The following is a 119971-nucleotide window of genomic DNA, read 5'->3' as shown; positions in this document are numbered from 1 at the left end:
CACTTGTTAGAGAATGAAAAAGGGCAATCAGGAATGAAGCAGCAGAATGATTCACTAACTATACTAGCAGTGCCTCATTGATCAACTTGATAAGAATCTTACTCGAGACCTAAGAAATTTTTATGAAATACAAAACATGTATTCGATAAGAAACCAAAAAATAGAATTAATAGAACTATGATAAGGTCAGTAGTAGTTCTCATAAGAGTTTTGAAGTATAAACCAAATTCTGAGTAAAATTGTTAATCCTTGTAAACCCCTTTCCTGGAGCAGCTGATGCAAAATTGTTTTCATATTGAAAAAGATTTTTAACTATATGTATGTGTTCATCTGGAGAACTTTCAACAAATTAAAGAAAAATCTACTATCCCATCCTGAAAAGGGAAAAAAAAAAGGGTAAGAACTGGAAACATATAACAGGGCAAGAGATACATGTGTCATCCGATCAAAAGTCACTTTGTTTACTACTTAAGCTAATTTATTATTTATTTCAGCTATAAACATCACTTTAGGAGATCAGCATAAAGAACACAGAGCAGAATCAACCACTCAGCTATAATATTAACAAGATAAGCACATTTAACCCAATACCAAATTACACAAAATATTTATTTTAACAGCATTATTGGATCTTATTGATACTGATCAAGGTGATGCTAATGGAATATGCGCCAAAGGTCAATTGAGTTAATCTAATTATTGGTCATATCTACGCCAAACAACCAACATCATTATTGATTAGGAGTGACAGAAATTAAACAAGAACATATCTCCATGCACATACCTGATGCAAGCTGTAAGGATCTGCATATAGACTTCCTCCATATACATGATTGCCATAGTTTGCAGCATAGGCCGCACCTGAATGCACAACCGCAAAGGTCAATACTACATTTAATCAAACTCACATTTTTTAGCATCAAATTATCATTACTTGAGAAATGATAACAAGAAAGATTACTTGGGTTTGCTGCTCCGGCTGCTGCAGCAGCCGCCCTTGCTCTCTTCTCTGCATTGGGTATCTCCGCCCGTAGTCTTTCAATTTGACGAGCCACAGAAATCATATTTTTCTCCATTATCTGACTTTGCTCAAGATTACTAGCATGATTCTTCTTCTCATATTCAATAGCAGCCCTGTTCAGACATAAACAGAGCAAATCATGAATTTCCTAAGACCTTTATACATCATCAACATATTATAAGTTTTATCTCTTTTTCTTACTCAATATATCCATGACGGAAATTTCCATCCTTCATGATGACGAATCTTTATAGCAGAGCACTAATGCAGCAGATAATTTAACAGTTAAATTAATTATAATTCCTAAAATCAAAAAGAAAAAAATTGTTCAGAAATTGAGAAAACAATTACAATACCTTCCCCGTTGAATTTCTCGACGAAAGCTCTCAATCTCGGCCTTAATCACAGTTAAATCCTTTGACTCTGCCCTCGCTTTTGCCAATTCATCGTTAATCTCGTCGAACTGTTTCGTCAACTCCTGCTTGACCACACTAAGCTCCTCTACATCCGCCCGCACCCCATCCAGCTCCGCATTCATCGCGTCAATTACACGCACCTCGGCGTCCAACTTCAACGACTTCTCGTAAACCTCACGCACGTCGGCGTCTCTCTCGGCTTTTACATTGGCGGCAGTAGAAGATAAGTGGCGGAGCTCTTGTTCTGCGAGGGAGAGCTCTTGTTTGAGAGCCACGTGTGTGGCGGCCAGCCGTCGATTATCTTGAAGAAGGGATTGGATCTCGCTCTGCTGAATGGCGATGCGGTCTTCAAGGTGATGCAGAGAAGGGAGATGTTGACGACTGGGTAACGGTAGTTCCCGGAGTTTTATTGCGTTTGGTGGAGGGATGACGTGTCGTCTGGCCATGGCTCAGGTCTGTTATTGTTAGTCTTCACTCTCCCCCGTTTAATCTCTCTCTAATTCTCTGAATGTAATTGCTTGTGTCGCGGCAGGTTGGGACCTCAAGGTGGGAAATTGTAAAGAGATCAACATGTTATTCTTAGGTTTAGAGATTTTTTTTATTCCTTGCGTAGGATTATTATTCAAACGATATGTTTAGCTATTTTTAAACGGAGTAAATAACTTTTCCCACCCAAGGTTTGCCTTAATGACCTTTCCCACTCAAAAGGTTTCAATATACCACTTTCCTACCCAAAGATTATATAATGTTAATACCTAAAATACACTTCACTTTCTCAGTTGGTGTTTGACAAGTTAATAGTAGTCAAGGTAAGAGAGGTTTTGGAGAGTGAAGGCTATTAGATCAAATAGTAGTGACCAATTAAATATTCATCGCCAAAATCAACTAAGAATTAAAAACCTTGGCTCCTTTTGGTTCACAATTTTGTGTTTTTGGGAAAAGTTTTTTGAAAAAAGTTAAAAAAAAGTTGAATTGGGCGGGTATTACGATGTAGGATTTACAAATTATAAAATACCCCATATGTTTGTTTATTTACAAAATACCCCTTATAATAAAATATTAAGAGTTAACAAAAATACCCCCAACCCACCCTCAAATACTGACAGCCGGCCACCACTCCCGGAGGGTGGCCGGAGTCGTCGTATCGACACATGACCGACTGGATCTTGCTGATCGTGCACCGATATGGCCTTTTTCGGCCAGATCCACTGTGGATCTGGCTGGCAAAGGGCAGATCTACGGCCAGATCTGGCCGTATTTGCTCGTCAACGACTGCTAACAAACGGTCGTCGTTGATGGTCAATGACGATCGTTTGTTGGCCGTCATTACCGACTGTTACGGCCAAAGATCTGGCCGTTGGCCTTAGATCTGGCCTTTTCTCTGGCCGGAAAAGGCTAGATAGGTGTACTACCGGCCAGATTCAGCCAGTAGTGCGCCATCCTACCAGATTCTGGCCATTTGCTGACAGTGGTGGCCAGAATCTGGTAAATGTGGATTATTGGGGTGTTTTTGTAATTTTTTAAAAAATATTTAGGGGTATTTAATTAAATTAACAAATTTAAGGGGTTTAAAAAAAGTTGAATTATATTGAGAGTAGTATTCCCAAAAACTCTGGTTTTTGGGTATTTTACTGTTTAACTTTTTTGGGAATACTAAAAGTAGTATTTCCAAAATACAACCAAACAAAGCCCTTAACTTTGCGATTACCGGCAATTGACGAAAAACCAGGTGCCAAAGTGAGAGATGTTTTGTACAGAGAATATCAGAGGTTCAAATGATGATGACATGTAGAACTTTTGATGCCGGAATCAGATGTGGGTAGTAACGGAATGTTAACTTTAGGTGGAAAAGTGGTATTTTGAAACCTTTTGGTGGGAAAGTGTCATTAAGGAAAACCTTGGGTTGGAAAAAAGTTGTTTACTCTTTTAAATGACATGTCGTTTATCACTTTTTTTTCTTACGACAATCATCATAATTTAATCCCGGATGCTGAACCTGCCATTATTATGTCCTTAATTTCTGATTCTCCTTCTTTAATAGTCTGTTTTCGAATCTCCTTTCTCTAATCTTCCGTGATAAAGACTCTTATTGAACTCACTCTTTCTATAATGTCATTCGATCTGTTTGGATCTGTTTGATTATGTTGATGCATGATTTTGACACCAACCAAACACATATGTGAAATGCTGAGCTGGCCCAGAAGACACAAGTGGATGAATGAATGAGAGTAAAAGCAATGGAGAACAGTGTTTAAAGTGGTTCAGATGCTAAGGAAGCAAATCCTACGTCCATTGATTTTGCATTAATAATAGTAGACTTACAAATGATTACACGAGAGAGAAAATGCTATTTTCTTTAAAGAGATTAGCTAATCTCCCAAATGAGAGAGGAGCTCTCAATTTATAGTGGGATGAATTAAGGTTATGATTACTAAATTTGTGGGTTGGTGGGATTATCCGTGCAAATCCTTCTTTATGTCTCATTGCCCACCTTTTAGAGTGATTTACGCATTTTGGTGCAGGGATTAGACACGTGGAATCGCTATAGCCCCTGGCCAGTCTGACGCGCACCCATTGCCCTGACAGGAGCGTGCCGTCCCTGTCATCGCATGACGTGGCTGCCTCTGACTGGCTGCGGGCCTACCTAAGCTCTGACTTTTCATGCTGACTGGATCTTGCGTCAGTCCTACTTTTTCAGGTATAACAGATTATTAGTTCTGTTGTGCCTAAAAAATCACACTGATGTCAGCACCAACCAATCAGAGTTCAGGAAGGTTTTGTGTCATCCAGGAGCTGTCACATCGCCCCAAGACAGAAATAATACGGTTATCACCAACCTAACAGATTCAAGTTTTGTCTATGAGTGGATGAGAATCGCACAAGTGTCCCAACTTTATCAAAATAAAAAGATAATGATTAAGAAGTGGTCCTCACGTGTCATGACAACTTGCAGAAACACTCATTACGTTGACCTAAAAGGTGTATAAATGAACACTTCTCTTCACAAAAAAGGGAGGTTGGGCATATGAGAGCTTTATTATTTCTCTCTGTAAAGCAAAATATTTCTTCATCTTTGTATGTCTTACGGACAATATCATAAAAATAGTTAGAGAATAATAAAATAACAGTGGATGTAAGATTTGGTTTAAGCATCCAAACCATTATAAAAACCTTTATTGTCAGTCTATTATTTATGTTTCTACAACATATATAATCTCAGTATTATATTCAAATCTCATAGACTGATCACGTATAATTTTTAAGACTCTCTTAATATTTTATACGTATAAGTCATTGATATCCAAAATTAAGCATCAACAGGTTCAGGTGCGAGCCGTCGAGTACTTGAAAAAGAGAACTGTTGAAGGAGCTATATTCATAATGAAATTAAGAGGAGAAAATGTAGTCATGAAGTGTGGCATGAATTGCCACGGAAGTCTACTTGACTGGATACGTCCAAAAGAAAGAAACAGTTCATGTGACAGAGATAAACGAGACTCTGATGTTGAAAATTGTAAGAGGTTTGTATCTTATCGTAATGACACCTTTTGGAAGGATTACAAAGCAGATCACTGTGTCATGGATTCTGACTTCTCTTCTTTATCTCTCGATTCGTCATTCATCTTTATCTTCTTCCTCACATATCTCAGTTTATCACCAACCAATTCCCTTTCTCAATTATATATAAAAATGTTATATCTAAAAAATCATGATGATGTCAATTATTTTCAATTATATATAAAAATGTCAGTTCTACCTAAGCGACAAAGTGTATTAACTGTCAAGTTTATATCGTCTCAAAGATATTTAAATCAATCATATCTCATTTTAAGAGATAGACGGATAAGAGCTTTCCATGTGTTAACAACTTGAAAAACACTCATTACGTTGACCTCAAAGGGTTTAAATGAGCACCTCTCTTCATGAAAATGAGAGGCTGGACAGAAAAGAGCTGGGCATAGATTTAAGTTTTATTTCATTGTTTTTTCTCTGTAAACAAAGTTTTTCTCAATTCTTTGTACGCCTTACAAGCAATATTATGGCAATAGTCAGAGAATAATAAAATCACAGTGGATATAGGATTCGCTTTTGAGCATCCAAACTACTATAAAAACTCCTCTTGTCAATATTTTATTTATGTTTTAACATCATATTCAAATCTCTTGAATTCATCGTGTGTGGTTTCTAAATTCGCTTAACATGCATTTCACACGTGCGAGTCGTTGTGTCAAAATAAGCATCAACAAAAAAGAACACAATAATTATGTAGAATGCTTTGAACCAAAACAACAACAAATTCAAGTTTATTGATTATTGAAATACGTTTGCCACCATGCGATGGGCATATACAGTAAACTCACTGAGTTACAAAAAAGAAAACATCCACAGAAGAGATGATCTATATATAAAGTGACATAAATTACTGTAACCTACCTTCATCAAACTTCCATGGCACCCATTCACACTCCAAGAAAATCCATCCATCTAAACTGCATGTAAAGGCATCACACCTATGCAATGTTTGGCCTTCCAGCAGGTGACTGAAAACAATTGAAAGAATAACAAATGTATCTTCTTTTTATGTTGAACTTTCAATCTTCAATCCAAGACTGGCCCAGAATGGCCAATTTACTTAAGATGATTGAATGCCAAAGTTGACCAGATTTGCAGGGCCTAAGGAAAGGAAAATTAATTTATTGGATGGACATTGAATTTTTAATATTTTTTTATGATAAACCCTGAAAAAGATTTATGTAAATACATACCTAGAGGTCTTTGAGATACAAAAAAGCATGCTGCAATAACTATATAGCAGAGCAGAAGAACCAATCCTTTCAAGTAATGAGAGCTCCCATCCTAATAAATTAAAGATATCATTATGATTTAACTATGAATAAATGTATGGTTGTAAAATCAAATTGAGAAGTTTGAATTATATATACCTGTAAAGTGAAAGCTGTGGCGATAATTGATAGAGCAAGAGCACCAGTCTCAAGGAGATTAAAGTTAAGATCCATCTTAATCCCCATCATCCAAGCAACAACCACACACAATGGAACCTGATCGAGTCATAATGGGAATTGTTTAGATTCTTCGAAATTTTCAGTAAAAATGATTGAACTTATGTATGTATATATATTTTGAAAAACTTACCACAAACAAAGCAATCTGAGTTGCAGAACCCAAAGCAACACCTAAGGTTATATCCTGCATTTGGGCACAGAATTGTTATATTTAGCCAAATCAAGTTTTGATGAAGAAGGAGATGAAAATCAAAGGCTGTAATGTTACTCACCAACTTGTTTTTAAAGGCAAATATGACGGCTCCAGCATGCTCAGCTGCATTTCCAACGATTGGTAGCAAGATGATGCTAATGAAGCTGACAGAAATTCCCCAAGATTCTGAAGCATCCTGTAAACAATAGGACAACACAATATCTAGTTAATTTTACTCTGAATTGACAATTTTCCAGCGTGTTAAAGGTCAATTATGTTTTAGAATATGTTTCAGGAAAATGTAATAAATTAAAAAAGAATGGAAATATCTAATATTTTCAAATAAAGAGTTTAGTTTACCTCAATGGTGCCCACAACGTATTCGGACAATAGAGCAATGACAGCAGTCATCCCAACCAGCCAGGCAAATCCACTCCAAAACCCTATCACAGGCACTTCTTCTGCTCTCACATCGTCATCAACTTCCGAGTCCTGATCGATTTTTATGATCAATGGCTTAATTAATTACCACCCAAGTAAAATTCCAAATGAAATTATTTATGAAACAAGACTTTTTCCATATAGTCTAGTTAATACAACCCTTCCAAGAATTTACCTCCTCAGCTTCAAACAATTGTCTGTGTGTCCACAATTGGAAAATAATGTAGACAAGATACGCAATCAACATTACAATACTGGCGGCTCTCGACAACTGCAGTGTTGGGTCCGCCGTGAGAGCGGCTGAGGCACCGGCATATCTGAACAAAAGCGGTAGCATGTGGCACAACAATGCCAGCAATAGCAGTAGAGTGTTCACATCAGCTTGTCTCTGTTGAATAAAGCAAAAGAGGTATAATAAGAATTTTATTAATTTCCTTTTGCGGGCATTTTAAGAAGATTTATAAGATGAGCAGGGACGGAGCCACCACTAAGTGTGAGTAGGGGTGTGAAAAAAAACTGTTAACCGAACAGAACTGATCCCAAATTTTCGGGTATCGGTTTCGGGTATTTATTATATGATACCAGAATTTTTCGGTTCGGGTATTGGGTATTTGTTTTCAGAGAACCGGGTACTCAGTTTATTAAGAAATAAAAAACCTAGTTTTTAAACTTATTTTTCTTTAACTTTCAAAGAGCAAGAGGCAAAAGCCCCCAATCTTAAGTATTTAAGGTATTAAATTAAAAGTTGATTTAATATATGGAAGGAATTGTATTTACAAATTGAAATTTGAAATCTAAAAAATAAAAATTCATGCAAAGTTATGCAAATTCGGGTCATAAACTGGGTATCCGGTATTTGAACCAAATATTCGGGTACTCGAAAAACCGAGTACCCTTAAAAGCAGTTGTACTCGAATATTCGGGTACCCAATTTTTCAAGCAAAACCGGTTCGGGTACTTAGTTTTGCACAGCCCTATAAATTTGAGTGGGGGGCTCATGCAGTCATGCCTCCAATGACCTTGTAAAATTTCTTATGTATTTGTAATAAAACAATCACTGCATTTTACAATATCACTATTAATTTTTTTTTTTCTATTTAAAATAGAAATATTAATTGATACTTCAAGGTTATATATGATTAATTTTTCGTACTTTTTTAAATTTAATTTTTTATCTTTTAATTTGCCCCCACTGAACCAAAAGTGTGGCTCCATCACTGACGATGAGACTTACCCTATCATATTTTTGTTCCTTTTTGAGGTTGGCAATGCCTCCACAGAAGAGAGAGGTACCAAGAACCAGGAGGAGGTTCGAAAGAATGGAACCCAAAAGAGAATACTTCACCACATCTATTTTATGTTCAGCTAGAGCAAGGATTGCTATGATGAGCTCCGTAGCATTCCCACAAGTTGCATTAAGGAGTCCTCCCACTGTAAAGTAAAACCCGAAAAGATAATCACATATTAATGAAGACAGTTAAGTGGAAGAGCACAATTCTAAGTTTCGGTTCGTGAATTTAAAGTGCTTTCTCCTTTTGATAAGATTGTTTAAGAATTGATCAGATTCGGATGGTGATATGCAACAAACTCTTTGGAGAAGAAGTTAGGAGAAAAGTTGAAAATGGTTTCGTCCTTTTTCTTTTTTTAAACCATATTGTCAGATATTGGAATCGATACCTGCATCTGCATTCAATCATTCACTTTAAAATTATATTTTTTTAATACTGGTTTAGACCCACCAGTACCGAATTGGCATCTGAAAACCAATTAACAAAGACAAACTGTGAAGGTATTCTGAAGATTAAAACAAGGATTAGGGTCAACTGTGCCGTTTATTCTTTGTCGATTCTCTCTATAATCTTCGATATCCATTGAACATCCTATATAAATACGGATTTGTTTACAGTTTGTCTTTGTCAATTGGTTTTCAGATGCCTACCAATTTGGCATCAAAATAAAGGTATTTCGAATATTAAAAGAAGGATTAGGGCAAACTATGCCATTTATTCTTTGTCAGTTCTCTTTATAATCCCTTTTAGCAGAAGAAAATCTAATCAATAACTCCGGTACAGAAGGAAACAATTACCTGTTGGACCAGTGTAGTATGCAATTTGCCTACGCCAAAAAATAAATAAATAAATAAAAATTGAATGAAAAATGAATTAGTCCCCATTCTAAATACATAATAAGATGATCAGAAATTAACAGTTAACAAAAAAATAATTGATTTACTCTGTCAGAAAGCTAACACGTTCGGCTAAAGGAGTAAGTCCCAATAAGCTCAACCCGAAAACCCAGGGCTGTTTGCAGAAAATCATAAGAAAAATGTTATTCAAAGTTTCAAACCATGAAATGTAAATGGTACTGCAATTTTATAAGGTAACAGGCGTATAATGACATAAAATTCCTGTCTTTTTCTTTATTTTACGTTAAAAAGCAATTAAACAGTGAATTTATATATAAGGCATGCACTCACTCTTCCAAAGTTATACAGTGGGCGATAATGGCTAATGGTATAGCCGGAAAGAGAACTGAAAGTTTCGTCCCCAAAAAGACCTCTTGAAGATTAGCAAGCGATTGTCTAAGGAAATTACAAGGAACTTTGGATACAAGCGTGAGATCAGACTTCTTCCTCAACGAGAAGACGACTGTTGTGGGCAGTTCTGCCATGTCGATTCTCCTTCTCAACCCTTTGAGGTTGCCATTCTCCAAGAGCCATTGTTCCTGTGAAGCCATTGTTGTTCGAAACAAAACTTGAATAGCTATCACTATCAATAGAAATTCAGTAATAACGAAGGAGAAAGTTGTAATCTTCTATCTGTGTGTGAAATTAGAGTGGATTGAACTGTATAAATAGCCATAGGAGTTCATTTTGTAACGCCTATGACTATAGGCATCTTCCTGGAAGTTTCATTTTTTCGGTTTATGTCAGTAGGCAGCCACGTGGCTAACATCAAGTATTTTTATATTTTTCAGATCATTATTGTAAGAGGAATGTTTGGGAATTTTTTAAAAATAAAATAAAATCCTGAATAGATTGAAAATACTACCAGCAATTTAAGGTAAAATTATAAATCAAATTGTTTTATTTCCTTAAATCAAAAGTCCATGCATGAATTGATTTCCTTTTATCGAATTTGTTAACCAAAAATAGATTTTATTGTGTAATTTTCTTTGAATTATTTTAGTCAACAACTGTTGATTTATTGCGTGAAAAGATATTTGACTGCTCCTCCCCTCGTCATATATGGAATGAAAGTGATTTTTTTTTTTTTTTTAAAGATGATTCTGTACAATTCACATAAATAAGAAGTGAAGAGTAAAAATAATAAATTATTTCCTCCAGCAGTAAAAGATTTTCAGAACTCTTATATAATACGTCCAAATGGACGGAGTAAGTTGTTCAGTCAATCGAAACAATGACTGGAGCTAGGTTTGTCGACGTGAAAAGAATTATTTGATTAATATTAAATCCGGAAAGTTCGGTTTGGGGAAAAATCACTATAGTGTATATATATAATATTATAACTTTTTTATAATGATAATCTATATAAAAATAACTTTTATATAATCATAAAAAAAATTGGTCTCAATTTGGATCAGTTATAAATAAAAATAAATTTATCATTATAATAAATTATAATTTTTCTAGGTCCCGTTTTAAGGAATTTTTCTCTACATAATAATAATTATATGTATATTACAAATAATATATGTTATGTTACATTAAAGGTTTAAGATAAAAAAATGTATTTATATAAAGTTGTTTGGGAAAATGATTTATATTTTAGAGTTGTTATCACATATTTTATCTTGCAGGTATGTAATAAGTCATCAGCATGGACACTTTCTTGTTTAAGCCAAAATATTTCTAGTTTCTCAAACATGTTTAGAGCTTTTTAACACGAAACTTTTGGTATTTCCGTACTATCATCCTTAGGATTATCTTCTTACTTTTCTTGTTTAATTCCAGTAATGAATTATTCTTCAGTTAAAGTATACATGACTTATTGCTCATTTGGATGATTGATGAAGACAGATGATTGATGAAGATATTAATATCCATTTGATTATAGTGAAGTTGTCAAATCTGATCACTCAATTTTGCCATGACTATTTGATATCCATTTTCGTTACTATCCTAATGCTACTAAAACAATAAATTGAAATCATAATACTACTAAAACATTAATTATAAAATAAGAAATCAAAACAATAATTTTTGTAATTACACATCTATTAAGTTATAACCTCCTCATAATAATAAATTTAGTTAGTCCCAATATTATAACTATAGAGATGTTCTACTGTATATAACTTAGGTCCAAACCCTAGTGGCATTATCGTTGTTCTGATACCATGACAAGGTAGGTTAAGTCCAAACCCGATGATATCATCATCACTCTAATATCATGATAAGGTGGGTTGGGTCCACATAATCGTCACTCTAATACCATGATGTGGGTTTGCAACTCAGTAGCTTTTGAGAGAGAGTCCAATCACATATATCATAATAAAATTGCTTTGGATAAAACTCATTATCTCGTAAAAGAGGATGTCCAATCACATATATATACACTATAACAATCCACCAACCCATTGACTCGGTGCCGCAAGACAAATACTAATTCTACCACTGATTACTAAAATTTATTCGTATAAATGATATAATTAAACAAAAAAGAACATAAATTTCGGTTTGTGAATTTATGAATCATTGAATGGAATGAGTGGGAGCAAAATCTCAGTTTCTGAACGCATTAATGAACGTGTAGTCAAAAACTTTAATTACAGACCAATATTCCCGTCAAGATATATAAAATTGAAAGAAGAAAAAACAACAAAACTTGAAACTAATCATAGACTTGTCGTGTCTCGGTGTCGGTAAGCTGATTTTGGTCTGATGTTTATCGAATGAAATAATTGTAGCCAACCAGGGAAATCCACCCATTAAATTGATGAAGCTTAAGCCGTGACAAAGTATTACACTCCAAACCTGCAAATGGAGAAAGCAACACCCTGAAAGAAGACCATGAAAATAACATTTACCAGTTAGAGAAAAATCATTAGAACCATATATTTTGTTTTCATTGACTTGCCGTTCCGTGAGCTACTTCTACTCTTTAATTAACTGTTTGTTCACCATCAAAATACCTAGAAAAGAGACGTACATCTAACCGTACCAGCACACAGGAACTTTCCATGAAGCTTCTCTTAATGAGGAACAGGAACAAACAAAAACAAAAAAACTTAATATCTTCATTAAGATTTGTTGATGTCAATCTGTTGTCTTAACTACTACAATCTGTGCGTTGTCAAAAGTTAACTTGGTTAGTATCTAGACAGAGTCATGTGAACCTAAGCATCGAGTAGATATACGATATAATAGATCAATCAAACACAGTAAATAAAGTTGAGATTTTTCAACAAAGTTTGACGTAGAACGTCTAACAGATGAATTCCTGGAGAGGATTGAGCGTCAAAAGCTCAAATATACAACTCAAAAGTCTTAAATGAGTATGTCAACTTAAAACAGATATAACTTTTGATTAGAGAGGAGTTATAGGGCTTATAAGATATTAATGGAAAACTCGTTTCAAGCTTGACGTCGTGACCAACTGGGTGGGTGTCCTAGTTGGGGGTCGTTTTCAAGACGAAAATCCATTGTTTTGCCGGGTTTTAAGGCCGTTTAAGTTTTCTTCGTGTTTCCTCTATTTTATTTATAGTTCTTTCTTATTTTATAATTAGTCAACAGTGATGATTTCTTATTTTAATCAATCTTTTCATGCTTAATTAGGATTTTATTTCCTTGTTTAATTGAGAGTTTTGTTAGAGTTGGTTGTCACCACCCTATATAAACATATTATTCATTTCTTTGAAATTATGCAATGATTTTTAAGATTTTCCTTCAAACTTTACAAATTAAGTTTATGTGATTGAGACTTATTCATCAAGCCTAGAGGCATAGTTGTGTACTAACCTTATTTTTACGCTAACTCGCTGCATCAACTTTTCTCTTTTATTCCTCCACTTATACTCCTAATTAATCATCAGTCACTATTTCTCACTTAACATCAACAAAATTACAAATCGACCTCAAAGCTGAGTCTCCAGCCAACAATATTATATTGATTAATGTAAATGAAAATGACAAACTGTGTGTAGCCAGCCAGCCATTTCTGTTGTTGTGACAGAGCCACACACAGAGGCATAGATTCTTCAAAGATAAGTACACTGTGTACAAACTATACGTGTAAGACTCCCAGTTAGACACTTGAGAAAAGAGTTGGATTTTGGTTTTGGACGTACCTAGGGTTTGCATTGAATTGTTAAAACAAGATACAACAGCTGCGTTTGGCCTTTTAGTTCGCAAAGTGTCAAATGGGGAAAGTGAAGAGAAGCTTCGCATTTACATTTTTAAACTTTTAGCAGCCAGAAAAGCCAATGTAACTGCAGTATATATATAGTTTTGCCAAACCAAAGCAGCAGTCAAATTTTTTGATGAAATATCTGCTACAAAGAGTTTATCTGTTTCACTTTCATGGGAATCCGAGGTCTGCTACAAAAAGATACAGTTTTGTCAGGTAGAAACGTTAATCACAAAAGACTACAGATTCAGGTAATTGTTCTTCAATATGTTTGTTTAGTTTTAAGTATATAGGATATAACACAATTACAGCATAGTTTTCATTATTAAACTTCTATAATCAAATATATAGAGTCTTTCCTTCTCTTTCATTTATAATTTTCATAATTTTAAAATGCGATCTAACATTTTCCATTCTATTTTTCTCTTGAAAAAGGGTGTCTGACACAACATCCCACAAGAGGATTCGAACATGAGACTGTGTGTTTCAAGCACACATCCCAAATCCTAACGCTCGTCCTATCACTTGAACTACGTAGTTTTTTTACTATTTGTTTTTGTCGAGAAACAAACGTCCACATTTTATAACATGAGGAGTATGGTTTAAGATTGTTTACTCCAATTTTTCGACTATTGAGTTTATTTGTTAATTGAGTATTTACTTCTGAGTAACATTTTCTTTTATATTCTCTCATTTTCTTTTCATCCAAACACTCATATTAAAATTAAATATATTTTGGTTTTCAATATTCAACCAAACCTAAAAGAAAACTTATCATGATTTGCTGTGAGACATTTTATTAATAAGAGGTAAAATAAATTTGGTAGACAAATACAAGTACGGCATTATCAATGTAGTCGGTCCAGATTGTCTAATGAACATCAAACTAACGGCTTAAATTTAAGGCAAAAAGAGAAACAGTAGTATGAGGTGTTGTCTTCAACAATATTAGCCAATCTTCAAGGGTCCTATAATGGCTTCACTCCAGTCCAGTCCAAAAATTGTTTCAGGTAGAGCAGCCACGGGCCACCTACGTACATCTCCATGTGTATTCTGAGCCCTCGACACCTTCCACGAAATTTCCCCTTTGCAAAACTACAATATATCCCATCCGTTTCATTCTGATTATCATCTCATCTCCTCAATTTACGACAAGACAATTTCATTTCAAGATTTTGTGTGATAGCTTCTAAATCCTCATCTCTATCACAAAATAAATTCTTAAAAATTAGTAGTTTGGATATGTACGTAGAAATTCATCGATTCACTTTGAATCACATTCATTTGTATGAAAGGGTTTGTACATTTACGTGTTTGTGAAGTTAGAGGCAACCTTAGAAGAAAGGCTCGGGAAATTTCCCGCCCTTTCATTTTCCAAATTTTAGACAAATCAATACGTCTGGACTTTACATACATCACATGATTAAACATATACATATGTAATTTGTATCCTATTAAAAACTTCTCTTAAACTATAAATCCTCAGATCATATAGAATGTGACATTGGATGTATGTTAAGCTAGATTAATTTATCTTGTTGTTGACACTACCATTAGAAAAGATCTTGTTAATGCTTGATTTTGACACCAACGACTCGTACATATAAAATGTTAAGATAGTCTTAGAAATTACACGTGATGGATTCATGAGATTTGAATATGATGCTGAGATTATATATATTTGTAGAAACATAAAGAATAGATAGACAATAGGGATTTTTATAGTGGTTCAGATGTTTAAAGCTCTTCATTCACTGTTATTTTATTATTCTCTGACTATTTCTATGATATTGTCTGTAAGGCGTACAAAGATAGAAAAATACTTTGTTTATAGAGAAAAATAAGCTTTCATGTATCTAACTCTCATATGTCCAGCCTCCTCTTTTACGAAGAGATGTGTCAATTTATACACCTTTTAAGATAAATGTAATAAGTGTTTTTACAAGTTGTCTTGACATATGGAGAGCTCTCATTCGTCCTTATCTTAAAATAAGATAAGGTTAGTATAAAATATCTTTGAGGCGGTATAGGTTTGACAACTAGTACATTTTATCTTTTAGGTACTTGTTGAGCTGACATCAGTCTGATTTTTTAGGCATAATAGATCTTTTGATGATTCTTGTGGTGAAAATTAAAATGTACATCAGCTGGGTTGGGTATGGCTATGAAGAAAGCTAAGGGTATGTGAAATTTCGAGGAATTTTCCTGGATGAGAAAATAAGCATGTAGAGCCATACTTGTTTGTTCGATTATGTGATACTGTTTGGTGGAGTACTATATACGTGTGTTTGTGTGTGTGTTTTGGATTTTCAGAATCAGTTTGCATATCATTATTGGCCGATCGATATTAGAGTCAGTATATAGTACGTTGTGTGTCAATTTCAGTGAACCCTGAGTGGTCCAAAATTTAGGACCACATATTCCATAAGTTGGTTGGTTGAACTTCAATATTATTGAAGTGGTACTTACGAAAGTTTCTACAATATCTCTTATCATGTATACTAAAAATTAAATGGGTTGTTATTAAATTTGCAATAACTGATAAAATTTGCAGTAACTCAATCTTGGTAGTTCAAGTGGTGGGATGTGTGACTAAAGCACACAGTCTCAAGTTTAAATTCTTTTCGCTTTCACAATTTAAACAATTGATCATGATAGTAACCTACAAAAATTAGTCGAGGTACGCATAAGATATCTCAAACATGGTTATTAGTATCCTATGATACGCGATATGTATTTTACGATATGATTCATATATATCCATTCTTATCCTTAAAAATATTGATACAAATATATAAGATTTTATTAATTTTGGCCGAAGGCCCCCCCAAAAAAATTCAAGTTGAATCCGGATCACCCAACCCAATTCACTAAAACTCGCCCAAATTTGCCTATTTTGAATGGAAAAAGTGAAGAGGAAGATGTGTTGGCCATTTTGCATGATAATAATAAAACAAGTGGAGATATAGCTATTGACATTGATCTTGGAAATGATATGAATGGTTGAAAGGAAATTATACAGATTCTTAATTTTGTGATTAATTTTGATTATGTAATACTCTAATTTAAAGCCAATAATATCACAAAAATCGTTAATTAATCTTGGGGATGATATTAATTTTTAAATTTTATTATTATTATTATTTTAAAAGTCGTATCTTCCAATACAATACACACACCATTTAAAAAATTAGGTTTTCGATACACGATATATGGTTTGACACGAGATATATATATATATATATATAGTGCATCCTTGCAAATAAGATTGTCCATTAATTTAGAATGAATATCTTATGATCATCATACGAATCATGTGCTTTTAAACTTGTTCCTCTGATACCATAACTGATAAACAATGAACTTATGAACCTGTGATGAAAATATGACAAAACTTGTTTATCTGTCAGTAATAATGACTATTGCCAAAAATATAGGCGAAGTAATTTCATCCATCGAGACGGAAAATAAAAGTCATTCAGGATTGCCTGGATATATAAAATGTTGAAAATTCAATTTTACAGAATTGCAGTCTTTAAAGTTTAAACCCATTTTACATACTACCCTCACGGCTCCATTATGAAGATACAAATTTCAGGACAAACTTCATCAGGGAAAGAATTAAAGGTAGTTCTAGACTTTCATCTAATCTTTGAAAACCCCTTTTTTTCTAACTGTTTATGAATTCCAGTAAACACACAACAGGGAGTTTCAGAAGCCAAAAAAGGAGTGCCATTGTTGGTTCTCAAACTCGAAATTGTTGATTCAGTCAGCGAGTCATAGATCCATAGCAGCTATCTTTCACAATCGAAAATCTGGTTCAACTGTCGTCTATATCAGCTCATGTCACAGTTGTCTATAGGTTTAATGCAATACACACGGGATCCCAAATGCTTCACTTCAAGACCAGCATTTTCGCAACCACTAAAGAAAAGTGACTCATCCTCCTTCCCAATTCTGCGTCTCCAGCTCATCAAAAATGCAGGATAGGGCAGCCCTGGCAATTTTACAGCAAGAAAGAGGTTATGAAGAAGTAGCGCAATGATCAATCAGTTTCTAATTTCTCGGAAATAAAATCAGAAAAAAGAAATAGTTAGCACGTTACCATCATTCTGCTCATTCTCCGTGAGAAGGTATGCTTTGTTAGTTTTTGGCTTGTAAGATTTGAGGAGAAAGGAAAGAGATTTTATCAAGTTTGGATACTGTTTTACATCTACAAGCAGCCATAAAAAAGAAAAACGTTGATGCATTTTCAGGAGAGAAATTACACAATGAAACTCAGGAATTCAAAAGAATAGTTTGAATCTGATGGGCACAGTACTATATTGATAAGAAAATCAGTTTAAGCTTTGTCCAGAGTACACATGATAGTTATGCAGAAGCAGAAAAAGTAAATACTTACACAATAAAATATCACTTGCTATAACAAGGTCCCAATCTGGGGTCACAATTGGAAAAGCCTCTCCCCACGAATCTGGAAACACAAGCATGTTCTAGATCAATATATTAAACCAAAAGTCAATAAATGATAACAAATGGAAATACAATTAACAATCTTTTCATTCATCATTGCAAGCCCAAAACAAGAATTGAAACTAAATCACTACTTGTCATCAAGCAAGATAAAAGCATAGAAACGGGCATTCTCCACTTCCAATTCCCAAACCATATGCATTAAATAGGAAGCCATTACCACATAGGAGAAAAAGAAACTCACGCTTTATATGAGGAAGGACAGGTTTAATTCCATTTGCCTTGCAGTTATGAGCAATGTTCTCTTCAATTTCCTGATCATCATAGTCAGACGTGGTGATGTCAAGATGAAATGCTTTTCTGAGAAAAATGGCCAAAGCTCCAGTGCCACTGCAATTGATTAAAACAATAAATACCAGCTGGTATGCACAAACTATAGAGTAGATCGCCCAGATATTAACGATGATCAAATATAAGATGTTCAACTGGAAGCAAGAAAAAACAATCGATAGAAGAATATTAAGCTTAAATAAAATTAATTCCCATTTTAAAATGCACAGAATGTCTCCACCAAAAACCATTTCCATAAGCTCAAATCTCCCAAAGGTTCAATCTCAGGAAACTAGGGCATTTCGTGGGACATTAAAACTAAACACTGATTGAGCTCACAAATTAATCTACTATAACATTCAACTAAAGCCGGAAATATACCTGCCCAATTCAATGCAGCGGCGTCCTTCTATCCATGACCTGTGTTGAACTAACCATTCCGCAAATGCAAATGTTCCTGGCCAGAGTAAATTAGCATTCAGTTCGTGAAAAGAAAACTCCCGAATAAGTAACTCCTGTACAAAACCCAAAACAATTAAAAGCTGAGAAACATGAGACTACACTGCACCTTAGAATACAAGCATTCATACCCTAGAACAAGATTCTTTATAAATCAACAAACTAAAAGACAATCAAACTAAACCCAAGCCTTCATTGAAATTAATTATATCAACTATAATAAAGTGCAAAAATTATTTAATCAAAGAAAAGTTCTGAAGCATTACCATTTCAGGGAACTGGTGGGTCCTCTCCACAAAGCTCTGACAAGTCTCTGTGGTTTCCTCATCTGCAAATTAAAAGTAACAGTAATAATTAATTTTCTCTTTGTTACAGGTTATGAGCAGACAGCAGAGTAATGAGAATTATAGTAAAGTTAATAAAGAAAAAGAGTACCAGCAGATGAGTCATCGTCTTCAGTAAAGAGCGAGGATGGTGAGAACAGAGCTATGTCCATTTTTCTCACCGTAAACCCGCCTTTTACTAACCTAACCATTAGAAGAGGCATCAAATGCGGGCGCAAGCGGGTAGGACGGGCCGGAAGTGGGCCTCTTTTTATGTTGCTAAGCCCATTTCGCCCATGTAGGTGAGGCCATTTTATAAACGGGCTACGATGGCTCCAGCAGACTATGATCGGGACCGGGCTATTGTTGGAGTAGCTAGTCAACGGGCCAGCGGACTGGGCCTATAGTTACTTTTAGCCCAAATACTTAATGGGCTCTGCTACACAAGCCTGAATGGCTAATTTTTAACGTAATATATAATTTTTAATTATTTTAATATTAATGTTATTTATCCTACTTTAGACACAGCTTTTGCTAATTTGATGATATATCCTAAATTACCATTGAGAAAAATTCAAAGTACTCAAAGGCGTAAGACTAAAGCGATCCAAAAAATCCAGGAAATATAATTTAACCCTTAAATAAATAATGAGTAACAACTAATAAGAATACAATGCCCTGTAACTTTAGTAGTTATAATAGCTTAATAATTCCGCCATTAGTCAGGCTAGGCCATACTACTTTAATTCATGCTTTTCAATAGACAAATTATTTTATATTAAGACAATTTAATAGTTTAGTAAGGCCACGTGGCGATTACGTAGCATAAAATCCACCGACCACCACTTTATCATACGTCTTTTTAATTGTTAATATCTTTTAAGAAAATTTTGATTCATTGGATCCGGACGCACTATAAGTTAGTATACAAATTTCGGTTAGGCTTAAATCTGCCTAAAAGCTAATAATGCCACCGTGGTCACATGGCATCCAATCCACCGACCAATTAACAATGAATTGATCAAGTGATAAAGACTTGGGACAAAGGGTTTGTTTCTCCCATAATTTTAGATATGAATCAAAAAAGTAGTTGTTAATATTATTGATTACGGATTAAAAAAATTATCTTATTTTAAAATCTTTGTCAAGGGTCGAGGAACTAGTTAAGGTATGCATAAACTAGTCCAAACACTTTCTCATAAAAAAAAAAAATTTATTAAATTAAAAAATTATTAAAATAGTGAAATTATGATTAGGTCAACATAATTTCACTATTTTACTTGTATTCAATCTTTTTTTAATTTAAAAAAAAAAATAAACCAAATTATTAAATTAAAAAATTTCTAAAAAGTTTTTTATATAAATTTTAAGACAGCCGGTCATGTGACGTTAGGGCATCTCCAACCCTTTGGTTTTGCTCCAACCCAACGCTAATTGCCACAGCATTGTAGCTCCACACCAATTTGGTGTGGTACTGTAGCACCATTATAATTTTTTTTCTTTTAAATTTTGTTAAGTTAATTTGATTATTAAATTTTACACTAAAAATCACATCAAATTGGATTATTATTCATATTAATATTTATAATAATAAATTCATGATAATAATATAATTCAAAAAATGATGAGAAATTAAAAACAAAACTTTATTCAATGCAAATATTAAACTACAATAACTCAAAATAAAAATCAATACTAATTTAAAAATACTAAAATTAAAAGAAAATACATCATAAACTAAAATAACGATTTAATATTCCGATAGATTAGTTTCGAATCCTGTAAAATCATCAAAATATTAAAAAGAACTAGAGTTATGGAATTTTACTATCAATATAAAATTTTATTTTTGTATTGTTTTTTTTTTTTTTTTTCGTTGTGCACAAATATGGCTTACTAAATGAATAATTTAAAAATACTAAAATTAAAAGAAAATACATCATAAACTAAAATAACGATTTAATATTCCGATAGATTAGTTTCGAATCCTGTAAAATCATCAAAATATTAAAAAGAACTAGAGTTATGGAATTTTACTATCAATATAAAATTTTATTTTTGTATTGTTTTTTTTTTTTTTTTTTTTTNAAAAAAAAAAAAAAAAAAGCTAGAAGACAATGCCCAAATAGGCGACAAAAACCAAAACAACCAACTCTCCTTGAACCGAAAATGGCAGAAAAACCACCTCCCCAAAGCATGAAAACCTCCCTATATTGTGGATGGTTAGTGCATCTTTACACTGCCCTCCAAACAACCGATTGTTTCTCTCCCTCCAAATCCAATAGATGGTGGCATTAAAACACAACTTCGCCAAAAAATGCGTTAGCTTATCCCTCTTCCAATTTAAGGATTAGCCATGAATATAAGCATTCCATGGCACCGCCCTATAACCCATAGAGCTAATGGCAAGGATGCGGCTCCAAATAGACTTGGAGAAAGGGCAAGAGAAAAAGAGATGATCCAAGGTTTCTCGGGCCGAATTACAAAAACAACAAAAAGAGTTTTGCGAAATACCGTATCTCTCAAGCTTATCCTTTGTAAACTTTTGAAGTAAGCTACTCTTGAACTTAATTCTTTCATTAAAATATATTTCATCTCCTATGTTTATCTTTAGGTTAAATTCCCTTATATTTTGTATGGTTGATTCTGATTTCTTTAGCATTTAGTTTGATTATGATTGTTTATAAATCAAAGGCTACTGATTTTTTTTTGAGTGTTGTGTAGGAATTTTCTTTGTGAACTTGAAGTAAGGATTACTCTCAACTTTGATTTGATTATTTCTTCAAATATATTTCATTTGCTCTTATATTTTGTGTGGTTGATTATTGATTTATAATTATTTATCAGTCAAAGACAACTTATATGTATAATATATTGTTTGGAAAATTATTGTATATTTGTGTGTCGTAGCTGTAGTGTATATTTATCACATGTTGTAGGTTTTTGATGGGACAAAGAATGTTGAGAAAACATCCCGAGGCGGTGGGGATGTTGAATTAGGTGGAAATGGTGTTGAGGAAACATCCCGAGACGATGGGGATGTTGAATTAGGTCGAAATGGTGTTGAGAAAACATCCCGCGAGGATGGGGATGTTGAAGTAGGTGGAAATGGTGTTAAGAAAGCATCCCAAGGCCCGGATGTTAAATTAGGTGAAAAAGGCAGTGGCACTCCTGCGGCAAACCATGGAAAATGTAGCCCTACACTCCTGGTAAGTTATAAAGATATAAGTTTCATTGTCTTAATTATAAGGATATTCATTATTAACTTAATAATTTCCTCGTTTTTTCCTTGTAGTTTTGGTTAAAATGGAGCTTTTATATCTTCAACTTTTTGTTGGTGCTTTTCGTGCTTGTACTGGATTTGATCTCCCCTGAGCATAACACCACTTATGATCTAGTGGGTGTGGTGGCATCTTTGTTCACATTGGTTTTTGGCATCATTGAAATTGTTTTGCGGGCTAAAAAGGAACAAGTAACATGGAGGAAAAACTGCAAGATTTATTGGTTTTATGATGGGAATGATATGCCTTTTGGTACTTCGGCAGACATAATTGGATTGGCTTGCAACTGCCTTGAGTTTATTATGGAGACAGTTACTCGTTTTGCTGAAGATAAAGTTAAAGATAAACCTATCTACGCAAAGTTCTTCCCCTTCATCTTCGCCTTTTTCCTGTTGGTCACTAAATGCTTGGAAGAGATTTGTGCAGACTAGAAGTTTGAAGGCAGTTATAATATTCAGGCAATGTTTGTGTTTCTTGTTTATCCAGTATTCCAGATTCAAGTTCTACAGTTCAAGTTCATAGAGTTAGGTTGCATTTGTTAATTTGACATTATATTGTTTAGTTTTTGTAACATCGTTCAGTCTTATTGATGTACACGTTTGGGATGTAATTAATTGTAACATTACTTGTGAAGTGTTTTGTTATTTATTTACTTATCTTTGAATTTGAGAGTAGTGATGGCAATGGGCCGGGCTGAGACTGGATACCCCTTGGTCTAAGTCCAAGCCCGATCTCATGACAAAGGTTCAAGCCCTGTTTGGACCCGTCACGTGTATGATAGGTAAAGTCTAAGCCTGATCCGATACGTTTTTTGTAACTTCAGGCTCGATCCAAGCTCACTTATTTTTATAATGTGAATTTTTAAATTTAAATTTTTAAAAAATTTTAATTCTAGAAACAATTTTTAAATATTAATTTATTTTTTAATACTCATCAAATATAAAAATAATTTTTTAGTTTTTACAAGTGCATTCATATATATGAGTATCTAGGATAATCTGATAATTAAATATATAATATAAGGGTAATTTAGCATTATTAATATTAAAATTGTCGAGTTAGGCCCAGCCTAAAGACATATTCAAGCCTGACCCGTGGTACGGGTCAGACTTTAAAATCAGATCCAAGTCCAAACCCAAGGTAACAAGAAAAAGTTTTTATATAAATTTAAGACAGCCGGTCATGTGACGTTAGGGCATCTCCAACCCTTTGGTTTTGCTCCAACCCAACGCTAATTGCCACAGCATTGTCTCCACACCAATTTGTGGTGTTCTGTAGCACCATTATAATTTTTTTTCTTTTAAATTTTGTTAAGTTAATTTGATTATTAAATTTTACACTAAAATCACATCAAATTGGTTATTTTCATATTAATATTATAATAATAAATTCATGATAATAATATAATTCAAAAATGATGAGAAATTAAAAACAAAACTTTATTCAATGCAAATATTAAACTACAATAACTCAAAATAAAAATCAATACTATTTAAAATACTAAAATTAAAAGAAATACATCATAACTAAAATACGATTTAATATCGATAGATTAGTTTCGAATCCTGTAAAATCATCAAAATATTAAAAAGAACTAGAGTTATGGAATTTTACTATCATATAAAATTTTATTTTTGTATTGTTTTTTTTTTTTTTTTTTTTTTTGGTATCATTTTATATTATATAATATTTTTCTATATTAATATAATATTTATTTAATTAAATAGTTTATTTTATTAATTAGTATAATATTTAAAGTAATTATTATTTAATAAAAATATTTTTTAATATTTAATTAATATATAAAAAAATAATAAATTAAAAATAAATTATTAATTATATAAAAAAATATTTTAAAGAATATTATTTTTAGTGTAATATTTAGTAGTGTTTTGACCGAAACTTCAGGATGTTCTTAGGCGAGGTCCTTAACATTTACGCTTAACATTTTCTATAAATTTTGCACAATGTCACAGGACTCTGTTATAATCTTTGTCAGTTTTCTTCTCTTCTTTACAGTCTCACTTAAGATAAGCTGACAGGCTAGTAGTTTTTTTTTTTCTTTTTTTTTTTTTAAATCATCTTCTCTTCTCAATGGCTTTTGGCTCTTCAATGTTTTCTATGAAGTTTTTAAAAAAAAAAATAAACAATCCAGAAATGCCGTTCTCGATTCTTTTGCGGCGTGCGCAGTCAATATTCTATTCTAAACCAACCCTTTCGACTGGGCAAATTTCTTCGTATTAAGAGATTGTATTGTTGCTTACTGGCTTTTCATGTCTGTCTATAACAGAAGCTTTTGTTGAGTTTGCGATTTTGCTAACAAGCTTAGATCTTCGATTTCAATAATCGTATGGAACTCAAGAAGCATTTATTTTCAAGCAGCTAGAGAAGAAATTTCATTGCTTTATGTTGGTTATAAGAATAGATTTACCCTACTGTTTCAGGGTCTTACAGGCAGATTGGAAGCGAAGAAGAAAGCTAGGATTAAGGTAAGGATCGAACTAGATCTGAGTTATATTAATTAGTTAAGATTCAGTTTAGTCATTGAATCAGACTTATTAATAGTGTTAAATTTGTATTTATTTACTCTTACTTACGGTAGCTTTGTTCGTACAGATGCCACCACTCAAGCATCTGCTTCCAATCTCAACGATGAACGACAGCCGCATCTCGGTGGAGAAAGCACCACTGATTCCATAGGCAACGGTCGCTGGAAGAGATTCAAGGAATTTCATTCATTGCTGAGGTAATCTCGATTCAATCCTTGTTAAAATTTCAAAATTAATTAGCAGTACAGTTTGTTTGTCAAAAAACAATGTTTGATTCGATTCTTACATTTGCTATGTTTATGATTATTAGGTTCACTTCTCTTTTTTTGTTGATTCTCTAGCATTAATCAGTTTTATTATATATTTTCTTGTAAACTGTTTTTTTTTTTTTTAGGAAATAAGCTTTCATTATAAAAGAAAAAGAATGTACAAAAGCGGCGCCAGCCTACTCAGGACAATCCCTGGTTTAAGACCCAACAAATAGTCTATACAAACTATGTATATACACAAAATCTCTTCCTACCTGTTAGAACGAACAAACAATATATTAAACCAAAAGTCAATAAATGATAACAAATGGAAATACAATTAACAATCTTTTCATTCATCATTGCAAGCCCAAAACAAGAATTGAAAATAAATCACTACTTGTCATCTAGTAAGATAAAGGCATAGAAACGGCATTCTCCACTTCCAATTCCCAAACCATATGCAGTAAATAGGAAGCCATTACCACATAGGAGAAAAAGAAACTCACGCTTTATATGAGGAAGGACAGGTGTAATTCCATTTGCCTTGCAGTTATGAGCAATGTTTTCTTCAATTTCCTGATCATCATAGTCAGACGTGGTGATGTCAAGATGCAATGCTTTTCTGAGAAAAATAGCCAAGGCTCCAGTGCCACTGCGATTGGTTAAAAGAATAAATACCAGCTGGTATGCACGAACTATAAAGTAGATCGCCAAGATATTAACGATGATCAAATCTAAGGTGTTCAACTGGAAGCAAGAAAAAACAATCGATAGAAGAATATTAAGCTTAAATAAAATTAATTCACATTTTAAAATGCACAGAATGTCTCCACCAAAAACCATTTCCGTAAGCTCAAATCTCCCAAAAGTTCAATCTCAGGACACTAGGGCATTTCATGAGACATTAAAACTAAACACTAATTGTGCTCACAAATTAATCTACTATAACATTCAACTAAAGCCGGAAGTATACCTGCCCAATTCAATGCAGCGGCGTCCTTCTATCCATGACCTGTGTTGAACTAACCATTCCGCAAATGCAAATGTTCCTGGCCAGAGTAAATTAGCATTCAGTTCGTGAAAAGAAAACTCCCGAATAAGTAACTCCTGTACAAAACCCAAAACAATTAAAAGCTGAGAAACATGAGACTACACTGCACCTTAGATTCAAACAAGCATTCATAACCTAGAACAAGATTGTTTATAAATCAACAAACTAAAAGACAATCAAACTAAAGCCAAGCATTCATTGAAATTAATTATATCAACTATAATGAAGTGCAAAAATTATATAATCAAAGAAAAGTTCTGAAGCATTACCATTTCAGGGAACTGGTGGGTCCTCTCCACAAAGTTCTGACAAGTCTCTGTGGTTTCCTCATCTGCAAATTGAAAGTAACAGTGATCATTAATTTTCTCTTTGTTACAGGTTATGAGCAGACAGCAGAGTAATGAGAATTATAGTAAAGTTAATAAAGAAAAAGAGTACCAGCAGATGAGTCATCGTCTTCAGCAAAGAGCGAGGATGGTGAGAACAGAGCTATGTCCATTTTATTCACTGTAAACCCGCCTTTTACTAACCTAACCATTAGAAGAGGCATCAAATGCGAGCGCAAGAGGCTAGGACGGGCCGGAAGTGGGCCTTTTTGTGTTGTTAAGCCCATTTAGCCCATGTAGGTGAGGCCATTTTCTAAACGGGCTACGTGACTCTAGCAGACTATGATCTGGCCCGGGCTATTGTTGGAGTAACTAGTCAACGGGCCAGCGGACTGGGCCTATTAGTTACTTTTAGCCCAAATACTTAATGGGCTCTGCTACACAAGCCTGAATGGCTAATTTTTAACGTAATAAAATATAATTTTTAATTATTTTAATATTAATGTTATTTATCCTACTTTAGACACAGCTTTTGATAATTTGATGATATATCCTAAATTACCACTGAGAAAAAGTCAAAAGTACTCAAAGGCGTAAGACTAAAGCAATCAAAAAAATCCAGGAAATATAATTTAACCCTTAAATAAATAATGAGTAACAACTAATAAGGATACAATGCCCTCTAACTTTAGTAGTTATAATAGTTTAATAATTCCGCCATTAGTCAGGCTAGGTCATACTACTTTAATTCATGCTTTTCAATAGACAAATTATTTTATATTAAGACAATTTAATAATTTAATAATAGTTTAGTAATGCCACGTGGTGATTATGCAGCATCCAATTCACCGACCATCACTTTATTACGTTTTTTTATTTCTTAATATCTTTTAAGAAAATTTTGATTCATTGGATACGGACGCACTATAAGTTGGTATACAAATTTAGGTTAGGCTTAAATTTGCCTAATTAAAAAGCTAATAATTCCACGTGGTGATTACATGGCATCTAATCCACCGACCAATTAACGATGAATTAGCCAAGTGATAAAGGCTTGAGGTTAATAGGTTTGCTTCTTCCATAATCTTAGGTTCGAATCAGAAGAGCAATTGTTAATATTGTTGGTCACGACTCACGGATCAAAAGACTTATCATGTTTCAAATCTCTTATTAAAGATCGAAAGACTAGTTAAGGTGTACATAAACTGATCCAAACATTCTTCCATAACGAAAAAAAAAAAAAAAAAACCATCAATCATCACATCTTTCAAGAAGATTTTGATTTATTGGATATGCACTATAAGTTAGCACATAATTTTAGATTAACATACTTTCAGTATTTTACTTGTATTCAATCTTTTTTTAATTTAAAAAAAAAATGAACCAAATTATTAAATTAAAAAATTTCTAAAACGTTTTTTATATAAATTTTAAGACGGACGGTCACGTGACCTTAAGCGAGGTAGCAAAAACCCTAGCTTAACATTTACGCTTAACATTTTCTATAAATTTTACACAAGGCTCTCTTGACTCTTGCTATAATCTTTGTCAGTTTTCTTCTCTTCTTTACGATCTCACCATGAGTCACCAAGATAAGGACTGACAGGTCAGTAGTTTTTTTTTTTTTTCTTTTTTTTTTTTTAAAATCATCTTCCCTCCAATGGCTTGTTGGCTCCTCAATGTTTCTATGAGATTGTTTTTTAAAAAAAAAAATACATAACAATCCAGAAATGCCGTTCTCGATTCTTTTGCGGCAGTGCGGCAGTCAATATTCTATTCTAAACCAACCCTTTCGACTGGGCAAATTTCTTCGTATTAAGATATTGATTGTTGCTTACTGTATATTTTTATGTAGATTTTCATACCACTTAAAGACTTTTCATGTCTGTCTATAACAGAAGCTTTTGTTGAGTTTGCGATTTTGCTAACAAAGCTTAAGATCTTCGATTTCAATAATCGTATGGAACTCAAGAAGCATTATATTTTCAGAGCAGCTAGAGAAGAGAATTTCATTGCTTTATGTTGGTTATAAGAATAGATTTACCCTACTGTTTCAGGGTCTTACAGGCAGATTGGAAGCGAAGAAGGAAAGCTAGGATTAAGGTAAGGATCGAACTAGATCTGAGTTATATTAATTAGTTAAGATTCAGTTTAGTCATTGAATCAGGACTTATTAATAGTGTTAAATTTGTATTTATTTACTCTTTACTTACGGTAGCTTTGTTCATCTGTATGCCACCACTCAAGCATCTGCTTCCAATCTCAACGATGAACGACAGGCCGCATCTCGGTGCAGAAAGCACCACTGATTCCATAGGCAACGGTCGCTGGAAGAGATTCAAGGAATTTACATTCATTGCTGAGGTAATCTCGATTCAATCCTTGTTAAAATTTCAAAATTAATTAGCAGTACAGTTTGTTTGTCAAAAAACGATGTTTGATTCGATTCTTACATTTGCTATGTTTATGATTATTAGGTTCACTTCTCTTTTTTTTTTTTGGTTGATTCTCTAGCATTTAATCAGTTTTATTATAATTATTTCTTGTAAACTGTTTTTTTTTTTTTAAGGCAAATAAGCTTTCATGAGAAAACAGAAAAAGAATGTACAAAAAGCCTATAAAAGGCGGCAGCCTACTCAGGACAATCCCCTGGTTTAAGACCCAACAAAATAGCCTATACAAAACTATGTATATACACAAAAATCTGTTCCTACCTCAGGACAGACCTCGGGTTAGGAACAAAACAAAAAAAAGCTAGAAGACAATGTCCAAATAGGTGACAAAAACCAAAACAACCAACTCTCCTTGAATCGAAAATGGTAAAGACTGAAAATGGCAGAAAAAACCATCTCCCCAAAGCATGAAAACCTCCCTACATTGTGGATGGTTAGTGCATTTTTACACTCTCCTCCAAACAGCCTATTGTTTCTCCTCCTCCAAATCCAATAGATAGTGGCATTAAAACACAACTTCGCCAAAAAATGTGTGATCTTATCTCTCTTCCAATTTAAGGATTAGCTATGAATATAATCATTCCATGGACTGCCCTAGAGCTGGGCATTTGGGATCGGACCCAAAAGCCCAGCATCAAAACCCGATCCTAGGATCGGTCCTTGAGGGCCTAGTCCCAAAATGGGACCAGGCCTAAGGAGGAGGGCCCGGGCCCTCCTCCGGACCCAAGCCTGGGCCCAAATTTTTTTTTGTATTTTATCCTTTTAGTCTCCTGTAAAATTACATTAAACCCTTATTAATTTTCAATAAGTATAAATTATAAGGGTTAAAATGAAATTTTACAAAATTTATTTAAAAAAAAAAAGTATTTTAACTTTTTATAACCGTTGGCTGCTGCCAACAGTTATAAAATTTTTTATAACCGTTGGCTGCTGCCAACGATAAAAGCAGAGCAGCCAACGGTTATAATTATATTATTAATTATAAGTTTTTTTTTTTCATTTTCCCCCCTACAACTACATCATAAATAACCTTAAAATCTTTCTCTAGAGGAAATGGTGAAAATGGATTGAAGCCTTCAATTTTTTCGGTGGATGGAACGTAAAACTCATTTGGGGAAGAAATTATAAATTTATGATAAAATAATAAATAATTAAAATGAAAAGAAATTAAATAATAATATGAAATTATGATGATATTGAAAAATAGAAAAAAATTTGAATAATATAAATAAATAATATGAATAAATTATAAATATAAATTGAATGAGAAATTGATTGAAGATTTGGAGTAGAGAGATTGAGAGAATGAAAGAATGAGAGATTCATTGGTGTGAAAAAAATGAATGATTTTAGGGTTATTTATAGTGTAGTTGTGGGGTGGAAAATGAAAAAAAAAAATTATAATTAATAATATAATTATAACCGTTGGTTGCTCTACTGTGACCGTTATAAAAAATTTTATAATCGTTGGCAGTTATAAAAAATTTTAAAAAGCTAAAATACTTTTTTTTTTAATTAAATTTTGTAAAAAAAAATTTTAACCCTTATAATTTATACTTATTTAAAATTAATAAGGGGTTTAATGTAATTTTATAGGGGACTAAAAGGATAAAATACAAAAAAAATTTGGACCCAGGCCCAGGCCTTGGAGGAGGGCCTGGGCCCTCCTCTTTAAGCCTGGTCCTGTTTAGGATCGGTCTTAGGACCGGGTTTTGATGTTGGGCTTTTGGTCCCGATCCCAAATGCCCAACTCTAAGCTGTAGCGTTAACGCTTGATAATGCAGCTGCTAACACCGCGGCAATCTCTTTATTTGAAAAGAAATTGGATCCGGTTAGTGAAGGCAAATTTTATCACCAGAGATATGCTTGTCACATCATCAATTTGATAGTTAAAGCATGTTTAAATGCTATACATTCAAAGATGGAGAGGGTGCGTAGAGTTATCGGATTTATCGTCGGCAGTAGCAATAAAAGATAGCAGGAGTTCGTCAAATATGATAAGTAAGAGGAGCCACCGGTTTGACCTTTAAAGTTATGTACAGACATGCCTATCTGTTGGAACTCTATCTACTTGATGTTGGAAAAAGCTTTGCCAACCGCGAAACAAATTACAGATTTTGTCAACTGGAAGAACTATCCAAAGGAAGTTGTCAACTATGATGATTGGGCGGTTTGTGAACTTTTTTATTCATTTTTTAAAATTTTTTATGATGCTATTAATACATTAAGTGGTATTTATTATCCAACTACTAATTTAGTGTTAGATATTTTAGTTCAAATTGTTAAAACTTTTGCTCGATATAGATATGATACAATTTTAAGAGAAATTGTTTTAAGTATGGAAGAAAAATATAAGAGATATTGGTTAGATATTCCATTCTTATATGGATTGGGCCTTTTTCTAAAATCCGTAGTTAACGGTGTAATTATTGAGTTAGGCCATCATTTAGGATATGATTATACGTCTTATTTGACTAACTTTAAACATAAATTGGATATTTTTTTTCTTTATATGAGAACATGTTCAATGAAAGTGGAAGTGGAAGTGGAAGTGGAAGTGGAACGTCTAGGAGAGGCGATCAGAACCTTAATGCAGCCCCCCCTCAAGGATCGAGCAAGTGGGCGTATGTGGAACGTGGCGGAAGCTTCAGCTCGTACATACATAGACCAAATGAGATGACTCGTTACCTACAGATGAACCTGACCTTTCTGACGATTAAGGAGCAACTTGACATGGATATTCTTCAATGGTGGAACCAACATGAAAGTCGATTCTCCATCATATCCCAAATGGCACGTGACATTTTATCTGTGCCGGTTTCTATAATTGCATCTGAGTCAACATTTTCAACGAGTATCGGATTGTTGAAGACAGAAGATGTTCTTTAACCGATGAGATGATTAAAGTGATAACGTGTTTAGGGATTGGACTCATGCAGAAAGAAGACTACAACAGCACCCTGAAGATTTCGGACTACTCGAACTCTTTAGGAATACAGATTTGAATAATGTAACTAGTGTTGACGATAAAATTGAAGATGAATAATTTACATTATTTTATTAGTGATATACAGATTTTAGGTTATAAGAATCATATATAGATTTATTGAAAATAACTTGTTTCTAATTCAATTTCTGTTTATTAAAAAGATTTTCTTGCTATATATGGTACTGTAGCTGATTACTGTTCATAGGATATTACTGTTCATCACTATTCACTATTACTATTTATGTACTGTAGCAGTTTACTGTAGATTACTGTTCATCCATGCACTGTTCACAGCTTGATTGAATTGAGGGTTAGAGTAATCTAGAAAGTTTTAATCTAGGAGAACTCTAGAATTGATTTTAGGTTGCGCTTGGTCAGCCTGGAGGGTGCGTTGGTCAGCCTGTCAACCGTTGGTCAGCCTGTTAACCGTTGGTCAGCCGTGTTAGGTGGTCCCGGAGGTGGTCCCTTGATCTAGGAAAGAAACTGGAACTTTTAGGTTAGAATTATTTTAGAGATGTCTAATTTCTTAAGGAGATTAGGAAGTAGCAGTAAACAAGATGATAGTAGTAGCAGTAATGCTATTAGAATTAATAATCAACAACAAAACACTAATAATCAAGAATTAATGAAATCTATTAACACTCAAGAGATTAATATGGCAAAAATAGATCAACACTTACATAACCGGAATATACCACCAGTTAAAAAAGACACAATATATCAAATAGGTAGTTTTGAATTTATGTCAGATTACTCTATTAAAACAACAGAAGATACAATAATGATAACCGAAGAAAGGGTTGAAGAAATTCAACTTCTTTCTGAAGAAGGGCACTACACAGACAAGACAAACAATTATAAATTTTACACATAGGATTAGTACAAGTAGCAGTAAAACCATTATTTAGATTAGGACAAAACATTCCAATATTAGTGATATTAAGAACGCAGAAATTTAAACTTCAATACTCTTTATTAGCAGCATTAATTCTAATTTAGAAAGTGGTCCGTTTATTTTGATTGTTTCCAAACTTTACAGTAGGATTACATGATCCCACAATACTGTCTGCATTAATTATTATTTAAAAGCTTCTAATATTACTTATCAAGATAAAGCCCAACCAGTAGCATTAATAATGGATTTATTACAAAGTTATGAATACCACAATAGTCCAAGAGCCATTAGATGTCCCCACCAGGACACAGAGTTATTATGGAAGCCGATAAAACAAAACATAAAACTTTTACACAAAAAGATTAGCTTGGGATGAATTATTAACAAACAGATTGGAAATTGAAAATTATGTAGTCCTCCAAAACCTTTGCATGATCAAAATGAATCTGAAATACAACAAATATACAAGAACTAGACGGTACAAATAAAATTAAAATTCGAGAAACATCCTTAGAACAAAATTAACCCATAGTTACTAACAAAACTCACCACAATCCTAGGATTGAAGAAATTACAACACCTAGCCTTTCGTCAACAACTTCAACAAGTAAATTAGTAGGAGTAAATTATTCCCCTCTGTACCAAAACCTGCATAAGAAACTACATCAAGTCCACCTAGTTCACCAACACAATCAGAATATTAGGAAACATAATCAAATTAACACAATAACAAAACCTTTGAATTAACAAAGAATTATTAAAACAAGAATTCTTACAAAATTATAATAAAAAAACGACAAATATTCTTTACAAAATTTAGTCCAGAAGAACAAAATACCCTTAGATCTATGATTACAATACACAGAAAATTAAAACAAAATATTTATTTCTTTAATTGGTTAGAAAATAGAAAATGTTTCAGATTAAGTGAAAAGAAAACTATTTTTGTTACCACTAATGCAACAAAAAATTGGCAAACAACAACAATAAACTATTACATATGTCCATCCACCTTTAGAATAAATTAAAATAGAACATCAACAAGCAGAATAATAGCATCACCATTTAAAAAATTATAGAATTGATGATGATCAAAGCAACCAACTTTAAGAGACATTAAAAATATCAACATCAAAACAATTACTCTAATCAATTCTCCACACTATTAGTCAACAAATGAATAAATAGAAGATATACTACCCACAATAATTACAAAATTTCAAAAACCCCCCGGAAGGATAACAGATCTTTCAACAAAGTCACCAACTTTAGGACATTCAACATCAACTTTAACATTAATCTTCAGCACCCCTTTATTCACAAAATATGTTAAACCATTTTTTGAACCCTTTGACATTCCAAAAGAGGAAATTATTAAATTTAATAATCACAATACTATTTAGAAATATCAGTAAAAACTTAGTGAATTATCATCTTCCAAATCAAACATTAATGTCCTTACAGAATCCGACCCAATAGAAGAATAAAAATCAAAATTTTCAAAACTTATCTATTAATAAAATGGAGAAATAATATGAAATATCCTAAAACTTGAAATTATTATCCAAGGCCTTCTTTGCCAGATATGCAATTTGAAGATGTAACAACTAGCAAGATCTTCCTACCTGGAACAGGATAGATGAATGGAATATAGACGGAGTAGTTGAACATCAAATATTAAATATTTTACAAAAATACTATGGCAACATTAGCTCATAATCACATGACAACACTGATCTCAATAGCAAAAATATTAGTCTCAGGATTTATGGGAATGTTAAAAAATGGGTGGGATAATATTTACAGAATCACATAAACATCACATATTACACGCAACAAAAAAGACTAGGAAAGTCAAAGTAGAAGGTACTAGGCAAGTAGAGTATGAACATGAAAAAGGAGATGCTGTAGCCACATTATTTATGCAATAACCAAAACTTTGTAGGAGAACCCAACAAGCTTTCAGAAAAAACACAAGAAATATTATCAACTTAAGATGTCCAACCATGGCAGATTTTAGATGGTATAGGATATGTTTTACAAAAAGTATTCACAAGAACAGACTGTAGAAACCCTATTGGAAAGAAAGGTTCCTAGATGGTCTACCTAGATTATTTAGTCAAACTGTCAAAATGAATTATACAAAAAATATGATGAAATATACTTTATGAAACTTACATATGGAGATTTAATTAGTTTGATTAATAACGAAGCTTTAATAATTGCACTGATTTAAATTAAAAGCTAATTAAAAAATGAACTAAACATAAGAAAACAGAATTAAGTGGATTTTGTAGTCAATATGGTTATAAAAAATATTACCTCCTCACTTAAGTACAAAAAGATAAAAAACAAAAACAATTAGAAAAACCTTATTACAGAAGAGATTATAAATACGAACAAATCTTATGATAAACCTTATAAAAAGAGAAAATCCTCCAACAAGAAAATATCCAAAAAACCACTCACATGTTGGAAATGCAAACAACAAGGTCATTACGCAACAAGTGTCCATGAAAAATAATCAAAATTATAAATAGATTCAGAATTAAAACAACAATTATTAAAAATTATTCAAACAGACCCTGAAGAAGAATCTAGTTACAATACGATAATGAAGATATGATTTATCAAATTCAAGAAATTCTTCTGAATCAATGAGTGAGTCGGCACAATATGATGATTGTGATTGCATGGGGTCATGCTACTGTGCAATAAATCAATAAATTGATATCAAAATCTAGATTTAAGTCATAAATGTTATTACCAAATCAAAAATTTTTATTAGATATTATTGACAAAATTCAGGATGAAGAAATTAAAAAAGAATATTTATTAAAACCAAAGAATAATTTTATCCGAAGAAAAAACAAAAAGATGTAGATTCTTATAACTTAAAAGACATATTAAAAAGATTTGACAAAACCCACACAAGTTACTTTAGTGATTTACAAGAAGAATCATATTCTGAAACATAGGGTAAGAATTACAAAACGATAATATTGAAATCAAAACAGATTTATAATGTTTAAAAGCCTCAAAAGAAACTGTAGGACAACCATCAACCTTAAAATCAGGATCACAATTAAAGACATCTGAAGAAGCATTTATTAATGAAATTTCTAGAATTCAATTTCAAAAATGGCATGTTTACATTAGGATCAATATTAATCATGAATTAGATATATTACACAAGCCCTAGTAGACACTGGAGCAGATCAAAACTGTATAAGAGAAGGATTAATTCCAATAAATATTATGAAAAAAACAAAAGAGATTAGGGAGCAAATGGTCAACAATTAAACATTAATTATAATTATCTAATGCCCATATTTGAACAAAATTTTTGTATTAAAAGTACATTTATTTTAGCAAAATTTAGATCAAGACGTTATATAGGAACACCTTTTATCACTCAAATACCAATTTACCTTTTTAGTGTAACCAATAAGGGAATTACAACAAATATTTTAGGATACAATGTTACATTTGAATTTGTCAATCCACCATTAATAAAGATATTAGTAAGTTAAAAAATATTTCAATATCTAAGATAAATTATTACCAAATTAAAGAGTCTAGAAATTGTCCTACCAAAAGAATGGCTCGATTACCCACAAATTTTGATGCATTACAAAAACGTTTTTCAACTTTTTGCATTAAGATTTCAAAGGTTTCAAAATTATATTTTCGATAAAATGCAAAAATCAAAAAGTTTTTCTAATAGTTTCTCTCTCATCACAACAACTTTCAGGACACAGATTTATTAGGAAGGAGTGAGAGTGAGGAAAGATGGGCACCATCAACCATCAAACCCAAAAAATCCAAAATCAAAAGTATCGTATGCGATGCTACCACCTAACACAACCTATTACCCCACAAAATAAAGCTTCACAATCAAGATCCTCAAAACCCAATAAACAGAAAAACATATCACCACCAAACCGCGGTTTACTCTTCTGATGAATCTGTTTCTTCATCTCCCCAAGAAATTACCACACACCCTTACCATACCACCACCACCTATACACCTTTCCCATCAAAACCTGTCGTATTACCCACTTTTCAGTACATTGAGAAGATATAACTCAATCAATTTGCATTGTTGAACCCGAATATTGGGGACAAACTATGCAAGAAACTTTATCAAAAATTTTCCCTCCAGATTTTTATTTTATTCCTGATGATTTATTAAAAACAAGAACATTTTATGAATTTATTTTAGTTGATACTGATTCAATAGAAATACTCATAATCCTGATAGAAATTATCCCAATAGAATTGCTTTTTCAAATGTAAATTAAAAGTTTTAAGACCTCAAGACTGGCGTACTGAATTTATCAAAGATGCCATTGTCTCAATCCTTCATTTCCCAAGAATTTTCTTATAAAGATTATCAAAAGCCTGGTTTCATACTTTCTGTTAACTCATCAACACACTCCTGGTTTTCATTTTGACAAAACTTATCCAAACATTTCCAATGGTTTCAAACAATGGTTTATTTTTTTGGTTTAAATGAAAAAATCTTTCCACCTTCGGTCTTGGAAAGATATATTTGTTTACAAAAAATTTCAACAACAGTGAAGACACCTTTGCTACTTTTTCCAGCAATTTCTTAATTGCCTGGATAATGAGTTGCAATTTCACATTACTACTACATCTCTCGCTCCCTCCGCTCCGATGAATTACAAAGAAAATTTCTTATAATGGTGGCCTAGTTTTTCTATCCAAAATATAGTCCACCAGCTGTGCAAGTGTGGCTCTCTCAACACCCACAGTTATGTCAGCCTTAACAACAATCAACATTTTTGACTCAAAAATCAAGACTCCTTGCTGAGTTGGCTCAATGTCAAAACTTTTAAGATATGGACAAAATTATTATGGCCATTGTGATTTCAACACCTCAAAAGTAGACCGGATAGCATCAAATCACCAAGCGATCAGATGAGGATGACTATTTTGTCATGTTCCAAAACCAGATCAATTATGACTTTAATAAAGGTTGATGACTCAGCATCATTTTTCAAAAGTTTCGGCGCTGACAAGATTCTTCCCCAGTCAACTTTTTCTCTTGCCAAGAGGTAAATTAGTCAAGAGTCTCTACAAAATATCAAGACTTCAAGGCTTATACTTGTCAGAACCACAAAGCAATTTGTCAAATTTATCTCTTCCAATATTAAAGACATCCATCAGACTTATCTTTTCCCAAAGCTTACAATTGTCAAGCCTCCCTGACACAAGCAAGATTTCTCAAGATTTACTTTATGAAGATTATCCTCTTGTCTGCCAATTTCAGAGCAGGTCATCAATAATTCAAGACACGTATCCAAGACAGCTCATCACTTATCAACAACTTTATCTTTTTCCTGTGTTGTATAAATGTAACGGATTCAAATGTTTTTGAAATCCGATCGTTTGTAGTATAAATATTGATCACTTCCGTTGTAAGCGTCAAGTTTTTTTTTTGAAGTCACAAAAAAAATTATTAGGTTTTAGAAGTTTTAAGTTTTCAAACCTTTGAGAGAGAAAGTTTCCTCTCGTGTATAAATTATCAAAGCAATAAAATTGTAAGTTTCTTCAACACATTCATTGTTTTACTTGACTTAATTTACATTGCATTTATTTCCAATAGTCTTTACATTTACTTATTTTACTTGACTTTTATTTCAATATACTTTGCTTTTAATTACTTCTTTTACATTATTTTGCTTCAATCACTTTGTTTTAAAGATCCTGCTATGACATGGTGGGAGCTTATGGGGCAGACTCAAGATACCACCACTCTCACTTAGTCAGGGTTCAAGGAATTGTTTGAGGAGCAGTACCGGACAGCAGACATGATATCCTCAAAACTACACGAGTTTATTAGTCTGCAACAAGGAAATATGACGGTCAAAGAGTATTCAATCAAGTTCAACTCCTTGGCTAAGTTTGCACCCACACTGGTCAGTACACCACAGAACCGATTGGAGATATTTGTGGGGGGACTTCATCCCACTATTACCAGAAATGTTATGTTGGGTCATCAGCCCTCCCACACACATAGTGAAGCACTTGCCAGAGCCATTAGAGCAGAGGTGTACTTACAGAAAGAGACCAAATTAGCTCTTTCCCCAACAGTGGCAAGTAGTCCTCTCCAGCTTGGCCAATCTAATAGTGCAGAACAAGTTGTTGGCAAAGACGATAAGGGTAAAGGCAAGAAAAGAGTTCTACCTAAGCCAACAGGAAGGACATGAAGAAAAAGGGCCAACAAAGGAAAGGTGAGGTCAGTTACTGTAAGAAATGTCGGAGAAGACACCGGGGTGAATGTCTAGTAGGGACCAATGTTTGTTTCAGGTGCCGCCAGCCAGGTCATATTGCTAGAGATTGTCCCATTGGTTCTACAATTTCAGTACCTGCAGTTGGAAGCATGACAACCAGGGTATATAATGTGGCCCAGATGCAGGCAGATGGCAACCCTTCGGCAGTCATTAGTCAGTTATTATTCCATGATACTCCCTTGTATGCCTTGATTGATTCTGGTGCTACTCATTCATTCATCTCCTATGGTATGATTAAGAGATTAGGGTTAATGCCTATTAGAGTAGAACAAGCCATTAGGATTGAATTGCCTGATGGTGAGGGTGTAGTGACCAATGAAGTCTTAATGGGGGAGTTAGTGACTATTAAAGGCTTCCTCGAGATATGATGGTAGATTGATTGTCTTCAATATGCCAGACTTTGATATCCTTCTTGGGATGAACTTTCTTAGTAGATATGGAGTAGAGATAGACTGTCGCAGGAAAAATGTCAAGTTTAACTAGACTATGGGGATAACTTATTTTTGGAGAAGGGCACCCAACTAGCATGATGATAGTGCAGCAAAAGCTAGAAAGATGTTGAAAAAGGGGTGTCTGGGTACATTGCATATGTAGTAAATAAGGGAGAGAGTTCGAGCTCAAGTGTACATGAGGTTACTGTGGAAATGAATTTATTGACGTGTTTCCAGATGAATTGCCAGGTTTACCTCAGAGAGGGAAGTGGGTTTAGTATAGAACTAGCCTCGGTAAGCACCCATTTCTAAGGCTCCTTATGCATGGCCCCAGCTGAGCTCCAAGAATTGAAGAAGCAGTTACAAGAGTTGTTAGACAAGGGCTTTATCAGGCCGAGTCATTCTCCATGGGGGTGTCCAATCTATTTGTGAAAAAGAAGGATGATCTATAAGGATGTGTATTAGTACCGTGAAACTGAACAGTAACAGTAAAGAATAAGAACCCATTGCCCAGGATAGATGATTTGTTTGACCAATTAAAAGGTGCCTCAGTGTTTTCAAAAATTGATCTAAGGCAGGATACCATCAGGTTAGAGTGGCTAAGGAAGAATATACCGAAAACGGCTTTCCGAACAAGGTATAGGCATTATGAATTTGTTGTGATGCCATTGGATTGACTAATGCACCTGCAATTTTTATGGACTTTGAACAGAGTTTTTCATGTGTCCTTGACAAGTTCATAGTGGTGTTTATTGATGATATCCTAGTTATTCCAAGACTTTGAAGAACATGCCGAGCACTTCAGATTTGTGTACAAAGATTGCGAGGAGAAACAGTTGTATGCCAAATTTTCAAAATGTGAGTTTTTGTTGGATCGAGTTACCTTTTGAGTCATGTGATCTTAAAGACGGTATATCAGTGGATCCTAGTAAAGTAGAAGCGGTGTCGAGTGGCAGAGGCCAAAGACAGTGAAAGAGGTTAGAAGTTTTCTGGGCTTAGTAGGGTACTATAGGAAGTTCGTGGAAGGCTTTGCAAAGATAGCCAGACCACTTACAGCTCCACAAGAAAGAAGTACCATTGAATGGGATGAGGCATGCGAGCAAAGCTTCAGGAGTGGAAGAAAGATTAACTACAGCTCCAATTTTACATTGCCAAAAGAAGGCATTGATTATGATATTTACGTTGATGCCTCCACAATGGTTTAGGAGCAGTGTTGATGAGCAGCAAGGGAAAGTCATTGCTTATGCCTCTAGACAATTGAAAGACTATGAGAGTAATATCCTACCCATGACTTGGAATTAGCAGTAGTGGTTTTTGCTTTGAAGATATGGCGACAATACTTGTATGGAGTGAAATGCTACATATCACTGATCATAAGAGTTTGAAGTATTTCTTCACTCAGAAAGAGTTGAATATGAGACAGAGGAGATGGTTAGAATGTGGACAGACTATGACTGTGACATCAGATACCATCCAGGGAAAGCTAATGCAGTAGCAGATGCCCTTAGTAAAAAAGTCTCTTATCTCAAATCACTGTACAGGGACAATTACAGCAGGAGATCCTCCAAGAAGGAATTGAAATTGTGATCAAAAGGGGATTGGCCAAATGGAGATCAAACCCATTTGGTGGAGGAGATCAAGATGAAACAGGGTAAAGTGATACTTGCAAGATAATCGCAACGGATAATAGAGGGTAAAGAGACAGACTTTAACATAGTCAATGGGGGCATTGATGTTTAGAGATAGAATATGTGTCCTCAAGATGATGAACTAAGGAATAAAATCCTTAGTGAGGCACACAATACACTTTATACAGCCCACCCTGGGAGTGTAAAAATGTATCAAGATGTGAAGAAAAGTTATTGGGGGTTAGGTATTAAAAACGACATTGCCGATTATGTTGCCAAATGATAACATGTCAACAAGTAAAGGCAGAGCCTTAGAGACCATCAGGATTACTCCAACCCTTAGAGATTCCTAAATGGAAATGGGAGGATATCTCAATGGACTTCATCGTGGGACTTCCTAAAGTTCAGCAAGGATATAATGCAATCTGGGTGGTGGTTGATAGATTGACCAAGACAGCTCATTTTTACCTATGACGGATAAGATAAATGCATTTCGATTGGGGCAATTATAGTCAAAGAGATTGTGAGATTACATGGAGTACCAAGAGATCGTATCAGACAGAGATACTAGGTTCATATTAGCTTTCTGGGTTGGAATGCAGAGAGCTTGGGTACAAAGTTAGCCTTCAGTACGGCTTATCATCCTCAAACTGATGGCCAAACTGAAAGGACCAACCAGGTGATTGAAGACATGCTGAGAGCGTTGTTGTATGGATCACAAGGCAAATGGAGTGATTGAAGCAAAATAATGTAAAAGAAGGAATTAAAAGCAAAGTATATTGAAATAAAAGTCAGTAAAATAAGTAATGTAAAGACTATTGAAAATAAATGCAATGTAAATTAAGTCAAGTAAAACAATGAATGTGTTGAAGAAACTTATAATTTTATTGCTTTGATAATTGTACACGAGAGGAAACTTCTCTCTCAAGTGTTTGAAAACTTAAAACTTCTAAAACTTAATGACTTTTTTTGGACTTCAAAAAAAAAAAAAACTTGACGCTTACAACGGAAGTGATCAATATTATACTACAAACGATCGGATTTCAAAAACATTGAATCGTTACATTATAACACAGGAAAAAGATAAGTTGTTGAAAGTGATGAGATGTCTTGGATAAGTGTCTGAATTATATTGATGACCTGCTGAAATTGGCAGACAAGAGGATATCTTCATAAAGTAAATCTTGAGAAATCTTGCTTGTGTCAGGGAGGCTTGACATTGTAAGCTTTGGAAAAGATAAGTCTGATGGATGTCTTTAATGTTGGAAGAGATAATTTGACAAATGCTTTGTGGTTCTGACAAGTATAAGCCTTGAAGTCTTGATATTTTGTAGAGACTCTTGACTAATTACCTCTTGGCAAGAGAAAAAGTTGATGGGGAAGAATCTTGTCAGCGCCGAAACTTTTGAAAAATGATGCTGAGTCATCAACCTTATTAAAGTCATAATTGATCTGGTTTTGGAACATGAACAAATAGTCATCCTCATTGATGCGTTGGTGATTTGGTGCTATTCCGAGTCTGCTTTTTGAGATATTGAAGATCACATGGCCATAATAATTTGTCCATTCTTGAGGGTTTTGACATTGAGCCAACTCAGCAAGGAGTCTTGATTTTTGAGCCAAAAATGTTGATTGTTGTTGAGGTGACATAAATGGGGGTGTGAGAGAGCCACACTTGCACAGCGGTGGACTAATATTGGATAGAAAAACTAGGCCACCATTTAATAAGAAATTTTCTTTGTAATTCTCGGAATTTTGGAGGAGGAGGAGAAGTAGTGATGTGAAATTGCCAAATCATTATCCAGGCAATTAGAAATTGCTGGAAAAAGCTAGCAAAGGGTCTTCACTGTTGTTGAATTTTTTGTAAACAAGTGATATCCTTCCAAGACCAAAGGTGGAAAGATTTTCATTTAACATAAAAATTAAACCATTATTGAAACCATTTTGGAAATGTTTTTGGACAAGTTTTGTCAAATGAAAAAACCAGGAGTGTGTTGTATGAGTTAATTAGAAAGTATGAAACCAGACTTTTTAATAATCTTTATAAGAAAATTCTTGGGGAATGAAGGATTGAGAAAATGGGCGTCTTTGATAAATTCTAGTACGCCAGTCTTGAGGTCTTAAAACCTTTTTATTTTACATTTTGAAAAAGCAATTCTATTGGGATCATTTCTATCAGGATTATGAGTATTCTATTGAATCAGTATCAACTAAAATAAATTCATAAAAGTTCTTGTTTTTAATAAATCATCAGGAATAAAATAAAAATCTGGAGGGAAAATTTTGATAAAGTTTCTTGCAAGTTTGTCCCCAATATTCGGGTTCAACAATGCAAATTGATGGTATATCTTTCTCAATATACTGAAATGGGTAATGTCGCGACGGTTTATGGGAAGGGTATATGGTTTGGTGGTATGGAAGGGCTTGGTTGTTGGTAATTCTGGTGGAGATGAAGAAACAATTCTTCATAAGAGAGTAAACCGGTGTGTTGGTTGTGGTGATATATGTTTTGTTTTTTGGGTTTTGAGGATCTTGATTGTGAAGGTTTTGTTTGTGGGGTAATGGTTGTTGAGGTGGGAGCATCGCATACGATGCTTTGATTTGGATTGTTTTGGGTTTGATGGGAGTGCCATCTTTTCCTCACTCCACTCTTTCTAATAAATCTGTGTCCTGAAAGTTGTTGTGATGAGAGAAACTATTAGAAAAACTTTTTGATTTTGCATTTTATCGAAATATAATTTTGAAACCTTTGAAATCTGAATGCAAAAGTTGAAAACAAGTTTTTGTATGCAAGCATCCAAATTTTGTGGTAATCGCTTCTTTGGTAGGGACAATTTCTAGACTCTTTAATTTGGTATGTGTTTATTTAGATATTGAAATATTTTTTAACTAATAATATCTTTATTAATGGTGGATTGACAAATTCAAAGTAACATTTTGTCCTAAAATATCTGTTGTAATTCCTATTGGTTACACTAAAAGGGTAAATTTGGGTGATAAAAGGTGTTCCAATATAACGTCTTGATCTAAATCTTTTGCTAAAATAAAGGTACTTTTAATACAAAAAATTTGTATACAAATATAGCATTAGATAATTTATAATTAATGTTTAATTGTTGACCATTTGCTCCATATAATCTCTCTTTTGTTTTTCATAATTTTGTTGGAATCAATCCTTCTCTTATACAGTTTTGATCTGCTCCAGTGTCTACTAGGGCTGTGTAATAATATCTAATTCATGATAATATTGATCCTAATGTAAACATGCTATTTTTGAAATTGAATTCTAGAAATTTCATTAATAATGCTTCTTCAGTTCTTTAATTCGTAATCCTGATTTGAGGTTGATGGTTGTCCTACAGTTTCTTTGGACTTTTAAACATTATAAATCTGTTTTGATTTCAATATTATCGGTTGTTAATTCTTTAACTTGGTTTCGAATATTGTTCTTCTTGAAAATCATTTTAAGTAACTTGTGTGGGTTTGTCAATCTTTTTAATATGTCTTTAGTATAGAATCTAATCTTTTTGTTTTTGTTCGGATAAAATATTCTTGAGTTAATAATATTCTTTTTAATTTCTTCATCATGATTTTGATTAATATCATAATTTTTGTTTGGTCTAATAATTTTATTGTTAATAGATTTTTTTAGATTCTATTTATTATTGACTGATGCATTGACGATAAATCATCATATTTGCATCTGTTATTCATTGTGTAGATTTCTTGATTTGATAATTATAATCATATTCTTTGTTCTTCTCCTTGCCCCTGTCCTAGATTGTCCTCTCACGAGGGTTATTCCGTGTTGATGATATTTTTAATAATTGTGTTTAATTCTGAATTATTTTAATTTTTGATTTGATTTTTCATATGACATTGGTGCGTAATGACCTTGTTGTTTGCAATTCAACATGTGATAGGTTTTTTGGATATTTCTTGTTAGAGGTTTTCTCCTTTTATAAGGTTTGTTTGTTTTTTGTATTTTAATCTCTTCTGTAAGTGCCGACTCACTCATTGTATCAGAAGAATATATCTTTCTGAATTTGATAAATATATCTTCATTATCTGTATTGTAACTAGTTCTTCTTCAGGGTCTGTTTGAATAATTTTTAAATATTGTTGTTAATTCTGAATTATATTCTAATTTTTGATTTGATTTTTCATAGGACATTGGTTGCGTAAGACCTTGTTGTTGCATTCAACATGTGATAGGTTTTTGTGGATATTTCTTGTTAGATGATTTTCTTTTATAAGGTTTATCATAAGATTTTATTCGTATTTATAATCTCTTCTGTAATAAGGTTTTCTATATTGTTTTTGTTTTTTATCTTTTTGTACTTAATGGAGGGAGAGGTAATATTTTTTCATAACCATATTGACTACAAAATCCACTTAATTCTGTTTCTTATGTTTTAGTTCATTTTTAATTTAGCTTTAATTTTAAATCAGTGCAAATTATTAAAGCTTCGTTATTAATAAAACTAATTAAATCTTCATATGTTAAGTCTTCATAAGGTATATTTCATCATATTTTTTGTATAATTCATTCTGACAGTTTGACTAAATAATCTAGGTAGATCATCTAGGAACCTTTCTTTCCAATAGGGTTTCCTACAGTTGTTCTTGTGAATACTTTTTGTAAAAACATATCCTTAACCATATAAAATCGTCATGGTTGGACATCTTAAGTTTGATAATATTTCTTGTGATTTTTTCTGAAAGCTTGTTGGGTCTCCTACAAAGTTTTTGGTTATTGCATAAATTAATGTGCTACAAGCATCTCCTTTTCATGTTCATACTCTACTTGCCTAGTACCTTCTACTTTGACTTTCTAGTCTTTTTTGTTGCATATAATATGTGATGTTTATGTGATTCTTGGTAAATTATTACCACACAATTTTTTAACATTCCCGTAAATCTTGAGACTAATATTTTTGCTATTTGATGATCAGTGTTGTGCATGTGATTTTGAGCTAATGCTGCCATAGTCATTTCTTGTAAAATTTAATATTTGATGTTCAGTTACTCCGTCTATATTCCATTCATCTATTCCTGTTCTAGTGTAGGAAGATCTTGTTAGTTGTGTTACATCTTCAATTGCATATCTGGCAAGGTCTTGGATAATAATTTCGAGTTTTAGGATATTCATATTATTCTCATTTTATTAATAGATAAGTTTTGAAAATTTTGATTAATTTCTATTGGGTCGGATTTGTAAGGACATTAATGTTTGATTTGGAAGATGATAATTCACTAAGTTTTTTACTAATATTTTCTAAAATAGTATTGTGATTATTCAATTTAATAATTTCCTCTTTTGGAATGTCAAAGGGTTCAAAAAATGGTTTAACATATTTTTGTGAATAAAGGGTGTTGAAGTTGATGTTAAAGTTGATGTTGAATGTCCTAAAGTTGGTGAATTTGTTGAAAGATCTGTTATCTCCTTCCCGGGGGTTTTTGAAATTTTGTAATTATGTGGTAGTTATATCTTCTTTATTCATTTGTGACTAATGGTGTGGAGAATTTGATTAGAGTAATTGTTTTAATGTTGAATATTTTAATGTCCTTAAAGTGGTTGCTTTTGATCATCATCAATTCTATTAATTTTTTAAATGGTGATGCTATTATTTCTGCTTGTTGATGTTATATTTAATTCTTCTAAAGGTGGATGGATAGATGTAATGGTTTTATTTGTTGTTGTTTGCCAATTTTTGTTGCATTGTGGTAACAAAAATAGTTTTCTTTTCACTTAAATCTTGATAACATTTTCTATTTTCTAACCAATTAAAGAATAAAATTTTGTTTTAATTTTTCTTGTGTATTGTACCATTTAGATCTAAGGGTATTTGTTATTCTGGACTAAATTTGTAAAGAATATTTGTCGTTTTTCTTTATTATAATTTTGTAAGAATTCTTGTTTAATAATTCTTGTTAATTTCAAAAGGTTTTGTTATTGTGTTAATTTGATTATGGTTTCCTAATACTTCGATTTGTTGGTGAACTAGGTGGACTTGATGTAGTTTCTTATGGAGGTTTTGGTACAGGAGGGGAATAATTTACTCCTACTAATTTACTTGTTGAAGTGTTGACGAAAGGCAGGGGTTGTATCTCAATCCTAGGGTTGTGGTGAGTTTTGTTAGTAACTATAGGTTGATTTTGTTCTAAGGATGTTTTCTAAATTTTAATTTATTGTACCATCTGGTTCTTGTATTATTTATGTATTTCCGATTCATTTTGATCATGTAAAGGTTTTGGAGGGCATAATTTTTCTAGTTTCCAATCTGTTTGTTAATAATTTCCTCCCAAGCTAATCTTTTGGTGGTAAAAGTTTTATGTTTTGTTTTATCGGCTTCCATAATAACTGTGTGTCCTAGTGGGGAATCCTAATGGCTCTTGGATTATGTGGTATTCATAACTTTGTAATAAATCCTATATATTAATGCTATGGTTGGGCTTATCTTGATAAGTAAGATTAGAAGCTTTAAATTAATAGTTAATGCAAACAGTATTGTGGGATCATGTAATCCTACTGTAAAGTTTGGATAACAATCAAAATAAACGGAACACTTTCTAAATTATTTAATACTGTAATGAAGAGTATTGGAGTTTAAATTTCTTGCGTCTCTTAATATCACTAATATTGGAATGTTTTGTCTAATCTAAAATGGTTTTACGGATACTATACTAATCCTATGTGTAAAAATTTATAGTTGTTTTGTCTATGTCTATGTATTGCTTCTTCAGAAAGAAGTTGAATTTCTTCAACCCTTTCTTCGGTTATCATTATTGTATCTTCTGTTGTTTTAATAGAGTAATCTGACATAAATTCAAAACTACCTATTTGATATATTGTGTCTTTTTTAACTGGTGGTATGTTCCAGTTATGTAAGTGTTAATCTATTTTTGCCATATTAATCTCTTGAGTGTTAATAGATTTCATTAATTCTTGATTATTAGTGTTTTGTTGTTGATTATTAATTCTAATAGCATTACTGCTACTACTATCATCTTGTTTACTGCTACTTCCTAATCTCCTTAAGAAATTAGACATCTCTAAAATAATGCTAACCTAAAAGTTCCAGTTTCTTTCCTAGATCACGGGACCACCTCCGGGACCACCTAACACGGCTAACCAACGGTTAACAAGCTGACCAACGCACCCTCCAATATTAGATTTATTGCTGAGTTGGCTCAAAATTATGGGCTGTCTTCATCACTTATTGTAAGTTTTTCTTGATTGTTTTACTTGACTTAATTTACATTGCATTTATTTCCAATAATGTAAAAGAAGTAATTAAAAGCAAAGTATATTGAAATAAAAGTCAAGTAAAATAAGTAAATGTAAAGACTATTGAAAATAAATGCAATGTAAATTAAGTCAAGTAAAACAATGAATGTGTTGAAGAAACTTACAATTTTATTGCTTTGATAATTTGTACACGAGAGGAAACTTTCTCTCTCAAAGTGTTTGAAAACTTAAAACTTCTAAAACTTAATGACTTTTTTTGTGACTTCAAAAACAACTTGACGCTTACAACGGAAGTGATCAATATTTATACTACAAACGATCGGATTTCAAAAACATTTGAATCTGTTACATTAATACAACACAGGAAAAAGATAAAGTTGTTGATAAGTGATGAGCTGTCTTGGATACGTGTCTTGAATTATTGATTACCTGCTCTGAAATTGGCAGAGAAGAGGATAATCTTCATAAAGTAAATCTTGAGAAATCTTGCTTGTGTCAGGGGGGGCTTGACAATTGTAAGCGTTGGGAAAAGATAAGTCTGATGGATGTCTTTAATGTTGGAAGAGATAAATTTGACAAATTGCTTTTTGGTTCTGACAAGTATAAGCCTTAAAGTCTTGATATTTTGCAGAGACTCTTGACTAATTTACTTCTTGGCAAGAGAAAAAGTTGACTGGGGAAGAATCTTGTCAGCGCCGAAACTTTTGAAAAATGATGCTGAGTCATCAACCTTTATTGAAGTCATAATTGATCTGGTTTTGGAACATGACAAAATAGTCATCCTCATCTTGATCGCTTGGTGATTTGGTGCTATCCGAATCTGCTTTTTGAGATGTTGAAGATCCAATGGCCATAATAATTTTGTCCATATCTTGAGGGTTTTGACATTGAGCCAACTCAGCAAGGAGTCTTGATTTTTGAGTCAAAAATGTTGATTGTTGTTGAGGCTAACATAACTGTGGGTGTTGAGAGAGCCACACTTGCACTGCTGGTGGACTAATATTTTGGATAGAAAAACTAGGCCACCATTTAATAAGAAATTTTCTTTGTAATTTTCGGAATTTTGGAGGAGGAGGAGGAGTGATGTGAAATTGCCAACTAATTATCCAGGCAATTAAGAAATTGCTAGAAAAAGCTAGCAAAGGTCTTCACTGTTGTTGAAATTTTTTGTAAACAAGTAATATCCTTCCAAGACCGAAGGTGGAAAGATTTTTTCATTTAAACCATAAAAATTAAACCATTGTTGAAACCATTTTGGAAATATTTTTGGACAAGTTTTGTCAAAAATGAAAAACCAAGAGTGTGTTGTATGAGTTAAACAGAAAGTATGAAACCAAACTTTTTAATAATCTTTATAAGAAAATTCTTGGGGAATGAAGGATTGAGAAAATGGGCGTCTTTGATAAATTCCAGTACGCCAGTCTTGAGGTCTTAAAACCTTTTTAATTTTGCATTTTGAAAAAGCAATTCTATTGGGATCATTTCTATCAGGATTATGAGTAATTTCTATTGAATCAGTATCAACTAAAATAAATTCATAAAATGTTCTTGTTTTTAATAAATCATCAGGAATAAAATAAAAATCTGGAGGGAAAATTTTTGATAAAGTTTCTTGCATAGTTTGTCCCCAATATTCGGGTTCAACAATGCAAATCGATTGAGTTATATTTTTCTCAATGTATTGAAAAGTGGGATTAATGTCGACAGGTTTTGATGAGGAAGGTGTATAGGTTGGTGGTATGGTAAGGGCTTGTTGGTAATTTCTTGGTGGAGATGAAGAAACAAATTCTTCATCAAGAAGGGTAAACCGGTTTGGTTGGGTGATAATGTTTTTCTGTTTATTGGGTTTTGAGGATTAATAAAATGAGAAAGATAAAGTTGCTAATCACTTTGTTAGGAAATCTTGCTTATTGATTTTTCAGCCTCAACAACATTTTTGAGCAACCTCAAAAATGTTGAGGCGAATCACTTTGTTTTAAAGATCCAAGGTTTTTTGAGCCGAATTACAAAAACAACAAAGAGAGTTTTGCGAAATACCGTATCTCTCATGCTTATCCTTTGTAAACTTTTGAAGTAAGTTACTCTTGAACTTAATTCTTTCATTAAAATATATTTCATCTGCTATGTTTATCTTTAGGTTAAATTCCCTTATATTTTGTATGGTTGATTCTGATTTCTTTAGCATTTAGTTTGATTATGATTGTTTATAAATCAAAGGCTACTGATTTTTTATTTTTTGAGTGTTGTGTAGGAATTTTCTTTGTGAACTTGAAGTAAGAATTACTCTCAACTTTGATTTGATTATTTCTTTAAATATATTTCATTTGCTGTGTTTATCTCGAGGTTAGCTTCTCTTATATTTTGTGTGAATGATTATTGATTTATAATTATTTATTAGTCAAAGACAACTTATATGTATAATATATTGTTTGGAAAATTATTGTGCTGTAGTGTATATTTATCACATGTTGTAGGTTTTTGATGGGACAAAGAATGTTGAGAAAACATCCCAAGACGGTGGGGATGTTGAATTAGGTGGAAATGGTGTTGAGAAAACATCCCGAGAGGATGGGGAAGAAGTAGGTGGAAATGGTGTTAAGAAAGCATCCCAAGGCCTGGATGTTAAATTAGGTGGAAAGGCAGTGGCACTCCCGCGGCAAACCATGGAAAATATAGCCCTTCTAAACTCCTGGTAAGTTATAAAGATATAAGTTTCATTGTCTTAATTATAAGGATATTCATTATTAACTTAATAATTTCCTTGTTTTTTCCTTGTAGTTTTGGTTAAAATGGAGCTTTTATATCTTCAACTTTTTGTTGGTGCTTTTCGTGCTTGTACTGGATTTGATCTCCCCTGAGAATAACACCACTTATGATCTAGTGGGTGTGGTGGCATCTTCGTTCACATTGGTTTTTGGCATCATTGAACTTGTTTTGCGGGCTAAAAAGGAACAAGTAACATGGAGGAAAAAGGGCAAGATTTATTGGTTTTATGATGGGAATGATATGCCTTTTGGTACTTCGGCAGACATAATTGGATTGGTTTGCAGCAGCCTTGAGTTTATTATGGAGACAGTTACTCGTCACAAATGTTTGGAAGAGATTTGTGCAGACTAGAAGTTTGAAGGCATTTGTTAATTCGACATTATACTGTTTACTTTTTGTAACATTTGATGTACACGTTTGGGATGTAATTAATTGTAACATTACTTGTCAAGTTTTTTGTTATTTATTTACGGCCGAACGACTTACGTATACCCAAGGTTTGTCGAAACGACAAATTGATATCCAAAAGGTTTTGAAACCACAAATAGGTACCTTCCGTCATGTATTGTTAGTGATTTCTGTTTGTTCATAGTGAAAAGACTAAAATGCCTTTAAAAGTTTGATATTTTAGTTTTTTATAAATTTAAAAATTTCTAAAAAACTCCTTAGGTTTGCTAATTTAACTAAACACTCCCATATATAAAAAGTTTGTTAAATGACAAAAACACCCCCACACCCGCAGTGCCAGATTTCGGTCACCACTGTCAGAATCTGGATGGAAAATTGCGTTACAACACAGACCCGTCGGATTTGTGTCGTAATGTGTTGATCTGGCCGTCGAGGCAGCAGATGGAGTTTGCGGTCTCGACGGTCAGATCTGGCCTTTTCAGGCCAGATCCGTGCTGATCTGGCCGTCGTGGCCGTAAAACTCCATCTGCGGCGTCGACGGCCAGATCTGGTCGTAGATCTGGCCTTTTTCGGCCAAATCAGCCATGGATCTGGCCGGAAAAGGCCAGATCGACGAGTTACGACATAGATCCGATGGGGTCTGTGTCGTAACGTAATTTTTGGTCAGATTCCAACAGTAGTGGCCGGAATCTAGCACTGCAAGTGTGGGGGTGTTTTTGTCATATAACAAACTTTTTATATATAGGGGTGTTTAGTTAAATTAGCAAACCTATGGGGTTTTTTAGAAATTTATAAAAAACTAAAATATCAAACTTTTAAGGGTATTTTAATCTTTTCACTATAAACAAACAGAAATCACTAACAACACATGACGGAAGGTACCTGTTTGTCGTTTCAAAAACTTTTGAGTACCATCTTGTCGTTTCGATAAACCTTGGGTATGCACAAGTGGTTTGGCGTTTATTTACTTATCTTTGAATTGAGACATCTAATTTGTTTCCTTATAACTAGTGTAACAAAATATTTGCTTTACATAATATATCAAGATTTAAGACTTAACACAATTAATCAGATTTCAACTTAAAAATAGATGATACCTTACTCCTGCCTTCCACATCATCTTTCATCTTTGACTAGTTAGATGTCTCCAGTTTCTCTTCTGCAAATCTTCGCCATCAATCCTTTACTTTCTTTAGCTCCTCGACCTCGGACGCCCTTCATGCAATTGCAGTTACAGAATAATAGCTACGCCATCATGGAAAGGAAAAGTCATAATGGGAAAGGGAAAGATATGTATCTAAACTGATGGAGTTTCATATAATTCTCCTCTTAGGTTTCACCAAATAACCTTGGCCCCCTCCCCTCAGATAACCCAAGGGGATTTTACAGATATGAGATATCTACAACCGGTGCTGAAAAATTTAGTGAAAGGAAATTTAACTTACCCGAGGAAATTACTTACTTTGCTATTTGTAGAAGATGTATGAAGATGAAGAAGAATAGCTCCACCATTACAAACCGAAAGGAGAATTGCAGTTTCTCTTTTGGAGATGAAGGAAAGAGATTGCCAACGATTCAATGATACAGAAAATTTTTAACATTGAAAGCTATCCAAATTCCAAAGAAATATTTTGTTTAAAAAAAAAGGTAAAGATATGTCCACGTCTCAGTCACCAATGCAAACAAAAGAAAAGACATCATCAATGATAAAAAAATACCATTACACGGGCTATTTTTTGCGTTGTTAGGCCCATTCAGCCCATGTAGGTGATGCCATTTTCTAAACGGGCTACGATGGCTTTAGCAGACTATGATCGGGCCCGGGCTATTGTTGGAGTAACGAATCAACGGGCCAGTAGACTGGGCCTATTAGTTAACTTTTTAAGCCCAACTACTTAATGGGCTCTACTACGCAAGCCTTAATGGCTAAGGACTCAAACTCCCAATATCCTAAATTAACCATTTAAGGGAAAAAGTCCAAAGTCAAAACTACTCTAAGGCGTAAGACCAAAGCAAACAAAAATCAAGCAAAAAGTTAATTTAACCCTATCTTAATACTTATATCATTTTAGTTCAATTGAATCAATTAAAACAAAAAACAATCTCCACATCTAGGCTCTCTCTCATCTTTAGCTTGGATAGATTTTATTTTGAGTTTCTTCGTTCTCTTTTAAAGAATCTTGACTTAAAGTTTCAACATCAAACATTTAATAATAAAAAGTGTTGGTAATTTTCCATAATTTTCTTATATTAACAAATTAATATTTTAATTGTTTGTTTTCTACCTTATGTCCATCATTTTGATCATTATTTTCTATTAATTTCCATGTCCAAAATACTATGATCTTCGATTTCAATAATCATATGGAACTCAAGAAGCATTATATTTTTAGAGCAGCTAGAGAAGAGAATTTCATTACTTTATGTTGGTTATAAGAATAGATTTACCCTACTGTTTCAGGGACTTACAGGCAGATTGGAAGCGAAGAAGGAAAACTAGGATTAAGAACTAGACAAATACTTGATTACAGCCATGAGATTGAGAAAGTTGGGTTTTGGAGTTATACATATTGCAGGAATAATACTGTGCGTACTAACGGATTTTACTAATCAATGTACTAACCTTTATTAAAATCACACATAGTATCCGTACTATGCACTTGGTACCCGTACTATGCTTTAAGTTAGTACACCAGTTTGTAGAATCCATTAGTACCCATAGCATTACCCTGCCATATTGCAGACATATTGCAGGTAATACTGCAACTGGAAAGTTACATATAACACGAAAAATAAAAGGTTGAAATAACATCAATTATCTAGCCGTCCATCATCAGTAAGAATTTTACATGAACAAGAATTATTTTGTTTAAACAAAGGGAGAACGGTATTTTCCCACCCAAGGTTTGGCGAAAAGGACACTTTTTCATCCGTTAAGCTTCAAAATGACATTTTTCCACCATTCATTAAATTTTGTTAGTATTTTTTTGTTAATATTTGACCGAAAGGACAAAAATACATTTAAATAGTTTATTTCTTATTAGTTTATTATAAATTAAAATTAAGTTAAATAAAAGTCTTTACTCGATTATTTATTAGTTCAAGTGTAAATATATTTTTTTTCTTTGTTTATTTAATTAATTAAGAATATTGATTTTCTATGTTAATTGGTAAAAATGAAAAACATTATAAATTTAGTAGATTATTTAATAATAGTGATGAGATATAGATGACATTATAAATAAATAAATATTAAGGTCATTTAATTTTAAACAATTCCATAGCATTATTCATAATTTTTTAGGTGAGGCTAACTATTTTTCTTTTTTGACTTTTTGGTTAACTAAAAAATAATAAAAAAATGTATAAAGTCAAATATTTAAGGGTATTTTTGTCTTTTCAGTAAAATATTAATGAAAAACATAACAAAACCTAACTAAGGGTGGGAAGTGTCATTTTGAAACTTGAAAAGTGGGAAAGTGTTGTTTTGCCAAACCTTGGGTTAGGAAAATATCGTTCTCCCTAAAAAAAAAAAAGAGTAATGTTACAGTTATAGAAAGGTGTGCACCGAATGACTTGACGAAATCTTAACCGTTGATTCATTATAAGTTAATATTAATCGACGATCATGATTTTGTTACGTTATTCGGTGCACAAATTTCAGTGCACACCCTTTAGTAACTCTATCATTTTCAAAAAAAAAAAAAAAAAGGAAAAGATATGTCCAACGTCTCAGTCACCAATGCAACCAAAAGACATCATCAATGATAAAACCATATCATTAAAAGAACCAATTACACGGGCTATTTTAATCGTTGTTAGGCCCATTCAGCCCATGTAGGTGATGCCATTTTCTAAACGGCTACGATGGCTCTAGAAGACTAAGATCAGGCCCGGGCTATTGTTGGATACTTGGAGTAACTAGTCAACGGGCCAGTGGACTGGGCCTGTTAGTTAACTTTTTTAGCCCAAATACTTAATGGGCTATGCTACATAAGCCTCAATGGCTAAGGACTCAAAACTCCCAATATCCTAAATTAACCATTTAAGAGAAAAAGTCAAAACTCAAAAGTACTCAAAGGCGTAAGACTAAAGCAAACAAAAATCCAGCAAATAATTAATTTAACCCTTATCTCAATACCACCGCCTAATTACAAAACAAGATACCAAGTCAACCACGTAGATGTATATTAGGCGTCGATCTACGAAATAATCGTTAACTCATAACCGTCCATCTCTCTAACCGCCTGACAGAAATCATTATATAAAATCCTTTGTTTTCGTTTATAACTCGGTCATCTTAAAGTTTTCCTCTCTCTGTCTCTTCGGATTCGATGTTCATGGCTTGTTCTTCGAGAGGTACGGCTTCTTCGTTCTTATCCAGAAGTAATCATCATCTCGAGATTGAATTCATAATCCCTTGTGTTTCTGACCAGGTTCTGAGTTTATGATTTTCAATCAAGGTTGGTTAATTTAAAGATCTTTAATTCTCTAATTCTTGTACAGAGGTGGTGAAATTTGTGTCTGTTAAAGAGGTGGTTAAAATCTGTTATCTGTTAAGATCCTTAATTCTCTGGTTCTTGCACATAATTATCAAACGTATGGTTTTATTTCAGCTGTGACTTAATTCTAATATGTTCTTTTTTGAGAATAATATTTTGAAACATCGTGCGGTAAGGGATTCTATCTCTGAGATCGACGCCATGCTTCATGGATGAAGAGGTCAAGACTCTTTTTTGTTTACCTGGACTTTCCTAAATCTTCTGCCGTTGCGCCTTATTTGTTTGAGGTAATTTTTTTTTTCTCTATCATAGAATGTTAAACAATTTATTTAATTAATAGTTTGTTGGCTGATTTCACAGATTATTTGCATTATAAGTCAATTTGCTAATCATGACTCCTATCTTGTACAGAATGATCTGTATATTACACAATGATATTTCTCGATTATTCATGATGCTTCTGAATTTGCTTCCTAAATCGAGTCTTGTTTTGGATATTTAATTGATTGAGTTTGACTTGATCAAAAGATAAACGATCTTTATTATCTTGAGTCTTGACGCAGTTTCGTCTTAAGTCGCAGATTCTTTGTTTAGATAACTTATATGTCAGCTTGAAACGCTATCTTTTTCTTTCTAAATAGTGTTTAAGTTCTAATTATTTTTTGGTGCGTCCGAGAGTTTTTGGACTTATATGTTGGTTATTTTTTTTTTCCCGTTAGGTTTTAGCTGCATGGGGAGGTTCTATGGAGGCAGTGGTTGATGGACATTCTTCAGCCAGTGATGTAGCGGATAATTTGGTTGTATAATCTATTAAAATGAGGAGCGAAATGGGATGAAGCTGTGATGATGGACGCATGAGATGTACTGGGATAAAGAAGCCCTTTTGTAGGGGGTTGAGTCCTGGTTTTGTCATCCGACCTTTGCCATGACAGGTGCGCTTGCATGGCAGGTCACACAAATCTTAATAAAAAATTTGTTTTTGTGGTTTCGAGGGGAGTTCGCACGGGATTGCCCGGGTTCTCTCCTCTGTGTGTTGTGTGTGTGCTTTCGTTGCCTCTATTTCTTTTCATCAAATTTGGTACTACCATCCAAATGCACCACATACATCACATTGTTTGGATTCATAAACTTGTTATTATGTGTACTAACCAATTTGTACTAATCCAAGTACTAACATTGTAAATTTGAAATTTTCAAAAAAAAAAAAAAAAAAAATTTCAAATTTTCAGTGCTAGTACCTAGATTAGTATAAATTGGTTAGTGCACATAGTATTATTCTTCCTGATGCACCTGAGTGGTCGGATTTATAAGCAACATCTCATGGAATTAAGGTTTTGAACACATGCTACGATCGGATCCTGCTGCATTAACTGTGGTCTACTCAAAAGACTTGGAGGTAAATTTCTGCCAAATTTTAACCTTTATACTTTGTCCAATTATGGGAAAAAATGGCATATGACAAATATTAATTCAATTTGAACATTCTCACTTGGGTTGAGTCTCAGTGTGGCATGTCGATCAACATGAGGTTTTGATATCAACCATCTCCCATTACGGCTTACTATGTACTCCAAGACAATCAAATTCTTACAATTTTGTTATCGTACAATATTCTCTAATGATTTTGTCATCTGACAATATGCTCCAAGGAAGTCATCTTATTTTGGTTCTTATTGTTCACTTTGGTACAGTACACCACAGTACCATTGTCATTTGATAATGGGAATGTAAAAGACAGCACCATAGGGTTGTGTGAACCATCTTGCATTTCTTAAGAGTTTCTAACTACAATTTACTATATTTACTTTTGGTTAAATTAAACCTAATTGAATAGCTATTATGTCTTATAAAACATCTTTTTACAAACTAATTGTTATGGAAAACGCCCAAATTGGTATTATTGCAGCTCAATTAAATTCTTAATTGTCTGTGTGAATGTTGCTGACAGTTATGCATCATTGAGAGTGTAAGTTTATGGTTCTTGAAAATGTAGCTTCTAAAATTGCTAGCTTCTGGCTCTTTCAACTGTTATTTTTTCGAAACATATATCAACTATATTGTGTCATCATATTATTTGCTGAATTTCTTTTCGAGCCTAAAGTCTTTGTTCCTGATTCGTCAATGGAAGCATGGGACCTGCAAGAAAAGTTCAGATAGAAGATATAAATCATTAACTGGGGAAGCTGATTTTCTGGCATTAGGATTGTGTTGGAGAAAAAGGGAAGTTGTACGTTACTACATTTACAGATCCGTCAATTTGCTTGGGAGCTTTTGAGTTTTCTAATCTTTCAGATTTTGAAGTTATTTGGGGCCTTGGCAGCGGGTTATATCTTTTGTGATTGAGTCATCAGGCATTTCTAATAAAAAGCTATATGGAGTAGCAGAAGGTTTTTCTTATACGAAGGTTGTTGGGGGCAAGTTAATGGATCTTCTATTCGTAATGAATAACAGATTTATTTTAGCCACTTTATGTTCGCATCTATGGTTTTACTGTTGTTATTGCTCTGTTGCATTTTGACACATTCGCTAATTCATGTATTTATAATCTTATTTCATTTTATACTACTTATTGTGAGAGGTAAATATTTGCTTCCCTTCATTAGTTATGCCTTCTTGTAGCTTTGATTTTTATGTTGTTCGGATATGCTTTGTTTATATAAGTTAGATATGATACACCTCTTGTTAAGATATTTATTTGCCTATTTTTAAATTGTTAGTGCCTTAAGAGAATTTGCTATTACATTTTTTCTCTACGTAATTTTGACTATGTTAATGTGTTCTTATAAAACTAGGCATGAGTGGGGGCACTTTGAACTTCAATGAAAATTTTTACCCGGTTATTGAACTTGCAATGGTCATTAAGTAACAATGGCAGCATTTGGCCATCTTGTTCTTATAATTCTCTGAGGTTCGATGCTTCTTTTTCCTTTGTGAAATGTGAAAAATCGTTTGAATGAAATATAAATTCTTCTTGGGTGCTTGTGATTGTAAAGATCTGTAAGCTCAAAATGGTGAGAGCGCTCAACAGTTCCAGATTTGGGGTTTTGAGAGGATTCTGGTTCGAATCCACTCAGATCTTCTTCTTGTTTTAAGATTATTATTATCTAAAATTTTAATAATATTACCTAATTATACAATAAATTGACGTTTGATACATTAAAATACGGATTGTATTTATATTCCTTAATATTATATGGTTTTTGTTTCTCATGGCTGACTTGGATTTTTTTGGATTCTACTTGGTATATCTGTCTATCCGTTTCCCATCTATGTTGTTCTTTTTTTTTTTAAATTATTCAGGGATATTAGGTCATTTGTGTGTATTTAAACTAATTCTTCAATGTTTTAAAACTATTGGTCAAATATGAGTCAAATTATTTCTATTAATACTTACAGGAGTTTATAGAATTTTTTTACTACTATCTGACAATCTAATAGGGGTTTTCTATATTTTATATTTAATAAAATAGCCTATAGTTTGTCATGGAACAAACTAAAAATAGTAGTGAATTTCTCTAGTAGTAGTGAATTTGAGAGAAAGTTATGAAAATTTATTCTCTTTCTTTTCTTGAGAATTATAAGTTTATATTAATTCCACTTATAAAATTTTGTCAACCAAATCTCCCCACTCAATGATACTCCATTATCAAAAAATACTACATAACAATCATCTCTTATAAATTTCTTTTTTTTTTTTTTTTTACAATTTTAATGTAATAGTTTACAATTGATTAGTTTATAATAGGTTTTATATAAGTCTTTGTATAAATCTTACTAATTAATTGTAGTTTGTAATTGATTAGTTTATAGCAGAATTTACATAGGTTTTGTATAAATTTTACTAATACATAACAAAATCTCTTATAATTTTTTTTTCAATTTTAATGTAATAGTTTACAATTGATTAGTTTATAATAGGTTTTATATAAGTCTTTGTATAAATCTTACTAATTAATTGTAGTTTGTAATTGATTAGTTTATAGCAGAATTTACATAGGTTTTGTATAAATTTTACTAATACATAACAAAATCTCTTATAATTTTTTTTTCAATTTTAATGTAATAGTTTATAATTAATTAGTTTATAATTGGTTTTATATAAATCTCACTAATTAATTGTAATTTATAATTGATCAGTTTATAACAGAATTTACATGAGTTTTGTATAGATTTTACTAATTAATTGTGAATTGAAAAAAGTTTAAAAAAAGAGAGTTGTTGAATTATTACTTTTATATCGTGACATCGTTGGAACCAATCACTTTCTACTTCTATATTCTTTTCAAAAATTTAAATTACCTAATTCAATGATTGATTGGATGAGTGACATTTTTAAAATATAAAAAGATATTGGAGAACCAAAGCATGGCCACAAAAAGCCGAAGGACCGCCCTCTCCCCAACAAATTTTTACTTTAAAATAAATTGGCCAAACAGAACTGATTCTGCTTCACCTGCTATTTTGTCTTGTGTTGTTGTCTCTCATCTCAGCCCTCCATCTTCCAAACGATAAATAATAATAAATAAAAATAGGAGCTGCCAATTGAATAAGTTTGAAGTATTAAAGAGAAAGATGGTTGGACCGGAGAGGCCTCAGTTTGTGCTGTTTGGGTCGTCCATAGTGCAGCTCAGTTTCAGTAATGAAGGGTGGGGTTCAATTCTGGCCGACATATATGCTCGTAAGGTACTTCCGCATCATCATAAACCCTTTTTGATTCTCTATCTTATCTGTTTGTGCTGTACTTGAAGTTTCTTGTTGTGGCTGACAGGATAAGATACAAATAATATTGAAAAGATGGTTTTTGATTCAAAACATGGAAATCATTTTTGACAGGTTTTGTCAAGAACTGTTGAGAGCATTATCCTCGAAACTCTTGTTACTTTTTCACAGGGAAAAATTAGATTTGCGTTTATTGTTTTGCTTCTTTTGTTGTGTCTGTTTAAGTTTGTATTGCCAAATATTGTCTGTGTTTCCTTTCTCTGCCAAGTTTTGTACTGTTGTGTATGTCATCTTATCTTAGCCATTGTTAGTGGTGGAGTCCACATTTCTTGACATACTGTTCTTTATTTTTCATTGGGACTTAAGTCTATAGATTAATCATGTTTGTATACAAAGTAAGGATGCATTGCATGCACCAGAAATATTTCTGAAATTAAAAACACATTATCTGCCCAACATACCATAATTTGATACAGAAGGAAAGAGGTACAGCTGCTTTTTAGTTAAATTTGTGGTGGTTCCGTAGCACTGACCTTTCAACTTTTTTTCTAATTGAAGTGGGAATTTGTTCATCAAATAAGGGAATTTGTTCATCAAATAATTAATTATAAATGTGTGACTAGTTTTAGAAGTGCACTTTCCAGAGAGGGTAGATAGTGATTAGTGATAACATCCCAAAATTTCCATTATCACTTTTTTTTTTTTTTTTTATAATCACTGGGGTGTTTTGGATTCGTTTGCACGCACTTTAACTAATCTCCCGGAATCCTAAAACTATCAACCGGATAAGAACCCCAGTGGCCGCCCCTATTAGTGTTTGAGAGGACTCGAACTAAAGAGCTCATAGAACCTTCTTTTGCTCTTTTATCATCAGGTCAGCCAGTGATGGTTTCCATTATCACTTCACTGTTAGAAACTTCTGTTTTAAAGTATTATAAATTTCATTTAACATTTTTTTTCTCTTTGTTAACTGCGACCTGATGGAGCACTATTCATTTCTTAGAAGTACAACTGATTTTGAGCTTCATGTGTTAGGCAGACATACTTTTGCGAGGATACTGTGGTTGGAATTCAAGGCGTGGCCTACAAGTACTAGAACAAATTTTTCCCAAGGTAATTAGAGAGTAGTTTTTCTCAGAAAACCCTAGGGGTTGGTTGAACTTAATTTTGAAAGCATAATATTTATAGACCCTTTATGTAAACCTTGTTATTTAAATATAATTTAGGTATTCTAAACTCAAAATAAACCCCTTTCTTATCACAACTAAGTAAGCTTCAGTCCAGTCAAATCTATTATTTAAATATATCAATTAATTTATTGAAAAAAAAAAAAAAAAAATTGGACCTCTTCTGCTATGTAGTGTATAGATCAAATGGTGGTTAACTGTATATATACTGAATAGCTTTCTTACCAACTCAACTATCTAATTAGCAAGAACATGTTTAGTTTGATCTAAAAGTTGCATAGGAATCATGATATCCCTAACAGAGTTAAGGATGAACTTTCTGATTTGACAGAAACTTGATATGGGGTCTCTTCTGTTTTCTTGCAAAGGATTCCAGATTCTAGTGTGATTTATCCTTTTTTTTTTTTTTTTTTTCTTTTGCGCATATTGGCATTAACATCTAATGTAATGTTGTAATGTTACAATCAATCAAGGAAGCTTCTGTACAACCTGCGTTGGTTATAGTATATTTTGGTGGTAATGACTCCATGCACCCTCACCCTAGTGGCATAGGCCCCCATGTTCCCTTGCCTGAGTATATCGAAAACATGAGGAAGATCGCTCTACATCTCAAGGTAATCTTGCAAAGTCCAGCTTTGATCAATACTTTGTTAATAGAATGAAAATTCTCAAGTGCAAACAATCTGGTTCATTTTAAAATCAGACTTAAATTTTCTAGCTCAGAGCTTTATTGTGAGTCTTTTGTAGTATAATTTGAAGGGTTAGACAATTGGTTCACCCTTGAGCACTGCCTGGTGGAAATTAGATTTCTTCCTCTTGACTATCTTTACTTGATGAATATTCTGATATACAACTTTCTGGTTACCAGAGCCTTTCTCCAACGACGCGCATCATCTTTCTTAGCACTCCTCCTATCAACGAGCAACAAATTAAGGAAACCCTGAGGTGCATCAATGCTTACTTCTGTTTCTTTTTCTTGGTTTCTCTTGCACACTTCTGCTGTAATAGTAATTTCTTAACCTTTAAACCCAGTGGGAAATTTGGAAAAGTAAACCGAACAAATGAGGACTGCCGAGTATATTCAGAAGCTTGTTTGCAGCTCTGCCAGGAGATGGATGTGAATTGCATTGATCTTTGGACTGCAGTGCAGCAACGAGATGACTGGTTAACTACTTGCTTCACGTAAGTGACATTTGCGTCGCGATAATAGTCTCTGATACCACGAGTTCCAATTAGCACCTAGATTTGCTGCCACACGTTGATCTCAAATATTGTTTACATGTTGATTTCTAATGTATATCGATGATGCCAAGTAATGAAGTCTTGCATAAACTGATTGCTTCAGTATGGCTTTTCACTTGGACTGTTGGCTGATTCTTGTACAGGGATGGAATCCACTTTTCACCGGAGGGGAGCAAGATTGTAGTTAAAGAAATTCTGAAGGTCCTGAGAGAAGCAGAATGGGAACCAAGTCTACACTGGAAATCATTGTCCACTGAATTTTCAGAGGATTCACTGTATGATCCAATAGGCCCTGATGCAAAGACCACTATTAACGTATCTGACATGGATGTTGAACGACATATGCAGTGGGAATAGCTCTTAATATGCCCCCATTAATCTCTGCTTAAGCTATTCATATTTGCAGATTATCTTATGCAACCCCTTATTGCTATGTGTTCAATATTATCAAATAAGCAGAGCATAAAATGCCTGCAATGTGTTTGGTTTTGGAAATTATTGTAATCTTCAAGAAAATCTTGTCACTGAACATCTTGAATCACTTCCCGTTGCTGTCATCAGTCATCGTTTGAGCTTCTTGGATATTACGAAGAAAAATAATATTTAGAGTCACATAATCAATCTGGAAAATAAATATCATATAAATAAAAGTGCGAACCTATGTATACAAGCTTTTCATACAAATTAATTCATATAATTTAATAAGGGTAATCATGCATATTTGTCACACTGTTTATTTTAAGTTTACATTTGTAAAACTATTCATAATATTATTCATTTTATGTAAAATAATACTAGATATACAAAGTTTATGTACAACCTCTTATGCCCAATTTGCCGCAATATAAAATAAATGATAAGAGTCAACTAAATAAATATTCAATAAATTTACATGAATAATATGACAATAAAAATATTATAATCAGTTTATATATAGAATTTTGTATATTTAATTTGTACATAAAATCCCTCTAATCTTGTATTCAAGTCTCATCAAGTATTCAGTACTCATCTATCACATTTGTAACTTACATTACCTATTAAATATGTAAAGATTAATTGAAGTGTACTTAAACTGATCTAAAAACCCGGTCACAAAAAAAAATGGAATTTTTCAACTTTATAAAATGAACTAGATTCAAAAACTCCAACATTTTTTTTTTTTTTTAATTAACGTAAGTTTGGATTAAAGAATTATGTAATTTTCAAAATAAAATAATTGTACAATTTGTATTGAATCTCAAATCTCAATACGATTAAATATAATGGCCTAAAAACTGTCATTATTTATGTAGAAAGTATAGTGATAATGGTAATAACCTTCCCATACAAAATTATCGAATCAATTTGTATATATAATCTGGAATCAAATTCATGCATGTATTAGTTTAGTTGCTCCGACTAACTCCGATGGTAAAATGAAAGAGCCGCTAAGCTTTTGGTGGGTGACAGTCAGTACAATAGACCACTATAGGAATTCCAGGCCTTTCTGTATAGAGAAAAATTATGATCAATCCAAGAAATCTCGATTCCTCGATAACAATCATTTGAGGTTTGGAAGTATATGACCAGCTAACCATAAAACAGTAGAAAATAATACAGTTACTGAAGGATGTGTATCAAATTCGTGCACCAAATGACGTGATGTAATCCTGACCGTCGATTAATCACGTCATTCGATCCACAAATTCAATGCGCATTATTCGATAGCTGTAGCATTACTCTAAAACAATTAGAATTTGGTGCTTCCCTGGTGCTTCCTTGGAAGATTTAGAAGGCGATGAATCAAACAAACATAGATACGGTTGAGATGAAGTTAGGAGGCAAATGATCAGAGTACAGAAAATAGTTAAAGTAACTTTCCAACAGACAAGCTTTCACCACCGGGTATTGCAGTGTATTCGGACAAGGAACAGGTTCCGGAGAAAATAGGTTCACCGTAAAATTTGTTCTCAATATATTACATCAAGTAAAGTTCTACACGCTCTGGTTTCCGTATCTGCTGAGGATATCACTATTACATGAGCAAACCAAATGTATGACAAATCAAACAAAGAATAATACATACAAAAAGGAGAAAGACAAGTAGAAGCAACAGCGGTCTCAACTGCAGCAACCCAATTTTCTCGGATGACACATGCCTACATCGCTAAATCATTCAACACAACTAAACTAGGCCATACATGTCCGACTATGAAAAACACCGCAATGAGACCATAAGGCGCTCCCCGATGGGTGCATACTCTTCCGTGCAAAACATACCTTAACTGGACAGTTGGAACCTGCCACTTGGTTTTCTTCTTCTCCATCCCTGAGATTTTCGAAGACGACAAAGATCAACCATAAGATTCAACCAATAAAGAATATATATGCAAGAACAAAAAAAATCGTGCACAAACAAAAATAAGAGTTGAAAACTTACAAAGGCAGCATAATACACGAAGGTCAACCCAGCTAGCACAATAAAAACAATTTGGAACACGTTATACCTGTGATGCAACAATCATTGTACAATGTCAGTAGAGTATTAGTGCCTGATCAGACTACAGAACACTAAAAAAAGGCTGCCAACTCACTTGTATAAATATCTGATTCCACGAAGAGACTGCAATGTGTGGCCAAATATTTCCTGAGCAGCGGTTGCTTGAGCATAGTATCCAAATGCTGTCGCACAGAACTGAATCACACTGAAGTCCAAAAACCAAAAAAGTAAGCCAATAAGATTAGAATGGAAAACAAGATTTTTGTTAAACCACAACATAAAGCTGCCTCATGCTAAAAATTTAAACAGCAGAAACAACAGGAATAAAAAACTTTCTATTAAAAACATATAACACCAGTTTGTTATATTATTTCCAACAAAAGTTCAGAATAGAAAGACTAAGAATCATAAGTAGTTAAAAAAGGTACTCGAAATGCTTAAAGAATAGGTTAAAGAACTCAAGACAACGTGAAATCATAAGATCATTATGCTTTAAAGACAGAAATCTTACCCAACATAATATCATGATCATATGCTAGACTAACAAGATGAACTATAAGCAGCACAACCTATACATAATATTAAAACAGAAGATTTGAGAATCAAAGAAGCCAACCTAATTGAACAGAGGAGAATGAGACCCACATTGAAAAGAAAAGAGTTCATTAGTGTGGCTCCCCACCTGTGAACAAGCCCCTTTAGTTGATGAGCAATCATCACAAAGAATTTAATGATTCTCTCTAATTAAACAAAATGCTGCCACCAAAAAAAAAAAAAAAATCATTACTTCATGGGATGAATCGTAATGAAAACTAATCTCAGACCCAGCATCATTGCCCCCGCGATCACAGCAAGTAGAAGGTAGAAACAGAAGAATGCAAAAGCTGCAGTACCAAGAAGACCTGGCAAAAACATAAAACACATACCAAAATGAGTTCATCAACTAAAAAGAGAAAATAAAGAGGTAAGATAAAAAAGAATACAACATTACCCCATAAATCATCCAGTTTGATGAAAACCTCATTCAGGAAAGGATGAAGAGGTGGGTTTATCAATAGATATATGACAATATGAGCAACCCAAGCCACTGAAACAATCAACCTGGTAAACAAGAAAGGCAAAGATCATAGATAACTAATCCAGTTTTCAGAAAACTGAAGCAGAGCAAGAGCTAAAACAGATGAATACAAAGCCAAATTTCAATATTGAAGGAGCACATTTCCTGCTGGAAACCACTCTTTATCAAAACTTGAATTCCAAGATATGCATTAGAAAGTTGTTTCACAATTTCAAAATTTCAATAAGGTAACCGTCCATCATAATACTGCACATTGGGACAAAGGCAGACAATCTGAAGTTTCATGTAAGAAGGGAAGGTACTATTCTAATTTCTAAATCAGATATGAAGGATGAAATTCTCCTATCTACTGTAGAAATGAATAGTGAATTGTATCCTGAACTCACTTTCAACAAATTCGAACAGAACCCATTGATTCAAATCAAACAATTTATGATGGTTATAAGTAAGAGCATGGCTCTTCTTGATCACATCACCATATTCAATTCTCCATTATTTTTCAACTTCAGTTCATCTTCATATCTTTGACAGCTTATCGGTACCTTGAACCAAATGCACTTTCTTCCACATTTTTCTAAAAGTATGAACTGTGATAATTTATTAACATAAAAAATAAACCACACATACTAAGTCAAATATGCCAAAAAAAAAAAAAAAGACAAATATTACTTCAAAAGATGAACAATAATCATCAATATCCTTGTAAAGAGCCACATACTGTAATTTCAGCACTTACCCTATGATTCCCAGCACAAGTTTTGCCAAGTAACCAAGAACAGTCAAGGCCCAGGAAGTCTCAGCCTGCCAAAGAAATGCAACAAATTATCTATCAGCGACAGAAATTTTTCAAAAGCAATTACTCAAAAACATGGCAAAGTCAGCCAGTCCTTTTCACCACCTTTTCTCCTTGTGGATACATCTCTTCTAAAAGCTTCACATCTTCTTCCAACTGAAGCAACTCCTGCAAGGTTATACCAGAATAAAATAAGTACCTATCATTACAAATAGTGATTAAAGACAGCCAATCAGAATACCAAACTTTCAATCACTAAATATGGCATAACCAAAAAAAAAATATGGCATAACCCAACCCAACTTATTAAATCTTCACCCAAACCAAGATCTTGTAAGGAATTGGCTCCTTCAAACCCAAAAAACTCTGAGGCTTGGATTCTAAAAAGTCGGATGTGAGGCAGATAGCACAAGCAAAAGCCCTGACACTCAAATAAGAAATGTACTTTCAAATGTGAAATTCAGGGTTTAAGATTTCATACCTTTTCTACTGCCTTAACATTTTTCCTCCATTTTCTACCCTTAGAACCACTTCTTTCTTCCTGATGAAGCGCATCAGCAGCTTTCTTCAATTCTTTAGCTTTCTTACCCAGTTCAGTTGCTTCCTAGAAAACAAAGTAACTACCAATAAGCCATTATAACATAAAAATATACTTCACTGTGTCAAAGCTAAGGTATTTAACTTTGCAAGGTCATATAGATACAATCAGAGCACCTTGATATACTGAGAGCGAGTGATAACAGCCTTAGGACGTCGGATGAATGAAAAGATAAGTCCCAATGGCAAACAAGCAATGCCAACACCACCAAAAATCTGACAATTGCAAGGAAAGCAGTTAGTCAAAAGCTCTTGCAAATGCAAAATGTCAAATTATAAGATATACTGAAGGGAATCAAATCCCTGTGGACAACAAACAAGGCATATCCTCATAATTTAGAGGTGATATTATTGAAATTAACAAGACACTAGATATATTTAAAGAAACCTCCCACTTATCTAAAATTAGACGTTTAAAAGAATCATCTTACCGCAAAAAGTACAGACCCAACAATTGTAGCAAGAGCAACAACATATTCTGGAAATGTAGTACGCATAGTCCATGTTTTTTCCGATGAAGAATTTGCAGTATATGCTGCACACTGTAAGAGATGAAAAGATTAAGTTTGCTTATTGTAGTATGACAAGCAAACACACAACTGTGCCCCACAAACAGAACAACAAGTTCTATCACAAATTGACAGAGAGAGACATAACCTGATGTGCACCACTTCCAATACATTGTTGACTGCTAGAGAAGTCCCAAGTACTTGGAAAATTAGTTGTGGCCGAAGATAGGTGCCTAACAGTGAAGTCCACCTTCCCAACTAGGCCTAATATACCATCAAAGCATATAAAACAAGTAAGATGCATATGAAAATAATCCAAAACACAGATACAACAAAGATGTACACAAACTTGAAAAGTGAAAACATAATAGCTAGCCACTGGTAATTCCAACATATCAATGTATTTAATTAATGCATATCAGTTCAAAACATACAGCAATTGACACTATGACATTGCAGTCTAAGAATCCACAGATATAACAAACACCTCAACAGAGTAGAGTTATGTATGACGACTGGTTTAAAAAACTAGGCAAAAAATGCCATTAATTGCACTTGAAATGACTACTTAAACCAGCACTTAAAAATACTAAAAGTGGACAACAGCAGGATAGAGCATGCAATGCACATATCCTATCGCACCAAGTTTAACAAAATTTTCACAAACAATCAATTACCAAATAGTATTAAGTAATACAGTCATTCATCTAAATGAGGTTCCTAAAATCACATAATAATAGTCAGCTAAATAACACTATCTACACCTACGCTAATATTACAATCCCGCTAAATTCTAACACAACATGCAAATATTCGAATTTAACATGAAAAATTTCAAATCCAAAAATTCATATAAAAAAAAAAAAACTAACCATACAAAATTCCAAGCACAAGAGCACAAACAATTGCCGTCACTATCACCCACAACAATGCGCTCTTAATCCTTTTCCCAACACTCCTGCAAACAAATAAAAAAAAAAAAAAATCTTAATCCTTTTCCCAACACTCCTGCAAACAAATAAAAAAAAAAATGAAATAAATAAGTAACACATTATTATTAGTTAATAAATATCAATAACATAAGATAAATAATTAAAAAAGAAACCCTAGATTGATGTACGGACTTATCCTGGTCGCCTTCGTAGTAGAACATGGCAAAGGGGATAACGAAGAACACGAGCACGGCATCCACAATATAAATAGCGAGCCACAGATTCTTCATCGGCAGGGTCAGATTACACGCGCCATTGTAAATCGAGCGGCTACACGCCTGCCGGTTGGCTACGTCAGCCGGTAACATAAGTATGGAAATAGCGGCAATGCTGAGTCCCAAAACGACGACGAATTTTGGAAAATACGCCTGGTTGGCATCGTCGGGGTGCTGGTAGTTGACCAGAAGATACACATTGAAGATGAAAACAAGAACACACACCACTATAGCTACGATCACCAAAGCGAGGTTAAAATCGCCCATTTCTAACCTCTCGATTCCAATCAAAACGACGGATCGAAAGAAATTAGGGTTTGTTTTTTTAAATTGTAGATCTAGAAATATTTTTGAAAATCAGAAAAGGAGGAGGTTTGGTCCGGTGAAGTGGTTTGTTGTGGCCCTTGTGGGGTCGGTTTTGGCGTGTGAGGTCAAAATGACGGTAGTTTCCTTGACTAAATTAGATAATTACGTTGATAAGAAGAGATTTGGGTAGGGTGGGTTTGGGGTTTAGTGTAAATTCACTTTTTAGCCCCGTGACAAGTATCGAAACAGGCTGTCTCAGCGAGACGAGGCGTTCGTTATTTCTTTTTTCTTTATTCTTTTTTCAAAGGCATGTAAGAACTGAGAACGGCTCGTAATTAAATATTCCGTGGCAAAGGTAGCGTAAACCACGACAAATGAAGAAAACTGTGTCGTTTTTGCATTTTAAAGCTAATAACTAATTTAACTAAGTTAATGTCTTCTATTTTCTCCTCCATTTAAATAATTTTTTTTTTTTTTTTATAAATGATTATCTTTTTGTAAATAATATAAAAATTAAAGAAAGAAATTTTGATAGGATGAATATGTAAAAATTAAATGAAAAGGGACTAAAGGATAACGGAGGAAGAAGAAATGGACTTTGAAGTATTGGTTTCACTTCATATGGATATTTTGTTGCACAAGGCAGGAAGCCTGCTATATATGGGAATAGCCTTTGGTGCTGACTGCTGCCCACTTGCCCACTACAATTTTTGCTAAGAAATTATATGCTGGTCTGATCCAACTAGAGGGCATAAAGTGGGTAAGGTCCAATAAAGGAGATGAAAATTTGGTAATAAACCCCATGTGGATTTGTTCCAACAGAAGAGAATAGAACATGGATCAGGTCCTAGACCTAGAGTGCGAAAAATTAATGGAAAGTAGAATAGAACCCTTAAATGAATGATTAGATAAATCTCCAATGACTATCTTTGTTAGCAACAGAGAGGAATCAAATTCAGGACTTCTTGAGTAATACATCTAAGAGTCTTTATTCCACCACCCAAGGGTGGTGGACTATAAGTTGGATACACCATCTACCTCCTCCAACTTTAGAGAACATTTTTTTTTTTCTTCTAAGATTAGGAAATATACTTTACTAGCTACTGACAAAGGTTTTCGTCACGACCTTACATTTTTCCAAACAAGTCATGTGGTCTTATATATATATATATATATATTTTGTGAATCTTTCACTTGTATTAGGGTCATCTCCTTGGCATATGACTATGATTACATGCTTGCTTACAAGTATCCTTTTGTCTCTTGAACTTAAACCATTTTTGCAACATATAGAGACTTTCGAAGATCTCTAGTACACTTTAGTTTTATAATCTTCTGCGACATTTTGTAAATCTCTTTGACATTCTAGCATGTTTGAAAACCTATGGGTGCATTTGGCTTATTGTTTTTATCTATATTCTGGATCCTATTCTTCAAATGTTGTTTGACACGTTATTCCCAAAATATTAGTCTATTTTTTAATTACTTTTAGACCCTATAATTTTATTAATTTCATTAAATACCCCCCAAAAAAAAGTTTAAAAACTAACAAAAACACCCCCACCCGCCAATACTTGTCAGATTCCGGCAACCACCGCCGGTGGTAGCCGAAATCTATCAAAACAGTCACAACACCACTAGAAATTGCCGGTAATGGCCAAATCTAGCCGGAAAAGGTCAGATCTGGCAGTCACCGACGGCCAAATCTTGGCCTTTTTCGGCCGTTGAAGGCCACATCCGGCCTTAGATCTGGCATTTTCTGGCCAGATCCATGGTGGATAAGGCCGAAAAAGGCCATATCGATCGAATACAGTCCAGATCCGACAGGTATGTGTGGCCATTTCCATTTTCCGGTCAAATTCCGGCGGTAGTGGCCAGAATCTGGCACTGCGGGTGGTAAGGGTGTTTTTGTCATTTTACAATATTTTAATATATTAGGGTATTTATTAAATTAGCAAACCTTGGGGCCTTTTTCATAAATTTTTAAATTTTATCTCGTAATACTCTCCTATCCAATTATCCAATACTATTCACAAAATCCTATCAAAAATAATAAACCAAACGCACCCAACCTATGATATCCTTTTAAATTCTTGTTAGAATAGTAGTTATAAGCTATGCAGACTTACGCGACACCTAACGAGAGTCTCACTAGAACATCAAGACTATAACACCATGGCATCTTTGAAGTCCCAATTGAGCCCACAATGCCATTACAGTCTTTGAGGTAGCTTTAGTCTTGGCGCTACTAATTTGAGAAAGAAATGGTGAGGAAAATAAGAAGAGAAAAAAAATGAAGGGCGATAAAGAAAAGTAAAAAAAGGGGAAGATGGAGAAGAGAGAGAGAGATAAAAAAAGGGGGGGTTGAAAGAGCAAAATTAGAAAGATAAAGGGGAAATTAAAAAAAAAAAAAAACTAGGACTTTCGTAAAAATCAGAAAGTCATTCATACCCTTCATAAAAATAAAAATATCAAGAACTTCTATCGATAAGCGAACTTTAACAATTAACAGCAAAAGCTTCCAAACGGGGATTAATGTGTAATTTTTCATCCCAGCAGNGCAAAATTAGAAAGATAAAGGGGAAATTAAAAAAAAAAAAAAACTAGGACTTTCGTAAAAATCAGAAAGTCATTCATACCCTTCATAAAAATAAAAATATCAAGAACTTCTATCGATAAGCGAACTTTAACAATTAACAGCAAAAGCTTCCAAACGGGGATTAATGTGTAATTTTTCATCCCAGCAGGTGATGATTTTGTTTAGCAAACATATAGGTATTAGGTGGGCCGTCGGATCCACTTCCACTTAATAAAACTTAAAACAATAATCCATTTCCCAAAGATAGTTAATATTAACAAATATTGTACCTGTTAATCAATAAACTTTAAAACGCAAAGAAAGGTGAGGATATATTTGTCAAGTGATTTTATTACGCGTGTTAGCAAAGGAGGTGGATTTCACGCAACAAGCACAAAGCCAGTGGTCATGGGAATCTTCCACGTGCAAAACACTGGTTCTCTGATTCAGTTAAGAGTGTTAAGTGGAAATGGCTGTGTGAGACCGAAGATTGCGCAATTGCGGTGGGGTTGACGACGGTCATCGCAATACGTCCATCAGATAATCACATTTCCGGTTACGTTTGAATTTTTCCAACCTAATAAGAACAAAACCTATCAAGAAGTCGGAGAAAAGGATATGAAAGGCGGTGGTGGGGGCGGGGTTTCAGTTCCGGGGAAACGGCGATGGAGAGGCCTGGTGATTGGAGTTCTCTTTCTCGTTATTCTTTCTATGCTTGTTCCTTTGGCCTTCTTGCTTGGTGTTCACAATGGCTTTCACTCTCCCAATCCCGACGGTATCTTTGCGCTCTTTGTCTTTAGATCTGTTACTTCTTTTCAACAATTAGACTGCTCTATCTTCAGATCCAGCTGATTTCTAATTCAAGGATGTAGTAATCGTGCCTTATTAGCTTTTGCTTCATTAGTAGGATTGTCGCTTCCAGCCTACTAGCACTTGTTCGTTAGATCTCTCCATACTTCTGCTTTTTAGTTATTGAAAAATCATTCTGTATCATACTGTTTCTCTTTGTACCTGTATTCTATACTTTATCAATTCATACACTCATTAACGTCCCCGGCAATTAGCAGGTGGAACTCCTGATCTTAGATTCTGGACTTCGTTTTTACATTTATGTGTGGTCTTATTGGAATTTCTTTTTGCCTCAGGATATGTCCCTGTACAACATTCTTCAGTTTCGGTGAGCTTTTTAACTTTATTGCTGGATTTGTGGGATGCACATGTTCTAGCAATTTTTCTTATTTTAATGTCTTCATATTTTTTTTCCTCCTTCAATTGGATATCAGAATGGTGGTAAGGATAGATCCACTATCAGTAATGCAGACAATGATCCCAAGGTACGTGTGATCTATTAATGCTATACAGATGATCTTATAGACAACATCCATGCTTTGAAAATTTTCATTGCTAATGAGTTCTTTACATGACTACTTCAACGTTATTATTTCCTAGTTATTAATTATGTGAAATAAGATGTTCATAATTTATTCTGATTGTATGATAGAATAGATGGTAGTCCTATGATGGATTTTCTTTTGATTGTTTTTGCAGAATGATCGATCAGACCATATTAATGACATAGTGACAAAACTAGCACCGAAGTTTTCAAAGGTTCATTGCATTATGCTCTTGGGGTCAATACTTAACTTCTGTTTCTGTTAAATAATTGATATTTTGTTGTATTGCATTTAATTTTATCATTGATATTGATAAGGCTTAGGCAGTTTTTAATTGATTTCTTGTTGATGAACAATCAGATAGCAATCCCTGCACTTGATTTTCTTTAAACTGTGTGAGACTTTAGTGGATAAAGATGTGTTTCTTGTATTATATTCTTTCACATAATCTTACATCTCACCATTGTCTTTGATAAGTGTGAAACTTGAGACTGCTTGTATTGTAACTTACGGAAAGTAATAATTTTTTTTAAAAGAATAAAAATACTTAAGATTAGAAAATTCTGAACAGTAATTTCTGGAAAATATCAAAATACATTTGTCTTAGATGAAAGCCTCATAAACATGTGGAGTTAAATGCAGGATAGAACCCCAACTACATTCGTATTTTCATCCTTGAGCAGGGACCATTCTACCGAATATCTCTGAGGAGCTATGTCATAGGTGTACCTAGCTGTACTTAGTAGTTTAGAACTAGATACGGCTTATGATAATTCTAGAATTTTTTGGAAGGAGAGAAACCTAAATAGAAAGGGAAAATAAAAAAATTGTTAAATGATGTAATAGGAATATGATTTGAAAAAGATTACAAGATTCACCCAAATGAGAAGGCAAGAGTGCTGGCCCTCTCACTGCTTCCAATGTGAACCCACATCTTGTGCTTTGCTTATTGGAATGACACCATATAAGTTGGAAATATATATGGGTCAATTTGTTTTCTCATGTAGTCTTGACAGATAATTACTCAACGAAGAAAACAATTTGGATACACTATTCACCATATTTATATTTACTAAATTGTACAAATTGATAATTTGTGATTACAAAAAATGGGTGAGACCGTGAGAGTGAGTTGCATCACTAAATTGGTGTGCATTCCATTTTGGCTGACAACTGCTCAACTATCTTTATTCGCCATTTTATCCCCCTTACTGGCTGTTAAAGGGGTAAAACAATCAGTTAATTTTAGATCTCTTAAAGAACCAGAAAACTAGCATCCAAAATGGCTTGCTGATATTTCAGTTGCTCAAAATAGATATTTTATATGCTTTTATGCTACCCTGTATCCTAATGGCTACTTTGTCGGATAGAATCTAGCTTAAATTCTTTTAATATTTAAAAGAGTCCAGGCCCTTCTTAGTTTGAAACCAAGAAGGCAACGATAGACATACACGCCTGGGCCTTCTGGCCCCAATTATTATTTATCTAATTCTGGTTTTTAATTTGGTTTGCCCCTAGGATGCTGGACTGGCATTGCCATGCCTTGCTTGTTTATCATGGCCTAACACAACCTGCCCCATGGATAGCACAGTTGGGCCACAAGTGGGCTGTGCTTCCAGGCTTCCACCAAATCTGTAACATGCTGGGCGTAGTTAGCCTGGTGTACAATTACTCACTATCCATGCTTCACTTTAAGTTAAACTCTTTTTTATCAATAATTTCATAATACCCTTTGAGCTGTGGAATCAACTTTTTGAGGCTGAACTATGAGCTGGTTAAAAGCTTCTTCAGCATTCTGATATTCTCTGTTCAATGCTAAAATTCATATCACTTGACATTCTTGTTCAAATGTAAAGAGACATTTCTCTGAACCCTTGCAACAAGAAAATTAAAATAGCATTGAGTGAAAAGAATGATTATAAAAGAGTGAACAAACTGTCCACCAAAAGGATCTGTCTAAATCTATGCAATATATGCTGAACAACGAGCTAAGAAAAGAAAAGTTATTAACATTTTTTATTATCTCTTGCTGTCATATTTAGTTTGTTAGGATTTAATCTAAGGTACATGTGAAAAATACACAGTACATATGTCTTTAGTCAAAATCTAGCTTGAAATATTTAATCAGAAATTGCTGACTTCATTTCACTTCTGTAGGGAGTCATGTAATACTTGTGTAGTGTGACTAATATTTTAAGGTTCATTTTATAGTAACTTTAGATCTTAAAATCCCATGATTTGTGTTCTTTCTTTTTTCTGTGAAAGAAAAAATTTCCCCTTTCTGAAAGTAGTATATGCTTTAAGAACTGTTTATGAGAACATGATAGGACCCAATAACTTTTTTCGCAGCTTCTAGGGGTGTCTTTTTTTAACCGAACCGGTTTTTTGGTTCGGAAAAATTCCCGAAGCGAAACCGAACCGGTTTGGAGGGAAAATCGGTATTTCGGTTAACTGAAATACCGGTTATCCTTTTTTTTATAAAATTTTTTTTTATTTTTTTCTTAAATTAAATTGTAAATATAAACAATACATATCCAAATAAAAATTAAACATTCATACATATATATATTTGTAAAACCGGTTCAAAAAACCGGTTTTGTTTAACCGCTTTTTATTTTTTTCCTGAACCGGAAATCCGGTTCTTTGAATTTTTCGAACCGTAACCGAACCGTTTTTTCGGTCCGGTTATTGGTTCGGTTCGGTTGTTGCATTTTTTTAAACACCCCTAGTAGCTTCTTTCTAAGACTCTTGACTGTCATATCTAGCTACATTCAATGACAACAAATCATATATAGGTGTTTTGTTATTGAAAATCTTTGAATTAGTCATCTCTTTTCTGAAGAATATAATACACACGTTTATGTTGAGTCCAAAAATCATATTTAAGTTTACTATATTTCTTACTGTATATATTTTTTACCCCTTTCCCCTTTCATCTTATATTTTATTGTCAGGATGTGCCTACAAAATTTACTAATGGAACTGAAAATCAAACCACTGATAGGAATGCTGTGCATAGTAGTCAGCACAAAAAAGGTGCTGAGCTTATTTTCTTGGAATGTTGTTAATTTTTGTACCATCTTATATGATGTCAATTAGAATGCTTTGTTTTGTTTCTTCTCTTAATTGATTAACAGGTACGTCAGTTGAACCTCACGCTGTCCCGCAACCACCTCCCAATGCGAGTGTATGTGTGCTTTTTTGTTACCATGCTATGTAGTTTTCTAGTGCTTGTAAAGCCTCTACATAACCAAATCTTCCGTGCAGGGTACCAACAATGTTGCTAAAGTTGAAGGTACTGAATATGTCAAAGGTGGTATAGATGAAAATGAAAATTGTGAATTGAAATTTGGGAGCTACTGCCTTTGGCGTAAAGAACATAGAGAAGACATGAAGGATTCTATGGTAAAGAAATTGAAGGACCAGCTCTTCGTGGCCAGAGCATACTATCCTAGTATTGCAAAACTTCCATCACAGAGTAAATTGACTCGTGAATTGAGACAGAATATTCAAGAATTGGAGCGTCTTCTTAGTGAAAGTGCTACAGATCCTGATCTTCCACCAGAGTAAGTTGTGGCAGGTTTTCATGATGCCTCTACCTTCCATATGATGAGCACCTATGTCACATTCCCTTGATTGATCTTGTAAATATAAAAGCTCTATTTCATCTTGTGGCATCCCTTTCCACAGAATGCATTTGCTTTATTCGTGACAATTAGTTTGTTCTTGTATATAGGGAGTCCTTATATTGGTTTTCATAATCTTTGCATAGCAGATTATCAACAAAATATATATCATCCATTGTTCTTTTTGCATTTGTTTGATTTTCTAACATTATTCGTTGTTCTTTGTTTGGGCATGGTGGTTTCATCGATCTTAAAGATGCTGGAATTACAAATCCAGGATAAATCATACTTGGCTCTTTAAGTTTTCTGATTGTATTCACTGCGTATGTAAAAGCATTTTCTCAGTTAGGCAGACATGCTTAATATGTTCTGAAATTCTGGCTACCTGTTGTGTTTGCATCTTGTTTGTGTGCTTAGATGGCAGAATGGTCAACATTGTCTAGACACATTAAGCTCATTTTCAATGGCATGTGAGCATTTATTTTAGGGGAGTGTTGTATATTTTAAACAGAGGAATCTTCATATTACTTGCAGACTCACTAAGTTCAATTTGAATATTTTAATAGGATTGGAAAGAAGTCACAGAAGATGGAAGCAGCAATAGTCAAAGCTAAATCATTCCCTGTGGATTGTAATAATGTTGACAAGAAACTGAGGCAAATATTTGACTTAACTGAGGATGAAGCTAACTTCCACATGAAGCAGAGTGCATTCCTTTACCAACTAGCGGTCCAAACCATGCCAAAGAGTCTTCACTGTTTATCTATGAAACTAACTGTGGAATATTTCAAATCTACTTCTCTGGATATGGAGCCTTCTCAGGCCAATAAATATTCAGATCCCTTATTGCATCACTATGTTATATTCTCCAATAATGTACTCGCATCATCAGTTGTAATAAACTCAACAGTTATGCATTCAGAAGTATGTTTGCAAATATTCCCATCTCCACATTTGATTTTCAATATGTATATTTTTTGGTAAAGATGCTTACCCTTTTATCCTGTAATGTTTCAGGAGAGTAAGAGTCAGGTTTTTCATGTGCTGACTGATGAACAGAATTACTTTGCAATGAAACTATGGTTCTTCAGAAACTCTTTTAAAGAAGCCACTGTTCAAGTGGTGAACATGGAAAAGTTTAGCCTGGACTACCATGATAAAGCAACTCTTTCACATATGTTATTGCCTGTGGAGTTTCGAGTCTCTTTCCACAATTTTGATGATTCATCAACCCAAGATAGAACACAGTACCTATCAATTTTTTCTGATGTGCACTATCTTCTACCTGAGATATTTCCGAGTTTAAAGAAAGTTGTGGTTCTGGATGATGATATTGTTGTACAGAAAGACTTGTCAGCACTATGGAACCTCGACATGGGAGGTAAAGTAAATGGTGCTGTGCAATTCTGCTCGGTGACGTTGGGTCTGCTGAAGAGTTATATGGGTGAAAATAATTTTGATAAAAAAATTTGTGCTTGGATGTCTGGATTGAATATACTTGATCTGGCAAGGTGGAGAGAGCTGGATCTCACTAAAAGTTACAGGAAGTTGGCAAGAGAGGTGAGTGACATTTATTTTGCTAAACTATATTTTCATTGCAGTTAAGGCTGTTAATAGAATCATGTTTTGGTGATGCTATTGAATTTGATCATATTCTTTTTATTTGCAACAATAAACTTGTATTGCTTTTATGTATTCGGTCATCAGTAACAGTTGAATCTGACTCAATCAACTAGCCTTTTTTTTAGATGTACACAAGGAGCAGTAACTTCTATGAAAGGATTTCGGTCATTCAAGTTAATAATTTAGAGAGTTGTGAAGGCTATTATTATGTTCTAAACCAAATGTTCTGACTTTTTAGCTTTATTCCTAATATTTTAGCAGGTGAGCGTTGGTGAGGAATCAATTGAAGCTGCTTCTTTGCGCGCAAGTTTGCTCACCTTTCAGGACCTAATTTATGCTCTTGATGGTGTATGGGCGTTATCAGGACTTGGTCACAATTATGGGCTTGATATCCAAACCATTAAGAAAGCTGCAGTGCTGCATTATAATGGAAACATGAAACCTTGGCTGGACCTGGGAATTCCGAGATACAAACGACACTGGAAGAAGTTTTTGAATCAAGAAGATCAATTTTTGAGTGAATGCAATATACATCCGTAATGAGTTTGGTGGTGCAGGTTACAGCTAATATCCCTGGAAAACTTAGGGCTCAAGAAAGCTTGAATGTATGGATTTCTTTTTCTGGGTGCTGAGCATTTCCATTCAGCTCGATTTACCAAAGGTTATTGGGTAACAAAGAAGCTGACAACCATGGCCAATATGGTGAACTGATAATTTTTGATTTTTTTTGGTAAACAAAAGGATTTACCTTTCCGAAAAGCGGAAGAGGTTTCCCTGGAGGTGGCTACAGTTGCTCGGAAAGGAAGATTGTAGGTTTATATTGCTACTATTTGTTTGACAAAGGCGGGGAGTGATGATAAGAGCTTCATTCTCTGCATCTTTTGGTAAATTGAATTAGAATGAAGAGGGAAAACCTTGAGAAAATAATTCTGTTGGTTGAGAAGATTGTGTGATTGTTCATTAAAGGAGATCTTATAGTCATTCATAATGTAAATGATTTGCTCATTCAAGAAGCGAGTATTCCCGTCCCTTTTTGGAATACCCATTTGTTTGAATTAAATTTCATTATATGCAAAATCTAATATATATATATATATATATATATATTCCTATTTTTATTTTATTCTTTTTTCCATCAATTCAAGACATAGCAGTTTGATTGGGGTACTTTGCCAGCATTGTGGCTAGTCCATTACTAGGACACCTAGGATGCCATTGTACGCAGCATCAACAAAATTGTTTGTGAATGATTTTGTATATATGTTCCTCTTTAGCTGGACAAAACGTGATACATTTCCCCTTGGTAAAAACTTAGCTACAGAAATTTGTAAGAGTTAACTCTTATCTTTAATCACATAATAAAATAGACGGCAAGAATTTAATCATTTAGCTGGGTTATTTAGAGAGTTTATGTTCGAGTTTTACAAAGTGGTCAGTTATAACATTTGTGACTTACCGATTAATATATCACTTATAACATTTGTAATCTAATCATTTAGAAGTAAATTTGTAATCACAATAAAGCTTTTCTTGCATCTTAGAGTCTCAAGCCTCATTTCAATTAATTTTCTAACCACTTGTTGGGTCAGAAGCAGGCAAGTAGGACCCCAAAAAAAAACTTTTTGTGGCAGCTTAAACAGATCCCAATTCCTTTATAAAAAAAATGATCACATGGGAAGATTTTTATTTGGCCATTTCCGATTTCATGCAGCACAAAGTAACACAAAAAGAAGATTGACATATATAACACCTTATGCAGTGGCAAGTAACACAAAAAGAAGATTGACATGTATAACACCTTATGCAGCGCAAAGTAACACAAAAAGAAGATCGAAATATATAAAAACACCCGGGAAGGGAAGGGAAGGCGAGAGGACATATATAATTTGAGACAATCAAATCCAAGTTTGGTTGATATGATGATATGAAATTGGAGTGACGGAACTAACGTGAATAGCGATGTGCGGTAGTAGTGACTGCACTAGCATGAAAGGGCCTCCATGCGGAGGCAGTGAGCAAGCAAAGGTCTTTCCAACCGAGCTTGAGGGTGCCATTGTCCTCGACTAAGGTGTAACCATCGGAAGGGAACATGCCGAGGAGCAGGGTGGCCTGAGTGGCGGCATTTCCGGCCAGAGAGATACCCTTGAACCCCGACTGCTGAAGCTTCTCCCTCCAATTATGAAACTTAATATCACCACTCCTAGAGGGGCCTCCCACAGCTAGCACGTTGCGTATCTCCATCGATAGCAACTGCTGCTCCACCACGTGCCTCTCTTCGCTCTCCTCGCCGTAGCTCGCCCCTAACGAGTCAAACAAAGCTGAATAGTAATGAATAGCCTCCACAAACCTCCCCAAGAATGATCCAGCGGGGCTGAGGTCCTGCTCCACTACCGTCACCACTTTTGGTGCCAATCTGAAATTTTTCCATTTTATACATCCACCATCATGCATGCACGTCAGTAATTGGGCAAGGGAAAAATCAAATATTATATCACAAATAATAATCAATCAGATCAAAACATAACAAAATTCCTAATATCCCACCTCAAGCTGCAAAGATTCATAGGTATTTGCTATCTGAAATGCAATGCCGTGGTTTGAATTTTGAAAAATGAAACACACTCCATAAATTGGTATTAATTTCCAGGCATATTTATGACATGGGAAAAAGCAGGAATTAATTACCTTTGCAGAAGCCACAGCGTATTAGTGTCAGAACCAGTGACATCGTAGAGGGAATGCTGCAACCAGTGGACTGCGACGGCTTCCCTCTTGCTGACGTTGAGTTTTTCAGGATCCAAGTTCCCAACCTTATCCGCAACAGGGTAGAACTCGAAGGGAAGGCCCAGCTTCTCAGCGAAATCAGAAAGACGCTTGCCGGTGGCCTCTAGAGCCTCCATAGAGGTGCCTAACCCGGTGAGGCGCACGTAAGGGGGCCCTCCAGGCCTAGAAGCTAGGATGTGAAAGAGACCAGGCCACTGAAGGCCTTGCATGATGTCTAGATCTATGATGTGCACCCTCTCCTCCCTCTCGAACGCTTCCTGTATGGCCTGATTGGCCGTGAAATGAGAGAACTTGACAAAAGGGCTAATACCATTGAACACCTGGAACGCCGATACCATTTTCTGGGTATGAGTTTGGGGCAACGAAGGCAACGCCGCGTATATTCCCAGGCACGAGCTTACGAGCCGTGCGGACATTGCTTCTGAGAAGTATGCAGCCACCCGCTGTGCAGAAGTCCCATATGGCGTGGAGAGCTGAGAAATCTCCAGCAGCATCTTGTTTGCTTCTTCAAAGTTATCAGCCGAAACAGCCTCCGCGCACTGCAAGAGCAGGGTCAGCAGGTGCAGACCTTCTTCGTCTCGCTGTTGTTGCCGTATTTCTTCTTTTTTATCTCTTATTGCACAAGCCGTTGGTGTTGGGGTTGGTGCTGTTGTTGGCGTAGGTGTTGCAACGGTCTCCACTGGTGAAGAGTTCTCGTTTCCTTGTTGTTGTTGTTGTTGTTGTTGTTCCTGAGGCTGAGGTTGAGGTTGAGGTTGCACCTGATTCAATGAATGAGGAGCAGCCGTAACAGACTGATGATGATGTTGGGGATTTTGCTGAGTTGTAGGGGCGGCAGGCAGTTGTGTTAATCCCCAGTTCAAGTAGGATGAATCCGGTAGAGAATAAGTAGGGAGGTTGTCGAGGGCGCAGTCGAGATTGAGCGAAAGGGCGGAAGAAGGTTGATGATGGATGTTATTATACTGCCTTTGCTGCAGATGCACAGGCCTTCTCTCCAAAGGTTCAGTAAGAGAGCGGAGCCTGTACTCGAGGAGCGCAGCGAGGTTGGGATTGCAAGGGAAAATGATCTCCCTCACATTGTGGATTAGTTGAGGAATGGAGACGTTGGTGGAGTTATGGATTAGGTCCTTTATGATGCCATCGATCCAAGCCGTGGCTGAACTATCTTCCATGGAAGGCGAAGTAACAGTAGTAACACAAGTAGTGGTGGCCGGGATCAAGCCGCTGATAGACGAGTTTCGAGTTCTCTCAGGTGGGAACAACGGCAGACCGGAGAAGCCACAAACAGCAGGGGCCTGTGGCTGGGACTGGGGCTGTTGATTAGTGGAAAGGTTGTCGACGCAACTCAAGTTTGTTGTCGTTCTTGATGATGTAACGGTAGATAAAAATCCAGACCCGCCTGACGTCATATGGGTCAAGTTCGTGGAAGAAGGTAGCAGCATATTCATATTCATATTATTGATAGTGGAGTAGTTGAGAAGCGGGGTGGCATTAGGGGTTGAATTTGGGCTATTTCTTCTGGGAAATCTACGGTAATAATCACCATTCAACTGCACTTCCATCTCAGAAGCCATTCTCTTTCTCACCATCTTCCCATCAACCGAAGGCCGACACTGCTCGTAATTGCTTCCAGTGCTATTAGATGCAGTTGTCATTGACATTGTTGGACTTTCATGACCAATACTATTGCCATTATTAACTTGCGTTTGTGCATCATTTCCTCCCTTTTCACCACCCAGCAAACCAGAAGCAGCCATGAAGATGATGTACGACTAGTAGCAGTAAAATGGAGAAATGGAAATCCTGATGATTACTGATGGGAAAGAGTGTAGTGGTCTTCATAGAGAAGATAGAAATGGAGATGGAGATGGAGATGGAGATGTCAACCACACCAGTACAAGCCAAGAAGAGAGGCAATCCAAACAGATAACGGTGTGAAGATTGAGACAGCAACTTTGGGATTCTTCTCACTCAGCTCAACTCTCAAGTCTCAACCCAACACGATCTTCTATGCCCTTTTCCTCTTTTCTTATTTATTTATGTATCTCTATAGCTACTACATATTAAAATATAAAAGCTCGCCGAAACTCTCATAAACAAAGAAAATTATACAAAACTGCAGAGTAACTGTAGGGTTGGTGGCTGGTAGCTATGCGTCTTTGTGCGGATGAACTTATTACCGCTAGCTGTACAACCCAATACTACTGCTAATAAATTAACGGTAAGTAAATCGTTAATGTGTTGGGGCTGGCAAAATAGAGAGCTTGTGTGCGGTGCACTGCAGTTTTGTAAATGTGTTGTTGGGGATGATGGCCTGTTCTTCGTCGTTGCCTGTTTGACGTCTTCGCAACAACGACCATTACTATGATCCTGATGGCCTCCTTCCTGCTATTAGCGTGCACCAAAACCCACTTACTTTTTTCCATTTTTATATTGTTTTTCATTAATCCCCACATGCATTGCTCAGGCTTTAATTCATCTTCAACCTGGAAACCTTTTCACATGTATAAATTGATTTAAGAAGTAAATAATAATATGCTTTTCTTCTTGTTAATGGAGAATTACTAATAAAGAAAGGGGTAAACTTTTAGCAGATTGAACAAATTTATCGGAAATAACAAGGCGTAATTTAAGTTATGTTTGACTTGTGAAGTCATTTTCAGACTTTAATATTCCTCAGGAACATTGGTAAACGTTATAAATAACATCTGCTACTGCAATCGAGATGTGTTTGCTTTTGGTTTGCTTCGTTTATAGCGAGAAAAAAGAATATATCAAACATTCAATTCCAACTCAGCTCACCCTTCTCATAGTTTTTACTTTATATAATATATTCGTTTATTAGCCTTTTTTTTCACGTTCCCTTTCTTTGACCATTGTCACTAGCATACCTATATCTGGGCATATAGCGACTCATCTCTCAAATCAAAAGGGGAAAATTTCACAACCCACCCATCAGGTTTGGTATTGTGATATTGTATCTCAATTAATCTTCTAAGACCGGCGTTATCCCTATTTGTGTTCGAAAGGCTCTATTTGTGTTCGAAAGGCTCGAACACAAAAGTTCATAAAACTTCTTTTTATTCTTTTACTAGTAGACTATACAACGGTGGTTAATTTCAAGGTTTTAATTTCATTGCCTTGGCGAGTAGGTATATAGGTCTAATTAAGTTGATTACAAAACCTAACTGAGACCACGAAGGTAATTTACTAAATCACTTTTGTACCAAATGGGATAGTTATCATAGGTCATGTCATTTCTCAAATCCAAACAGGAAATCTTTCATAACCACTCGTAAGGTTTGGTATTGTGCTACTTTTTTTTTTTTTTTTTTTTTTTTAAATGATTGGGGGGTATTTGGACCAGTTTGCACGACCTTAACTATTTTTTCAGGACCCTAAAATTACCGATTGGTCAACCCTATAAAGGGTTGTAGGGACTCGAACTCGAGAGATCATACAAAAATAAATCCTTATTTACTCTTTTACCATCAGGCTATCTCTATTAACTATTGTATCACTTGAACGATAATTTTTCTACTTTGTGTCGACATGTACATTTATGACTCTAAATTCATTGCCCTTGTCCTTAGTGTTAAAGAGTTTAAATTACAAAGAATAATACTACACCAACATCTCTCTTTTACAAAGTTTCTCTCATAACCCTGACGTGGCAGATCATAATTTGTCAGTTCACAACAGGTCCTAAATGGGTCCCGTATGAATCCCACTAATTAATTACGAACCGATCAATTACGAGCTGTCACATCAGAATTCTGAAAGAAAATTTATAAGAAAATGTTGTTAATATAGTATTACTTGATTCCAAAATCCAAATGAGAACCTTATCGATAGGATGATACAAAATTACAAATGCAAACCCTGTAGGTGATTTGTGAATAGGGTTGTGATTGAATGTTTCAAAATCTAAGCTACTGTGGGAGATCTCAAATCCATGCATGAAAGATAGGAATAGGCTTGATGCATAAATTAAAATGCTGCCATTAGAAGCGATAAAGTTAGTCAACCAGCTGCCTTACAGGGGAATCTATAATCGTACTACTGGGTATAGGCTAATTTTTTTTTCACAACAAGTAGAAATGGAAATGGGGGAAGAGAAGAGAATGCATTATTGAAACCAAAAGTTAAAGGGAAGTTTCAAATCAAATAATATAGAACATGACAGGTTGAAGTTGGGAAGTAGAAGACAGAAAGAGGAAGGCAAACACGGACAGGGTTGCGGTCGAGAGGAAGTGTCAAACCTCAGTTCCCAAAAATCGCAACGTAGCGTTTGACATTTTGCATGATGCTGCATCATTACCAATCCAACTTTTTTTCTACTGTTGTAACCATTTTTTAATTGAATCTTTAGGGGTTCCTTTTAAGGCTTTAGGAATTAGGGGTAGCCTTTGTTTTGACTCCAGAAAGAGAGATTGAGATTTGTGTTGAGCGAGTAGCGAGATGGATACAAGTGACCAAACACTGGGCAACGAACCGAAAAAGAACAAGCTTTCACAGTTAACGAGGACAAAATTTTACGACCATGACATGACAGTAGCTGAGATTTTGTAAAATATAATAGAGGGAAAGAACAGTAGTTATAAATTTGGCGTGTAAAAAAGTTAAACGTCTTTTAGGGCAACGTCCTTTTTCAGCTCTCTGTTTCACGGAAAAACAGGTTCTCTTTCTCTCTCTCTTTCTTGCTATAACTCCAGCACGTGAGAGGGCACAGAGCCCGATGTTTCCTCATTAATCTCAGAGATGAGAGAAAAGATCTCGACCGCATCAGTCGTTTTCAAACCTCTTCTTCGTTTATCTTCGTTTGATTTTCACTCTTTAAACCCATTCAACCAATTGTTGCAAATTTTGTTCCAAAATACTATTTTATCACCAATCCATAATATCAAATATTATATAAAAATAAAATATTTCTTACAATATTTTTTAAAATATTTTTTTATTATAATAATCAATAATTAATTTATTTCACTCATTATTTATATATATATTAATTAAATATTAAGAATAATATTTTTATTAAATAATAATTATTTTAAAAATTATAAGAATTTAATAAAATTAAACATTTATTTAATCAAATAAATATTACATTTAATATAGAAAAATATTACATCTAATATAAAATAATACAAAAAAAAAAAAAAAAACAACAACAACACAAAGATAAAATTTCATATTGATAGTAATTTAATTTTCTGAATTAATATGTTCTTCCCACAAATGATCAATTAATGCATTTCGAAGAGCATGGTGAGCTTCTGTATCCTTGATTTGTTTATGTCGAGCAAGAAAATTTTGAAATCGGACATTCTCAAATTTAGTGTTAATTTTTATTTTAAGTTATTGTAATTTAATATTTGCATTGAATAAAGTTCTGTTTTTAATTTTTCATCATTTTTTGAATTATATCATTGTTATGAATTTATTATTATAAATAATAATCAAATTAAATTAAATACAAATAATCAAATTTGGAGTGATTTTTGGTGTAAAATTTAATAATCAAATTAATTTAACAAAACAAAAACAAAAACAAAAACAAAAAAAAAACAAAAAAAAATTTATTGGGTGCTACAGCGCCACACCACAGCACTGTAGCGCTACACCAAAACAGCGTGGCGCTTTGGCGTGGGTTGGAGCACCAACCCATGCCATTTTGGCGTGGGTTGGAGATGCCCTAAGGCTTCGGCTTTGTGGTTCACTCACTGTTTCTTCTTCATTGCTTCATATTTTTAGCTCTCAGGCTCCCAGTAACATTAATCAGGGTTCAAATACATTCAAGATAAATTTTAAATATTTAATCATTCTCCAAAACTATATATATATATATGCCAAAAGTACAAAGACCCTTACACAAAATGATGTGATAAATGTCATTTCACTAGTTTATGAAAAAAAAAAAAGATTGATGTGGAGCTAGTGGTGTGGCAACTGCCACATCACTTTGTACAAAGACTCTTTGTTGACATCTAACATTACCTATATATATTTTGCAGTAAATCTATGGAGCATGGACTCATGCCACATATCCCAACGTTGTATTGTCAATGAGGGTGGATGTTACTCTATGAGAAGGTTACTTCATTTGTAAGTCTACCCGGATTACTGCATATGTAAGTCTAAAAAATGTGTTGTCAGTCAGGCCGTGTGTCACTCTATGTGATGATTACTGTATATGTAAGTCTACCAATGTAATAGTCTCTCACCCTAATGGGGCATCTTTTGGTACCTTATTTTAAACCGTCTCATCCAAATTGAGACATAGGATTTGCACTTAGCATCCGAATCACTTTAAAAATATTTTTCTTGTTAATTATTTGATTTATTATTCATCCAACGATCTAGCATCAAAATCACGGGTTTTATATAAAGTTCTATGTAGATTGCACCACGGATCTTATGTACTTCTTGTTGGTGTAAATCATATCATCAACAAAATGTTTTGGATACTTTTATGGGATGTTTTTGATAATATCATGATCTTCTTGTTGATAATTTTAAAGGGTTTTTATAATTATTCCAAAGGGTCGTAATAGTTTTTTTTAAAGATGATTGAAACTTTTGAGATTCAGTTATCCATTTTTAGAACAGATAAAATTTACCTTAAGAATGATTAGATAATGGGGTTTGGGATTACTGGATATGTAAGTCTAAAAAATGTGTTGTCAGTCAGGCCGCGTGTCACTCAATGTGATGATTAAGGCATATATAAGTCTACCAATGTAATACTCTCTCACCCTAATGGGGCATCTTTTGGTACCCTATTCTAAACCGTCTCATCTAGATTGGGATGTAGGATTTGCACTTAACATTCGAATCACTTTAAAAATCTTTTCCTTGTTAATTATTTGATTTATTATTCATTCATCGATCTAGCATCAAACTCACAGGTTTTATATAAACTTCTACTTAGATTCCACCACGGATCTTATGTACTTCTCGTTGGTGTAAATCATATCATCAACAAAATGTTTTTGATACTTTTATGGGATGTTTTTGATAGTATCATGATCTTTTTGTTGATAATTTTAAAGGGTTTTTATAATTATTCCAAAGGGTAGTAATAGTTTTTTTTTTTTTTTTTAAAGATGATTGAAACTTTTGAGATTCACTTTTCCATTTTTGGAACAGATAAAATTTACCTTAAGAATGATTAGATAATGGGGTTTGGGATGGCCAATAAAGTAAAAAGAATACACGTTCATTCCTACTCCAAAGTTTTTTGTCTGATTAAAGATCGATAAGATGAAAATAACAGGAGTATTTAGGCGTTCAATCTCTAAGATTTGACAGATATAATCTTTAGCTATATTAATGCATCGGGAAAAGGGTGAAGAAGATAGGATTAAAACTCTTCATTATTGATAGGAGTTTGATAATCTAGAAGTGTAGGCTGTAAAATGAAGAGTGGATAGAATACAAGGCGGGCGGAACTGGGCCATGGAAAATGGGAAAATGGAAATGAAAGTGTATAAATATGTAATGGTAAAAGGAAGACATAAGAGAGACAAAGCATGGCCACGTGAAAGAAAAGAGTGACTGGAAAATGGTAGTCACATGAAGATGGAGAAGAAGAAAGAAATAAGATAAAAATAAAAATTCGCATTACGTTAAAAAATATTCATGCAGAAACTGATAAGTTGTATTTGATAGGAAAAAGACGAAGGACTTCATACCAAACATTCGAGTTTTACAATACAACAATGGCGTCGAAATAAATTTGGTAATAGAGAAAAGCGAATGCGGCTCATTATATAAGCCAAAAGTTTATTTCCTACTAAACCTCTGCTTTAGCAACATCATATTCATTCCTTTCAATTCTTTCCAATTTCATCATATACATGTTCCATCAATTCATTTATTTATTAAATTCCAACATCATATCTTGAAGATAGGTTGGACATATATATTTATATGGTAGCTTGCTTCCATTAATATAATCCAATTACTAACTATCCAAATTCAAGTATCTTCTTTTCAATTAAAATCCAATTTCAATTTGTTTTGGATATAAATTGCATTGGAATTCTACAACCCCTTGTATTTAACCAATTTGTGAGCAAAAACCCATCAAATAGAAAGAACTTTATTCTTATCACAAAACCTTTTTTTGAAAAGATTTTGTCCATACAAGATATGAACAAGGACATTTTATTGGTAAAGAACATAATAACCTATATATAAATACTAATCTATGTCCTGCCCATCTTAAGGTATATATTTATCATTCAAATTAGTAATTCAAAGCTAGTTTACATCAATAATAGACCAAGTTAAGCCCAAACTAACTTTCATATGTGTGAACATGCTCTATATCAAGCAGTAGGACAAACATTGGGATGTATGGTTAAGGTGTACGGTCTCAAATTAAAATCCACATAACTCCCAAGATTTAAACAGGTGATCATGACGGTGAGATGATGTATTAGTCAACTGCAAGGATTAGTTGAGATGCACATAAGCTAGCCAAGACACCATATTTCGAAAAAAAAAAAGCTCTATATGAGAACTTTTATATTTATAATCCTGATTACACAACTCATTTGAACTTTATCAATTATTTGTTATCATCAAAATTAATATAATAATTAAATCAAAATTAATTTATCAAAGCCCATATAATTGAACTAATTAACAGAAACCACAAATAAAATTCATTAAATAAAACTAATAAACTGTTGATGCAGTTTTTCGCACCAACGAGATGTATGCAAGCCTTCGAGAAGTCTGCGAAAAGGGCCTATAGGAGACTAAGAAATAGTAAGTATGATGCTGAACCTGTGGGTTCAATGAGGTTTACGTGTGGAACAAATGAAATGTTAAACAGTAAATGCGTAAAAGTAAGTAGAGAAATAAACAATAGCGATTTTTAAAGTGGTTCGAATGCACGAAACAATTCTTACGTCTACTGTTATTTTATTGATGCGTTTACAATGAGAATTTACTCTAGAAAGACTAACCTTCATGCATCTCGACACGTGGCCAAGATGAGGTGTGAAGTAACTTTCATGCATAGCGACACATGACCTAGATAACATCAGAGCTTGAAATCTTACTGGTGAAGTAATCTTTTGGAGACTTACACATGAAGTAGTCCTTTGAGTGAGTGACACATAGCTTGGTGATAATGCATTTTAAATCTTACCCGTAAAGTAATTCTCTCATGGATTGACACAAAGTTGGAGAGATTCGACATGTGGAGTGAATTCACTCTATGTGGATTTATTGCCCAACAATAGCCCCCCAATTTTTGGAGTTCAAGTTCGGTCTTCAAAAACTCATGTATTCTACTTGGATGGTTGTTGTACCGCAAGTGGTTTTGTTGAGGACATCTCCCTAACGATTTACTTCGGTTTCAACAAGCCACATACTCATATCGGTGCTCTTAACCTTTAGTTGTACACACGATTTTTAATCTTAGCCACACAAATTTTGCTTTTGCCTTCCTTGGGCGTGAGCATGCACGTTGGGTTTGTACGACTTTTGCATGTGCATAAGGCATCGATTGTTTACTCTAGTGCACAATTGTGGTCTTGCTCGCTTGTGTGAGTATTTAGTTCGAGAAACTTTAGTAATCTTAAGGAGTTGTCATCTGTGCAGTATATGGTTTGCATCCTCATTGACGAACCTTTATTCTTGTAGGAGGATTTTCATGAGCCAGTGATTTGAATGCTTCCCTTTATGGAGATATAGCGCTAGCCTAACAACTTGAGGTTGCTAGTAATATCAAGTTGTTAGTAAGAACTGTAATTGGCTCATACAAACATCGAAAAAGTTTCCAGGTAGATTGGAGAGGCACAAATGACCCACTTAAGTTCCAACTGCCTTAGACTGTATAACCTTGGTAGCAAATAGTTTAGGCTGTGTAGTATTTTTGACAAAAAAATTCCAGTGAAGTATGAGAGCAGAAGAACAATGTCTCATTGTCCTAACTCATGGGACTGAATCTAGTCATCAGACTCAAGGTCATTGACTAGCTTGAGTACAACTAGCTCGAGATCATTAGCTAGCTCGAAGTAGTCAGCTAGCTCTAGGGCGGCTAGCTCGAGGTCATCAGCTAGCTTCAGGTCATTAGATAGCTTAAGGTCATCAGCTACCTCAAGGGCAACTAACTTGCAGGCAGCTAGCTCAAGGTCATTGCTAGCTCAAGGTCATTAGCTAGCTCGAGGTCATTAGCTAACTCGAGGGCAACTAACTTGAGGGTAGCTAGCTCGAGTGCTGCTAGTTCGAGGGCAGCTAGCTCAAGGTCATCAGTTAGCTCGAGGGCAGCTAGCTGGAGGTCATCAGCTAGCTCAAGACCATTAGCTAGCTCGAGGTCATTAGCTAGCTCAAGATCAGTTAGCTCGAGGTCATCAGCTAGCTTGAAGGCAACTAGCTCGAGGTCATTAGCTAGCTTGAGGGCAACTAGCTTGAGGGTAGCTAACTTGGGGTCATCAGATTGCTCAAAGGCAGCCAGCTCAAGGGTAGCTAGCTCAAGAGCAACTAGCTCAAGGTCATCAACTAGCTTGAGATCATCACCTAGCTCAAAGACAACTAGCTCGAGGTCATCAACTAGCTCGAGATCATCCGTTAGCTCAAGGTCATCAACTAGCTCGAGATCATTAGCTAGCTCCAGGTCATCAACTAGCTTGAGGGTAGCTAGCTCAAGAACAGATCGCTCGGGTCATAAACTAGATTAAGGGTCGAGGTCGCTAGCTCGAGCTCTAACTCTAATCCAATCTGCTCACTAGCTCTAACTCCTACTCGCTAGCTCTTCTGCTTGCTAACTCTAGCTTCTGCTTGCTAGCTTCATTTTTCTTTTCCCTTTTTTGTACCTATATTTTGTGATATGCAAATAAAAAGGATATAAATGAAAAGAAAAGAATGTCTTTACGTTCCTTTTATTTGCCTTTTGTTGTGTGTTTGTGATGTGTGCTAGTAGACAGGAAGAGCTTAGTAAAGGCCCTCCTTTTAGCACCAAAATGTTGATGCGATTTTTTGCACCAATGAGATGTATGCAAGCATTCGAGAAGTTTGCGCAAATGGTCTATGGGAGACTGTGAAATAGTAAGTATAATGTTGAACCTGTGGGTTCAATGAGGTTTACATGTGGAGCAAATGAAATGTTAAACAGTAAATGCGTAAAAGTAAGTAGAGAAATAGACAATAGCGATTTTTAAAGTGGTTCTGATGCACAGAGCAATTCTTATGTCCACTGTTATTTTATTGATGTATTTACAAGAAGAATTTGCTCTAGAGAGACTATTGTTGTAGGGCTCTTTTAGTAAAAAAGATGAAGATATCCCCCTTATTTATAGTGTTTTGAGGGTGATCTTAGGTTTGAAATAACCTTCATGCGTCTCGACATGGGGCCAAGATGTGGTGTGTAGTAACCTTCACGCATAGCGACACGTGGCCAAGATAACATCATAGCTTGAAATCTTACTGGTGAAGTAATCTTTTTTTGGAGGCTTACACATGAAGTAGTCATTTGAGGGAGTGACACAGCATGATGATAATGCAATTTAAATCTTATCCCTGAAATAATTCTCTTATGGATTAGTACACAAGTTGGAGAGATTCGACATGTGGCGTGAATCCACTCTCTGTGGATTTATTGCCCAACATCAACAAAACGCACATATAAATTACATGAAAGAAAACCCTAATCTCAAACTAAAAAAATAGTTGATTAATGAGAAAGATCGAAAGAAGGTGAGAAAATAAAAAAAGAATTCAGGTGACAAAGTGGGTATGTTCCTTAATCCAACTGGGCTGCTAAATCATGGATTGGGCTTGGCCCAATAAATGATTGTGGACTTATTACTGAGCAGTGAAAAATCTGATAAAAACTCCTTGCTCTATGTAGCCGCCGTCTGCTCTGTTTGTTCGATACCGACCACGTAAACAAGTGGTGGGTTTCCATTTGTGAGTTCTGAGCCATTAGGAATTTTTTAACAGTTGATTTGAGCTTGTTGGAGGTGATTATTTAAATAACCATGAAGAGAAGAATGCAGAAATAGGATTGTAGATGATAAAAATGATAATGGCAAGAAGTAGAATGCGGAGGATAGGCATGGCATGGCAGAAGGGATTAATAAAGAAGATGCGATTACATTCATATAGCAGCAAAGTTATAATGTCTCCACCACTTGTCTCTCTGGACCTCCCCGACGTCTGGACTCATAACTCCAGCCATGATCATTCTCTCCCACCACCTGTTTGCTGTAAGTAGCTTCAATTCCTCCTATTTCCTCGTACATTTTTCTTCTTTTAGCCATTTTTTTTTATTCATCTGGGATGGCTTTTACTTCAGAGAGTTGATGTCTATTCATAGCTAGAAGAGTTCGACCCAATGCTTTATTTCTGTCCTAGTTGACCCATATTGATCTTTCCCCAATAGCCAAATACTTTGTAAATGCTGCATATTCTTACTGGTTATTTGTTATGATATGAATATATCACACCAATTCGTGATGAGATCCATTGATACAGAGCCAATTCCAATAGACTTATTGGAGGGTAGATTGGCGTGTATCCGGTAGGAACTGAACCTACAAATTCGTCAATTATGAGTTCCTTATGTTAAAGAGCAAGGATATTTATATTGCCATCATCCTGAGTTACTTATTTCATTTTCTTTATGCCATTTAAGGACAGTGTAGTTGATTTTTGAACGTTAATCACAGCTTATCAACGTTCTGCTACTGTAATTGATGGAAAGTCAATTGCAGAGGGAATCAGGTCAAGTATTGCTGGTGAAGTGAAGAGAATGAAGGATTCTATTGGAAAGGTTCCTGGCTTGGCTGTGATTTTGGTGGGCCAAAGAAGGGACTCTCAGACTTATGTCCACAACAAGATAAAAGCTTGCGAAGAAGCTGGAATCAAGTCTGTTGTTTCTCTATTTCCCGATGACTGTACAGAAGATGAGGTTCTTGATGCTCTATCGAATTTCAATGAGGACATATCAATTCATGGTATTCTTGTACAGCTTCCTCTACCACAAGTAATTTCTACAACTAAGATATATTTTTTATTCATTTTTTTTTTATCTGGAATGTGACTTTCTTGAAATGAAGCATCTAATATGTGAAATGATTTGGCAAATCTACTCATGTCTTTTCCCATCTTGCCGAAATTTAGACTGTTCATAGCATGTGATCTTTATTAAAGAAGTTTCCATTGTCCAAATGAAAATGCTGTGGATGATCTTAATTATCAAAGCTTGCTATAGCATTGGGTTTTTATCATTCAGAGGGTTCTGGTTTGGTAGAAAAGGTTTTTAAAATAGTTGGATGAAGTAATCTTTCTTAGAAAAGATCTACTAGACAGTAAACGCCATGTGATGGGTCGTGTTTTGTCTTGGCTGTTGTCTTTTATTAAAAAGGAAAAGGAGGAAGAGATATCTCTCCATTTGATGTTTCAATGCAAGACTAATGACAAATATGTCTGGTACAGCATTTAGATGAGGGAAAGATTTTGGATGCAGTGTGTTTGGAAAAAGATGTTGATGGCATCCATCCAGTAAATATGGGAAATCTGGCCATGAGAGGAAGGGAACCACTGTCTATTTCCTGTACTGCAAAAGGTTGCATTGAGTTGCTGATCAGATCTGGTGTGAAGATAATGGGCAAGAATGCTGTGGTGATCGGAAGAAGCAACATCGTAGGGTTACCCACATCTTTACTGTTGCAGGTAATACAACATTCTCACTGATTTCCTCAACTCATTCCTATTATATTCAGTTAGATAAACATTATCTTACAATATCTTTGGGCAGCGGCACCATGCGACTGTCAGTATCATACATGCCTTCACAGAAAACCCAGAGAGAATCACCAACAAAGCTGATATTGTAGTTACAGCTGCTGGAGTGCCGAATCTAGTTCGTGGGAGTTGGCTAAAGCCTGGTGCAGTTGTACTTGATGTTGGGACATGCCCAGTTGAAGTAAGTAGAAATTCTTTCATCATTGCTTGTTGCTGGAGTTTTTCACATAAACCAATCAATGGCATATTGGCTTGTAAAGTACCTTTAGTTTCCTTCTATAAATGTTTAGCTTTGGGTTCTGAATTTGATTTATGTATGAACAGGATGCAAGCTGCGAATTTGGTTATCGTCTAGTAGGAGATGTTTGCTATGAAGAAGCAGTTGGGTTAGTGTCAGCAATTACTCCGGTGCCCGGCGGAGTTGGACCCATGACAATTGCTATGCTTCTCTCCAACACTCTCGACACCGCCAGACGAGCATATGATTTTACTTGACTGCCAATGCCAGTAAAACTGCCTTGTTGTAAGATAGTCTCAACATTTTCACGTTTTCTCTGCCCTAATTATAGTAATGAACATAGTTAAAGAAGACAACCAAACGACCTTGACCCTGCAGAAAATCATACCCAGTCACTATAAAATTTGAAGCAAACATGTAGTTCCAGTTTGGTTCATATTACTGTCGCAGAGCTCCACCATTGTAATACAGTCTAAAGTTTGTAAGATTAAATTGTGAACCAATCTTTATTAATTCTAGTAATGGGTATGATTAACTCTGATTATCTCTGTTTTAAAAACCGGACTGGACTAGCAGATCGAACCAGTTGGACCTAGACCTGGCAGCTTCTCCGGTCCGGCTCATGTCTTAGAGGGGTTTTTGTAATATTTCAAAATTATAAGGGTTACTTGGTAATTTTATAAGGGTGTTTTGGAGATATGTCAAAAGTTTAGAGATTAATTGGTTATTTTTTGGGGCATTTTTGAAATAAATAAAAATTTGAGGGACTAATAAACTTTTTTAAGGGGAATTTTTTGTAATATATTAAAATTTGAGGGATTAATATGTAATTTTTTAAAAATAAAATTATCGCTAACATCATCAATCCAACTAGTTGGTCCAACTGATTAAATAGGTTACCCTCCTATTCAGGTTTTAAAACAATGCTGATTGTAAGATCTGGGATGGTCACTTTGGATTATAGATTTGGTGTGGTTTGGATAAACCGATAAAAGGCTAATGAATCTGATGTAAGTATAGCATATTAATTATGATTTTTTTAGATTTGATGTGGTTTGGATAAACCAGTAAAGGCTAATGAATCTGATGTAAGTATAGCATATTAATTATGAATTTTTTTAATTTTTTTTTTGGATATGGTAATTGGTGACCACCCCTTTCCCTTGCTACAACTTCAACTCAAGACTCTCTTTTAACTTCTCATTCTATCCTTCACTCCACCAGGCCACAAGAGATGGTTATTACATCTTTTCTTAGGTAAAGCAAAGTTAGCACTTAGAAGTCAATCATTTCTTGTTTGTAGATTGGAGAAAGCCATAAGAGAGGAGACGATTGCTTTTGTTTCAGAAAATGTGGTAGTTGATAAGAGAGAAAAATAACTTGAACGTTCAAGATTCAACAATACAAATCACATGTCAAATGATAATCCACAGGTTGAAATAGCAAAGCTGACCATCAATGGTGCCTGAGAGCCTTGTGTATCTTTCTCACCCATAAGCCTAAAGCCGGCATCGAGGTTGAAATATCAAAGTCAAAGCTGATAACATCAATTGTGCTAACCCTAGCATGTTCTGGAAATAACTTGCAAACTCTTTAGGTCATCAAGCATCAGTTACATCTTTGCAGAGTGACAACAAGAATTGATTATACTAATTTCCAGGCAATATACATATGTAACATTCAGGTTATGAGATTCTTCATCTAAATCATACCAACCTCAGAAGAAGCAATGACAAAAAAATTAATTGAAAATAATCACTTCAGATTACACTGCTTTCCAAGGAATATAAGGAAAGCTTCTCTCATCCTTCCACTTCAGCTGTAGACTGCGCTGGCTCAACCACAGGAGGTATGCAGTCCACTTTGTAGCGCAGGACCTATTGCAAAAAGTGAAAGAACATAAGTTGTCAGGAAAATCAGAATTTTGCATCGCGAACAGCTAGCCAAAGTTAATTGCAATGAGGGCAGGGCTTTGGTACCAAACAAAACACGGGATCACATTAACTTGTGTTGAATCTAAGAGTTTTTTACCAAGTAAAAACTGGACATCTAGATATCATAAAGTCTAAAAACATCCAACCACTGATTCCAGGAATTAAGAATCCATATGGTTTGTTATGCTGGCGTAGTGATGTTCAAAAAGGTCAGCAGTGGTGTGTACTGGCTATTATGCTATATTGGTTCTAGAATTTGCAATGAACTATCTTTGTGGAAAAATATAAAAATTGTATTAACAAAATTTTCCAATGTTAATACCTAAACTCTCCATAATAACACTCAGCCATACCTCATAGAGTCTGAAACTTAAAATGAGTCAAAAAGAAAGTGAAATCAACTCAAGGAATCCCTTGAACACATCTGCTCACCTTTTTAAAAAAGGATGAGTATGAATTGTCCCAAATGAGTTTGTAGTTCCCCACCATGACAGTACAGAAGTTGCCCTGCAGAAATAATCAATAAAATTGGTCAGAACTTATCAGTAAATTGTAAAGCATGGTAAGTTTGGCAACAGATGCAGCAACTCACTTGATCAGACTCATAACGCCGGTAAGGTAATATCAGCTGAGGGATAACGATCCATACCCAGTGAAACAGAAAAGAAGCAATGAGCATCAACAAAGACAGAACTGGTATAAGAAAAATAAAAAGGAAACTACAGAATGTTTCGAAGAAACAATCAGGATGAAAAAACCTCAACTGATGAGAATCGAATTAAAATATTAATAGTATACACTACCATAGTTCAACTTACAGTTTTCTCTCCAGAAGGATTTGTGTACTCCAAACTAAATCCAATATCCTGACAGCAACGAATTAAAGATCAATATCAAGAACTACAAAGTCATGCATCTTGTACAAAAACAGCATATGAGCCCAATTATTTGATAATAAACCACAAACTTTATTTCACAATTTATTGCAGTCAAACTGGAACATATGCAGGCAAAAGGACAATGTTGCTCAGAGTTTCAAGTAATAACAAAAGAACAATGACTCGCAAGTTTCCTTCAGAACTTATTTGATAAACAATAATCGGTTAATTTATAACAAATTTAACCCAATTTCTCCAAAAAGGATAAAACTGAAGTCCTCAGAGAGCCATTTTTATATTTAATTTTCAAAAGAAAAATTATGAAAATAATGTTGAGCCACACTAAGAATAATACATATGATTTTAAGAAAAGGGTAAAAGATTTCTGAGATATAAATCACTTCTCTTAACGCACAAGCCTGAACTACGATTTTTCTTTTTCTTTTTTTTTCTTTTTTGGGCAGAAACTAACCCCCAAAAAGAAGTGAAGAAAAGAGAAATTTATAAATTACAATAATTGTGTTAAAGAACTATACCATATTAATCTTGCCTTGTACCAATGAAAAATCCCAAGCAATGTAGGAGTTTACAGAATCCACCATAAAAGAGACCTAAAATGACAACCAATTAGAAAAAACTGGTTCAGAATAGCATTATGTACAAAGGTCCAAGCATCGATAAACAGTTACCAAACAAAATACAAAAGGAAATTCAAAGATGTTCTGACAAACCAAGCCAACTAGGCTAAAGAAAAAGATAACTATGAAATAATAGTTAGATCCATAATTTTAATAAATAATTAAAAGAAAAATTGTTTGAGATTGTTCTTTAAGATATATGTAAGAATATATAACAACTGGGGCCTAACCTTGTACACTAACTCTCAACATCAAAACATTATAGCAGCCGAAGCACACAAAGAAGTGGATACTAGGGTCATCCACCTAGGTGTTATAGTAGGAGACAGAAGAGAGCAAAAGAAACTTTTCAGAGATCCTAGTTTTATCCGCCCTCATATCATCAAGAGAGGCTCTCTATCATTCAAGTTTTTTCCTAACTTGAGAATCCTACTCCACTGGGAAGAGGGAGTGCCAGCAAAACATATACCAATTCACAGTGAAACCTTCCTGTTTCATTTCCAGGATTACTTTTTTCTCTTCATGCATCTGAACTGGGAAGTGATTTTCAGAGTTTAATTATTTTCCTGGAGTTCTGTCTTGAACAGGGAAGGATATTTTTTTTTTTTTTTTTTTTTTTAAACAGAATTTTGGGGATGCTAAGGACTTTTTTTTTCATAGATTTTCCCAGCCCTGGTGGTTTTTGTGTTGTGAACATCTGATGGTCTGCTTCATAATTGTAACTTTTTATTACATTTTCTTTAATAAATTCTTGAATTCTTATCCAAAAGAAAAGGGAAAAAGCAGCAGCAGCAAACATTACTACATAAGAAGCATTTAAAATGACCTTCAAAGATGAAAGGACACTATTAAACAGATTTGAAAACAAACCTCATAATTTTTCCCGGCTGGAACAGTTGTTTCCTTGTACTCATCATTTTTCCTGCAATGAAAAAACTAGCAATAATTAAACAGAAAATTCAGGTAGCGCTAAGCAAAGACTTTGAAACTTACCCTGTTTCTAGTGCACCTGCAACCTCTGCTGAAATAAAGAAAGGGGAATTCGCAAAGACCTCACTGGTACAAACAAACATGCCAGTTAACACATATAGAGCTAAAGACCATGCAGTAACACAGCACATTTTAAAAGATTTACTTGTTCAGTAAAGAATTACGAAGAAAAAGAAATAAGGTAAAAACAACCCTAAGCCTATTTACAGATGACAATGGTTAACAAGAAACTTAATCCTACTATAACATGTGTCACATGTCCCACTCAAATATGTAACATAATCATATCTAAGAAAGAAAAGACTCATCAAATAAGAAAACTAAGTTCAAAATATCCCAAGTAAAATACTTCCAAGAAAATAAAAATAAGACTCCTTAATTTTAAAACAAATAGAAAAAGTGAAAATATCACCAATTTAAACCAAACCAGAAACCATACTGAGAAGAGAAGAGCTGATGCAACAACTGATTTAGTAGCAATATAGTAAACATAAAAAGCTACACCACATGACTATTAAAGTTCACAACAACAACGATAACTATAATGACAACAACTTTATAACTTTGTAAAAATATTAATGATAAACAATTTATAAAAGCAAGAAACAGAACATTACCCAATGAATTTGATGAACCTTTCAAATTCAGAGGTGTAAACATCAACTGCTTCTTCCAGGACAGCAAACTGATGCCTCTTTCTGCTCAATTTATGCATGAGCCAAAAACGTTGAAGCAGAAAACAACAAAAAGAAAGTGTCATTACCCACTAAGTGCAGATAATAAATCATACTCAAGACAAATTACTAGAAATAAAATAACAGAACAAACAAAGATTGCAAGAGATATCTCACAGTTTATTAGCATTGAACCTCCCCCACACTAACAAAAGAAAAAGTCGGATAAAGGTCACCATTGCTGTTAGACTGTATAAAGGAGCTCCATAACGTTGTCTTTGCTCTTCCATAGGCCTTAGATTAGAAGATTTAACTCTTTTCATTCAATACAATCAATTAAAAAATTCCATAATAAATGTTTCTACCTTTCAATCTAGGTGAAAATTAGTCATTTATCTTTTGAAAGTTGATCGACAGCTAAAATTATCCAAAAGCAGAAAGGACATACCCATCATCATCATTTATTTGTCGAACAAAATCCAGTAAAACCTACATTAAGAAAAATAAAAGCATCAGAACATCCACATATGTTTATCCATGCTAAACATGAAAATCCAAGCCTAATCATATTTTTTGCAGTACATTCTATCTATCTGCATCAGATTGCTAATAATCATAAACTATTTCCAATTGAGAAAGCATAAAACTAATAGGTGACACAAAAGAACCACAGAGACAATTAGGTGTTGCTTTAAGCTTGCACTTTTGTACCGTATGATGTCTAAGAACCTGAGATATAATACCATGTACCCGAGTGTCACAGTAAGCTATATTTTTGCCTCCAATCTGCACTCTAGACGCTAATAAAACCAAAACTGAACCTTTTAGTTACTAATCAAATCATCCTAATCTTAGTAAAGGCAACCAATTTTCCATGACTGCAAACTTAAAGAAGTATATCCAAACCAAATAAGAGCTCATACGAAAAGGATAGGATCATCTACCTGTGGAACTCCCACCAAGTACTTTACAAGTGTTTTATAAACACCTGTGGCAGACCCAAGCTGAGCTAACTGTCTCCTCCTGAAAATTGTGATCAGCAGTTACACCGTCAGATCATTCAATCTAAGCACAAATGTCACATAGAAAACCAAGTAAGCTAACCTATCCATTTGTTGTTTCCACAGAAGAGCATATCGGTCACGTATGCTTCCACCTGAATTAATTAAAGTATCAACCTCTGCTTGCTTATTCCTCTCTGATCGCTCTCTTTGTTGCCTGATCAGTGTTCCCCGGAAATCTTGAGGCATGTAAGTCATAACTGAAAATACAGGCATATTAACTAACTTGAATTTTTTTATAATTGGCAAATAACTTTATCTATTTTTCGCAATATTGGTATTCAAGCCCAAGCTCTAACATTCCAGACTCCAGTGCTGTTGTTAAACATTTTGCTTTCAGAAACTCAACTTATTCTAAGTACATGCTCAAGTAATTTAACTAAGAAAATAGGAAATCCGTTTCCAGACTTTAGATTAATTTCACAAGTGAATCCAATTTCAAAACAACTATTACCTAGGTTAAGTTCTAGACCGGATTTTCTCTTGGTATTTATACACTTCTATCATAATTACCTAGCAACCTCTTTAGTTGATAGGAATTGTAAGTACTACTGGAAATTTCATAGAACTAACCTGTGTTGAATATACGATCAGAATTCACAGATTGGAAATCCTTCAACACATTTAAAGTCTTTTGAAATTTTTGACTGAGCTGCTCTAAGACATTTGCTGATTCGGCATCATCAGGTGTAGATGGCTGTTGAAGCTGCAATCAAAAAACAATGAAAGAATGAAGTCATAAATGATAGCTAAATTCAGAATTGACAAGTTACAAAGATCATTCAATAGTACTAGGAACAGGTCTGTTAGGAATATGTCTGTTGGCAAGATCCTACAGCAATACAAAAAGTACTACATAGATATGCTAGAAACTGGATGAAGCAACAAAAAATTACATTCAGTACAAAACATAATATATCTTACCACAGCAGGCCAATGTGATCTTTCTAGTAAAAAAAGAATTTCCTCCATATGTTCCCGATTCTTCCACATATTCTCATCGATTTTATGGGGAGGCTGACGGTCAGCTTCCTGAATCAACAAGCTCTCATCTAGTATACAAGAAGAGTGAAATAGTTAATGAAAGCTAATGGACTATGATAAAAGGTTATTCGACGTACTCTTAGAGTAGGTGACCATTTACGAAGCAAACACTAAAACCAAATTCAAATACTCTGGACCCCAAATGAATCACCAGATATGCAGAGAACTACAATGCTCAATTAATTTTTTTTTCTATTGCAATTAACCCTCGAAAGCTAAAATAAATAAAAGAGTCGCTCTATACGGAGTATGTGATTATAATGGAGCAAATCTGAGCAAGTAAAAGATATTTTCGCAGTGATATAGAGAGCAACATTTACAAAACAAAAAGAAGTCATTAAATGGAGAACAGAGAGCGAACCCTGGGAGGGCGGAGAGTCCTGGAGCAAATCATTGGCAAGAGAACGAATCTCAGAAGAAAGGAGAGCGACTTCATCGGAAAGAGGGGCAAATGGGTACTTATTGTAATATGAAGACAAATAACTTCTGGTAATGGGCACCAGACCCTCCGTTGATGCCATTTTATTTACAGTTAAAAGGAATTTCAATTGGGGTTTATCCCCTTCTCTTTCGCCTTCTCTCTGATCACTGATCCCCAACGCCCACGCCGACCAACTCCACGCTCTCTCTAGTCTCTCTCTATTTATTTATTTTGGTATGTATTTCGTTTGGTGGAATAGCACATTCCTTCGTCCTCCTTTTGGGTCCCTGTATTTAACCCCTTTCTTTTCTATCTATTAATCTCATTTTGATTTTTTTTACGCTCTATTTTCAATCACACTTTTGTTTGTCCTCACAACCTCAGCAAAATAATTTATTATTACATTAAATAATTTCTTTTTTTCACGGTTTTTATAATTTATTATTACAACATCTAAATTTGATATCTATTTCAAAAATATGTTACGCTCAACGCCCTAAGTTTAATCAGAACACCCGATTCTCCCTAAGATTTAAGAAACAATACAAATTTCTTTGTAGTTTACTAACCGTTATAATTTACCCTATGATCTATTAATGTATATTTACCTAATTATCCTTTTATCGTTTATTTTAATAATAAAACTTAAATGCAAGGGGTTTTTATTATCATTTTTTTTTTTTTTAATGACTGAGGTGTCTGGAGTCAGTTTACGCACATCTCAATTAATTTTTAAGGCCCATTAAACACCCTACAAACCTAATATTTCAAAGTAAGCCACAAATGTGATAGATGACCTTAAGGTGGTTTGAATCTGTAAAGTCAATGAAGAAAGTAAACATTCTTGACCATTAGATTAACCTTTTGGAGTTGGATTTCAGTTATTATTATAACTATCTGCCATTAAGATTTAGGTGATAAAATAAACTATAAAAGGATAATTCCGTAATATCTATCAAATCATAATAGCATAAATTCTAAAGATTCACTAATAATAAGGAGATTTTTGTTATTTTAAAATCCTTGGGGGGATTTTGGTATACATCAAACTTTGGGGTCCATTTAAGAAAATGAAATATAGAGGGAGAATCACCTTACCCCCCGTAGTTCCGGTAAATCTACTTTGCGAGACCTATGTAGATTTTCGTCAAAGGGCCCAAAGGTTTCATAAATGCCGTCTGAACTTTCATTAACTGTTCATGCAAAACACGATTAAAAGACCAAATTAACCTTACTTTGTCTTTATGTGAATGGATCAACCCTAATTAAATTATTTGAACAATGATATACCAAAAAAACAAAAAACAAAAAACTTTTTTTTTCTCTCTTTTATTTTACTTCTATTTATTTTAGAAAATTAATCTCAAAAAATTTTATACATTTTTTTAGAATATTCTCTCTCCAGAATTCTCTCAAATTTCTCATTAAACAAAACAAATTCTAAACTAAAACTCTCAAACCAAAATCAAATAACACTACACAAATAAATAAATTAATTAATTAATTAAAGATAAATTAAAATATTTTCTTCTTCTCCAGTGCAGACTTTTTTTTCTCTTTTTCTTCTTCCTGCTGCAACCCCCCTTCTTTTCTTCATCTTCTTCCCGTCCATTCCTTTTTCTCCTTTTTTTTTCTATTTTTCCGTTTTTCTTTTTATTAAACCATTAAACTATTTTAGTTTCAAACTGGAATTCATATTATCAATATGAGTTTTGGTTGATTTGTGATTGGCTGTTAAATCTAAGGTTTGGTTTAACCTTGATTTTTGATGATTTTTTATTAGGTGTTAGATCTAGGATTAAGAAAATGACAAAGAAGAAAGGAGGAGAAAAAAAGAAAGAAAAAAGAAATCAATAAGACAAAATATTGAAAAGACGACTTTACCCTTCATAGCCCAACGGAGTTCAGACGGAATCAGTCCTCGTTTGACGCATTTCTGAAACTACGGAGGACACTTTGACAAAAATCTGCAATCTGCATGGTTCACCACAAAAGATCTACCGAAAGTCTGGGGGCAAAGTGATTCTCTCTAAAAAAAAAAAAAAAAATTAAATAATTATCAAATAAATATTTAAAAGAAAAGAAATACTACAGGGCACTTCAGTAAAAAGACAAACACCTGATATCCATAAATAGTTAAATACAATGCAAAGAACGAGGCCTCACCGACCGTGATTAGAACTTAAACATCAAATTACATAGATAAGCAAATTTTAAACCTAATCTTAATCCTGATTGGAATGAAACCCTAGATTGGAATTGACGACAGGCTAGGCGCAAGCAAAGAGAGAAAGGAAAACAAAGTTAAAGTTAGTGGAGACAAAAAGCCAAGGAAGCTGGAAATGGAAATGGGAATGGAATAAAGGTGGTTTCGGTTGAGGTTGATCTGACAATAATAAATTGAAGCGATTAAAAAAATTTGAGATGAAAATGGGTTCGGAGGCGAAGGAGCAGCCGTCGATGAGATTAATAGTGAGTTGTTTGATTACAGGGGCAGCGGTGCTGGCGGGGTTTTCTCTCTTGAGCCCCTACTTGGCTTCAAATGGTTCTTGTCTCGGGCTGGGATTGGGAAGTTTACAATGGAGAAAGAAAAAGAAGAAGCCAGTACGCGTATACATGGACGGGTGCTTCGACATGATGCACTATGGTCATTGCAACGCGCTCCGTCAGGCGCGTGCTCTCGGTGACCAGCTGGTTGTTGGTGTTGTGAGCGACGCGGAAATCACGGTGAACAAGGGTCCTCCCGTGACGCCTCTTCACGAGAGGATGATAATGGTGAATGCTGTGAAATGGGTGGATGAGGTAATTCCAGATGCACCTTATGCCATAACTGAAGATTTTATGAAGAAATTGTTCGATGAGTACAACATCGATTACATTATTCACGGCGACGATCCTTGCGTTCTTCCTGATGGAACTGATGCCTATGCCCTTGCCAAGAAGGCCGGCCGCTACAAGCAGATTAAGCGCACTGAAGGTGTATCCAGCACAGACATCGTTGGTATGTTTAAGCTCTTATTTAAATATAATATGGCTTTCCATGTCTTCTTCTCTTATTTATTCTTAATTTTTTATATTTTCGTTGTTTATGAACAGGTCGTATGCTTCTGTGTGTAAGAGAGAGATCCGTTAGCGATAGTCACAACCACTCTTCATTGCAAAGGCAGTTTAGCCATGGCCACAACCAGAAACTTGAAGATGGTGGATCCGGCAGCGGAACTCGTGTCTCTCATTTTCTTCCTACTTCTCGAAGAATTGTTCAATTCTCTAATGGCAAGGTATATTATTCATTTCATATTTTTGTTTTTGTTTTGCTTTTGTTAATGACAATTTAGAAAATTAATAGATTGATTGCTGTTATAACAACGGTGTCATAGTTATAATACCATTTGGAAATTTTATAAAATAGTATCCAGTTTCTGCATAATGGATCATCTCCTGTTATTTTTCGGTTCTATTCTCTGTTCTGTATAGTTGTGATGTATACTGTCCTCCTGTTTCAGTTTTTTACTGGAATTTTTCCTATGAATTCTTTCTTGTCAAGCTTATCTCGAACTTTCTTGATGAAAATTATGTATTTGGTTTTGCAGGGGCCTGGACCTGATGCTCGTATAGTCTATATAGATGGTGCATTTGATCTATTTCATGCTGGGCATGTCGAGGTATTTTAATGTTAGCTTGTTCTTATGAATGATGAATATCCTCCTTATTGTTAAAGAAGTTTGTGGTATATTAATGAATTAGTTACTAAAATTTGACAATTAAATCTAAACTAGAAGCCTTAAAGATACTATGGTAAAATCTGACACAAAAATGACAAAATCAATTCAAAACCCTTTCTGTATATAAATATATATATATTAGTTTCTTGAAATTCTTTTGAGAAGGAGGCCCAAAGAAAAGCCAAGATTTGAGCTTTATCTCTAAGAAATTGATATTTTTTTAATTTGAATCTCATAATATCCTTCTGTTTCTTTCTTGCCAAATAACTCAAAAGTTGCCAAGACCACACAATTATTTAAAGAATTTGTTTTTCTTCTTTCCCAAAGGCAAAATAAACAGAGAATAACAATATGCTAGAGTAACCCAAGCAACTTTAGCAGTCTGAAAAAGCTTATGCCACAATCTGGTAGGTTACAATGAAGGAAGAGATGATAAACATTTTCCTCACTTTTGTCACACACCTCGGATCTCTATATGTTATCTTACACTCATACACGTCATTGTTTCCAATTATTTTGTGTTGTAGATCTTGAGGATTGCTCGGGGGCTTGGAGATTTTCTTCTTGTTGGGATACACAATGATCAAACTGTCAGGTAGCAAATTGCTCCTATTTCTTCCATTTTGAATTTTTCCTTCTTTTTCTATATATGCATTAGTTTTAAATTGTTATTCGCAGTATCATAGAAAGCTTTCCAGAATAAAATTGATGCCACTTTGCTGCATGAAAGCTTGAATAACTTTTTATGATTCTGAATGCTTTGATATAGTAAGAAAATAGAATATGTTTTATGCTTTATTACTTTTTTATTAGAACATAAATTGATGCATTGCACCTTTTATGCAATTGCAGTGCAAAAAGAGGAACTCATCGCCCTATTATGAATCTTCATGAAAGAAGTTTAAGTGTTTTGGCTTGTCGCTATGTGGATGAGGTTATAATCGGTGCTCCATGGGAAGTGTCTAAAGACATGGTCAGTCTCTCTGTTAACTTTTATTTATTTATTTATTTTTAATAAGAATCAATAATTTTTATAAATGTGTAAAAAGAATAACAAAAAAGTGAATAAGCTGTCTAAAAAAAAAAACTAAAGAATCCTGTGATCAAAACACAAGGTGACTTAACAAAGTTAACTAGGTGCCTTAGATGCCCTCAGAAGTCCCAAACAAAAGAAGTTTTTGATGTCAAGGAGCTGCTGCCATCCAATTATCCTAAATGAAGAAGAAAAACTTTTTTCTAAATTATGAGGTTGACGAAGACGCAAATTTTAGCCACAAATTTGATTTAATCTCATTAGAATAGAGTGTCCTTTCCACCAAAACCATAAAGGATAGCCATCACAGTACACCCACAAAACAACATATTTCTTCCCTCAAAACATAATCTTTCAATCAGATAGAGTAGGAGGAACAGGGCAGCACCAACAGAGCGTAATTGCTGAAGTTTAGGTGCTTATAATCAGCTTTAGCCTTCCATATTATCTTTGAGGGTCCAAAGGTAAACATTGAGTTCATCAATCGGATTTAGCTGCAACTATCCTGACTTCTCCAAGGTCCTTCTGTCCTCTGTCAACCAGCATTTAATTATGATAAAGCCTTCAATTTTCCCAACTACACTGTGTAGTCATATTTTTACGAAGCGTAAGATTTCATTTCAACCCCAATGAGATGAAGGGGAAACCATCTTCTAGATTATGGGTTAACCCTTTAGCTGTTGACAGCTTATAGAAATAGTAGAAAAAGATCACAGGATGACAACCTCAAAGGCATTGCATTGCACATGTTACACAGAGTACACAGGGCTTGCCCATGGGCATGCTGCAGTGACAGACAGCTCCAACCCGGTCACCCAGCCAAGTCAGTGAGTTGTGAAAGTTGTACAGTAATTTTAGTAATTTCTTTTAAATGATATAGATATAGAACTTTTGAAGGACAGGAGCAAAGCAAATGACATTTTTGTGTTGCTTTTAACTTCTCTCTCTTCGGTCCAAGGATGAGTTGTTATAATCAGAACATGTTGTATATATTACTTTTAAATGATATAGATATAGAACTTTTGGAGGAGAGGTGCAAAGCAAATGACATTTTGTGTTGCTTTAACTTCTCTCTCTTCGGTCCAAGGATGAGTTGTTATATTCAGAACATGTTGTATATATCACTGTCGTAACTTGGTGGAAATTTCTTTTACTGCAGGTCACAACCTTCAACATCTCACTAGTTGTCCATGGAACAGTAGCTGAGAACAATGATTTTGAGAAGGTAAAATTTTAGAAGTTGCTCACTGTTATAATGTACAATTACATTTATTAATAAGGTTCCAATATGCTCAATTTTTCTGACATTTCATTGTTATACAGGAGAATGACAATCCATATGCAGTTCCGATTAGCATGGGTATCTTTAAAGTTTTGGAAAGCCCACTGGATATCACAACTACCACGATAATCAGAAGGATTGTTGCAAATCATGAGGCATACCAGGTTCACTTCCAAACCCTGTTATCTCTGATACTTTTAAAAAAAAAAAAAAAAAAAAAAAAAAAAAATTGCATCCTTTTACAGTCACCAATTCTGTCGAGAGTTCCAAATGTATGACCATGATAGCACTTGACTGAATAAAGGAGCTTTCTGTGCAACAATCACACCATGATCAATGCCTTATTTTGAACCGGAAAAATGACCTTTTTAAGATGTCATTTTCTTGCCACTGTCATTAGTATGGCTAGTCCCTGTTTAGACCTATTAATTGTCCTCCAACCTTGGAATATGTGATGGGCATCCAATTTGTTGGCTGAATAAATGTGATCCATTCCTGTTGACTGTGTCCACTTGAAATGAATATCATGTTAAAATTGTGTTACGACTGATCTGTATGTCTGATAGAAATGATTGAACAGAGGGGCCCTGTGCTTGTTATGAGGTTTAACCTATAATCAGCTCGTCTGACCCTGTGGTTATCAGATTCTTTCCATTTTTAAGACGCGTGTTATCTCTGCCATTGTGTTTTTGTGTTTTAACCTAAGATTTTTCTTTACCCTCTTTCTTTTCTGCAGAAGCGAAACGAGAAAAAGGCAGCTAGTGAGAAAAAGTATTATGAAGGCAAGACTTTCTTGTCTGATGATTGATTGATGTATCAGACCATCTGGTGCACATAGGTTGGTGGATGCATATTTACTAAAGTAGTGAATGGATTTATCAGTGTATTAACATGATGGATGACTCGATAGAGATAAGTAATTGAAGATCATATGCGATTGCTGAGTCAATCTTGTCACGGAATTCTGTTCTTCTAATTTTGGACCACACTTTGTTGGAATTAGATTCCAAGGCGATAATTGAGAGTTTAGGGTAGAGGTTGAGCCTGTCATATGTATAAGAGCTTGCTTCAGTTTTATGCATTACTGATTTTATTATACCCATTAAAGTGCTTCTACTCAGATGAAAAGAGCAATTCTGTCTGCTATGTTTGTTGTCATTGGCAGCCCTTTTAACCTTTAAATTAGGTTAGCGGAAAGAGGATTGAATGTGAATTCTCTGTTTTCTGGGAAATAAATATTAGAAAGAAAATTTTTCTTCTTCTTCTTTTGAAGCAAATGATAAGTTAATTCCAGTAAGAAAATTTTGAAGTGAAAAGATCCTTGTATGGCATATATATTAGGGTATTATTTCATTAAATAAATTATTAAGCTGTTTTCTTATATAATACCTCCGCTATTTCTCTTTAAAATGTTTACTGTTTCTCTCTCTCCCAAATTTTTTTTATAGTAAGCAAAGTATGATATCAAGACCTCTGTTTTAAAAATTGGACCGGACCGGCCGGTCGGACCGGTTGGACCGTGAACCGGTAGCTTCTCCGGTCCGGTTTAGGTCTCAGGGGGGTTTTTGAAATATTTTAAAATTATGAGGGTTACTTTGTAATTTTATAGGGGTATTTTGAAGATATATCAAAAGTTTAGGGATTAATTGGTAATTTTATTGGGGTATTTTTGGAATAAATAAAAATTTTAGGGACCAATTTGAACTTTTTTAGGCGAATTTTTGTAATATATTAAAATTTAAGGGGTTAATATGTAATTTTTTTAAAATAAAATATTGCTGACGTCATCGGTCCAATCGACCGGTCCAACCGGTTGGACCGATTGAACCGTGACCCGGATAGCAAAATGGTTTGCCCTCCGGTCCGGGTTTTAAAACAATGATCAAGACAGAGGAAATGATAAGTATTACTTGAGGTGAATGTAAACGGTTTTTTTTTAAAAAAAAAAAAAAGGATAACTTTGTGTCATGGGATTATCCTCTTTAAATATTTCTTTTCTTTTTCTCAATTCAAAATATCTAAAACGCCATTAAAAAAAAAAAGCGCAATTCCTGAGAATAATTGCTTCCTTAAAGAAGGATATATCAAGAAACTTTGGGTGCTTAATATTTTATACCCTATTTTCTATCATATTCTCAAAATACCTATTGGTTTAATTATTTAGAAAATACTATTCTAATTTTTTTAATTATATTTAGACCTCTTAAGTTTATTAATTTAATTAAACACTCTTAGAAAAAAAAAATTAAAAATTAACAAAAATACCTCTATTCACCCATAGTTGTTAGATTCCGACAATCACAGTCGGAGGTTATCGGAATCTGACAACCATGGGTGGGTGGGGGTGTTTTTATTAATTTACCATCGATGGTTGCCGGAATTTGTCACAACGGCGTAGAAACAATCGGAACTGGTCAGTAATTTGCCGATCTGACATTTTTCAATCAGACCCACAGTGTATCTGGCCGGAAAAAGACAGTCTAGCCTTTTGCGGCCCTCAATGACCAAATCTGGCCGTAGATATGGCCTTTTCCGGACAGATCCGTGGTGGATCTGGCTAGAAAAGGCTATGTCGACGCACGACCGACCAGATCCGACTAGTCTATGTCGTAACGCCATTTTCCGGCTAGATTCTGGTAGTGGTGGCTGTAATCTGGCACTGTGGGTGGGTGTGAGTGTTTTTGTCATTTTACAAAAAAATTATATATTGGGGTGTTTGGTTAAATTAGCAAACCTAGGGGGTTTCTTTGTTAATTTTTAAATTTTACCTTCTAATACTCACCCTATTCAACTATCCAATATTATTCCCAAAATCTTATCCAAAGTAACAAAACAAACACACCCGATATTTGAATAATTGTCTTGGAATAATAATTTTAAAGAGAATTAGAGGGAAAAGCTTAATTTTTTTTTTTTTTTAATATCTTTTTAGAAATTAGAATACAATGGGTATGCAAAAGAAATTTTTTCATAGATGAAGGTAAAGAAGAATCTTCCAAGAGTATTAACACTTACCATTAATATTGTTTTGTACTATAAATAAATGGATGTTAAGGTCTTTATTAGCTTCCCTCTTGATTCTTTAAGACTTAAAACTAGGTATAATTTTCACCGATTCAACTAGCTATCTTAATCAGGTTATAAATTTATAGTTTTGTGCAGGATGATTGAGGGTATCTGGGTCGGTTTATACACACATCGACTAATCCTTCAAAAAGTTTGAATTTAACGATCGCCGGCTTAAAAGAAGTTATTATAAACCTCTCTTTTAGAAGTTAAGAATTTGGCATCATCCAAAAAAGTGGAAAAAACAAGGGAGTCTTTGTCTAAAGAAAGACAATCTATGTTAAATGTCAAATCCTTTATAAATCCGTTGCACTAGCATGGCCAAAATAGTGCGTCCGACTATATCATTGATTTAGAGGGATGTATGGGGGGGATAATGAAAATTTTGGTATAAATGAACTTATTATGAAACTATAATTTGTACAAGGAAAGGGAAGAATTTAGTCTCAATTAAGAACACAAAACTGGAGCAAATGGCTTGCTGCATATGCGATCCAATACTATTACAAACGCCATAACTAAATGAGTGGGAAAACCAGGCTGAACTACCAGGTTGAAGACATCGTCGCTTAGTAAAATCGTTGAGTTGACTCTCTTTCGAGAGATCTTCGCCACCACTTCTCCATTTGCATTCTCGATCTTGCAATTTCGAGTCCTGAAAGAACCCTCGATTGTGAAATCCGGTATATTCGACTGAGCTTGTTTATTCCCTCCCATGTAAACCTCCGCTTCATCTTTGCCGTTGTGGAAGAACACCGGCGACCTTCTCATCATTGAGAACACTCTAGACCTCTTTCCATGGTCGTCGTCTTCTTCTTCTTCTTCTCTGTAAGCGTTCCACTGGTATTGCATGCTTAACATCTGCCCATCAAACACGAACGTCAAGATTCAATTACCATGCATACATATTGATGATGAGAAAAGAAAGATTTGTTTTTTTGTTTTTTTACCTGGGGTTTCAAACATAGCAAACCATTCCCAGCTCCGTCCATGAGAACGAGACCAGCGGCTTTATTCCTTGAATAATTATCAACTCTGAAAACCAATCTCCCATGGTGATCAAACACTGTGAATCCGTCGGTCCCTTGGAAACTCATGCTTGATCTCTTCCATACAGTCAGCATACACGGACGACGTCGTACTACATCTTCTTCCACCTCCACTACTTTCTCTTTCGACATCATCAAACCATTATATTTGTTCTCAGCCGGATATACTTTAGACATACTGAACATGCAACTTCTTTGCAGTACCCAGAACCAGAAAGAAACTCAACGAGAGTTATATAGATAGATATAGAGAGCTGATATATATAAAGAGAGGAGACGGTGGTGGTGGTAGTTATATACTCAATCCAAAGTCCAAACTTCATCAGTTCCAAAGATGGATTAATTAATTAATGGATTAATTTAATATTAAAAAAAAAAAGGACGTGCGTGGAAAGAGAGACCTTTGTCTCGGACTTTTGTCTAGCTTAGTGGCTTACACAACTAACACCCTTAGGTCCCCTCCATTTATTCATCTGGTTTTCTTTTTTCTTTTTTATTCCAAAACTATGTCCAGTCCATTTCTTAATAAGAGGAGCCTCCTCTTTTACCTGAACTTGCTCATGCATAATCATGTTACATTGAGACACACAAAAGTTAGCGGTCTTGGAAGTAAGGGAAACCATCATTTCCCATATTTTCCCTTTGGGAAGCCATTATCAAACACCCATCATTAACATCTATATATTTTTGTTGTATACATTTGTATCAGTCCCAGTCCTGTAGATGTCAATTGAATGGGGTTGATGCTTGATTTTGACACCAACTATTCGTACGTGAGAAATGGTAAGTGGACTTAGAAGCCACACGTGGTTATGGAAGTATTTTGTTGAATAAAAGGTGAAGAACAATATTTAAAGTGGTTCGGATGCTCATAAGGCGAATCCTACGTCCACTGATATTGTATTAATGAGTAAAGTCAAGTCGCGTTCAACGCATTGAGCTACAACTTAGAGATTACAAGAGAGAGAGAGTATACTATTCCAGAGTGAAATTAGCTAATCCCAAAAATGGGAGATGAGACCTCTATTTATAGTGGGATGAATCAAGGTAATGATTACTAAATCTGCGAGTGAGATAGATGGTGTGCAAATCCTTCTCTACGTCTCATTGCTCACATGTCTCAGTGATTTCCTCGACTTGTGTAGAGATTAGACACGTGGACCATCTCCAACCATTTGACAACTTGGCGTACACCTACTACACTGGCAAGAGCATGTCACTCACGTCATCATGCGATATGGCAGTATCTGAGCAATCATAGAACCTTCTTAAGTTCTAATCACCTATGCTGACAAGACTCTGCATCAGCCCTATTTTTCCAGGAATAATAAATGGATTTTTGCTTTACTGGAAAACTCATATCGTACGGAGTGGTAAACAATGGCTGCTGGGCTAGCTACAATACTATAGTATAGTATAAATCAAGTGGCGGAGGATTCTTCAAACCTTCATGTGATCACATTCTTTGTCGTGATAAAGAAACTTCGTTATCTAATTTTTCATTAAATTATGCATCAAGTTGATCTCCAGGGACAGTATTCAAAGGCTAAGACTCTATATAAACGTGGGTTTTAGTTGGAAGAAGCTCAGCAGAATGAAATCATCGTGTACGAATGTGTATCTTTTTCTTCTTTCTTCTTGTTTTTATATGGTGTCTTGATTATCCAGAGAATTTCAATTTGATTCTCCCAACACAGGCATACAGTGATTAATGTTAATTTTATCCTGCGGGGAAGAATTCTGTGAATAAAACAAGAGAGCAAGATAAAGAATGGAATGATGGACAGCCAATCTGACGAGGGTTTATTCCTGCATTAATATTAATTTAATCTGCGGTTGATATTAAACTAGAGCAACTTGGTTTAAAATTTTGAGTCAGGAAACCACTAAATAATCAGTCTTTTTGTTGAATATTATGGCATCATTTTTCTTCATGAATATATACAAGACCAGATTAGCTACTTACGTAACATTGTTGACAAAACAAAAAGATGACTTTCTTCATTGCAGTGACAGACATCCATCCAATTACTTAACCATCTGCAGTTTCCTCACTGGAAACAACCCAGAAACCAGCAATTAGGTAAGTAATTAACTCCTCCTAAAACCCCAAGTTAATTAATTTTGTTGTGCCTACAAAATCGCACTGATGTCAGCACCAACCAATCAGAGTTCAGGAAGGCTTTGTGTCGTCCAGGAGCTGTCACGTCACCTTAAGACAGAAGGGATCATGGTTGTTAGTATCCTAACAGATTCAAGTTTTGTCTATGAGTGGATGAGGATCGCACACCTATCCCAACTTTATCAAAACAAAAAAATAAGGATTAAGGAGTGGTCCCCACAGGTCAGAGCAACTTATAAAAGCATTCATTAAATTGACCTAAAAGGTATATAAATGAGCACCTTTCTTCACGAAAAGGGGGGTTGAGCATGTGAGAGCTACGCATAGATTTAAGCTTTATTCTTTCTCTCTGGAAGCAAAGTATTTCTTCATCTTTGTATGTCTTATGGGCAATATCATAGAAATAGTTAGAAATAATAAAATAACAGTGGATGTAGGAGTTGCTTTAAGCATTCGAACCACTATAAAAACCTCTCTTGTCAGTATATTATTTATGTTTCTGCAACATATATAATCTCAGCATCATATTCAAATCTCATGGATCCATCACGTGTAATTTCTAAGACTCTCTTAGAACTTTGCACGTGCGAGTCGTTGGTGTCTAAAATCAAGCATCAACAAATTTCAACCTAATTAATGAATGACTCTACAATTAAATTGTTGTGTATATAGAGATCAAAAGTACATATGCATGCTAATTTATATACTCCACGGTAGGGGAGAAAAACGAGCGGCTCAAGCTCGGCTCAACTTTGGCTCGAATAATCCAATGAGTCAAGTTCAATTACTGTACAAAAAGCTAAAAAAAACTTGATTAAGTTCAACTAAAACTTAATTAACTAAGCTCGAATTCGACTTTTACATACCGAGTTCGAGTTCGAACTTGATTCATCAAACTCAATATTGTAGTAACTGAGTCGAGTTCGAGTACCCAAATACTCGTCTCAGCTTGATTTCACTCCAACTCGATGAACAAGAATGGATTAGAATGATGCAGAAACGGGATAATATATTTGTTTTTGATGTTCATGTGTGAAGTAGTAGCCAGTGGTCTAATATCATCACACTTGGCAAAAGCATTAGGTTGGTGGTAGTCGTTGTATATATGCATGCTGATTTATATACTCCACGGTATGGGAGAAAATTGAGCGGCTCAGCTTTGGCTCGAATAATCCCATGAGTTAAGTTCGATTACTGTACAAAAAACTCGAAAAACTCGATTAAGCTCAACTAAAACTTAATTAAGCTTGACTTAAACTCGATTAACTAAGCTCAAATTTGACTTTTTGGTACTGAGCTTGAGTTTGAACTCGATTCATCAAGCTCGAACTCGATACTGTAGCAAACGAGACGAGTTCGAGTATCCAAATACACGACTCGACTTGATTTCACTCCTAGTCGATGGACAAGAATGGATTAGAATGATGCAGCAACGGGATAATATATTTGTTTTTGATGTTCATGTGTGAAGTAGTAGCTAGTGGTCTAACATCATCACACTTGGCAAAAGCATTAGGTTGGTGGTGGTCGTTGTATATATATATAATGTAATTGTGATAAAGGAATGTGAACTAAAGGCGAAAACGATAATTTACTTAATGGAGAATGTGTACTGCATTAACTCCTGTAGTTTATAAATTAACATGCGGATAGAAAGGGGGGTTTGATTTTGATCTTCGGAAATGGAAGTATTTTTATTTTAATGAAGAAGATGAAGACATTCAGAGCATTGACTTTGTGACAGCAATCAAATTCCATTGTAGTGATTATACGTTTTGGCTTTTGTTCTTTTAGTTTTTTAAATATATTCTATCAGGAAATGGATAGAATTCAGGTAAGTGTCTCTGGTAGTGGTAAGTTTCAGCAGCCATCATCAAACTCAAAACTGAAAAAGCAATCTGATAGGAATAAGGTTATGCAATTAAACAAATGTTAATGGAGGATTAACCTTCCCATCTTATATGGTAGTGCGCTTCCAGGTCACACACAAAAGAATGAAAGAAAAATCCAACATCTTTTCATCACCAATGCATTAAACTTTCTGAGAAAAACACATGTCTAACTTTAACTTCTGATATGCATTTGCAGAGCGAGAAAGCACATGGAAACTAGAGCTAAATGAATCTATATGAAATGTTCAAACAGCAGGGCTTGGCCACTGATATTTATTTCCTTTACTTGATGTTTCATGAAAACAATAACACTTACGTGAAGAGAATAGAAATGGAAAATGCTTGTTTGATTAAAAAATATGAGGAGATATATATAACAGTAGATTTGATGTTAAATTTGATGGGCACAGGAAGTACAGTTGCAGGTTTTGGGAACGAATGCGCAAACCCCAAAAGGCTTGTTGGGAAGCCGGCAGTTGATCCCAAAGCAACAGGGAATGGTTACACAGGTGGTGGTGCTGGAACTTGAACCGCCGCAGCATTTGCAGAGCAAGCAGAGCTGAAATGGTGCAAGCCTTCGTCTATTGTCCACCACCACCTCCATAACTCTGTACTCAGTTCCTCCAATTGGCTGTAGTAGTTCTCCATCTGCATGTAATAATTAATAACCATTGATGGTAAGTGAATTAATTACAGATTAACATATATATATATATATACTTATACATTTAATCCAAACAAACCACCTAGTCCTTGAGCCACCCTTGCCCTGAAATGGACGATCAATAAAACCAACGCTAGTACTTTGACTCCATAATTCATCGTGCAACCAGAGACACAGATACAGCGACAGAAACAGCCAGACAGAGAGAAAGAGGACGATGAGGGTTGGAGCTGGAGATTTTGTGCATAAAAAATGTGTGGTGGAGAAGAGATTAATAATTGATTCGACATCATGGGTCAGTTTAGATATTTTCGCTACCAATTAGAGATTCTACAAAGTTTTGAGCCTATTACAGTAATTCGATATTTCCATTTCTCACATAAGCAGTTAAAATTACACACATCTTGTAGTGAAATAATTAGGGTTCGGGTTTTCATGTTCAAGATAGAATCAAGAATTGATAACCCTAAATTATCAAGAGTTGCAGAAACCCACAAAATCTTGTTATCCTCGCAATATCAACAGTAGCATTAACAGTTCATAACAAAAGCTACAAGTTCAAAATATGTGTATGTAGAGGAACAAATATTTAACATGGCAAATTTCCTCGACGAACACAATTAGAAAATCGACACAAGCCACCGTGTTGGCTAGCAACAATTAACAGGGGGCTTGGGTTCAAAGTGGTACAGTGTACATTAAGTACAAAGAAGAAAATGCACCCATGATTTAACAACAAATTTTTTGTTATCTTGAAAAGGGGTTGGAGAGGAAACCGCACACCAAACAAGTATACAATAGCTCACATTTTTTCACCTAACCCTGCATGCTGCAGGACCACTGGGCGAACAATTTGGATTGGGCGATCGACAATTAGCACCAGGACCAACATTATTGCCGAACCTAGAACGCACCCGGTAACCTGGGACTCCTCCCATTGCAAAAGCGTTAGCACCACTAACGGCAAAGGTTGGGGTCAGTGATAATGAGACTTCATTACCAACATCACTAGTACATTGTAGAGGTTCCAAAGTTTCAACTACATCGCTCATCAAAGGCCTTGCTTTAGGATTTTGGCTTAGACAATAGTATGCCAAGCTACAGGCTTTCTGAGCAGCCCTCACTGAGTACTGATTTTCCAATCTAGGGTCAATTATTTGCAACATTTTTCTCTTGTCATTCAGTTTTGGCCGGGCCCAATCTACCAAACTTTGCTCCTTGCTT

At 34.4% G+C, this 119971-nt stretch overlaps 13 protein-coding genes and 3 long non-coding RNA genes across 21 annotated transcripts in view; 5 read left to right on the top strand and 11 right to left on the bottom strand.

Annotated features, from left to right (window-relative positions):
• Nucleotides 1-832: 832 nt before the first annotated feature.
• On the bottom strand, nucleotides 833-2012 carry LOC116120137 (protein FLC EXPRESSOR-like; the record flags this gene model as incomplete). The annotated part of the gene is made up of 3 exons (XM_031406074.1): nucleotides 1378-2012; nucleotides 962-1134; nucleotides 833-861 (listed from the first exon to the last, which is right to left on the bottom strand). Coding segments are annotated over exons 1-3 (708 nt in total), but the record flags the coding sequence as incomplete, so codon positions are not given.
• A 3704-nt stretch (nucleotides 2013-5716) lies between these two features.
• Nucleotides 5717-9909, bottom strand: LOC116120161 (vacuolar cation/proton exchanger 3-like). The gene is given in 14 exon segments (XM_031406099.1): nucleotides 5717-6111; nucleotides 6204-6294; nucleotides 6381-6497; nucleotides 6592-6645; nucleotides 6734-6850; nucleotides 7015-7146; nucleotides 7271-7483; nucleotides 8330-8526; nucleotides 9182-9210; nucleotides 9328-9395; nucleotides 9572-9588; nucleotides 9591-9739; nucleotides 9741-9783; nucleotides 9786-9909. Coding segments are annotated over 14 exon segments (1314 nt in total). The 5' UTR covers nucleotides 9832-9909; the 3' UTR covers nucleotides 5717-6070.
• A 7088-nt stretch (nucleotides 9910-16997) lies between these two features.
• Nucleotides 16998-26692, bottom strand: LOC116120162 (protein N-terminal and lysine N-methyltransferase efm7-like). Of its 2 annotated transcripts, none has more exons than XM_031406100.1 (7): nucleotides 26619-26692; nucleotides 26450-26511; nucleotides 26103-26236; nucleotides 25636-25781; nucleotides 17866-17937; nucleotides 17569-17676; nucleotides 16998-17460 (listed from the first exon to the last, which is right to left on the bottom strand). In XM_031406100.1, the coding sequence occupies exons 1-7, from the start codon at nucleotides 26677-26679 to the stop codon at nucleotides 17300-17302; spliced, it is 744 nt and encodes a 247-aa protein (XP_031261960.1). In that variant the 5' UTR covers nucleotides 26680-26692; the 3' UTR covers nucleotides 16998-17299. The 2 variants fall into 2 exon arrangements, with proteins under 2 accessions (XP_031261960.1, XP_031261961.1); XM_031406101.1 differs by lacking the exons at nucleotides 25636-25781; nucleotides 26103-26236; nucleotides 26450-26511; nucleotides 26619-26692 and adding exons at nucleotides 18181-18326; nucleotides 18648-18781; nucleotides 18992-19053; nucleotides 19161-19235.
• Nucleotides 26693-33358: 6666 nt separating this feature from the next.
• LOC116120152 lies at nucleotides 33359-53246 on the bottom strand. The gene is made up of 3 exons (XR_004126505.1): nucleotides 53094-53246; nucleotides 52746-52893; nucleotides 33359-33491 (listed from the first exon to the last, which is right to left on the bottom strand). It is a non-coding gene; the product is annotated as an uncharacterized LOC116120152 (long non-coding RNA).
• Nucleotides 53247-56651: 3405 nt separating this feature from the next.
• On the top strand, nucleotides 56652-58715 carry LOC116120149. The gene is made up of 2 exons (XR_004126504.1): nucleotides 56652-57546; nucleotides 58279-58715. It is a non-coding gene; the product is annotated as an uncharacterized LOC116120149 (long non-coding RNA).
• Nucleotides 58716-60640: 1925 nt separating this feature from the next.
• LOC116120147 (GDSL esterase/lipase CPRD49-like) lies at nucleotides 60641-63839 on the top strand. 3 transcript variants are annotated; one of them, XM_031406083.1, is made up of 6 exons: nucleotides 60641-60833; nucleotides 61909-61982; nucleotides 62534-62670; nucleotides 62925-63001; nucleotides 63089-63238; nucleotides 63442-63839. In XM_031406083.1, the coding sequence occupies exons 1-6, from the start codon at nucleotides 60790-60792 to the stop codon at nucleotides 63653-63655; spliced, it is 696 nt and encodes a 231-aa protein (XP_031261943.1). In that variant the 5' UTR covers nucleotides 60641-60789; the 3' UTR covers nucleotides 63656-63839. The 3 variants fall into 3 exon arrangements, with proteins under 3 accessions (XP_031261943.1, XP_031261942.1, XP_031261944.1); XM_031406082.1 differs by having other exon boundaries at nucleotides 61905-61982; nucleotides 62530-62670; XM_031406084.1 differs by lacking the exon at nucleotides 62534-62670 and having other exon boundaries at nucleotides 61905-61982.
• A 1390-nt stretch (nucleotides 63840-65229) lies between these two features.
• On the bottom strand, nucleotides 65230-70328 carry LOC116120177 (LIMR family protein At5g01460). The gene is made up of 14 exons (XM_031406119.1): nucleotides 69882-70328; nucleotides 69630-69715; nucleotides 68906-69021; nucleotides 68680-68790; nucleotides 68366-68464; nucleotides 68133-68255; nucleotides 67757-67819; nucleotides 67595-67659; nucleotides 66772-66881; nucleotides 66568-66682; nucleotides 66397-66462; nucleotides 65875-65985; nucleotides 65721-65787; nucleotides 65230-65609 (listed from the first exon to the last, which is right to left on the bottom strand). Exons 1-14 carry the CDS (start codon nucleotides 70229-70231, stop codon nucleotides 65562-65564), a joined length of 1530 nt encoding a protein of 509 aa, XP_031261979.1. The 5' UTR covers nucleotides 70232-70328; the 3' UTR covers nucleotides 65230-65561.
• Nucleotides 70329-73231: 2903 nt separating this feature from the next.
• On the top strand, nucleotides 73232-80560 carry LOC116120136 (probable galacturonosyltransferase 7). The gene is made up of 6 exons (XM_031406073.1): nucleotides 73232-73623; nucleotides 73994-74138; nucleotides 77482-77808; nucleotides 78435-78792; nucleotides 78886-79428; nucleotides 79753-80560. The coding sequence occupies exons 1-6, from the start codon at nucleotides 73467-73469 to the stop codon at nucleotides 80029-80031; spliced, it is 1809 nt and encodes a 602-aa protein (XP_031261933.1). The 5' UTR covers nucleotides 73232-73466; the 3' UTR covers nucleotides 80032-80560.
• Nucleotides 80561-81163: 603 nt separating this feature from the next.
• LOC116120150 (protein SCARECROW) lies at nucleotides 81164-84365 on the bottom strand. The gene is made up of 2 exons (XM_031406085.1): nucleotides 82177-84365; nucleotides 81164-81904 (listed from the first exon to the last, which is right to left on the bottom strand). Exons 1-2 carry the CDS (start codon nucleotides 84027-84029, stop codon nucleotides 81436-81438), a joined length of 2322 nt encoding a protein of 773 aa, XP_031261945.1. The 5' UTR covers nucleotides 84030-84365; the 3' UTR covers nucleotides 81164-81435.
• Nucleotides 84366-94142: 9777 nt separating this feature from the next.
• LOC116120170 (bifunctional protein FolD 1, mitochondrial) lies at nucleotides 94143-96845 on the top strand. The gene is made up of 5 exons (XM_031406110.1): nucleotides 94143-94499; nucleotides 94962-95278; nucleotides 95731-95967; nucleotides 96053-96220; nucleotides 96364-96845. Exons 1-5 carry the CDS (start codon nucleotides 94304-94306, stop codon nucleotides 96532-96534), a joined length of 1089 nt encoding a protein of 362 aa, XP_031261970.1. The 5' UTR covers nucleotides 94143-94303; the 3' UTR covers nucleotides 96535-96845.
• A 1057-nt stretch (nucleotides 96846-97902) lies between these two features.
• LOC116120168 lies at nucleotides 97903-104245 on the bottom strand. Of its 2 annotated transcripts, XM_031406107.1 has the most exons (15): nucleotides 103858-104244; nucleotides 103377-103504; nucleotides 103026-103158; nucleotides 102496-102652; nucleotides 102336-102414; nucleotides 101840-101880; nucleotides 101569-101685; nucleotides 101335-101415; nucleotides 100721-100783; nucleotides 100598-100649; nucleotides 99626-99700; nucleotides 99030-99077; nucleotides 98804-98839; nucleotides 98644-98718; nucleotides 97903-98154 (listed from the first exon to the last, which is right to left on the bottom strand). In XM_031406107.1, exons 1-15 carry the CDS (start codon nucleotides 104015-104017, stop codon nucleotides 98080-98082), a joined length of 1320 nt encoding a protein of 439 aa, XP_031261967.1. In that variant the 5' UTR covers nucleotides 104018-104244; the 3' UTR covers nucleotides 97903-98079. The 2 variants fall into 2 exon arrangements, with proteins under 2 accessions (XP_031261967.1, XP_031261968.1); XM_031406108.1 differs by lacking the exon at nucleotides 101569-101685 and having other exon boundaries at nucleotides 103858-104245.
• A 782-nt stretch (nucleotides 104246-105027) lies between these two features.
• LOC116120172 lies at nucleotides 105028-106117 on the bottom strand. Its single transcript, XR_004126506.1, has 3 exons — nucleotides 106037-106117; nucleotides 105802-105946; nucleotides 105028-105110 (listed from the first exon to the last, which is right to left on the bottom strand). It is a non-coding gene; the product is annotated as an uncharacterized LOC116120172 (long non-coding RNA).
• A 14-nt stretch (nucleotides 106118-106131) lies between these two features.
• On the top strand, nucleotides 106132-111117 carry LOC116120171 (ethanolamine-phosphate cytidylyltransferase). Its single transcript, XM_031406112.1, has 8 exons — nucleotides 106132-106918; nucleotides 107014-107195; nucleotides 107508-107579; nucleotides 108167-108234; nucleotides 108492-108612; nucleotides 109832-109897; nucleotides 109996-110118; nucleotides 110691-111117. Exons 1-8 carry the CDS (start codon nucleotides 106342-106344, stop codon nucleotides 110760-110762), a joined length of 1281 nt encoding a protein of 426 aa, XP_031261972.1. The 5' UTR covers nucleotides 106132-106341; the 3' UTR covers nucleotides 110763-111117.
• Nucleotides 111118-113385: 2268 nt separating this feature from the next.
• Nucleotides 113386-114316, bottom strand: LOC116120180 (protein LURP-one-related 17-like). The gene is made up of 2 exons (XM_031406123.1): nucleotides 113971-114316; nucleotides 113386-113881 (listed from the first exon to the last, which is right to left on the bottom strand). Exons 1-2 carry the CDS (start codon nucleotides 114253-114255, stop codon nucleotides 113471-113473), a joined length of 696 nt encoding a protein of 231 aa, XP_031261983.1. The 5' UTR covers nucleotides 114256-114316; the 3' UTR covers nucleotides 113386-113470.
• Nucleotides 114317-118448: 4132 nt separating this feature from the next.
• Nucleotides 118449-118993, bottom strand: LOC116120182. Its single transcript, XM_031406125.1, has 2 exons — nucleotides 118830-118993; nucleotides 118449-118731 (listed from the first exon to the last, which is right to left on the bottom strand). The coding sequence occupies exons 1-2, from the start codon at nucleotides 118903-118905 to the stop codon at nucleotides 118475-118477; spliced, it is 333 nt and encodes a 110-aa protein (XP_031261985.1). The 5' UTR covers nucleotides 118906-118993; the 3' UTR covers nucleotides 118449-118474.
• A 255-nt stretch (nucleotides 118994-119248) lies between these two features.
• Nucleotides 119249-119971, bottom strand: part of LOC116120179 (probable serine/threonine-protein kinase PBL8) — a 5039-nt gene continuing 4316 nt past the window's right edge. For both annotated transcript variants that reach the window (XM_031406121.1, XM_031406122.1), the window contains exon 7: nucleotides 119249-119971. This exon is cut by the window's right edge and continues 91 nt beyond it. In XM_031406121.1, the coding sequence (XP_031261981.1) occupies nucleotides 119560-119971 (412 nt within the window). In that variant the 3' untranslated portion in view covers nucleotides 119249-119559.

Source organism: Pistacia vera, unplaced genomic scaffold, assembly GCF_008641045.1.
Source record: "Pistacia vera cultivar Batoury unplaced genomic scaffold, PisVer_v2 Contig927, whole genome shotgun sequence".
Taxonomy (NCBI): domain Eukaryota; kingdom Viridiplantae; phylum Streptophyta; class Magnoliopsida; order Sapindales; family Anacardiaceae; genus Pistacia; species Pistacia vera.
The sequence above is the reverse complement of the archived record's forward strand: the minus strand, read 5'-3'. Positions and strand labels throughout refer to the sequence as shown.

Excerpts from the sequence above, each read along its gene's own strand:
- LOC116120162 (XM_031406100.1), bottom strand. The coding sequence starts at position 26,679 with ATGGACATAGCTCTGTTCTCACCATCCTCGCTCTTTGCTGAAGACGAT. Across the intron at positions 26,512-26,618 it reads AGACGATGACTCATCTGCTG|ATGAGGAAACCACAGAGACT; the intron begins GTACTCTTTTTC and ends TTCAATTTGCAG. Across the intron at positions 26,237-26,449 it reads CCCACCAGTTCCCTGAAATG|GAGTTACTTATTCGGGAGTT; the intron begins GTAATGCTTCAG and ends GGTTTTGTACAG.
- LOC116120147 (XM_031406082.1), top strand. The coding sequence starts at position 60,723 with ATGGTTGGACCGGAGAGGCCTCAGTTTGTGCTGTTTGGGTCGTCCATA. Across the intron at positions 62,671-62,924 it reads AGATCGCTCTACATCTCAAG|AGCCTTTCTCCAACGACGCG; the intron begins GTAATCTTGCAA and ends TCTGGTTACCAG. Across the intron at positions 63,239-63,441 it reads TGGTTAACTACTTGCTTCAC|GGATGGAATCCACTTTTCAC; the intron begins GTAAGTGACATT and ends ATTCTTGTACAG.
- LOC116120177 (XM_031406119.1), bottom strand. The coding sequence starts at position 70,231 with ATGGGCGATTTTAACCTCGCTTTGGTGATCGTAGCTATAGTGGTGTGT. Across the intron at positions 69,716-69,881 it reads TACGAAGGCGACCAGGATAA|GAGTGTTGGGAAAAGGATTA; the intron begins GTCCGTACATCA and ends ATTTGTTTGCAG. Across the intron at positions 65,986-66,396 it reads ATTCTCCTCTGTTCAATTAG|TGTGATTCAGTTCTGTGCGA; the intron begins GTTGGCTTCTTT and ends TTTGGACTTCAG.
- LOC116120136 (XM_031406073.1), top strand. The coding sequence starts at position 73,467 with ATGAAAGGCGGTGGTGGGGGCGGGGTTTCAGTTCCGGGGAAACGGCGA. Across the intron at positions 74,139-77,481 it reads AATTGGATATCAGAATGGTG|CCTCTACATAACCAAATCTT; the intron begins GTAAGGATAGAT and ends GTGCTTGTAAAG. Across the intron at positions 78,793-78,885 it reads CAACAGTTATGCATTCAGAA|GAGAGTAAGAGTCAGGTTTT; the intron begins GTATGTTTGCAA and ends GTAATGTTTCAG.
- LOC116120150 (XM_031406085.1), bottom strand. The coding sequence starts at position 84,029 with ATGGCTGCTTCTGGTTTGCTGGGTGGTGAAAAGGGAGGAAATGATGCA. Across the intron at positions 81,905-82,176 it reads ACGCTGTGGCTTCTGCAAAG|ATTGGCACCAAAAGTGGTGA; the intron begins GTAATTAATTCC and ends GAAAAATTTCAG.
- LOC116120170 (XM_031406110.1), top strand. The coding sequence starts at position 94,304 with ATGATAAAAATGATAATGGCAAGAAGTAGAATGCGGAGGATAGGCATG. Across the intron at positions 94,500-94,961 it reads TCTCCCACCACCTGTTTGCT|CTTATCAACGTTCTGCTACT; the intron begins GTAAGTAGCTTC and ends CGTTAATCACAG. Across the intron at positions 95,968-96,052 it reads CCACATCTTTACTGTTGCAG|CGGCACCATGCGACTGTCAG; the intron begins GTAATACAACAT and ends ATCTTTGGGCAG.
- LOC116120168 (XM_031406107.1), bottom strand. The coding sequence starts at position 104,017 with ATGGCATCAACGGAGGGTCTGGTGCCCATTACCAGAAGTTATTTGTCT. Across the intron at positions 102,415-102,495 it reads TGGAAACAACAAATGGATAG|GAGGAGACAGTTAGCTCAGC; the intron begins GTTAGCTTACTT and ends CACAATTTTCAG. Across the intron at positions 98,155-98,643 it reads ACTCATCCTTTTTTAAAAAG|GTCCTGCGCTACAAAGTGGA; the intron begins GTGAGCAGATGT and ends TTTTTGCAATAG.
- LOC116120171 (XM_031406112.1), top strand. The coding sequence starts at position 106,342 with ATGAAAATGGGTTCGGAGGCGAAGGAGCAGCCGTCGATGAGATTAATA. Across the intron at positions 108,613-109,831 it reads GGGAAGTGTCTAAAGACATG|GTCACAACCTTCAACATCTC; the intron begins GTCAGTCTCTCT and ends CTTTTACTGCAG. Across the intron at positions 110,119-110,690 it reads CAAATCATGAGGCATACCAG|AAGCGAAACGAGAAAAAGGC; the intron begins GTTCACTTCCAA and ends TCTTTTCTGCAG.
- LOC116120180 (XM_031406123.1), bottom strand. The coding sequence starts at position 114,255 with ATGTTCAGTATGTCTAAAGTATATCCGGCTGAGAACAAATATAATGGT. Across the intron at positions 113,882-113,970 it reads TGCTATGTTTGAAACCCCAG|ATGTTAAGCATGCAATACCA; the intron begins GTAAAAAAACAA and ends TTTGATGGGCAG.
- LOC116120182 (XM_031406125.1), bottom strand. The coding sequence starts at position 118,905 with ATGAATTATGGAGTCAAAGTACTAGCGTTGGTTTTATTGATCGTCCAT. Across the intron at positions 118,732-118,829 it reads AAGGGTGGCTCAAGGACTAG|ATGGAGAACTACTACAGCCA; the intron begins GTGGTTTGTTTG and ends TATTACATGCAG.